Source organism: Phyllostomus hastatus, unplaced genomic scaffold (genome assembly GCF_019186645.2).
Source record: "Phyllostomus hastatus isolate PE091 unplaced genomic scaffold, TTU_PhHast_1.1 phas_scaffold_78, whole genome shotgun sequence".
Lineage (NCBI taxonomy): Eukaryota > Metazoa > Chordata > Mammalia > Chiroptera > Phyllostomidae > Phyllostomus > Phyllostomus hastatus.
The window spans coordinates 14,958,124-15,102,302 of NW_025334041.1; the positions used below are offsets into that span (position 1 = coordinate 14,958,124).

The 144,179-nt window shown below is 40.8% G+C and overlaps 2 protein-coding genes, 1 long non-coding RNA gene and 1 other non-coding gene across 6 annotated transcripts in view; 2 read left to right on the forward strand and 2 right to left on the reverse strand.

The window, feature by feature from the left end:
- Window positions 1-14,501: 14,501 nt before the first annotated feature.
- FAM126A (family with sequence similarity 126 member A) lies at window positions 14,502-75,018 on the forward strand. Of its 3 annotated transcripts, none has more exons than XM_045828192.1 (12): window positions 14,502-14,704; window positions 19,366-19,413; window positions 35,132-35,210; window positions 42,175-42,276; window positions 45,144-45,323; window positions 46,148-46,228; window positions 46,732-46,847; window positions 47,228-47,323; window positions 51,577-51,693; window positions 54,744-54,831; window positions 55,356-55,515; window positions 70,552-75,018. In XM_045828192.1, the coding sequence occupies exons 3-12, from the start codon at window positions 35,160-35,162 to the stop codon at window positions 71,124-71,126; spliced, it is 1,566 nt and encodes a 521-aa protein (XP_045684148.1). In that variant the 5' UTR covers window positions 14,502-14,704; window positions 19,366-19,413; window positions 35,132-35,159; the 3' UTR covers window positions 71,127-75,018. The 3 variants fall into 3 exon arrangements, with proteins under 3 accessions (XP_045684148.1, XP_045684149.1, XP_045684147.1); XM_045828193.1 differs by lacking the exon at window positions 19,366-19,413 and adding an exon at window positions 69,458-69,753 and having other exon boundaries at window positions 70,552-70,683; XM_045828191.1 differs by lacking the exon at window positions 19,366-19,413.
- A 49,129-nt stretch (window positions 75,019-124,147) lies between these two features.
- Window positions 124,148-127,206, reverse strand: LOC123811885. Its single transcript, XR_006784451.1, has 3 exons — window positions 127,190-127,206; window positions 125,207-125,243; window positions 124,148-124,759 (listed from the first exon to the last, which is right to left on the reverse strand). It is a non-coding gene; the product is annotated as an uncharacterized LOC123811885 (long non-coding RNA).
- LOC123812290 lies at window positions 125,087-125,160 on the reverse strand. Its single transcript, XR_006784565.1, has one exon. It is a non-coding gene; the product is annotated as a small nucleolar RNA SNORD93 (small nucleolar RNA).
- A 14,048-nt stretch (window positions 127,207-141,254) lies between the features above and the next one.
- Window positions 141,255-144,179, forward strand: part of TOMM7 (translocase of outer mitochondrial membrane 7) — a 7,676-nt gene continuing 4,751 nt past the window's right edge. The window contains exon 1 of the mRNA XM_045828147.1: window positions 141,255-141,426. Coding sequence (XP_045684103.1) covers window positions 141,324-141,426 — 103 coding nt within the window. The 5' untranslated portion in view covers window positions 141,255-141,323. The remainder of the gene's footprint in view (window positions 141,427-144,179) is intronic.

A 144,179-nucleotide genomic window follows, 5' to 3' on the forward strand; every position in this document is an offset into this window, starting at 1 on the left:
CTCTCACCCACACCCCTGCCGCACCTCCTGTCCAGTCGCTGTCAATCTGTTCCATGTATCTAAGCTTCTGCTATTATTTTGTTCATTAATTTATTGTGTTCATTAGATTCCACTAATAAGTGATGTCATGTGGTATTTTTCTTTCACTGATTGGCTTAATTCACTTAGCATAATTGTCTCCAGGTCCACCCAAGCTGTTGCAGAATGTACAAGTTTCTTCTTTTTTACTATTGAGTAATATTCCATTGGGTAAATATACCACAGATTTTTTTATCCACTCATCCACTGATGGGCATTCAGGCTGTTTCCAAATCTTTTATAATCTGAATTGAATGTTCCCATTCTTTTCATTATACCAAACTGTGTCTTTTAAAAAAGCGCAATGAACTGAACCATATGAAACCAAATGAACTACAGAATCATGAAGAGTTAGTCTGATGGAGGGGGCAGGGAGTGGGCCAGTATAGAGCATGGACGGTAGGGTCAGATAGACACGAATCCCAAATTCTTCACTCAGCAGCCTATGAGTTTGGGCAAGCTACGTTCTTCAGAGGGGCTGTTCTAAGTTGTAAATGCCAGTGCACTACATAAAATACTTGGCAGTGCCTAGCACGTAGTAAGTGCTCAACAAACACTGGCTATAATGGTTATTTATTTTCAGGAACTTAAAGACTCTCTGTTTCCAGCACCTTTACAGAAGTAAAATCTGGGGTTCAGAGAGTCTAAGTAACTGGGACTCAGCTCTTCTGAGTCTTTCCCAAGACAATACATTCACAAGAGGGTGTCAAGAGAGTTTTTGAGATAGTCCTCTTAATGATGACCATATATGTAAACCCCATGGAATGGAATCTTTGAAACCAGTACTGTTCTTGAAAAATCCAGGCTGTGGAGGTTGTTAGTGTCTTCAGAGGCATAACTTTCTCTTCCTCTTTTCTAACACAACCCCAGTTTGGTCCAGGTATCCACCCTTCCCCCATTGCTAGGGGTCAATTCTGTTAAATCTAAAGCAGAATACATGGGAAACTTGTTAAAACTCAGATTGCTGGACCTCACCCTCAGCATTTCTCATTCATTAGAACTGGAGTGAAGACTGAGAATTTGCATTTCTAACAGATTTCCAGGTTCTCAGAAGCTTAAGCTGCTCATCTGGGGACTGAACTTTGAGCATCCCTGAGGTCAAACAACCAGTGTCACTCTTTTGTCTTGGGGATGAACAAACAAAGTAAATGAGCTGAGTATCCATATTCCTTGGTGGGAAGATTTACTGTCTCCTGATGTAGGTAAATAATGAACAATTATTGGTGACTGGCAGCCATCTCGTTGCCACGAGGGGAGGACCAGCCTCAGTAGTAAGTCAGTGCTGCAGACAGCGGAACAGAGAGAGGAACTTGGATGACATTATTGAGCCACAGACTTAACCAAGCCAGGGGCTCGATCTTCCTCTGCACCCCCCGGCATATGCAAGATTGTGCACATTTCCTTATTTCAGCTACTTTAAATCAGAGTGTCTTTACTTTGGCCACATGTACCAATGTCCAATAAATTCCTAAAACTCAATAAAATGCAAATACCTGTATTTGAAATATGTAACATTTTAACTTAAAGCCAGGTTTTCCCTCTCCCAAATAGCTGACAATGTTATCTTTCATTAATGAGATAATGCATGTATAAATAATAATTTATTTCGATGCTTTAAGTCACAGAAAGTACTCAATAAAAACATAACCCTATTCTTAACGCTTTCATCTCATACTGTGAGCAAGAAAAAAATAGTTTTCTTTCAGAAGATTCTATGTGATTAGTTAGTAGTTGTCAGTGAGAAACACACTCCAGTACATTCCTAAATTAGGACACACTTGAAATTCTTAGGCAAGATAAATCCTTCTAGAGACGCCGATGCACATCATCTTAACACTTGCAGTTTGTTAGAACCTTCATTCTGTCTCTCAAGCACAGGGAGGAGCAGGAGTGAAGTCAGTTACCTTACCCCTGTCAGGTTCGTGCATAAATAACTGCAACTATGAGAAGGATATGAAAAATGAAAAAGCAAAACTTTCAAATAACACATTAGCTCTTCCTTTTTGCATCACAGAACTGGAATACTTACCCATTTCAACATTTCTTCCTTGGAAAAACCTGCCATTCATTCTCTATGACTGTAAGCAAACAACATTTTTGTCTGTGATTCTGATACATTTCCATGTAAAACTTCTCTCCGTGAAAGGTCATTTTATTGTGGCATGATCATTAGGCACTCTTTCAGAAAATACTTGTTACCTAAGAGCAAGACCTACCTAAGTCTTTCAGTTATTTGCGAGGGCCCAATAACAAGTTCTGATTTTTTCTGTTTCCTCCAAGCTAAAGACCATGATGAATAGTAATAGCATCTGTTGCTATTTAGTACTCTGTATCAGGCATAGTGCTAAGGGCTTGGCAGGGATTATCTCATTTCATCCAATCATTAATTCATTCAACAAATATCTGTGAAACACCGAACGTTTGCCAGTCTGGTGCTTCAGACCATATTGAGCGAGAATGCTCTCCAGGGTGCAGAAGAGCAGCAGTCTGGTTTGGGACCCCAGGGCAAGAGCCGTATTGCCCAGTAAGAGACTGAGAAGATAAAAGTCACATTCCCTCCTTTTTACTCCCTGAGTTTCTGCTCTCAGTACAACCTACTGTGTTTCTCAAAGTTTATTTCTGGACATTTCCACAAGAGAATGATAATAGGTGTTATATTAAGAGTTTCTGGGACCAAAAATGTTGAGAGGAAACATGGGGATTCAACCATTCTTAAACAGAATTCCTTACTACAGAAGTCCACAGTGCCTTTAACATGCCTTTGGGCTCCCCAAGAAGGTGCCGTGTTCTGCCACCACGTATTTGCCAAACTCGTGTGACCACGCCCCACCGCCCCACCCCCACTTCTACCCCCGCGGGCGGTATAGGGTGCCAGGGCTCCATGGCACACACTTCAGGAGAGGCTGAGCCAAGCTTTTCATTTCTCTCTCCACTTCACAGCTCTCTAGGACTCTAAAAGCTCCGGTTTGTATCCTCTGCAGTTTCAGACTCCCCACCTCCCTGCCAGCCTTCTGTGTCTTCAACACATCTAGTTTTCAGACATTGTAGACCTTTCTAGTCAAGTCGGGGATTTCTATAATAGACATTAAGCTTCTCAGACACCTTTGCTCATCCACAATGACTGGGAGAGGAGGGAAAAAGAGCACATAGGGAGAAAGGTTATCATCAGAAAGAAAAAAATGTAAATTTCAGTAAATAAATGAAAGTTTGTACAGCTCTTCTGAAAATCTTCCAACTCCCGACTACAACCAAAATGCGTTAAAAATTAAGGTCATGGATCATGGTATCTTGGATGCAAAAGTGAAAGGGAAATCTAGGAAACTGCCTGTGTAATCTGATTATGCTTCAAAGTCAAGTCCAGTAATTCTTATCAAAGGAGGTGTCGAGAGGGAGGGAATGGTCTTTGGAACTTGGATCCTGTAGTTTGACGTTTATGTAGGCCAAATAACTTAACCATTTCCAAACCTGAACTTCTTTTGTGTAAGGTGTGTAGCTGTGTATTGTTGTGAGTTGCTGCTTGGATGAAGTCCAGTTAGAAAACAATAGTGTAAAACAATAAAACAATCTATATTTACAAAGAGAACTCTTAACTCTGTATACCTTTTCCTCCTCCAATATATCCATCAGACCTCATCATTCTCTGGAAATGAGTAATAGTGTGGGGAGAGGGGACACTCGGGGAATTCTGTAACCCGCAGCTTCCTTTTGGAAGAGAAAGTTTTTGTATGAGCCAGAATCCTGGTAGGAAACTGAACTCACCACTCAAAATCTTTCAGTGGAAGAGGTATTAATGAGTATATGGACTGTTCACAGAGATGACGGCATGGGTAAGGAAGCCAGCAAGGATGTTGAGGTACTAGCGACAGTGGGAAGCTACTACCATTGCAGCCTGAGGAGCAAGGAGTGCTAAGGTGTTAGCAGCTAAGAAGGGGTCATCTGCTAGCAGGGGTGCCCACACTTTTGGTGTCTCTGGGCCATACTAGAAGGAGAAGCATTGTCTTGGGCTACACATTAAACACACTGCAACACGTAATCACACAAAAACTCTCATGTTTTAAGTAAATTTACGATTTTGTGTTGGGCCGCATTCATAACTGTCCTGGGTTGCGTGTGCCCTGCTGGCTGCAGGTTGTACCCTCCTGCGAGTCTGAGCTTGTAGATGCAAGACGTGGAAGCAGGAGAGAAATCTTTCTCTCTGTCGGTTCTCCTGCAGTATCTCCCACTGGCCCAAACCAGACAGAGCCAGAGGTCAGAGGAGCCCAGGAGATGCAATGTGAGCGGTGAGAGCCTCTCGGGGCCCCGACCAACCAATCTCTGGGGACGAGATGGACAACAGCCTGGCCTCTTTGCCACACTTCTAACTTCTGGGTAAAAAACGTTGAGTAAAACCGCAATGTGTCAACCAAGAGAACATTTTAAGTTCAGATCAGAGTCCAATCCCCTCATTTTACAGATGACAAATCTGATACCCACAGAACTTGTTCAAAGTCACACATTGTACCCGATCAGTGTGAGGTTTCAGCTTAGTCCTGACTTTCAGTTCCACAAGCACCTCTTCCTCTCTCCCACTGTGCATCTTTTAGACATTCTGAGTCTACTCATTATCTTATTTCTGCCTCACAATTGAGTTCCTCAGACCTTCTGTGTCTCCTAGAGAGGAAGAAGAAAATGAAGATTTTCTCTCCAGGCAGGTGTATTCCACCAGCACTAGGCTATTTATCTGAGTCAGATGCACATTGCAGAGATGAAAGTGTGGTTGTAATTAAAGCCCACCTGCATCTCTTTGGGAGAACTGGATGAATAAGAAAAAACAGGCTCAGCAGAAAAACTCAACTTGATCGTTCCAAACGCACCTCAGCTATAAGTAATTAAGGTAGTCAAAATGCTGATTCTATTATCAGGTTCAGTAGTGGCTTTGGTCACCCAGGGAATGCAGGATACTTTAGGTTTCTATACTTTGGTGCCAGCCTTAGGGAAAATTGGAAAACGGTTGACTTTTGCCTTATGTCATTTCATGCCCATTCCTCTTTCCAAAGTTCCTTTCAAGATTCCTCCCCCTACTTCATTCCTTGTCACCAAAAACTTGTTCCTAGCTCAGCCAGGAGGGGGTTCATCTTCCCCCCATTGAATGTGGCTCAGCATTTCAGACTGTCCCTGGCCCTTTGCTCTGTGGAGGTCTATCTGTCCTTGATCCAGGGAGAGACCTGCTAAACAAAGTTGCATTTAACTGTTGAAGGTTGTTACTTAGAGTGTAGTATGTCACCGTTCCCAAGTACTCTCCTCATATTCTCCTTCCTGGCCACTGTCTGCACATTTACCATATTTCAATCTGATACACAGAGCCTACGATGGGATAGTCACATCCTCCAGTCAGCCTGGGATGGAGGGGAAGGTCATCTAGCACCACTTCTCCAGAGAGATGCAGAAGAAGGTAATTTGTAGCCAGCTTTAGAGAAAATTGTCAGATGGATTTTCAGGACAAGTTAACTCATGCTATCAAATGTTCACCCTCATTTTCAGAAAACCTATTTTGTCTATGAGTCATTCAAAGAAAGATCTTTTGAGGAGATTGTTATTTCACAATACCATCAAATACCATTCAAATTTTGCTTTTCCCTTTGGTTTTTTTTTAAGATTTTATTTATTTATTTATTTATTTATTTATTTTAGAGAGGGAAGGGAGGGAGAAAGAGAGAGAGAGAGAAACATCAATGTGCAGTTGCTGGGGGCCGTGTCCTGCAACCCAGGCATGTGCCCTGACTGGGAATTGAACCTGCAATGCTTTGGTTCGCAGCCTGCGCTCAATCCACTGAGCTATGCCAGACAGGGCTTGCTTTTCCCTTTGTTTATAAAGACTAGTATTATCTGCATTGGTACTGATCATCATCCTCTTTTATAGCTAGTGGATTAAATTGCTTAGTTGTAGAAACTGTCATTAACTATTTTCAAGTTGTAAAGTTTGAAAACCCAGCTGGTTTTTACTTTTTATACTTAATTCTTTTTCCAGTTCTCTGCCCTCACCCCTGCCTGCACATTCTTTTCTCTGAAATATTTTTTTGTACAATGTCAGCGACAGTGTACGGAACTAAACCAGCAGGACTGACCAGGTATTACTCACACCGGAAAAATCTCTCACCACCAGCTTCAGGCCATGTACATGAAGACAACTGACACGGAGTCTGAGGCTTAATTAGGGACATTAGGAACTTAATAAATGATTGTTGATCTTGCAATTAGTAGAAAAACAGGTCCTAGAGATCTGATATATAGAACAGTACAGTGACTGTAGGCCACATTATTGTATCATAATCATCATACTTGTTAAGAATCTATATTTTAATTATTCCAACCACAGAAAGGAAATTATAATTATGTGACATGATGGAAGAGCTAATTATAGCTACAATGGTAATCATATTGCAAGATGTAAATGAATCCAGTCAAAATGCTGTGCACCTTAAATTTATACAATGTTAGATGTCAAATGTATTTCAATTAAAATGACTATTGATTCTAAATTAAAATGTGGCTGAGCAGTGATTTGCAGTGAAACAGACTTACAGAGAAGGTTTAAAATTGCAGAGCATGAGAAAGTCTGCATTAGTCATCCGGGAAATGCAAATTAAAACCACGATTCAATATCATTACCTACCCACCTGAATAGCTAGAATTTAAAAGACTGATCATATAAATATTGACAAAGATGTTGAGCAACTGGAAACCTCATATTCCACTGATGAGTGTGTAAATGATATAATTACTTTGCAAAAACGATTCGACAGCATCATGCCAATAAGAGCATATGCTGAACCTAAACCCAGTAATTCCACTCTTGGATATATACCACAAAAGTGCCCATAAATGTACACTGAGAGTCACGAACAAGGCTGCTCCCAGCAGCGTTATTTGTGATAGCCAGAGCCCTCCACTGAAAACAACCCAAACATCCCTCCGCTGTAGAATAGTCAGGTACATTGTAGCATATTCTTACAGTAGGATACCACACAGCAATGAAAAAGAATAAACTATAATTATGACAGGAAATATGGGTAGATTCTACAAACATAACATGGAGCAAAAAAGTCAGACTCAAAAGTGTATATGCTGTATGATTCCACTTACATAAAATTTAATAGGCAGATCCACTAAAACAGTAGCAGGCAAAACTGAGGTTATTTTGGGGAAGGAGGGAGGAAGGAACATTAGGAACAAGCTCCAACGGAGCTTGTTGTCCGTTCTTTTTCTTGACCTGGGTCCGTGGTTGCAGTGTTCATCTGTACCAATTGACGGGGGCAATCATTTTTCTGTTTTCTCTAATTTTTTATATGTATACTTCAACTAAAAAAAAGTATAATTGCAGAGTGGCAGGGATGGTCCAAGTCAGCATGACCTGCCCCTCCTTAGTCCCTTTAGGCTATATTTTTTTCATCAGTCTCCCCGGTTTTTCTCAGTGCCTGAGCGCGTCTGACCGCCCGCGGACTCCCGAGTGAGAGACTGCCCTAGACATTGCCGGGCGCAGACATCTGTCCACATTCCTCTCCTTTGCCTTTCCCGTTTTCTTTCTGAGAGCTTTGTTCTGCCCTTTCTTAGGAACATCATCATGTCATCTTTGCTTACTTTTTGATGACTGATGTGATTTTTCGCTTCTTGGTGTAGTTTAAATTAAAAAAAACAATCCTCAAGAGTGACTTTAGGGATTAGTATCATGGTTCAGCCCATAGAGGTGGAGGTTTTTTGGGGCGGCAACCTTTAAATGTCACAAGATAGCTAGGCCTGGACACGTACCCCATGCCCGTGCTCAGGAAGTACCTGTGCTGAGGAAGTGTCTCAGCTAAGCAGCGAAGATCTGCAGAAGGTGCTCCTTGGTTCCGCTGGCATAACGGGTGTTAAGAAAGACCAGTTGGATGGTGTCCTCAGTGAACATTGCTGATGATGCTGAATCAGCTCACTGAAACTCTTTACTGGCTTGAATATCAGGGTGTGGTGATGATGACTAAGTATATGAGAACAAAATTTGAAAATGGAAGTATTATTCATACAGTACTCTCTTAACCCAAGCATTACATGCCAGAATGAATAGGCTGGCAAAATTCTTTGGGGGTGTGGTTCTTCCTGCCATTTCTTTCCCTCCCTCTCCTTCCCAGACTCATCTACCCGTTAGCCATTACTTGTGCTTCTTGAACTATTTGGGGATACACTTGGCACGGAAACCAAAGAGGTATGTGACCTGCTTGCTGCCTCTGCTCTCTGGGAGAGAAGTTAACACATAGGAAACAATTTCTGATGTGTTAACATTGGTAATACACAATGAAATGTTATACTGAATACAACGGAAATACCTTGTTTCTGATGCAGTATACAGTATACTCACTGAATACTCACTGAAGTACACTGTGTACTCACATATACAGTGAGTGGTCAGAAAGGGGAGAAATCATGTTTCCACTAGGCCTATGGACTTGCGGATGGGTCTGCAAAACTGGAAAAGATTCGTAAACCAAACCAAGACAGCAGAGGAAACTGCCATCTTTTCATGTTCTCCTTTAGCTCGTATTTTTGAAGTTCTTCTGTGGGCTGAGCTGTTACCCTTATACTGTGGGGACCCAAAGATGACAAAGCACAGTTCTGCTTTGAGCCAGTGGTGTCCCTGTTTGCTACAGTTATCTATACATTTTTTTCTGTGTTTTTTGTTCTTTGGGCTGCCATTTGGAAGAGAGAATCTACATACAAGCTTGGATTTTTATACTAAGTACTCACTAGTGAGGTCTTTTGCTTCCAGCAGCAACAAGAGCTTCTCTGTGGAATTTCTAGGGCACTTTAAAGAATTTTGAAGCACTTATTGGCTGAAAGTAAAAGGAAGAATGTTTAACTGAGTTTCCCATGGGCAGAATCCACAGTGTGATATGGGGTCTGTTGTCTCCTTATTTTAAAAAGTAATGTATATCTCTTTTTCTGGTTCTGAAACTAACTCCTGTTTATTGTGGAACACTTGGTACATTCAAAAACATGTGTGAAGAAGGAAATAAAATTCACCCATGTCTTCTCTGTGCTTACATGTTGCTGATACAGTCTTCGGACACAAACGTTTGCAAAATTGTGACCATGTCAAGTATACTGTTTTATATCCGTCTTTTTCATCTTTTTCCCAGGCCATAAAATATTTTTCCCAGGTCATAAAATATTTAAACAATGTGATTCGTAAAAGCCGTATAACAAGATTCAGCCGACAATAATTCTTGTACAAGACAATGGTTAATAAAATGTCTTAGAAGATGTATGTGGATATTTTTTCATTTTTCAACCAGGGCAGCAGCTAGTCACTGGGTTTTCTATCCCATCTGTGCGCCTTTCTTGTCAAGATAAACAACATTGGCTCCACTATTCAGAACCAAGAGAAAGAAGACTTTTCCCTTAAAATATCTGTTATAAGGATGTTAAAATTAACTTTAATATATGGCTCTCCTTTGAAAAATATGGAGAATGTTTTCTTCTTTCTAGGTGTTCCTCCTAGAAAAACTTGTAACCCACATTGAAGTATAAAGTTCTCTTTGCAAAATGCAATTGGTCCAGCTTCTTTCACTTGGTCCGCAATTCTGGAAGTTTACTTACTGGTTTATAGAAGGTGAAAGATACAACAATTCACTTAGACTATCTTAGGAGATACAGATGGGAATCTCACAGGACTCTGGGCAGAGCTGCTGTTGGACCCCAGAGACGCTGAGCATGTACACGGGGAACTGGGGCTGTAGGAAATGGCCATCTCACTGTCCCCTAGACAGCGGGACTTCACCGGTCACCATCTCCGTTACAGCGACTCATTCTATTCTGTCTCTACCTCTGCTGCTCCTTTGTTACCAGGTGCTTCATCCTCTACTTCATATGTCTTTTCTCTGCCTAATGTCTTCACTTCACTCATAGTTCACTCGTAATTTACCCTTCTTAGGGCTTCTTCCTATGTCTTACTTTTTAGCTTTTCCTCCCACCAGGAGATTGATTGATTTTCCTTTTCCACTTCCAATTCAAATTCTTGGAAGGGAATGGGTGTGGGTAGTCACCACCACCCCGTTTGGGTAGAGTGCTCACACTGAGGCACCTTTTGGGCCTGACTGCCTTCGGTTATCTGGTGGTGTGAAGCAGGTTGTACGCACACATCATGGTTTAGGCTGCTGCCCCAGCTGGGGGCACTGGCTGGAGCAGCTCTTAGACCTAAAGGGGATCTGGCACAGCAAGACAGAATGACTGCAGTCACATTCTTTTTGTTTTGATTTTTAAAAATACATGCCGATCATTAAAGTAACATGTTTTTCATGTGTTTTTTTCAAGGCAAAATTCTCCTGACTCTTTCATTTAAACTAGTCATGTTGGATAGAAACAAAGTGTAGATGGGTGGTTGCCAAAGACTGGAGGTGGGGGAAATGGGGAGATACTGGTCCAAGATACAAACTTCCAGTTCTAAGGCAAATAAGTTTTGTGGATGTAATGTACAGCATGGTGATTATAGTTAATGGTGCTGTATAATATACTTGCAAGTTGCTAAGAGAGTAGATCTTAGAGGTTCTCACCACACACACGCATATGCAGAAAGGAAAAATATAACTATATGAGGTGATAGATGTGTTAATTACCTTATGATCATTTCACCACACACACACACACACATATATATATATACACATATATAAATCAAGTTATCGCATTGTACATCTTGAACTTACACACTGTTATATGTCAATTGTACTTCAGTAAAACTGGAAAAAATATTCATGTTACCTACCTATTTTCTGGCTGATTTTAATAGAAATGTATTTGAACTAAATTTTCTTAAAGTTCCTGAAATTTAATATTATAGAAAAAATCTTCACGCTTTATAATGTTCAACTGACATTTTAATAAGCCTAGTTGCAAGAAGGTAAGTGCATTTTAGTTGTTAATGTAGAATTGTGCTTACAGCTATCAGAGGCTAGCAAAGATGGGTGGGGAAGGTCTGGAATATGCTGACTTTAATAAAGTAGGTTAAAAGCATTTCCCTTTTAAAACAGAATGTTCTCGGGCATTTTCCTGGTGCTTTGCTGCTAAAAATACTAGTAGTTATATATAATGGTTATCTGAAGATTGTTATTATTGAAAATAATTTTTATATGCACAAATTGTGATAAGAAGTAGAGTGGATTATAAACATAAATTTGTGTTTTGGTTTTACTCTAGAGGAAAGACAACTTACTCTATCATCTTACCACTGCAAAACGGGAAGTGAAGTCAGGCAGTAAACTGCTTCCTGTCTTCTTGCACAAAGGAAACAGATATGTAAATATACCAGACAGCCTTCAGTTCTCTCTCCACTCAATCCATCCTCTGCGTGGTCCTGACTGACCATTACTAACATGTTATGCTGTCATTTCTATGTTCTTAACCCTGGGTGTATGTCAGAATCACACACAGGCTCCACCCCCAATTTTCTGATTTATTTGGTGTGAGTGTGGTTTGGCTATTTATATTTTGAAATGGCATCCTAAGTAATTCTGTGAAGCAGCCAGGAAGCCACTAGGTGAAAGGACAGAGCCTGAACATTGGAATTTGCATTGAAGGTGCTCTGTTTTATATCCCCAACCTTTCTTGCCATGCTCTGGCCAGCCCAGATGGCCTCTGGTGCCCTCTGTCCATTGTTTGTGCTTCTCTTCTATTGCTCCTTTTCCAGGCATTCCAAGAGGTTCTTCTTCACACATTTTTTTTTCCCCCTGATTCAAATTCCTGTCCCTTTTTCAATACCCGGATCAGTGTTATCTCCATTATGATGCTTTCCCTGACTGCCTTTGACTACAGGGTTTGGTCTCTCTCCTGAACCCACACAGCAGTTATTGCCTAGGAAATCATCTGAATAGTAAATCAGTCATGTACTGCTTTGTGTCATCTCTCCTATTGTTGTGTTGAATGATTAATCTTTGCTTAACTTTTTACCTGTTTGTTATCCACCTAGGTATCTTGGAAGCGTCTAGCATTCCTTTGTGTCCTTGTCAAGCTGAATGCCTTGCATAGTGCAGAAAGCCAGAAAGTATTTGCCCCTCCCTTCCATCCCTACTGCCACACGTGTGGTTCGGACTTCCGTCTCTCCTGGAGTTTTGCCCTGGTCCTCATGGGTCTTCCTGATACTAAACTCTCTGGCTCTTTAAATCTCACCAACAAGCAGTGGCTCACATGGATAACGGCCAGTAAAACTCACTGTGTGTGTGCGCTGCTGTTCACGCTTGCTCTCTCCTTGTTTTATGAGCTAGCTAGCTGACCCTTTGGCTTTCTTCCTTTTTTTTTTTTTTGGCCCCTCACTTTTGTATTCTGCCAGGACTTGATAGCAGAATTCAATTTCCTTGGTTTTGATTACTTGTGTTCTCTAAGATGTCAGGGTATAACATACCTTTTACATCTTCCTGTCCCTATCCTTTGGGTAAACACCTCCCCTGGCCAGGCTCTGGCCCAGCTGACCTAAATTATCCTGCCAATCCTCCACCAATACCCTGTTCTGATCTGTCAAGACTCCCGTCAAAGAGAACAGATACCCTCTGCACAGGCTTTAGGGTAGTCAATCTTTAAAAGACAACTGTGTTGTCCACATGATTAAAAGATTCTGTTGGTCCCTCACTGTCTGTAGAATAAAGTCTAAATCTAAGCTGTCCAATATGGGAGTTATTAAAATTCAAATAAAAATTGAGTTCTTCAGCTGTACTGTATTTGAAGTACTGGATAGTCACATGTGGCTGGTGGCTCTCCTATTGGACAACACATGTATAGAACATTTCTGTCTTTGCAGGAAGCTCTGCTGGACAGTGCTCATCTAAATACCTTAGTACACTAGGTATTGTACTAAGGCTAGTGAGGCCTTTTACAATCACCTCAACCTTTTGCTCTAGCTTAATTTCTGGCTGCTGCTTACCTTGCAGCCCTACCCATTTTTCCAACGTTCCCCAGCCACTCAGTGCCCTTTTACAACTCCGTGCCTCTGAACATGATGTTTTCTCTTCCTGAAATGCTCTTTGACTTTATTCTCTGGCAAACTCCTATCTGCCTTTTAAGATCCAATTCAAACATCACCTTCCTTGTGAAGTTCCCTGGCTTTCTTAAACACAATAATTTCTTCCTGTGCGATCTTGCTCTTTGAGCTCAGCTCTGTTGCCCTTATTACTGCATATTGTTATTATTTACTAATAACCTTGACTGTGCTCTTGCAAGGGAGATCCTCTCTGATTGTTCTATAGATCTCCCTTAATGATTACCTGAAATTGTTTGCTTGATGTCCTTTTGATATCAAGTAATATATTTTGTTTCTTTAAAAAAAAGATTTTATTTATTTATTTTTGAGAGAGGGGAATGAAAGGAGAAAAGGAGGGAGCAAAACATCAATGTGAGGGAGAACCATCAGTTGGTTTCCTCTCATATGTGCTGGACAGGAGATTGAACCTGCACCCATGTGCCCCCAGCAGGAATCGAACCGGCAACTTTTCACTTGCTAGACAGCACCCAACCAACTGAGCCACTCTGGTCAGGGCAAGTAATATATATTTTTGTTTATGTGTGGCATGTTTGAAAAGATTACTGGTTGCTTTAGAAGCCTTTTGCCTTTCCAAGAAAAACCTGGAATGACTATCTGTTTTCCAGGGTGAAGTCTATTTTTCTTCTAATTAATTCTGACTGGACTTGAGAGGGATGTGGTAGGAGGAGTTGACAAGGTTGAAAACAGGGAATATAGGTAAGAGCAGGCTCAGATGTGTTCAGGTTCCAGTCGTTACACAAAATAATGTCTGTTTGGGCAAAGAGTAGGGAGGGAAGATTGAAAAAACAAAACGAACAAAGGAAAAACAGCCCATGGAAAGAAAACTGGGAAATTGTATTTGACTTTTTCCAGGCTAAGGCCAAAAGCAACGATATAATAAAGTGGGAAGAGTTTTTATTACCATTTTGCAGAAATGTACATTTTCTTTCTCTTAGAGTTTGATAAGAGTTTGATAAATTCTTAATGTCTCAACTTACTGGGAAGTAAATCCTTCTGATCAAGAAGTTAAAAATATCAGTTTCTCTTCTGTGATTATGGTTAACATCACTACTAAAAGCTTATTTTCTTCTGAGAGTACCATAAATCCTAATGACTCAGAGTCTAAAAGACCTTCACTGATGACTATTGCCTAGCCCGCACCGCAAATCTTAACAGTCAATCATCTCCCTTAGAGAGCTCCGACCACGCCCGCTGCTGAGAACCACGCCCACCTAAGTTGCTCTCCCTCCCACCTCACGGATCCGCCCCCAGACCCAGCAGAGGGAGATTTTCATTGGTGGAGAAGTTGTTCTGGTCCCGCCCTGGGCGGCGGCAATAGGCCAAACTGGCGTGGGGCGGTGGTGGTTGGCTGTCTGGGGACGGGTCCCTAGTCGTGCCTGTCAGAGTGGCTGGCGGCGGTGGCAGCTCTTGGAGCTGGGTTGTCAGTCACGGAGCGGAGGGGGAAGATGGCTCATCCGGACCCGTTTTGCTAGGAAGAAGGGGGGCAGGTGCTGCTTCCACCCGGGACAAGGCAGAACAGACGCCGTCGCTGTCGCTGCGAGCCATACAAGTGGAGGATCTGGAGGTGGAGCTCGGGGAGCCTCTCTGGTGAGTCCGGCTGAGCAACCCTCGGCGGGCCCCCAAGGCTGCCAAGGACCGATAACTTTTTTGTCGGGGAGGAGCCGGGGCGAGGCTGAGGCTGGGAGGGGGCCGGGACTTTGTCGCCCGGGCAGCGGCTTCGTTTGGGGTAACGGCTCCCGCGCGAGGCGCTGCTGGTGGACGACGCGGGGGCGTCGCGGGCTGCGCGTGGCGGGGCCGGGTCAGTGGGCTGCGGTCGGTGGCTGCTCGCCCCGAAGTTGGGCACAGCCCTCCTGCTGCTGCTGCTGCTGCTGCCGCCCGGGCGGCCGCAGCTTTGTGCGCGCGGACTCGGGTCTTTCTTCTCCCCCGCGAGGAGCGGTCCAGACCCCGGGCGTGACCCGGTGCCACCGCCTCAGGGGCCCGGCCGCCCCTCTGCGGGGTCGAACTAGGGTGGGAGCCCCTCGCCCCTGCCCCACCGCGGCTGATGCTCCAGCCCGACCCCTCCCGTCCCTTCCCCGCAGTCCAGCGAGTCTCGGTCAGGGGTCCGGTCTAGTGGCCAAAATGGTTACCGTCGACCCTCCTCGTTCTTTGAAAGCATTCGCTTCGGTCTTTGGCCCCTCGCAGGACACAGAGATTCAGAAAGCAGCCACGATTCTCTCCTTGGTTATTACACTGGATGTCCTCTTCGGCACTTGCCCCTTCTCTCTCTGAGTTACTCCTCTTCCGAGGCTGATCTTAACGTGCTCGAGAATCGGCTGGGTTTTGTCTGAAAATTGTTGCATATAAAGACCCCAAGTTTGCACGCTTCAGCTAACCTGGGTGCCCGCCCTTCAGTGTGCACATGTGTGCTTTGCACACTCACAGTGTAGACATTTCTGAAAGATTGTAATTTTGCCCTAGTGGCTTCGACCGCACGGAGTGGGGTCTCCGGCAGATACCCCCATCGCACGCCCGGCAGCCGCCCCGCTCTGCAGATAGGGGGAGTTTGTTCCACTGGCAGCCGCTGCTTGTCTCGGAGACCGTTCCACCCGCGGCAGGACCAAATTGTCCTTTTGCAAATTATTTGTCTTTGAGTCACACGTAGTTTTCGGAGCAGGTATACCACCTCTTTGGTTCATGTAACACTTCACAGATTGATATTTCAGCTTTTAAAATCTTATCTGCATACAGTAATAAGGATCCGTGTAACCTTGAGTCAATGTTACAGACCTGGGAGGCTTGTTTTCCTTAACATTCTCTGAACGTCCGAACTCTCACACCTCACCCCCCACCCCAAATTTCGAAGCACTTTTTTTCTTTAGGTTTGCAAGGTGGGTATTAGTCCAAAGCACCATATGTTTAAAATGCAGGGAAAAGCAAGAAAGAAAAATACTGACTTGAGGATTGGCTTGGCCAACAGTAGCTTCTAAGTCATTTATTCAAATAATTCATTGTAACAAAATGGCAAGGGGGAAAACCCTCACATGTTTAGAAAACAAACTCTGGATTTTGCTTATTTTTTAAAATTTACTATGCTTATGATTATTACCGTAAAGGGATTATATACCCTATTAGTTATCAGCATTGACAGTACCTGGATATGGACATCCAGATGAGGCATTGGCCAGGTCAGTATGTCATTCTTGGCATGTTTCCTTCGTTGTGTTTCTCTTTTCTGAAATCTGCTCTTGGTTGAATTTTTTAGAGTGGTGTCATCTTGACAGTTCAAAAATATCTTATCATTAAGATATTTGACTATCTTATTTGGGATTCTGTTGTCTGATATTTACTTTGTAATGAGTATTAATAAGTCTTTAAATGATGTTAGTATCAAGACCATTTTTGGGGTTTCAAGTTTACATTTTGTAAATAATTAAAATTACATCAAACAAATTTCTTTTGTACTGACTCAGGCTGAATAGGTACTAGGGATACAAGAATAAATGTCATAGCTCTTTTTATCAAGGAACTTACTGTTTAATTTACAAGACAGATAAGTAAAGTAGCAGTTATAATACCATGTGATAAACATGACTAGAGATACGCCTAGTGTAGTACGGCAGCAGGAGGTAGAAGGAGATGGCTAAGAGCTTGGTGTAGGGTAGAGTCACGAGTACACAGTAGAGTTTTGAAGTATGATGTCTTTTTGCCAAGTGCAGGGAGTAATGGAATAACTTTCCAAGAGGAGAATATAAGTGAAAAGGCAAGGAGGCATGAGAAGCCAAGACAATGTAGAAAAGTCATTGCCAATGACAAATCCAAAGTCAGTATCACTGACATTGATATGACTTGAATGCAGAGGTTCGGGAGGGACATGGTAGAATATGAGAGTAAGTGAGAGTGGTTGAGGGCCAGACCTGGGCATTGTTACCTGGCTAAGGGGATTGGATTGAAGGTGATCAAGAAGACATTAAATGGATTTCTGTTTTAGACCATCACTCTGGCATAGTAAGGTAGAATCTGATAGGTCCTGTGACTTTTGGGAAGGAAGAAGGACCTTGAGGATTTGACTTGGTTTCATTAATTGAAAATGAGGAATAAATGGAGGGAAGATGATAAATTCTATTTTTGATTTTTTTTTTTTTAATTTGAGGAAGCTATGGGGCATTCAGGTAAAGATGTGGATGTTTGGATCTATGGATATAGGTTTATAAAGGCAATCAGGTTTATAGGGAAGATTGGGGGTTAAACGGAAGCTATATTGATTTGGTAATATTGAAATGATTCAGGAAAAGCATTTAGCATGGTAAAAGCAGACACCAAGAGAACAGACTGGTAAAGAGCAGAAATAGGTAGAAGAACAGTATGAAAGAGAGATAGAAGTGTACTATAGTAGTTAGAGGAAGGTGGGAGGGCTGTCAAGAGAGGTGCTACGGGTGGAGAGATTTTCAGATAAAGGGGGAATGGACCAACAATTTTGAATGCTGTAAAGAGCTGTCAAGTATGGAGGGGACTCCAGGGACCAGTGAGTTTGTCAGGAGTCCACTGGTGACTTTAGCAAGTACAGTTTTAGCTGAGTGGTGATTCAGAAACCAGTCTTCCAAAAAGGGAGAAAAAATAGGTAATGATAAAGTAGATATGCTTGAGTGAGGCATTTCAAGAAAACTGAAATAAAAAATTGAGGGAGGGGATAGAGATAGCTATAGAGTAGTCTTTCTCAATCTTAGCTGCACATTTATAATCATCTGGGGAGCTTTTAAGGATCCAAAAATCCAGGGGGAACCCCCATGCCAAGTTGTGGGGTGGGGTGGGACCTAGACATCACTATTTATATCAACAGCTTTATTAAAGTATAATTGGCATTTAATAAACTACACATATTTAAAGTGTGCAGTTTGTTTGGCATATTTACACTTGCAAAACCATCACAACAATCAAAATAATGAATGTATTCATCACCTCTAAAAGTTTTCTTGTGCCCTGGCTGGCATAGCTCAGTGGATTGAGCGGGGCCTGCAAACCAAAGGGTTGCAGGTTCGATTCCCAGTCAGGGTGCATGCCTGGGTTGCAGGCCAGGTCCCCAGTGGGGGCCACAAGAGAGGCAACCACATGTTGATGTTTTTCTCTCTTTCTCCCTCCCTTCCCATCTCTGAAAATAAATAAATAAAATCTTTAAAAAAAGAAAGAAAAAAAATAAAAGTTTTCTTGTTTCTCTTTGTAATCTTTCCCTTTCACCCACTGGAAACTACTGGTTTACTTTCTGTTATGATAGAATAGTTGCACAGGTGTTTTGCAGTTCCCTGGGTAATTCCACTGTGTGGGCACTTTGAAAAATCACTATAGAGGGATACAAGTTGAAGGGATGTTATGTTTGTTTCTTTACATTTTTAAGGAAAGTAAGAAGTAAGATATTCAGGAAAGATTAGCAATTTATTGGAACTAAGATCCTGAGACAACAGAAGTGGTTGGAATTTAGAGCTTTGACCAATAAGAAAGGAAGGCAATTCTGGAAACAACTTCTCTAACAAAGATTATGATGTTAAAAATAGTATATTTCTTTGTTATCAGCGTCAAAGCTGTCATCATATAGTATCAAGATTGGTGCTCTCAAGTGCTAAGAGAAAAATTAGAGAGCGTCTTAATATTGTGAAAATGAATGCCCTTCAGAAAACCCCTTAAATAAATCCCAAGACCCCTGGCACCGCCATGTAATGCTTTGTCATTTTTTTGGAGGGGAACAGATGGAATTAGCAGTTTGGCTATTGCTTATTGTTGAAAGCTGAGTACTGCCAGAGTCTTTTTGGCCCTCTTGTAGTTAGGCTGCATATTTGCACTGAGGAAAGAGAACATTTAACATTTGAAAATCTTCTGTTTACAACATCTTTGCTCAGAAGAAATCCTGCTTGCTTGCCTGTTGGATATATTCCTTTTTAAATACATTGGGGGAGAAAAATCATTCCTCTTCTGCCAAATGAGACAGAGAAGAGTTGTGATTAGAAGTGTCAAAGGCTCACTTTTTATACTGAGGAAGATAATACTCATCTCCCTCCCATTCACTTTTTAGAAAAAATTTCTGGCTCATGATTTGGATGTAGGTAAAAGCTGAGCCCTACTGTTTCCGAGGTCTAGAGCTTGTTCCTCACTTTTGATTCTTACCTTTGGCAGGGGGCTAAAAGCAGAATGGCTAATACCTAAGTATTTTTTTTTATATTGTACTTGATCATCAGTAAAGGTGGGGTGAAAACTTTGATTGTTTTTTGATTGTTTTCTAGAGTTCTGAAAATTTCTTCCACTCAGATATAATCATTATTAATACTTGGGTGAGTACTTATAGGTATTTTTAACAGTTAGTAATTTACTTTTCTTTAACAAAAGAAATCATGTTAAATATAAGGTCTTTTTTTTAGTGTGCTCTTTAGCCACTATCTTATTTACATAATAGAATGAATGCTTACCTGATTGAATAAAATATTATTGGTTTTATAGTATAATATCATTTTAAATGTTCCAGCAAATGGATTTACCATAATTTATTTAACCACCATTTCAACTGTTGAAAATTTAAGCTTTTTTCAATAATTTTGAGTGAATAGTGTGGCAGTTAACTTCATGACAGATTAATCATTGTCCATATCTTTATATTCTTAGGATAAATTCTGAAGTCAAAATTTATGCATATTTAAATTATTTTTAATAGCTAAATTAGTAGATTGCTTTTCAGAAAGGTTTAATTAATATTCACACTTATTGTTTTGAGAAAGCCAGCAACCTTGCTGTATTCGGCACTAGCAATTAAAAGCTGCCATTTTGACATGAAAAGTTGTATCTTCTATAAACTTTATTTCATTACTAGTGACACTAAATGTATTGTATTTTTTGACTTACCCATTAGTGTTCTTTGTTTATTAGTGTTCTTTGTTTATTGAAGATTTGAAAACATTGAGTTATGAAAGTTCTTTGTACAATATTTAAAACTGTTACAGACTTTTGTCAAATTACATTGCAAATAATTTCTCCAGTTTGTCATTTGCATCCTAATTTTGTTTTTGGTGTGGGCTTTTCTTTTTAAACAGATTTTTAAAATTTTTAGTGTAGTTAATTCTGTCAGATTTTTCTCTTATGGCGTTTACCTGCTTAGGAGGGCCTTCTCAAATTCTGAGATTATATAACGATTCACCTCTATTTCCTTATATCACTTTCACAGTTCTAAAAAACATTTCATCTTTAATCTATTTGGGATATATTTTAATGTAGAGTGGTAATTCAATTATTTTAATACCGCTTATTAGCAATTGTCTTTCCTCAGAGGTTTAAATGTCATCTTTCTTATATAGCTAAGTGTATATAACTATCTGATTTTTTTCCCTAGGCTTTTTATTCTACTTCATTGGATCTTTATTTTTTTGATTCAGTAATTTCAAACTCCTAAGTATTATAACTTTTAATGTATCTTATTATATGGTTGTGTGAATTCCTATGATCTTTTCTAAAGATTTCTAGCATTTCTCATATATTTCTTTTTCTAGTTTACCTTTAATTCAGTTTATTAAGATCCCAAAAGAACCCCATTGGAATTTCTAAATTAAATTTTTTAGAAAGAACTGTGATGTCTTTACAATATATTTATCATTTCTCCAAGTCATCTTTAGTGACTCAGTATTTAATGATTCTTTTCATGTGATTCTGCCTATCTTTAAAGTTGAATTTTGATATTTTAAAACTTATTGTTGCTATTGTGAATGGAATCTTTTTTCCACTGTATTTTAAAGAAGTTTACATCTTCTGAGTGGAACATAGAAAAGTTGGTGGCTCTTTTCTAACTAGTCATCTTATGAACTCTTAATTCTAATATTTTATATTGGATTTTTGTAAAAGGCAGTTATAGCATTGGAAATGATTATAATGTTGTCTCTTATCAATATTTAACCCTGATTTTATTCTTTAAAGTTATATTAACCAGAACATCTAGGATAATGTTAATTATAGTAGTAAATAGTAAACATCTTTGGCTTGTTTCTCATTTAAATGAGAATGCTTTTAGGGTTTCACAGTTGTGTATTCTTTTTGAGATTTTTTTTTAGCATGTTAAGAAAATAGTCTCAATGTCCTTTGCTTTGGAATTGAGATTAAGAAGATTCCAGAATAAGAATGGAATAATATTCGTGTAATGTGCTTTATGTAATTCGAATTTTAATTTATTGGGTGTTCAAGATCAATTTGCATTCCTGAATTCTGTTTGGACCTCGTAAAGAATGTTAAGTGCAACACATTTAAGAGATCAAGGAACGTCAGAAACAGTAGTTTTCCACTGCAGTTTACATATTTGCCTGTGCTGAGGCGTGCATCAGGGTAGCCTTTTAGTCGTAAATGTTAAGTGATATTTGTTTTGTGTGTTTCTTGAACAAAGAGTCTTTTGTTCTGATGAGCATTAGTTGCTTTCTCATATAAATGCATAAGGACTTATTCAGTTATTTGCACTAGATTTAATGAAAACATTGTGTTTGAGTTTTTAAACTGTACAATGGAAATTATTTGAGGTTACTGAGTGGCTTATAGGCTTGGAAATTTAAGAGAATAATATAAGCCTTAATAGTGTTAAAATTATGCAAGCAATTATGTACTCTATTTTTATCTCTTTGAGCTCTTGTGTTCCCCCCCCCTTTAAATGTAAATAACAGTAAATTCAGTTAGGGTATTGGTTCTAGTCAACATACACATACTGTGTGCTTCCCTCCCCTGCCCATGTAGGGCACAAAAAGCTGGTAGTCTGGCCTCTTTAAATTTGCTAGACACGCATATGCCCTTTACCTAAATTTCAAATTTCCCATGATTTGTTAACCATAGATATTATGGTGGTGGACAGAGTGACAATGTAGCCCCCAAAACAGTACACACTTTAGTGGTTTAGAAGAGGGAAATACTTTTTTTGGAAATTATGAGACTTAAAGTGGGTCCTGATAAAGGAATAGAGAAGAAGGTAGAAGTATTTTAGAAATGGGTGGAGGGGAAAGCATCCACTAAGTGGGGAGGGTAGAACTGTGCAAATCAAACGGGCTATTAGAGAAGTACAGAAAATCAAAAGGATGGTTACATGGGGGATAGAATACTGAAGTCAGTAAAGTCTTCTTAGTAGAGTTTCCGAAAGGAAGACGCTTGTGGCAAGGTTAAAAGAGAAAGAATGAGTATTGAGAGAGAACCGATTGATTTATTTATAAGATCATGGAGAGTATGTGATGAGGACCAATATATACTGTAAAGGGGGTTAAGGAATAAATTGGTGGTGAGATCATTGGAGGTAGTGGCATCAAAATAGGCTACTAAGTCAGAGAGTTAATCATAAAGGATAAATAAGGATAGAAGTAACTGGAGGGCATCAGAATCTAATAAAGCCTCCCTCTCATCCTCCCTCCATTCCTTGTTTCTGGAAGTATAAGATCCTGAAATACATTCACAATCGTCAAGTTGATACTTTGTTAGTGATAATTAGAGCTATTGTTATTGACATCTATGGTGTGCAAGTACTTTATTTGTATTATTTTTAATCCCCAAAGTGTTCCTGTAATGTAGATATTATCAACTACTTTTCACAGTTGAGGAAACTGAGACTTAGAAAGTTCCAGTAACTTGCTGGAACTTGGGAATGAGTTTTGGGGACCTTTTCATTATATCATGTTGCTTCTTCCATTCATTAAACTGTGTTAAAAGACTGGGGTGGGGTGGGATTCTCGTAAAAGGAATATAAGATATGATTCCTTTCCTTATAGAAAGGAGTGGAAGAGAAATGTTAGTTAGTTATAGAGGAGCTCACTATACTTCATGTTAGCTATATTTTCTATTCAAAATGTTTTCTAAAAGGATTCCTTCCAATAAGCTCCTGTAGTATTTCTATAATATTTATTTTTAACAATTACTTATATTTGGATATGAGATACTATTTTTATCTATGGTGATGATAGATTGAGAGGAAAGGCATGGCAGGACAAGAAAGGCGATGTCCAGAAAAGTGTGAGTACAATTTGCTTTTGTCACTATGAGAATTTCAAATATGTTATACAGTTTTAGGTAGCACCTCAGAAGGCCCAGCCTCTTTATGGAAGTCATACTGAGCTGGTCACAAGACAGTGATCAGTGGAGATACTCTTCATGTCTCCAAATTATGAAGTCCTAGAGTGTATTGTAATATCATGTGATTTATTGAATTTGATTCCATCAACCAGTATTAGTTATTGGTGAAAGAGTCCAAGCAGATGTTTAGTTTTCTGCTATAAACCTTTTACTCAGGAATAGTACATAATTGAAATAGAAATAGTTAAACTACTTTAAGGATTAAGCATTCTTATAGGACTTTCAAGTACTTTTGGAGGAACTAAGAGAGATATTTTTGCTGTACTTATTTTAGTTTCATATTCAGATGCAAAGCAACATCTAGGTTATATTTTGTTATATTAGTAGAAGACTTAATATTATTGGAAACTTTATTTTAAAAATAATTTTACAATTCAGCTTATGCATTAAAACAAATTGTTACCCCTGTTAACATGAATCAACATGATCATACTTGAACTATTTATTTTTGCTTTGGTTAGTATAGTTTTTCAAACCAAGCAAAACAACCATTTTAATGAGATCCACTGAATTTCTGGTGGAGAAAAATCAAATAGAATTTTGTAGTACAGTCAAAATCTGTTGCTTTTGTTGGGGAGGAAAAATAATTTTTCTTCTACCCTTTTAAATTCTTCTGGCTGGACTAATAATCAGATTAACACAAAACGGATTAACAGGAGAATAGCTAAATTTATTACATACCTATGTACAGGGCTTTCCTGAGAATGTGAAACCTGTGGGCAGATTAGGCAGCTAAAGCTTGTATGCCAACTTGAGCTAGGGAGAAGGGTAAGGGGTGTGTGTGTGGTTTGAGAATTCAAAGGGGAGGAAGGCAATTCACCTGGAGGTGGAAAAGCAAATATTTGGTAGATAAACGTTTGCCGGGCCATCTTCAACAATGGGATGCGGAGAGGACTTAGATCAAACAGGTCTTGCTAGGTTCCTCCTTGTCTTTTATATTTAGTTCATATTAAGCTACAGTTGTCTGTGATGATATGTCTCTTCCGGGAGCAGGTCCTCTATCTAAATTCTTGCAGGCGGTTAGGTCACAGATTTTTTTTTCTTGAGTTGCTTTGTTTGCTTCCTAAAAAGAACTAACTTAAAATAATCACTACCCCAAAAGGCACATTTTGGGATGGCAAACTTTGCTTCTTCTCTTCTGTTATTATGGCTCTACTAGCACATAGTACCACCACTGTTTACTTGCATTTTCTCTGTGAACATTTTCTAATTGAACATGTGAGGCTCTATTAGTAGACTTCATAATGGTCTCCTTCCAATTTACTAAAGGGCAGTGACTCACCCTTAGATATCAACCCAACCTACAAGTCAGTTGGAGCTCGGTTCTGTTAACATTTCTCTCTTCCTTTGTCCTCAATATGTTAGAGCAGGGAAAATTGTCAGTTAGATTGCAAAAAGTGTGGGTAAAAGAAAAATTCCCCCTTTCTCTGCTGGTTCTTTTTGTTGGTTAAATAATCAAAATGACATGGGACAGATTAACAAGAGAAAAACCAAGCTTAATTTTGTGTGCATGGGAGCCCCATGTAGATGAGAGGGTCAGAGAGAGAAAGGGAGAAGGAGGCATATAGGCCATTCTGAATGAAGGGTGAGGTGAGGCACCCAGGGGCTTTGGCTGAGAGGAAGATCACATTGTAGAATGCTAAGAGCAGATGATCAGTAGTTAAGTTTGCCTTCCACATCGACAGGTCAAAAAGATGATCTCTGATGATCGCTTATTATGGGCAAGGCCCCTAATTTAAGTTTTAGGTAGTTGGGTTGTGGTGAGGGGGCAGAAGTTTCTCTTGAGCTTGCAGTTTCTGTTGCCTTTAGCTCAAAATAATCCACGGTGTGGGGTGACTTGTTCTGAATTCCTTCAAAAGATTTAAAGGAATTACCCTGGCTGGTGTGGCTCAGTGGATTGAGTGCCAGCCAGCAAATGAAAGGATCATCAGTTTGATTTCCAGTCCAGGGCATGTGCCTGGGTTGCAGGCCAGGTCCCCAGTAGGGGGCACACGAGAGGCAACCACACATTGATGCTTCTCTCTCTCTCTTTCTCCCTCCCTTTCCCTCTCTAAAAATACATAAAGCCTTTTAAAAAGAAAGGAATTAAAGTAGAGCTGTGCTTTGTGAACTACCTTTCTGTATGCTGTTTTCTTGGGAAAGAGCAAGGAAGAGGGGCAAATGACAGCAGAATGGTTGCAATATAATATTTACATAGGGCTTTGTACTGGACATTCCTCCTCATAGCATTTGTTTTTATTATTTTATTTGCTAATACCCTGATTTGCCTTGATTTGTTTCAAAATGAATTAAAGGACACTCACTTCTGCTGTGTTTTAGGTTTACTTGTCTCCTCAGTAGACTGTGAATCCTTTAAGTCAGAGACTATGCCATGTTCAATTTTGTAAACCAAGCATCTAGGACATAGTAGATTTAACAATTTATGAATAAATGGATGACATTTAAATACCTCTAGTGCTAGAAAAAAGAGTCAGATTAGTTGCTGCAAACCTAGTTTATTACAGTTTTGATGGTGTTAGTGGGCTGCATTTTGTCCCTCCCCCATGTACATATGGAAGTCATAACCCTAGCATAATGGAATCATATTTGGAGATAGATGTTTACAGAGGTAATTAAGTTAAAAAGAGGTAATTATGGTGGGCCCTAATCCAATTTGACTGGTGTGGTTATAAGAAGAGAAAATTTGGACATGACTTCGTACATCTGAAAGATGACGTGAGGACACAGGAAAGAGATGACTATACGCCACGAGGAAAGACTGGAACAGATCTTTTCCTTGTGGTTTTCAGCAGGAATCAACCCTGTTGACACCTTGATTTTGGACTTCTAGCCTCCAGAACTGTGAGAAAATAATTTCTGTTGTTTAAGCCACCCAGTCTGTGGTACTTTTTACAGTGGCCCTAGAGAACTGATACAGGTGGCTTGTATGCTTGGATATAGCAAAATTCCAATCCCAAATACCTTCATTTGCTGGTCCCCAAGGAATAGTTTGCCGGGCTCAATGCCGAAACCTTAGAACTTTTATACTTCCCCCAGGCAAGACATGGGAGAGAGAAATTTGGATGGCTTAATGGAGAAAGTAATACCTAGTCATTTTTACCGCCCCCATCCCATTACAGTCATTGGCAAGCAGCTGGCTAATTTTTTAGTTCAATTGAATTTGTTTGGTTTGGCAAAGAAAAAGTGTTTATGGTATTTGTGTTCTTAAGTGTTGAAGAGCCTCTGCCAAGAGATCTTGTTGCCTTTTCAAAGTAGAAAATGGAAGAGGAAGACTGAGTAAAATGCTTTTTATTATAATGTGCATTTGAACTAATTGCTTGTGCATAGTCTTAGCAACATTCCTTTGCCTGTGTTATAATCAACAGGAACAGAGCAGTGTGTCTTTTGGCTCATGTCTATTGCTTTGATTGTTGCTATGCCCTCAGATCCTCAACCAGTTATACTTAGTTGCCACAATCATTTCCATCATTTTTTCATCACATCCTTTAGCTATAGCTGAATATACGAGGTCTGTCCAGAAGGTGTCCAGCCATGTAACAGAAAAAATAGAGACATTTATTGAAGAAGATACAAGATATAAGAACCACTGTACATAGGACAATGATGCCTCAGTCCCCTTCAAAGTAGGCACCTTGGGACCTCACACAGTTCTTCCAGTCACCATCATATTTTCTTGAATCTTATTGATGATCTGAAATTTCTTCCCTTTCTAAGGTGATTTTAGTTTTGGGAAAAGCTAGAATTTGCAGGGCACCAAATTGGGGCTGCAGGGAGGCTGAGTCATATGGGTGATTTGATGTTTCTCCAAAATCTCTGCATGAGATAAGATACATGAGCAGGCGATTGTTGTGATGAAGCTGCCAATTACCAGTTGCCCATAGCTGTGGCTTTCTGGATCATCTGAATAGTTTCCGTGGAGGAATGTTCAAGTTTAACACAAAATTAGATGCAGATTCGTTGCTCTACTGGCTCAGTGATTTAGAATGTGATGGCCACACAGCACACATGCTCACTCAGTGGCATCTACTGCCCCCACTGACTAGTACAGTGAAGTCGTCATTGTTCACACATGCGCATTCCAATCTACTCTCCTTGGCTGCCAGGTTACATAAATGTCCTGCAAACTGTTCTCCTTATATTAACAATGGCTGAACTTTTCTGGACAGACCTTTTATATGTGATTTTTATCTTTTTTTTTTGCCATTTTAAAATTGGATCACATATTAAATAGTGCTGTGTTTAGTCAACTCTTTTACAGTGTTCTGAGGTATTTTGCTAAAAGAGAAAAATTTTGAACATATACAAAAATATACCACTTGCTCATTCATCACTTGGAAGCAGTTTACCAGAGTTCTGAGATTAGGGTAAAGACTGAATGAACTAGAGGACTGAATAAAGATCTCAGTTACACGGTTAAAAAAATGTGTTTGCCATAAAACAAAACAAGACACAACTACAAAAACCTCCAGCATATGGACAAGTAAGAATTTTAATCTGATTTTGGCATTGAAACTTAGGTCACATTCATACAGTTGGGAGCACCCTTGCTGACAGTCTGAGGTCACTGTGGTAAATACCAGTGAGATACTTTTTCACCTCTTTTTCTTCATCCCAGTTGTCGAGAAGAATACCAAAACCAAGAATTTCCTCACAGTCATATGCTAACAAGAGTCAGAGCCCGCTCTGTCCATTAAAGACTGACCCCAGTACCCTACCATGTTCTTTCTATGACCCTATAGTTTCAACTTGGCTGCCAAACTGAATAACCCATGTAACTCCCCCCCCTACCAATTTATTTTGGAGTGAAAACATTCTAGTTTTCAATTGGAATGAAAATATTAGGAAGAAAAAAAGAATAAAAGCAAACTTACTCATGAGTTGGTATCATGAACTTTGAAGTGTTACGTGCGGAGAGTAGGATCGTTGGTAGCATATGAATGGTGGTGACTGAGAATGGGGACTCCCGAGCTGGGCTGCCTGGGGCCTATGCTGACTCAGCCCCCTCCTGTATGTGACACAGGACAGGTTATTTAGGTAATTTTTTAAAAAAGATTTTATTTATTTTTAGAGAGAGGTGAAGGGAGGGAGGGAGAAGGAGAGAAATATCAATGAGAGAGAGAAACGTTGACTGGTTGCCTCTCATAGTGGCCTGACCAGGACTAAACCCGCAGCCCAGGTGTGCGCCCTGAACCTGCAACCTTTCACTTTGCAGGACGATGCCCAGCCAACTTGAGCCGCTCTGGTCGCGGTGGACAGGATATTTCTTTAGGCTTTATTGCTTCTCTCCCTTTCCTTTCTTCTCTCCTACCTTTTTTCCCTCCTTTCTTCTTCCTCCCCCTCCTTCTTCCTTCTCCTCTCCCTCCTCCTCCTTTTCCTCCTTTTCTCCTTCCCTCCCCCATCTTCTTTTGTGAAGTAGAGGTTATATTAATTCACCATCTAGGAAGGCTGTGAGGATTAAATGAAAATCCCCATAAAGCACTTAGCGTGGTGGCAGACACTTAAGTGCTTGAGGAATGTTACTCATCACCACAATATTACCCATCATGGACATCCGTCATTGCTATGTATGACACAGCTGACTCACACTAAGTGTTTTCCAGATTTCATTCCCAGTGACGCCAGTTGTGTCTGAGCAGTAAAGCATTCTATGGTGAAATGCACTTGGGGAAATATTTCATTCTAAACACCTTTCTTGGGGATTTATAACACAGATTTAGTGTATTAGAGGCCCTGAGAAGTCCTTTAAGCTGAAAAAAAACCCCGTCTTTAACTTTCTTGAATAGTTATATTTTCACAGGGAAAGCCTTTTTTTTCTTTAGTACCATTGTTAATATCTTTCTGAATAGCTTTCTTATAACATAAGTTCAGGAAGCACTGCCTTAGCTATTTAATGTACTTGCATGTACCTCGCTTGTGACGGTGATACAGATGGTGATGTTTTTATTTTTCCCTGACTTTACTGTGCAATGGCAACATGATGTATAGTTGGAAGGATCTAGGAGGTGGGTTTCTAGTATTTCTGTAACTAAGAGAGGATTCTTGTGTTTAACCTCTATATGTGCATCGATTTCCTAATGTGGGATAGATTGGCTAGATGGCTAAAGTCCTTTTCTTCTACCTGTGAAATTCTGAATTGTTGGACTTTACAGAGATTTTGAAGAATATCTTTTTTTTTAAAGTAACAAATAAGATAAATGGCTGTAAACAGTTACATTGAAGAGCTATGTCATTGAAACTTGCCTATTAGATTTGACTTTTTTTCAGCTTTAGTACTGACTGTTTTAGAACTAGCCTTGCAAATATATTCTAGGAATAGGAGCTGAATCCTGATCAAGTTCCTGATATCAAATTAATTATAAAAATAGCCACAAACAAAACTACAGCCTGGTTAAGAAAAATTCCTTGAGCACTTCAAATTTCTCAAAAGTTTGAGAAATCTGGTTAAGAAAAATTGCTCAAGCAATTCAAATTCTGGTAAGAAATTGAATTAAATACTTTTTTTACAAACTTAATTTAGATTACTTTGTCATATTCTGATATGTTTGTACCCTAGAAAATAAAAAGTAATAAAATTTACCCTCAGCTAGAAACTACTTGTTAAAAAATATTTCCCTAAATCAATACTAGTAATGATACCTTTCATTTATCATTCTACAATTTACAGTGGTCTCATGTTTTTTTTTAACTCCTTCTATTGAGTGTGCTAGGTAGGACAGCCGTCATTTTTTTTTTTTTGTACTTCAGTGCCATTTAATGTTAAGTCACCAAAACTTTCTTAGCCTTGGTGTCCATATTTGCCATGTCGCATTGGAATAATTGGTGGAAACAGAACTCTGGCTCCAGTTGCTACTCTAGCTTTTCTTCAGCATCTTTAGAATACCATGTTCTGTTGGTGTCACCCATTTAACTTCCTTGTCCTACATATTTCCTATTAATGCAGCCCATGGCATTAACTTATTGGGGTGATTATGTTACGTTTTAAAATTCCTCTTATTATTCTTTTAAGCACCTGAATTATTTTTCTTTAAGTAGTCATCTTTCCCCATCCTTGTTTGTCCATGTTTTATGGTCAACTATATGATCTTCATATAATTTCCATTCAGCTTTACCTTTGAAGATTTAGTGTATTATATCAACCTGTCATAGCAATGTGCTTTGTATAGGTGTTAGCAGGACTAAAATGTTTGTGTCTGTCTGGGAGGGTGTGAGGGGGGAGGGTGAATTGGCTCAGATTATTTGTCTGTGGTAGTGATAGCTCTCAGTTATGAGCTAAGCAAGCAGTTTTATTAGCTAATTAGATTAACATTTTTCAAATTGGATTATTTATTTTTGAAAAGTTTGGGAATCTTTTCATAAAACAATATTTTATGAAACTTGTCATCCTAGCAGTAGTGCCAATGTCTCTTCATATCATGTCCATGGTAGCAAACTTTAAGACCTGCAAGTTTAAAATGTCTGAATTGTAAAATATGACATGTCAATAAAATGGCAACATTCTTACAGGTAAGGTTAAATTGGAGATTAACATTGTGGTAGAATAAAAAATTTAACTGTCAGACTGTTACTCAACCCAACCGGTAGGGGTGGGTCCTACCGCTTGCCCACCTACCAGGCAAATCTCCACAGATCGAGTTCGGTGGAAATGAAAGAAATCTTTTGTTTAATGGCAAGTTTCTGCCTAAAATATCTGGGTAACAAAAGCAAGGGAAAGAAAAAGGCAGAGTAGATCTAGTTAAACATTTGTCACTATAACTACTACATAGGTTCAAGAACTGAAAATAACACAAGAACAAAAATCTGCTCACAGAGCTATTATCACCAAGGTCTTTGGAAGTAACAGCAAGTTTCTGCCTCAAAGCTTCTTCCCTCTAAGACGCCCAAAGAAGAGTCACCCTGTCACCCTCTGCCAGCTCAGTTCAAGGTTGTACCAGGAACCTCTTTTCCCACCCAAAAGTACCACGAATGTAGGTGGGTTAGCTGGTCAGCAGTCGCTGTCCGGCTTCAGGTATCTTTCGGAGTCTGTGCCCCAAGGCCCCTGCTCACAGGCCCGCACTGGCCACCACTCGCAGGCCTGCTGGTGACAACTGACATGCCTCCCCATCCGGGAGAGGAAAGAACCAACTGCCTTTTTTGCTTTCTGGAATTTCAAAAGTCCTCTCTCAGAATCCCATGTGCACTGAAAGCCAGTGGGAGGGTCCAGCATTCCAACCAATGAAGGCCAGTGTCGGCCGTATTTGCCTTTGCCCCTCCTCTGGCAACCGTGTTTATTAAGGGGGCAAAGTATCTAAGCGCACATGCGCAGCTCACACCACACCCCCACTTCTGGGGGGGTGTGTCCCCCTGTTACAAGACATGATTGTCTATCTAGAAAATTCTGAAGAATTTTATAGACTGAAGAATTATTAGAAAGCTGAATAACTAATTAAGTAAGATTGGTAGAAATGAACCAATCAGAATACATAGAAAAATGATGGCTTTCCTAAATACTTGTAGTCAATAATTATCATCACAGAAAAACAAAACATGAAGTTTAAAAAAAGAGAAGAGCTCATTTATAATAGCGACATGGACTAAGCCCTGTCAGATAACAAAATGCACTTGTAGCACAGGCTGCTGTTGTTCACAAATATTTTTTTTCACTTCTCTCTTAGGAGTAGAACCCAAATTTTTAGCTATGTGTTACCCTGCTAAAGATTTTTTGCTTAACCTTCCATAATGCTGTATGTGGCCATTAATACTGAACTGTGGCCAGTGCCCTATATAAAGAGCTCAGGGAAAGAAGTCTCCTTAGGGGGCATTCTCTACCGTCCTTATCCTCTCTTCTGCAATATGGGCAGGATGGCTACATACAGGAGAGAGTCAGAGACCCCACACACAGGAGAGGTTCAGCAACGGAAAGTTAAAATGAGGTATGTGTGTGTATGCAGGCCATTTTGAGCTAACAATAAGGTATGGATCCTTGGGGCTTCGAAGGATCATTTCAGGACAATAAGAAGAGATGTTCAGTCATGAGTAGTTTGCCTTGCCAGATTGATAGGTCAAGAAAGGCGGTCCCTCATAATCTCTTATTATGGGCAATGACCTTCATTCAAATTCTTCTAGGTAGTTAAAGGGATGAGGGTGGGAGGGGGACAGAGTCTCTCTTGAGTCCACAGAGTCTTTGTTGCCTTCAGCTCAGAATAATCTGAATACCACAGAGACACATCTTGGGGTGACTTGTTCTGAATCCCAACAGTTTCTTCCTCTGAAACTTCCTGAGAAGTATCACATTCCAGGAGTTGGGTTGATGGTTTCATATCCTGTTAAACCAGTCTCAGTCTCCAGTATAGGTCAGTCTAGTTAAACAGTTGTTATTCATTTCAGGAGGTGGTGATGCAGGTGGGCTCCCAAAATTAGTCCTGTGGTGAAAGCAGTTATGTATTTAATAAGAGGCATCTCTATGGAAACAAAAGAAAAAAGAAGGTTAATGATTGGAACAGACTGTAATCCCCGTTTCTGAGTTCTAAAGGCAGGCAGTAGAGAAGATTTCTAGATGTCTGGCTTCAAGCATCTTCAGATGGAGTGAAGGCAGGCAATGACAATAGATTTTTCTGGTTTGCAGTTTGAATGTCTCTGGTGATCTTTATGCAGTAGGCATGAAGATTTGTCAAATGTATGAGCTGTTGTAGTGATTTCTCTGAAGTTTATATCAAGTTGTTCCACTTTAGCTTTCATGGGTTTGGGAGAAGAGCAATTTTGGCTCTCAATGATTCCAAGTCAAAGAATGGGAGAAAAATTGTAACTGTTAGTTTGGAGAGTCGTAGACAGTTATTGGAGGAAACTAGAAGAATTCAGCATCCAGTACATTTTACAGGTAGAAAATAAAAACCCTGAAAGACAACAACAGCCCTAGAATCGAATGTCCACAAATGTGTATTACTAAAACATAATTCTTCTCTCTAAAATCATACTCATTTTAATCAGGCCAATGTGGCTCAGTTGGTTGGGTGTCATCCCTCAAAACAAAAGGTTACTGGTTCAATTCCTGGTCAGGGCACATGCCTGGGTTGCTGGTGCCATCCTCAGGCAGGGAGCCTGTGAGAGGAAACTGATAGATGTTTCTCTCGCACATCATTGTTTCTCTCCTTCTTTCCCCCTTTCTCCAAAAGTAAACAAATGAAATGTTTCCAAAAAATGCATCTCCTTAATTCTCACTCACCTGATATAGCCTGGTTTTATTTGTGATCATTTTCTTTCCTAATTTACTAAATAAAACAATGAATAAATAAAAAAAGGCATGTAAACTTATATTTACTGTGCTTCATTTTGCTTTACAATATATATATAACAGGATAAAATTACACAAGTCCACACAAAAAGAAAATAAGAGTAACAGTATAATATAACACAACAGGTAAGATTAATTCAGGCCTACTTTATTTATTTATTTTTTTGGACAGAGTTAGGGCCGAAACTTTGACTCTCATTTATTAGCATCAAAGCAAGGAGAATCAGTTACGAGATTCACAGTATCTATAATATAAAAGCAAACCAGTTACTCTAAAGCACAGTTTTCCTGGTACTGAAAACTGAAGATGTGAGTTTTCCCTCTGTTGGATTTAAAAGGGGATAACACGTCTAGCAATGTTTTCAGTAACATTTTGGACATAATTCCAAAGTGCAGTTTTCCTGAGTGCACAGTTCTATGAAATCAATAATATGGTATTAATATGTGGGTTTCTGATTGTCTGACTTGCTCCAAAGATAAAATTTAGAATAAAAAAAATAAACGGGCTATTTTTAATTCTAATAGATATAATGCCTATCTCTCAAGTGATTCCCCATGGATGTGTGTGTGTGTTCTTAACATTGTTTTTCATGGGAATTAGACAAAAGAAACTTATTTTTTAGCAAGAACCTTGTGTTGTTCATTAAGGCATATCCCCTGTGTACTTTGATAGCTGTTCAAAGGCTGTACAAGTTGATATTCTTTAGGAATAATATTGCACAGTAATACTTTATTGCCAGGTACTATGATAAATTTTTTATTTGCAATTTTTTGTTGAACTTGTACAACAACCCCTTGAAAGTAGATACTGTGGTTATCCCCATTCCACAGGTGAAAAACAAGGGAAAATAACTTGCTCAAGGTCATGCATTCAGTTTTTGGCAGTTCAGCCTCAGTTTCTCCTACCTGATAATGCTGATGAAAATTAAGGAGCCTAGTGCAGGATTTGTACCTGATTTAGGAAGTAGGAAACTCAGATAGAGCTAAGGTTTTCCCCCAAGAAACCGTTTCTAAGGATGGGTGAAGAAAACTACATTATACTTTGATAAGTTTTACCTGAGGTAAACTTATTTTGCATTTCCTTAGCTTTCTATTTTTCTTATTTATACTTAAGTAATTCCAATATTCTGAATAACTATAGTCATTGTCTTGGATATTATCACTTTTACTTTTGTTTTATGAATATTAAGCTTTCTGAGAACCAAAGTGGCTTGCCTAGGTAGATTGTTATTCTTGCAAATAACTGAAATATAAGCAAATTAAATTACTTTAATGCATTCTATAAAGTCAATTTTGGATGCAATTTTCTGCAGTTTTCTTAAGATGCATGATCTATTTGAAATTACTTAACTGAAACTAGGAAATAATGTCCAGTATATTTTGCAACTGGCATTCCTGAAAGCTGAATGAAAACTGAATGCAGAGCCAGTTTCATATTATGATATTTATACTTTTGTCATAATTCTTTCATTTTAATGCTTGTTTGTGCACATTGGTTTTTAAATGAACCCAGTAATTTATGTTTGAAATTGCTTTAATTTTACAAATAGGAAATAATTAAAATTTATAGGTTCAATTTTATCTATAGTAATCAAATTATAAAGAAAATACTTAAAGTTTTAACAATGATCTATGTGAATTTTCAGGTTGAAGGTTCAGAACAGATGTGGAAAGATGTTCACTTCAGAAAAAGGAGTTGTGGAGGAATGGTTATCAGAGTTTAAGGTAATATTTGCTTTAATATAACAATTTTATTCCAAAGAAGTTTTGTCTGGGGTTTAAATTCTAGTGGTTTTAAAGAAAAATACAACTGGCTCTGGCTGGTGTGGCTTGAGTAGATTGAGTGCCAGCCTGCAAACCAAAGGGTCACAGATTCGATTCCAGGTCGGGGCACAGGCCTGGGTTGTGGGACAGGTTGCCAGTTGGAGGCGTGTGAGAAGCAACCAATTGATGTGCCTCTCACACATTGATGTTTCTCTCCCTCTCTTTCTCCCTCCCTTCACCTCTCTCTAAAAAGTAAATAAAGTCTTTTAAAAAATACAACTGGAAAGCTAAATATCTGTGGAAGCAAAAGTATGTTCCAAATAATCCTAATAGGGAATTTTTTACATATAGTAATCTTCTTTAGAAGAGAATTTGTTTTTTCTTCCATGTGGTTCAAACAGTTTTTCCCTTTTATGGCAACACCATACAGAATGGTTAGAATGTCTGAAGGTTGATGTCATGCTTTTCAACCACCATCGAAGTCCCAACTTGGGTAATGAAAGTGGGCATGATCAACAGTGAGGAGAAGATGCAAAGATATTTACCCAACTTTCTACCCGTGGGTCTTTCTCTAGCTGGCTAACCCAGTGACTAGATAAGGGGTGTATAACTTTTGGTTATTTGGTGAAAATAAAACTTGTGTTTTCATGTTTCATGAACTTGTCTCTATGATAGCTAAAATCGTGTTGTTTTAACCAGTTAATTACCTCCCCCTTGTCCTCAGGTTTTCACTGTTACACATAACTATGTCAGACTTTTTGACTTGTTTCAGTGAGAGAGACAACATATCTTGCCAAACAAAGGAAAAGATAAAGTTGTAGGAGTTAGAGAAAGGATGGAGTTCAGATGAAAATTAAATGAAGCTGTATTTTGATGGACTCAAATCAAACAGAGCTATGTGTAAATGGGGTCGACATCTGGTCTCAACTTGGAAGTAAACCCAGGGTCCCGTTGTCTCCGAAACTACCAAGTTAGCATCTCTGTGACACGTCGTGTTCAGAAAGCCCTCCACCGGACCTCTGTACCGAGGTTGGAAATTGAGCCTGCTTCTCTGTGTCAAGGTGACTTAGATCCTTCAGGCAGGTGTGGGATGTTTCATTCTTACTGATATATGTTTAAACAACCAAGTTTTTGATAGCAGTGATTTTAGATAATAAGGCTTCTCAGTGAGTAACAATATGGTAGTCACTCAAAAAATGAGATTGTTATGATACTTTTTAGCTGCGGTGTGTCCTTGAGAGAAACAATGTTTCCTATTAAATTTGTAGCTGGCCTTATCAGTCATTGTTATCATGATGAATGAATAGCTGGGCAGATTTTCACTTTTTCAGTTTTTGTAGTCATGAATCATGTATCCTCTTGTGGAACCCCTAACTCATCACAGAGTGATGTAGAATATTATCCAAGTGCATTATATAAAGTACCTTCTACATATTGCAGTAGTTTGGTTAAATCTTGTATGTGCTTTTTTAATGCATATACTGTGTTTGTGAATAAGTGTTCAAGGTGTTTTAAGCTTTTTTTTCCTGCTTCAAGAGTGTTTAGTATGATTCATTATATCACAATTTCTTTTTTGGCAGGTTGATGGAAATTGTGAAATTTAACAGAAGTGAGTATCACTTCTAGGGCATTCTTATTTTTAATGGTGAAGTCAAATTTGCAAAAGCAAATATAGCCAGTTAGCCATTCTTTAATAGGGCAGTTGTGGAAAGATGGTATATTAAAAGATGGTGTGTAGGGGAGGGGTCAACTATTAATGCAAATAATTGCAAATTGTGACTGATTCCCTCCCCTTCCCATCTGTTTGTTTATTCCCTTCTTTCTCTACCTGCCTTGACTATAGAAACACCCTAGGAAGTGCAGCAGTGAGGGGGGAGGGGGTCCCATGGCAGTAAGGATGGTAATGTGCCTTAGTGTCTGAAGAAAGGGATTTTCCAGGGGAAGGGTTACACAGATGGCATGGAGAAGAGTCAGCCAGCGTGGTTACATTGGTAGGCTGTTTACTTTGAGTAAATAAGTAATGTGGAAGATAATGGGAGTTAGACTTCTCTGAGCCTGAGAAAGGAATGAGAAACATGGAATGGGGAAAGCAAGAAAGAACCCTAAAGTGTTGGATTGGAATTAAGAGAATGTATATGATATATTTATACATGTATATCCATACATATGTGCATGCATATATTTTCTAGCTTTTGTCACTAGAGGGCCAAGAAGCAATGGGACCCCAGTAGCAATGAGTATACCAAACTCATATGTCTTGTTTTTGAAATACCATCATCCAGTTAAATAAACTAGGATGTGATTAAACAAAGCATTATCTAAGTAATATTTTGTCAACATAACATATACAGGGTGGGACAAAAGTGAGCTTACAGTTTTTTTGTATAGAAAATGATACAATAATAAATAATATAAGAATAAACTCTTTCACATACTGTTGCCCCACCCTGTATTATGGGGGTAGTGATATTTTATTAAAATTCTTATAAATTTAATTCAGGCCTAAGGAAAATTTCCTATTGGGAGGAGAGAAGTGAAATCCTAAGCCCCATGAAATAAAAATGAATTAATTTTTGTCCTAATCCTGTAAGATTTTCAACTGATTTGGTATAACACATATTTTACATTATTGTCTAGTCTATATTATAGCCAGTTAAAGAGATATTTCCTATTCATTGGTTAATTTGGTAGACATTCCAGAAAGTTATTTTGAGTGTTATTTTGAATTGTGTTAATTGTGTATTAAATTCATCTCTCTTTACATGTGTTAAAGAGACGAAGGTTATAAGGAAAAATTAGCCTATTATACGTAATGGAATGTAGAAAAGTACTTGAGAACAAACCTCTTAAGTAGTTTTAAAATTAGAGTATCTTGTCTTTTGAAATGATTTGTGATTTTAATAACAGTTTTGGCTAAAATTTGGCAAAATCTGAAGACAGATGCTTCATACCAAAGTATCATTTGGCAGACTTTTTAAAAAAAATGTAAGGATGTTATATAATTTGTGTGAAAGAGAGTTAATGAAGATGGACAGATGGGTGGAGAACCAATAGATAAAATAACTCTGTTCAGAAATGTTACACATGAGACTGGATTTTGAGCCACAAATATTTATATTACTATATGTATTTAGAAAAAGCCTCTGCTTGGTTAATTTAACAATGTGCTATATGGCCAAGGGCATCATGATCGGTAAAGCGGTACCAAGTACATTGGTCTGAGAAGTCAGAAACCCTTTCACCTAATTATTCTTCTTGTAGGCAGTTTTATGATGTTGGACCAATCACATAACTCCTTTGGGTCTCATTGTTCTCAGCAGGAAAATTTAAGTGCAGGAACTCCGTGAAGGTGATTCCGCTCTACACTGTTGCACGGTCACAGTCTGAACTCCCAGCTTCACAACCGCACTCAACATTCTCTCAAATGCACAAAGACAATTCATTTTGCTCTGGGTGTAAATCCTTTTGTTTTTCTTTTTGGAAGAAGCACTCAGTGTGTATTCTGGCTTTGGGCGCTTGTTAGTACTCTTTATACACTAACAAAATAATTAGACTGGGACTTCTTGAAGATTTCATGAATAGATCAACCTCTAGCTTTTCAAAGATTTATTTATAACATATTATCTTTCAGATTGAATTGTGTTTTTCTTAAGGCTCCATGTAGGTTTATCTAGTATATTTCCAGGCTCTAGACTTCTGATTTTTTCAATTTTCTGATAGTCACTGAATATCATTATGTGACTCAAAATCCAGTCTCATGTGTAACATTTTTGAACAGAGTTGTTTTATTTACTGGTTCTCCACCCATCTGTCCATCTTCATTAATTCTCTTCCACCCAAACCGTATCACATCCTTACATTTTTTAAAAAACCATCTGTCATACTTTAGTATGAAGCATCTGTCTTTAAATTTTGCCAAGATTAATTTTCCAACATAGTTTCCCATTATTACATTTTTCTTTTTTGTCTCCAATTCTGCTTTCTGAAAAATGAAAAAGCTTAGCTGGTATTTAAGAAGGGCAGTACCTTTGAACTGATACAATGCAGAGAATTTTTTTTTAAAGAATGTAAGTCTTTTTTTTAAGATTTTATTTATTTATTTATTTTTAGAGAGGGAGGGGAGGGGGAGAGAGAGAAACATCAATGTGCGGTTGCTGGGGGCCATGGCCTGCAACCCAGGCATGTGCCCTGACTGGGAATCGAACTTGTGATGCTTTGGTTCGCAGCCTGAGCTCAATCCACTGAGCTATGCCAGCCAGGGCACAATGCAGAGAAATTTAAAGGTTTGCTGTAACGGTATTTAAATCATTAGGATATTTTATTTTATTTTATTTTTTAGAAGAGTTTATTTATTTTTAGAGAAAGGAGAAGGGAGGGACAAGAGAGGGCTAGGGACATCAGTGTGAGAGAGAAGTATGGATTAGTCATGGGGACAAAACCTGCAACTTAGTCATGTTCCCTGACTGGGAATTGAACTGGCAACCTTTCGGTGTGGGTGAGATGCCCAGTCAACTGAGCCACACCAACCAGGACTTATTAGGCTCTTTTAGATCTTAAGTTTTTCAAAGCACTGTTCATAAACACAACATTTATATTTTCTCCTCTTCTATTAACAAAATTAACTTCTCCCACACTCACAAAATGAAATAACAACGGAATTGTGATAAAATGTAGTGTAGTCCACCACACTAAGTTTTAGGAGACCTGTCCTGTCATTCAGCAGTAGGAGCCTGGATCCAGGGGATTTCCTAGAGCTTGTCTTTTCCAGAAGAGAGCTGTCCTTTTGTCTTCGGCTGTTTCCCAGAAAACAGTCACCTCATGAAGGTTAATTGGTATGTGAGCTAAAAATTGTAATAGTTTGCATTTTTAATGAATCTTTCATTTTTAATAGTCTAAATAGTCTAAATAGTATGTATAATATTATAATCTTTATTTTCATTTTTTAAAAGTTTTAAAAATATTTATATTTCAATTCACTCAGTTTTAAATTTTATAGTAGACACACATATGTATACATATATAATAATGTATTTTACATATATAATTCAGGTTCATTTCTATACAGGGTATTAGAAATCTATTTATGTGACTATTATTCCCTTTTATATAAACTCCTCAGTGTTAGGTTACTTTTGATCAAATGACGGAAATAAAATGTTGCCTGGAGATCTTTTGTTACATGCTTTTGAAATATTGAAGAACGCCCTAATCTCGTCTTTATATAAACAGTTGTGGCAAATCCCCACCCTGCCCCGAGAATGGGGGGCGGTTCCCAGATAGCTCACCTTTACTTACACTCTGCTGAGCAAAACTATCTTATTAAATTAAAAAAAAAGACTCTATTTTCTTATATACCCTAAGGTGAAATGTGACCTGTTTTTAAAGACTCTGCTGATGTAAACAGTGACAGTATTTATTTTTTATTCTGTTCATCTATAATAAATTCCTTCAGTAAAAGTTTGAATACAAGGCTTTGTGCTGAGTGCTGTGGATGGAGAGATGGTAAGATAGTTCTTGCCCTCAAGGAGCTCACAGTGAAGTAAAATTTAATCAAATACTCTTATTATAAGAATTCATGCTGTTTAATTTTTCTGTGTGTATTTCGGCACACACTAACCATACCCACTTTAAATCATGAAATACTAGGATGCCGGACATGTAAGAAGTAGCATATCTTGGGATGACTTAGCAGTATCTTGAGATGTTATGTTTACTGCAAGACTGACATCTGTTGATTGAGAGCATGTGCATGAGAGACAACACTGACTTGGGAGACAGACACATGTTGCTAAAGAAGGGGTATCATCTAGAAGGATGGGCTCCCTATCACTTGTTATAATGAAGGGTTTTGTTTTTGTTTTTGCTTTTCAGATTTTCCTACTACTTTTACCTGAAACCGTCTGACTTACTCCTGGAGTTTTATCTTTTCTCATTCCTCTCTTGTCATGGTGTCCCTTCTGAATGGGTAGGGCTGGCAAACTGTGATTGGTTCTTGGTTCTCTATATTTTAAATGACATTAGGAAAAGTAGTTGGTTGATAGTGTGTCTGCCTGGTTCTGCAGTTCTGAGAAGTCCAAAATTTCCTCCCAGTTCTATAGAGGAGAACAGCCTTGCCTAACTTAACAGTCACAATATGTAACTCCGGAGAGTTGCTTTGATAATGATCTATGGCTTTTAGGTTTGAAACATTATTAGATCTTTATACAACAATTTTCATTAATACAATCTTGATTAAAAAGCAGGATCAGCCCTGGCTGACATAGCTGAGTGGATTGAGCGTGGGCTGCAAACCACGCATCGCAGGTTCGATTCCCAGTCAGGGCACATGCCTAGGTTGCAGGCCACAGCCCCCAGCAACCACACATTAATGTTTCTCTCTCTCTCTTTCTTTCTCACTTCCCTCTCTAAAAATAAATAAATAAAATCTTAAAAAAATTTAAAAAAAGCAGGATCAATATGGCTAATGAGATTTGTAATGTATATAATGCAACAGGATCAATATGGGTAATGAGATTTGTAATGTATATAATGTAAACCACTTTTCACATGGTTTGTATTATCATTTCTATTCCCACACTATTGCCAAAGATGAAGTGTTAATGTTAATTTATGTCCCTGTTGATGATAAGAAGATTAAATATATATTGTTTTATTTTGCAATTATTTTTTGAGATATAATTCACATGAAATTTACTGTCTTAAGGTGAAAATACAGTGGTTTTTAGTATTTCATAATGTTGTGCAACTAACACCCTCATCTTTATTCTAGAACATTTCCATCACCCCCAAAAGAAATCCCGTACCTGTTAGTCACTCCCACCTCTCCCATGGTCTGATCTCCGGCAACAGCTGGTCTACTTTCTGCCTATGGATTTGCCTATTCTGGACATTTCATAAAAATAAATCATATTTTTTATTTGTTTAGACACTACCAGAAACATCTTTATCAAATTATGCAACAAATTTGAAAGATAAGAGTTCTTTAGTTTCATCTCTTTATAAAGTTATCCAGGAGCCACAAAGTGAGGTAAGTTCTCTTCCAATTTATTGTACAAGTACTATTGATTGTACTCGTCCAGTTGATTGATTTTTTAAATTTTATTGTGAAATATAACATATATAAAAGTAAGAAAAGTCATGTGTTTAAGGGACTATAGAACTGTGGAGTGTTTAGCTGATTACCTTTGAGAAATGGGATGGAGTGAATTAACAGAAGAATACTTTTTGTTCAAAAATGTCAGGGTGAAAAAAAACCTCTGTAATAAAGTGAACTCTAATGTACCCTCCCCCAGGCCAAGAAATAGAATTTTACTATATTCCAAAAGCCATCTCTGAACATGATCTCTCACCCTCTCCCTCTCCCTCTCCCCTGCCCCCTCTTTCTCTCTTACTGGAGGTAGCCTAGAAAAGTCTGGGTCACTACATTCATGTATTCTTTCAGCAGCTATTTCTATGTCCACTATGAGACAGCTGCAGTGCTAGGCAATAGAAAGTCAAAGATGAGTAACATATGATCTTTATCTTAAAAAGAAAAGGAGTAGGAAATAAGTAAACACAGTTTCAAGAAAATTCTTAACTGCATCTACATGCATATACTTGAATTTGCCAGGTGTGCAAGATGAAAGGACCTTCTAAGCTGTGGGGATAGTATATGGCAGCCTGGAAACACGGAAGGCATGTAAAGAACGACAATCACTAGCTGGTGCTTTCCCCAGCCGTCCTTTCTTTTCTCTTGTCTCCATCTCCTTTTCTTTTTTCAGATAGCAAATTTAGTTTGAAGGTGACAAGATGATCTATATTCCAGAGTCTGGTGATTATAAACCCCACCATTCATAGTGGAAATAAAAAAGGATTGGAAATAGCATAGGAAATAAAAAGGCATGGCATTTGGGGAAGAAAGCAGATAAGCCAATGAATAGTTAACAGGAGAGGATAAGACTTGTAGGAACTGAAGCTGGAAAGGTAGGTTTTGTTTTCAACCACGGTGGATTGTGAAAGCTGTCATAAGCAGTTTAGGTTTTTTGGGGGGTTTTTTTGCACTGGAGGGATGACTTGATTATATTATTCTTGTAGGAAGGTGACTGTGGAGGATAGATTTGGAGGATGGACAAACTGAAAACAAGAGACTAGGAAGCTATGAAAATAGCCTGGGAGGGAGCGGTGGAGAACCTGAGCTGGGGCAGTGTCGTTGGAATGGAAGGAGGTGGGGTAGAGGGGAGGCGGTGGGGAGGGGTATGAGGTATGGTTTTCTTCGGTACTTGATTTTGGTAGAAGACACGACAGGCTCTAACAGCACTAACTGTACTGTTCAGTGGTAAAATAACTTCTATTCCGGAGTCCACTCCTGTACGAACCTACTGCGTCTTGGGATAGAGCTATCAACACCAGAGTCTCTGGTTGTTTGAGTAGTTCCCCTTTCACGGAGGGGCTCAGGAATAACCCTGCTTCTGCTGAGTGTGCTATAAAGCGCATCCTGAACTTCAGGTGCCGAAAGAAAGATTAGGGATAAGCCAAAAATGTTACCTGGAATAACTGACCAGAATAACCATATTTTGCTCTCCCCTCTTCCTCCAAGCTTCTTAATTTGTATAGTGTTTGTAAGGTGTTTCCTTGAAGGGTTTTAGTTTTTAATGTGTTTGGGAAGTTTTCCAAGTTTAGTTGAAAATTATTTCACCAGAGTAAGTCTGACTAGGTGCTTTATTAAACAAGTCTTGTTTATTCATTTTGTGCTTCATATTTTGGACAGATTTAAACATTATTCCTCTGATGAAGTATGTTTTAACCAGGCTACTTTGGACAGAGTTTGTAAGGTAGATTTCTGACGAGCTAGTTTGGGTCATAGCCTTCATTTCATTCAGATTGATAGTGAATACAGCTCTGATGGCCCCCAGCACCGTTTCTCACAGCGTGGTGCAAGACCAGTTTTCAAGGACAGACATGCCACTCACGTCACTTCAGTGTTTACTGAAGTGGAACTGCTGCTGTACCTTATACAGATCATACTTTTATAACACCCAATTTACTTTATATATTTAACTTACTTGAAATCAAAACATCTACTATAAGTTAGTTCTGTTCATTACAATTATTATTAGAAAATCTGTTTAGTAAGTTGACTTAAAATATTGCCTGATGGTTTGAAAAGTGAATACTCTGTGAATCTCTTGACATGTTTGCTTGTGACTGCGTATGATCACTGCATATGCTGTAAGATAACGCTTACCTATAAGGGTATTTATCTTGACTTTCTGATTGTGAAATGTCTACTATAAAAATCACCCTATTAACTGGGTAATGCTGGGAGTGTGGTGGGAGAGGGAAGGTTATAGATAACCTTTAAATCATACTTAAAACAAAGTGACAGCAATGTTTAGATTATCCAGTAGCAACAAACTGTGGTTACAATAGAAATCTAGATTTAGAGGCTGTATGACTATTCAGCTGCTTCATGCACCAGCCATTGTTGTCAGATGCTGCCTATTCTTAAACCTAGGAGGTGACAGTAACTAGCTGGGATTCCCATTTTAATTTCTTCAACCCTGTAGCCTTTTTTAATCAGGAAGAAAGGATATTGAGGGTATTAAGGAAGAAGCTCTTACAACCTAGGTATTTAAAGAAGTTAAAAAGGTATGATTTTAGTAACAATATGACCTTAGAGCTATAAAATATTTTAAAGTTTATGAAGTGTTTCCATATATACTAGTTTTGATTTGGCCTTCCACTAGAATTCAGTTTTACAAAGTAGCTTAGCAATGAGTAGTTTTGCTTCCAAAAAATGGAAGCACATTTGTATATTTCAGTAATTACCAATCAGGGAAAAACTTTTATATTTTATGTATCAGCATCATTCAAATACAATTCAACCCTTGAATTAACATTTCACTCTTCTTCCAGTTGCTAGAACCTGTCTGTCACCAGCTCTTTGAATTCTATCGCAGTGGAGAGGAGCAGTTACTTCAGTTTACGCTGCAGTTTCTTCCAGAACTGATTTGGTGCTACCTTTCTGTCTCAGCCAGCAGAAATGTGCACAGCAGTGGATGCATTGAGGCTCTTCTTCTAGGGGTTTATAATTTGGTTTGTATTTAACATGGCTAACAAGATGTTTTTTGGCAAGAGCAAATACATAACCTTTTCAGCAAAAGCAAATACTTAACAGCAACTACTTTTCATTTTTGTAAAGCTGTGTTTGTTCTATGTACATCAAATGACTCAGCTCATTCGTCCAAAAACAACTCTATGGAGGTTGAGGGCTATACAGGTGTACATATAATTATGTAAATAAATTCTTAGGGATTGACTGAAGACTGGAAATTAGACCAATTTTGTATAGAAGTATCTGGAAATACTGTTGAATTTTAAATTTTTTAAAACTTAAAATCTATTGTCTATAAATTGTACGTGATCTTAATAAAAAGTTTAGGAGAAAAGATTTAGTCTAACATCTACCACTAATAATTCTATAAAATCTGGACTGTTTCCAGAATTCACTTGATTGACATAACATATAGTGTGAATTACTACTAGTGTTTTTATATTAATAAGTATGGTATTCTATATACTTAGATTTCTGCTTTTTCAAAGTGGAAAAAAATTAAGGGCTTTTACTTAAGTGTGTTAATTGATTAAAAAGTGTAACTTCCTGCATGAGAAAAATTAATGATTATTAAGATACTACATCAGTATTTCAGTCATCCTTAAGACTGTATGTTACTTATATTTTAAAAGAAGAAGGTTAACTGCAGGTGTTTCTGAATAATTGATGATAGGTTACCATAATTTAAGGCTTTAGTTATTTAAAATTTTTTTCAGGTCATTTTTTAGAATAATAATTTAAATTTAGCTTATAAATTTATGTGTAAAATTATATATTTTAATGTACTTTCTTTTACTTTTTTTAGGAAATAGTTGACAAACAGGGACATAGCAAAGTATTGAGTTTTACGATTCCATCTTTATCCAAACCATCTGTATATCATGAAGTAAGTCACATTTTATCCAAGTACGTTTATTATTTCTAAGATTTGAAGCTGCTATAAATTAGAGCCTGGTTATTGAGGCAAACATTTTGATCAATTTATTAGTACTTTGAGTATAAAGCACCAAATAAAGTATTTGCTGACCAAATTTGAAATGAGAAATCAAAATCATTTAACTTTAAACTAAAATCTGATTGTAAGTGATCTATTCAAAGTCTTCATTTTGAAATATTTTTTCTCTCCTTCTGATGAATAAGAACAGTACTTTTTTTTGTAGCAGTTATGTATTTCCATGGTAGAATTTTTTAAGTTAAATGATTATTTCTGTTATACAATAGTTTGATTTTTACATATTTATTAAGTCTTTGGGCAGAAAATTTAGTAGTCTGAATATTTTTAAGATATATGATGTTCATGGCAATCATTCTTAGTGGTATATGTATTCTAAATAGCACGTTTCCAACAGAACTTTCTTTTCCTTACTTATTCAAGTGTCTTTTCTTTAGCCTTCCAGCATTGGCTCCATGGCTCTGACGGAGAGCGCGCTGTCCCAGCACGGCTTGTCAAAGGTCGTGTACAGCGGGCCTCACCCCCAGCGGGAGATGCTGACCGCACAGAACAGGTGCATGGTGGGGACATAAGCAGTGTACTCCCACACTGGTCAAAAAATTATTTCAGTAGATTTGTAAATGATGTTTAATGACCTGTGTATAACAATTTTTTAAAGTTTTGAGTGATTTTATTAAACAAAACATACATCTTCCTGATTTTCCACTTAAACTTTGCTTTAGATGTCATTGGAAACAACATATTTTTAAGATAATTTGTATATGACTCTACTTGGGAAGTCTTTTTTTTTCCTTTTAGCTTTTGTACTATTATTGTGATTATTTTGTACAGGTCTGTTCTGTAACTAATATCTCTTCCCAATGCCTGCTTAATTTAATTATGTTTGACATTGAATTCTATGGATTTGTAACTATTCTTTTGGTTTATCTTTAGGTTCGAAGTGTTGACATTCCTTTTGTTGTGTTACAATGCTGCCTTAACCTATATGCCCAGTGTTTCTCTTCAATCATTGTGTCAAATTTCTTCAAGGTAAATTAAAATTTAAATGTTTTTAATATCAAAATATATGAAACTAGGATTGCTAACAATAACATATGTTATTTTTGTTTTGTTTAATCATTTGTTTAAATCATTAAATAAGTTAATCTGAAGTTCAGCCTAGTCAACACATAGAAAGTTCTTTATTAATTATAGTAACAGAAAAACACAATGAAAAGGGTAAAGTTGAATAGCATCTCAATGGAATATTTAATCAGAAAAAGATTGTACTATGTAATTAAAAGGATGGAACTGTTAGGACCTTTCAGTTTTTAGCACGTGGTTGGATTCTGTTTTGTTTGCTGTTTAAAAAAATTATTTATTTTTTTGTGCTCTAATTCGGTACCTAGAAATAAGTAAGAGATACTGGTGTTCCAACTTACCTTATTTAAAAAAATTGAGACAATAGGTTGGTTAAGTAAATTATAATTATAATAGTCCTTAGGTATATTATGCAAACATTTAGAAGTTCTAATTTAAAAAGGTATTTAGTAATAGATTATATATGCTATGATTTACTCATTGACTGAATATGACCAAAATGTCAACAATAATTATGTCTGATTGGTGGAATTATGATTTATTTTAATTTTTCCCTGTGTGATTTTTATGTCCTTTTCTAAATTTGCTGTGATGAACATGTTACCTTTAAAAAAACACACAAAAAACCCCCAAAAGACATCAAATGCCTTTGTTAATTCAAGTACATAGGGAAAATAGAGAATTAAGAAATTTGTAGAATAATTTAGATTTGGGGAACTTATTTAGAAAATGCAACTTTGAAAAGTTAGTAAGAAGGAGGGTATATAAAGCAATACTCCGGGTTCAGGAAAAACAAAACAAACAAAAAAGCAGAAATTAGTACTGAATAACAAAGAACTTTGCGGAACCAGAGCGAGAAGGGAGGTAATAAGGCAAGGGGCTTGTTAGAGAAGTGGGGAGTTTTTCAGGTGATTCTTGGATTAGCATAATTAGATTTCTTAGATTTTGGAAGATGATACCAATGTGCCACCTCTCCTACTTACCGAGTCTTTCCAGTATGTTTCTTGTTTTATATCCTTTAAAGTCACAGGTGCCCAGACTTTTGAATTTCACAAGATCTGTAAAATTTCAAAAAAGGCTGGAGTGGATGGTGTATCTATATAGTATTGCCAACTTTTTATTTTTTCTATAATAAAATAGTGATTATCTATAAATACATATCATCAACATTATTTAACAGAACAGAGACTATATTAACACCAAAAAAGCAGGGAGAGTGGAAGGGAAGGAGAATAGTTTATACATGAAAAATGGGATGTTTGGCTTTCTTTGCTCCTCATTTCACTGTGGTCCAGTAAAACTTTGTTACGGACGAAAGTGAGAACAAGGGCCAACACTTCAGAAACACTGGTTTAGGTGAGAACTTGATGCCACAGCTTTCACCTTTTGAACTTCAAATAGACCGCAAAGCCCAGTCTCTACTCCGAAGCAGTGTCCTAGATGATAGGACCCGGGAATGCAGATACAGATAAATAGAGACATCTCTGTCATATTTCTGAAACTTAGCACCTTCTAAAACAGTATGTTTTGCTTGTTCAAGTTTATTTAATGACACTGCCATCCAGACCACTATCCACACCAGTGTAGGGATAATTCTACACTCCTATTATTCCTTTAGTGCCCACCCTCCAGATTCTACTCCTAGATGTGACTCCAGTTCCACCCTTAGTCCTTCTCCCCACAATTGCTCCTTTAGTTCAGCTCACTTCGTCTCCCTCATGGGACATTTTCACACTCCCCTCTCCCGTTTCAGTGAACTCTTCCAATATAACCTGAACGACAGATATAATCAAACCAACAATCTGGTCATGTCACTCCCCTGCTTAAAACAACAAAACAAAAACTTTTAGTTGCTTCTCATTTCCTACATGAAAAAGTCTAGCAGGTTATGAGATACTCTGTGATCTGACCCCCTAGCTCGCTTCTCTGCTATTTTCTAGTGCCTTAGCATTCTGTCCTCCTCAGATTTCCCCTGTCTCCTTGATGCCATGGTATTTCATCCCTTTTTCTTTAAGGCTCAGTTCAAAGGAATCCCTTTCTGGGAAGCCTTCTCTGACCTTCTACTTCCACTAGTGTTTTCCACTCCTGTTGTTACCTCTGTAACTTGTTCATTGCAAATATTTGTTTACTATTGTCTCCATGATTACACTGTGAATCCCTGTAGCTGCTACACCTTCATCCGTATCCCTAGTGTGTGACACAATATAAACTTTTGATAAGGATTTACTGAATGAATAAATAAATTGGAAATTTTATCTTTTATATATTAGTTCTGTTATTTACTACCATCCCTGTCATAAAGGTGTAAGGTGTAAGAAAATAAAATGATTCTAAGTTTGCGTCTTTAGGTAATAAGAGTAAGGTTTGGATAGATGTTTTTGTAATAGCAAACAACCATTGAGTTGGTTTTATTTCACGAAGAGCAAATTTTTCTCAGCTTGGTCTTCTCAGGCTGCCATAATAAAATACCATGGATTGAGTGGCTTAATGATCGACATTTAATTTCTGATGGTTGCGGAGCCTGGCAGGTCCACTGTCAAGGTGCCAGCAGGTTCAGTTCCTGGCGAAGGCCGTCTTCCTGGCTGTGAGGCTACTGCCTCTCACTTGCCTCCCCGTGGCAGAGCTGGGCCTCTGCTCTGTCTTCCTCTTCTTCTGAGGGCACTGACCCCATTGTGGGGACCCCCCATTAATGACTTTATCTAACCCTAGTTATCCCCAAGGGCCCCATCTCCAAATACTACCATATTGGGGGACTAGGGCTTCAGCATGACTTTGAGGGGGCTAGAAACTTTCAGTCCGTATGTATCCCTGCTCCCTTTAATCTTGGTTCTAAAGAGTTTTAAGATCCTCTCAATATCAAATAAATTTATATTTAGTCTTTAAAGTAGCTTTGAATTAATGATATTCTCAGGGGGATATTTTTAGAATGATCTGTGGTGTACTTGGGAATGTTTAAGTAAAGGCTTAGATTCCTTGTGTACAGGGAATTTTAAGTTCCTGTTAGTAATTGCATGTAGGCAGGAGGTAAATAATTATAATTTACTCACTAGTACTATAATACGTGATGGTTGTATTATATCAACCATAACATATTATGAGAAAACAGCTATTTTTTCCATTTTAATAAAATAGAAACTTACTCTTTATTTGAAAAGCAATGCATATTGATCATAGAACAATTTAGAAAATAAATATAAATATGAAGAAGAAAGTACACTTATAATCCCATAGCTCAGAGGTAACTCTATGACTTTGTACATGATCTTCTTCCAGTGACACATGCCATTCACCTGTTTGTTAATTATAAAATCAGATTAGGCTGCATCTGTACAGTATTTTTTCCTGTCATTTAAATAGATTTTCAAAAATGTCATGTTTAATTGTCTCATAGTATTGCCTGACTGATTTATAACTGGTCCCCTTTTTGGACTTGAGGTGGCTTCCTATTCACTATAATAAGCATTCCTCTGGTACCCCTTAAATATTCTTCACTATAATACATACCTTTTTTTAAAAAAGCAGCCAGCATTTATTTTTCACATTCCTGGAGGTCAGGAAGTATAAGGGTAATTATTTCTTTACATTTTAATATTTTAAAGATAGTTTCTTTTGAAAAATTTGGTAAAAATCTGTTGATTTTTCTTTAGGATCCTACCTTTGTTATCATGTTTAGGCATTCAAAGAATTGTAACTATTTGCTTATATTTTATATCTCTTACAGTTTTTAACATTAGACATTTCAATCTATTTTTAGTTTATTAAGGTGTGTACTATATGATTTTTTAGTCTAATTTTAGAGTATTTTTTGGAGCCGCACTTTGCTTCAAGAACTTTGTCAAGAACAGAGAATCATACCACAAATCCATTTTGATAAAAAATGCTGAGTTCCATGTAATAGGTTTTATAGTGACCAAAAATTATTAATAACTGAATTGGTCAAAATTAGTGAATCAACTCTTGAGAATCCAGTTCACTTAATATGTATGAACATCCCTCTAACTTTATATATTTTTCCCCAGTCTAATTTGCTCAGGAAAATACTACAGACAAATGTTCTGTTTGGAAAGATTCTTCGTTTCATAGCTATTAGGTTTGTGTAGAGAAAAGAGCATATTTAGTATACTGTTGGCTTATAAATGTTAAAAATAAATTACCTAAATTTTTTACTGATGTTACGAATGTATTCATTTTGGCTTTTCTAGAATCTCTGTGTGTGGATATCCCCGACAACACGTAAGAAAATACAAAGGCATAAGCAGCAGGATACCGGTTTCCTCAGGATTCATGGTGCAGATGTTGACAGGGATTTATTTTGCCTTGTAAGTTTATTTCAGATACAAAGGAAACACTTGATCTTTCTTGAAAATCATAGTTTGTTATTTTATTGTTCCTATATGCTAATCTCAATAGATAAACGATTGGCATATTTTTGTGAAAGAGTATCAGTCAAGATCTTGATAACAGTTTTATTATTTTAAATACATTATTTAATGTTCTGAAGAATTGTATCCAGCTGAAGCACTTCATTTCTTTTTTAATTTAAGGACAGAATGAAACACCTAAATATACTCACCATTCCCTTCTTTATTGCCTTTTTTTTGCTAAAATTTCCAAATAACTTTTTCCCTCAATAAATATTTGTTTCCATTCCAGAAGTTTTAACTCTTGAAAAACATTTTAACCTCTTTAGTCATGAATAATTTATTATTAATTTATTATTAATGTCTAATACTGATGCTCAGCTTAATGCCTTAGATACCAGTATTTTCCGTTGAACCCTCTCTTTTACTTTGTAACTCTCTTGATCATGAATAATTTATTATTAATTTACTATTTTAATTAATTATTAATTTACTATTGGATCTATTAATTTCCAACTAGTATCTAATTGCCTTAGATACTAGTATTTTTCTTTGAGCCATATCTTTTACTTGGCAATTCTCTTACTGTATATACCTTACTATATATTTTGTATTATATTCACTTGATACTTTAATTTTTCCTAGTAGATTATAAACTTCTTGACTAAAGGCAGAATTTATGATCTTTGCGCCAAATCTGATCTGCTACCTGTTTTTTAAAAATGTTTTGTTGAAACACAGTCACATCCATTAGTTTTTATATTGTCTATTGCTGCTTTCATGTTATAGTGACAGAACTGAGTAGTTGCAATAGAGGCTATATGGCCCACAAGCCAGAGATACTCATTATCTAGCCCTTTAAGTAAAAGTCTGTTGACCCTTTTGATATACCATTAATATTGTCCCACAGTCTTGGATGCTCTGATATATTTTATTCTCTCTCTCTTTTTGCTTTGTGTTTCAGGTTGAGTAATTCTGTTCATCTATCTTTATGTTCATTGATCTATCTTCCTTCACTATGTTGAGTCTACTAACGAGTCCACTGAAGGTGTTCTTCATCTCTGTTAGTGTGTTTTACTTCCAGACTTTTTATTCGACTCTTTGTTATAGTTCCCATCTCTCTGCTGATACTTCCATGTGTTCATATGTTGTCCATGTTTTCCACTAAAGCCTTTAATATGGTAATCATAGTTATTTTAATTTCCTGGGCAACTATAATAGTTGAGTCATCTCTTAATTTGGTTCTATTGTTTTTTGTCTCTTGACAGTGGATTGTTCTCTTCTTGCTTTTTGTGTGCCTTGTAACATTTGATTGATCATTTTGTTCATGCGTAGGACATTGGAGACTGAGGTAAATATTATTTATAGCTGGAAATGAGTGTGACTCTTTTCTTCTTGGCTGTTAGTGAGTTACTACTATAGGCAGGAGTGGTTGGGGTTGGATTTGGTTGTTGCTATGGTTACCTTCATGGCACCACCTACTTCATATTTCTCTCATGTTACCTGGCACTTAGGGTGCGAGGAGCTGGACTGCTGGCTTGTTTTTCTCAACATACTTGCTCCATCCTTAGCTTTCAGCATTTTGGAGAAGGTCTCTCTCAATGTTCTTGTTCCTCCTCTAGGAGTAGAGGCTACTGTTTGTTTCTTCCTGGTGTTTGGGGGAAGCGGGGAGTGGTGTTGTCTGTTGTCCTGGCCCAGCCTCAGTCCCAAGCAGGCCCTAGGTCCCTACCTGAGGTGGGGATGGGGAGGAGTTCCTGTTCCTCATTGGCCTGCTCCGCCTCCAGTGGTGAGACCTCTACTGGTCTCAGCATAGGACAGTGTCCTGATCCTCTCCTCACAGATAGAGGTCCCCCCGCTTTTTTTTTTAACCTCAGCCACTGTTGTTTTTAACTTTTGCCCTTAGAATGAAAGTATTTTTCTCCTCTTTCCCCAAGGGCTTTAAAATTTTTCTTTCATGTGAGAAAGGGGTCGGGCCGGATCTTCATGTCTTTTCCTGCTCGGTGGCCACTCTTCACATACAGGCCACACGTACCAAGGGCAACATTCTTTGGTCCCCTATCTTGCTCCCCACTTTTCTTGTAGGCGCTTCAAGGAGATTTGTGGAGGAGAGCTTGTGAGAGGGAGTGAACTCCCCATGTATCTGCTCCCAGACATACTGTGCTCTCACGGCTAACTGACACTTGGCTTTCAGCAATTTGTTAAAAAGTTTAGCCAAATTTTTATTACTTGCTTGCATTGTGGTCTCTCTCTCTCCTTAGGGACACCTGCCTGCCCTTAGGTTTCAAAATTTGTTTTTGTAGATTTATCTTGTTTTTAGGATGGTAGCAATGCTCTTTCCATTTGTTAGGCCCTGCTCGCACTCTTGATGTGATTCACACTTCTTGATTTTGTTGCTAGACGACCAAGCCATTATTTCTGTGTCTGTTTTTGTCACTTAGCCAATTTTTAGTTAGAGTTTGGCTATATCTTTGAAAATTATACTTACACACACTCCCCCCCCCCCCCCAATATATCGCTGATATTGCAACAAACATCACATGTACTTCCAAATGACTATCAAAATGCAAAGAAGTAATTACTTGGTATAATGAAAGCCACATTAGTTGTAGATCCTCATTAAAAACCATGGCAATTATAGAATAGTTTGACCATAAAGTGTTCTGAACTTTATTCTAAGGTATATAATGTATTATGCTCTGACTTGATTTGAAAGTGTAAAATGCTTTGAGATTGCCTGGCTTTTTTCATATCTGCTCCATAAATAGAAATGTTCTTTAGAGAAAAAAAAATGTACATCTGTAAAATTTTATTTCCTATGATAGGCTTCTTTCAAATACAGTTGAAAGGGTTTCAAAGATTTAAAAATATGTTTTTAAGGAGAGTGGAATGCTAAGCAATATGCTAATTTGAACTATTATTTTCCTCAGTAAAGATACTGTTGTTTCTCATTGTATTTTTCAATTACATAGAATTAATTTAAAATAATTACACTTTATTTAATTTTATAGCTATAATGGAGAATGGGATCTAGCTCAAAAAGCATTGGATGATATTATATACAGAGCCCAGTTAGAATTATATCCAGAACCATTACTGGTAAGTGCCTTACTTATTTATGCAAAGTTTTAATTTAAAAATTCTTAAATTAAAACTACAAATTGTGGTGTAGCCATTCATAGTACATTTAATATGTTATTGATACTCCATGATTCATGCTCCTGTTATACTAGGAAAATGTTATACTTGAAAAGAATATGCAGTATAAAATCTGAAAATTTCATTTGGTTAACTTCTTAGATACCTGATAATAGTCTTTTTAACTTGTGAGGATGTTCTCTCTAACATGCTAGGGCAACATTTATTAGTTACCATTAGGCATTGGGAAACATAATTCAATACTTTGAAATTTTTTATTTTCATCACTTACATATTATATTTAACTAAAAGTTTTCTTCTGAACTCTTACTTTTTATTCCAGAGGATTTATGCTCCATCTTATGCAATACCTGAGAGAAAGTATTCTTTTTTAAAAGCATGTTAAAATTTAACATCTTGTTTTATCTAAGGGTATAATAATACATTTTAAAATACCAATCTTAAACTATATGCTTCCTTCTTAGGTTGCTAATGCAATAAAGGCTTCACTGCCTCATGGTGCCATGAAATCTAGTAAGGAAGGTACAAGGTGTATTCAAGTTGAAATTACACCAACTGCCTCTAGAATATCAAGAAATGCAGTAACCAGCATGTCAATACGAGGTCATAGGTGGAAGAGACATGGTAAGAAATAAAAAAAACTCTTTACATTAGAGGATTATTGATTCTATCACATTTTCCCTGGTACTTACGGTGCTGTAACTGTGGCTTTAGTAAATAGTACCATAGTGCCATGGAAGAAAGAGCTATTGGGTCACTTTTAACTTCTAATTTATTACCCATGAGTGACAGGCAATAAAGCAAAGAGAGCTCCTTATGTTACATATATGAATGGAAATTTATTTAAACATTGTAATTCTTGGCTTTTAAATTCTATTCCAATAGAGTAGAAAAGTAGAAAAATACATTTTAAAATCATTCATACATTTTGGGTTTCTATTCACAATTAACTTGTAAATATTTCTTAATGTTTCTGATTTCTCAACTTAACTTTCTAGCAGGGAAACTTGCATATTGAAGTAGAATGACTAATAGTGACTTGAATATTTTCTTCAGGTCTTCCTGTCAAGGATGCTATGGTATTGGTGCTACTCTAGGCATTTCTGTTTTCTGGAAGTTAATTTTCTTCCGAGATTGTTAGTTTTAATATTTCTTCTTGACTGTTTTATTTTACTATTTAAAAATGCTATTGAAAGTTAATTTTACTCACCGTGCTTTTTCAATGCTTCCTTATTTCTCCCCTTCTCTTAAAATTATTTCTTATTTAATGTGTTATTTTCTTTATAACTTCCCTTCTACCCAGAAGTTATTATAGTGACAAATATCAGTGTTGGAAGAAGATTACTGTCCCCTTTCTCAGAGGGTAACCAGAGAGTGGGAAGCAAAAAGCCATTTCTTTGTTCTGAACAAACATCGATTAGGAGTAAAGCAAAATCAATTCTGTTTTCTTCTTCTTATAAACAGATGAAAATTGTATCTCCTTTTGGTGTATTTGGTCTTATTTGTCCCTCTGGACTCTATAGGTAAATGCAAAAGTGAGAAGAATGAGATTATTTATGGTGAAATAGCAAGTTGGTGATGAGAATCATTGTTTCTTCCCAGGGAATCTAGGAGTTAGTACGTCAAATAAAGAGTGATGATGAAATTTTCCAACTTGATCAATGATCATTTTGAATCCTTTTCTTTTTTTAAAGTAGTGTGACAATTCTTGAAAATCCTCTAGGAAGGCATAAAAAAGATGGTTATGTTTACCATTAGCAAGGCAAATTATGCTACTATTTAAGAAACATACAGTCATATACTTCTGTTTCTTCAGTGAAAATTATGCTCCACTATTCACCTATTTATGCCAAAACAAAAAACTGATCTCTAGGGCATAAATAGGTAAAAATAGGCACAGAGGCAATGAACCAGATCATGTGGGTCATTGTGGCCATAGTGGCTCTGCAACGTGAATTTTAATACCTTTCCCACTTTTCTTTCTTGCTATTTAGGTGGACATATTGAGAATAAGGAGGAAAAAATATAGGCCCTGCAGCTACAAATGTAATATCGAAGTTCAGTTGTGTTTGTGCATGTGCGTGAGAGGAAGAGGTGTGTGGATGTGCCCGTGCATGCATTTAACAGAGTAAGGTGTGTGCCCTGCAGCAAAGTAGATGGTATTTTCCAGAAATAGTTTTATGGGAATATGTTACCAAAATAAGAGAAAACACTACTTGAGGTATATCATATCTATTAGATACTCACTGTATTTTGCTGTGTATAATGTGCTCTTGTGTATACTGCACACCCACCTTTTTGACCCAAAAACGTGGGTCAGGTTTTTTTTTTATTTTCAGGGGAAAAAATCTTTTGTTTCAAATTTAAATTTACTTATATTTAGAAACAAAACCAATGATCATATTCCAGGGTATTATTTTGCATACAGATATCATTATTGCTTTCTAGAGTGACACTTTCAGTGCATAAGCTTAAATAAAAGCATTAAAAACATTTATATAGATACAGAATTAGTACTACCCATGTATACTACACATCCTTATTTTTTCCAAAAAATTTGGGCAAAAAAGTGCGCATTATACATGGCAAAATTTGGTACATGTTTTATAGATGACATTCGGGCCACCACTTGGATGGGTGGCTCTGTGTCTTCGTCCACATCCTCATGAAAGTAACCTTCCTTGTCATCTATTCCCTACACTTACTCGACTTTCACAACTCCAGCACTTGGGCAACTCCTGTAGATAGTGACGAAAACCTCGCAGATGAGGATTTAGAAGAGAGTGAACGATAAGGAGAAGTCAGGTTCAGGAAGCAGATACGGAGTAAGCTGAGCCTTGCTCACCACGCCTCTGCAGGGCGAATCCCCTTTACTGGTTTCCGCAGACAGGGTGCGTTCTCCCTTTCTTCAGTCTAATCTTGGCCTTCCTTTTTGCAGCAGAATTTTTCATTGTTACCTTGCCTTGCGGGATTAAAAACTTTTCTGTTCCCATCTTTGTGGTCTTGATTCCTGCTTGAGCACATTATTATTGTTGTGGGCCCCTTAGCTGATGCTGGTTTCTTATGGGGAAGATAGATATCTTTGTTATAGTTCTTAAATACATAAATAATCCTCAAGTTATACATAAATTTTAAATTTATTTATATAAATTATATGTATTATATTTATTTATAAATTATATGTGAATTAAAATAAAATTTATTTATGTAGTTTTTCTTCAGAAATAATGCTAAAGGGCTTATAGGTACCAGAGTGACCCACAGAAACCTTTTCATCTCTTAATATTTCTAATGCAGTGTCCTGCAGACTGTGTAGGTTTAGTTTATGACTGTGTGAAGACACATTAGAGTTTCTTTATTTGGTGGAACTTTAAAGTACATTTCCTATTCCACCTGAATCCTGCCCTACTACTCCCTTACCAGCCACACCTCCCAGGAGGAGGGATTTCTTCCCAGACCCTGAACTGCATATCACACAGTAGGAACACGGAATATGCAACTTTAAGCCAGTGATGACTAAGATTGGGGAAGACCAGGGAAACACGAACTTTCAGGGATAATCTTTTTATTTTTCTCCTTTTCCATTTCCTTTGTTATTGCAGTGCTAGGAAAGAAGAAATCAACTGGCCTCTTTTTTCTCTTTCCTTGGGTTTCTTCCCCTTTTTTTCTCTTTTTTCTTTTATTATGTTAGTTCCCGGTGTACAACAGAATGATTCAATACCTGTATGTTTTGAGAAATGATTACTATAGTAAGACTTGTCAACATCCATTGCCACACTTAGTTAGTTACCAGTGTTTTTCTCTTGTGATGAGAACTTGCAGATCTACTCTCTTAGCACCTTTTGAATATAAAATACAGTTTTATTAACTATAGTCGCCATGTTGTACATGTGTATTACATCCCCAGGACCTTTTTTTTAATAACTGGTGGTATGTACCTATCGTCCTATGGACCACTTTTACCCATACCCCAACCCCCTACCCCTGATTGCCTCCACCCCTAGACCACCAGTCTGTTCTCTGTATCTAAGAGTTTGTTTTTTTGTTTGTTTAGATTCCACATATAAGGGAGATCATTTGGAATTTATCTTTCTCTGAATTATTTCATTTAGCATAATTCCCTCAAGGTCTATCCACATTGACACACATGATAGGATTTCCTTCTTTTTATGGCTGAATAATACTCCATTGTATATGTACCACCTTTTCTTTATCGATTCATCCATTGATAGGCACTTAGGTTGCTTCCATATTTATTGCCTATCTCCCTTCTAGCCTATCTGGGGACAAGAGAGAGAGGAGTAAATGGGGTTTTCCCATGTAAGCAGCCAAGCAGAACTTTCTATTTTTTACTTTTTCTTTCCATCTCCCCTTATCATTAAGGAATATAAACACTTAAACCCTGTGAACTCATTAGTGTGTTTGTATATCTGAGTCACCAAAAATTATACATACAAATACATTAAATTGGAGCAATTGATTACATTTATTCATTTCTCTTACTTGTAACAGAAAAATGTCTTTATCTTTACAGCCAAAACTATTTTAAAAGTTAATTAAAATCTGTTTTATTCCCCCCCAAATTAATTTAGAACATTTTTAATTACTTACATTAAAATTTTTCTTTGAGTTATCTGGAATGTATTTCAGGATTCTCTGAGGCTTCACTGATCTGCCATTCTTTTGTTAAAGTTAACAGCTATCCACAGCTCATATTTTAATGGAAAGTGTTCTTTCGGAAGGTAAAAAATTACTTTAACTTCTATATTTTTCAGAACATGTATTCCTTTTTATGCTCTTGTTATTATTGAACGACAATCCAAATTTCTGGAATTGTATTTTGACCAATTCTATTATTAAGTTGTCCCTGTGTTTTAAGAGCAGTTTTAGGTTCATAGCAAAATGGAGTGGAAAATACAGAGTTCCCGTAGACCCTCTGACCACCTCCTCACCCGCCGCGTTTTCCCCCATTATCAACATCCCACACCAGAGACATGTATTTATAAGGCCCATAATTTTATTTTTGATCAAACAGTGAATTCTCATGTAGACTAAGTAGAATGACTTTTTTAAAATGGTTAGTTTTAAGTGACCTACTTTGGGGAGAGATATTTGACAACTAGTATGTTTGTCTGATTTTGCCCACTTTTCACTTAATTCAATGACTTTATAATTCTATGTTAATACATATGTTTGGAAAGTAAAATTACAAAATAGAAGTGCTGCTTTTAACTTTTAAGTGTCATAATTTCAGAGTTAATAGCTTTATTTATATATTTTAAAAGCATATTATGTTTCATTTAGTGTATCATTTTTATTTTATCTTTAAAAAATATATTTCATTGATTATACTATTACAATGTATCATTTTTAAACCTAGATTTTTAAGTAGCCAACAGTTTGAAGTCAATTTACAATTCATAATTTGAAAGTAAAATGAAATTAGAGGAAGAGAATAAATATTTAAAAGCATTAAATAAGGAAAGAAGAAGAACCATTAAATTATGCCCATAAACATGAGTCAAAGTGAAAATTCCAATAAGAAAGATATAACAGTGAAATAATCTGTTAACTTTTAAAATTAATAATAATGCAATTTTATTTTTAAATATTTTCTTAAAGAAAAATTTTAATATTTAAAAAAGAAAACAAAGTATTTCTTTAAAATTATGCTTTAATACTAAGTCACCCTTAAATGCTACCTCTAAAGCTATATTCATTATCTGTCATACCAGCTATAAGAGCCCTTTTTATTAAATCCCTGTATGATTCTTAGCATTTCAAGATTCTTTCATACATCCTATGCTTATTTATTTCCTTGCATATTTCCATTCCCTCTTCTCTTCCAGAGCAAATTTAATCGCTACTTTTTTGTCTTATTTTACTACCACCATGACTCACTTTTCTACTTTTAAAAAATTATCTATACTTGGAACAATGGAACCAACTCTCCTCCTTTCTTTCAAAATAGTTGTTGAAATATCACTTTTTCATTCTACAGAAGTCCCCTAATTAAGTTATGGTTGCAAATAATGAGTGCTTACAGTTTTTACCAACTAGTTATCTAATGAAAAGGCCTAGCTGGTGAAACCCCAGTTCTGTACTACTGCCCACCATTTCTTCTGTTTGTGTATTCATGAGATGAGACGAGTGAACAGCACTTGGCGTACTTTAGAAGCTCTCCATAAAGGCTGGTTGTTAATTAAGAACTGTTAAATTTGTTTTGTTAGCTACATCATAATTATGTTCTTGGTAAGTTTGTATTACCTACTTTGCTATTCAAATGGTCCTGTGATTCATTAGCTCTTCCATATTTCTCAATTTGAAATAAACTTGTTTAGTTTGAATATAGTATCAAACGCAAAAGGATACATATGTTATAAACAGTAACAATCCATTTAATGATTTTTTCGTAGTTTCTATAACCCTGAAGTACAGTACTCTAACTTTATTAGCTGATATTTATGTTACCATTACAGTCATGATTTTTAGAATGTTATTTTAATGCCTGTTTTCTCAATCCCAAATTAACAAGAAAATAGAACAGAGTGAACTTGTATTCTTCATTTATGTATGGTTACAACTGTTTGTATCAGCTAGGTATCAATAATAAAAGCAATACTTGTAAGCTAGATCCTTTTCATTTTGTCCTACTTTTGGTCCTGGCATATGTCAGGCAGTTTATTTTTATAACACTGCATTTGATTATTTTGACTGGGGGATCCAAGAGCAGAACATTTTAAGTAGTGAAAAAGAACAGAAAATCAGAACTGCAGATATTTTAAAGTTTTCTGACAGTAATATAAATAAGTACCATGGGAATTTTAGAGTATTTAATTAATTATATGGAAGGTTTTAGTGAAAAATCAAACAAAATACAATTTACATAGGTGAATTTTACAATTTATGTAAGTGAAATTTCATGTCATTATAGCAGTTTTATTGCATTTTCAGTATTATGTTTCTATTTAAATGATGGCATGGTGTTTAAATAAATTTAAATAAAATGAAATTCAGACACCTGTTCTTTTTTTAATGATAAAAAATTGATTTGTTTCATTTTGCTAAGTGATTTAGTCCTAACTTATTAGATGAGAAAAGAAAAGGAACAATATGAAGTAGCATTCATCTCGGAAAATAATTTTTTAAAAACTGGTCATTGATTTAGAAAATGTTACATTTCTATTGTATAATACTGTATTGGTGAAACAGGACATTACTCACTTTCTAAGTGTTAAACAAAACTGAAAAATTATAAGAGTGTATTTTGGTCCTGGCCAGTGTGGCTCAGTTGGTTGGAGTGTTGTCTGGAAACTGAAAGGTTGCCAGTTCAATCCCTTGTCAGGGCACATACCTTGGTTTTGGGCTCAACCCCCAGTCAGGGCACAATGGAGAAGACGTTGATGTTGTTCTCTATATCAATTTTTTTTCTCTCACTCTCTCTCTCTTTCTTTCTTTCTTTCTAAAAGCAATGGAAAAGAAAATGACCTTGGGTGAAGATAAAAAATAAATTTTAAAAAGTGTATTTCAATTAAATACTTTAAAAATTATTATCTACAAATATTTCAGAACATTTAGTCTTCTTTCTAGATACTGCAATATCTTTCTAGATACAAATCTTGAGATGGAACATTTATTTTGTGGATCTGATTTTTATGACTTTATGAGAAAAGCATTTAGTTGAAACAAAGTTGCTAATAGTTATAAAAGCATTTTGAAAAATGCAGAAATGATTATTTTAAAGTAGCAAACTTAAAAGAATTGGCTATTGGAATTTTGCATCTGCAATTAGAAGTATATAATGCTTATGTTTTTAATTTAAAAGTTTTCTATACTTATAATCAGGACATTTAGAATAAAAACTAACAGATTTGTAAGAAAGGCTTTTAATAACATTTTGAGAAGCTCTGTTATTTTCAGATTCTAAGGTGCTATTTGAGGAAAAAATTTTCCTTTCCCAGTATAGATAATAAAACATTTAGACCAAAAATAACCATTTCCTTCTGGCCAAAATTAACATTGCATGAATTTTAACTGGCATTCTTGATATGGAACTTTATACTCATGAAGGACAAAATAAAATATTAGGAAATATTAGATGACTAAAAGAAAAAGGAGGATATATTAACCAAAGAGCTAAAGTATTATGTTGGTACAATTGACACATATGAACATTAGGTTTAAAAAAGAATGAATCCTGTCTTAGCCAACTTTGGAAAAAAACAAAAACAGCTTAGTCTATTTCTAGGTAAAAGAAAGTAGAATACTTCTATACAGAGAAGTAAGATATTTCAGAATTACTGGTCTTAGGCAAACACACTTGTTTGTTAACTGTTATTCTACATTTTTTACGAAGGAAGCTTTACATAATTCTGCAGTTAATGAAGTTATTATTTATCACTACTTATTACTGAGTACTACAGCCTTTTTAGGAGCGTCTGTTGCACGTCGCACACAGAGGAAGAAACAAGCTTTCATAGACAGTTTTGTGACATGTTGCTTACCCGTTTTCGGTCTGTCTGGTAGTGAGGATCTTTACTCATCATGAAGGATTCCCCTGGTTCAGCAGCATCCACGTTGCAATTCTTGAATAATTTTTTTTTAACTCGAGACTTAATAAAGATGACAAAAGAAGTTACTGAGAGTGACTGAATCTACCTCAGTAAGGAGAAGTGTGTCATTTACTATATATGTAACAAAAGCTCAAGACTTGATTGACCCTTCTTTACTCAAGGAAACTGGTGATAGCTCCTAACCAGTGTGTCTACGGATAAATCGTTCTGGTCCACCCTGCATTTTTCTGGGGGCTGCTCCTTTCTTATATGGAAAGCCCACCTTTGGCTTCAGGAGCCAGGTTTCTTAGTCTTCATGTACTTGCTCCGAGTGCAGTCCTTTAGCTGCCAGGACCTTACTCTGTGTTTCTCTGGCAGCCTCACTTTCCTCTAATATGCTTTGCAAATTATTGCCCAGGCCAGGCTGTGAGCTGTGACAGTGTTGTTCTTTCTAACACAGGACATGCTTCATGCTCACTATTTTGCATTACACAAATTTGTCTTCTGTTGAACAAAAAATGCTAATAAAGTATGCAAATAGTTTGTCAGTGCACCTGTCCATGGCTGCCCACTGTAATCAGAGCAAACCCTGAACTCTGTACTGTGGCATAGCTGGCCCCGGTGATATGATGTCTTACCTACCGCTTTGACCTCATTTGAAGATCACTCTCACCCTTCCCTCTAGTCCTTCAGCATAGTAAGCCATTTCTGCTTTAGGCGCTTTGTACTAGCCATTTGGGATATTTAAGCTGAGTTTTAAGTGATGAAAAAGTGCCAGCTTGAATTCTCACTCCACAACGTTTTATAGCCAGTGCTTTTTCATCATTCAGATCTCAGCTCAAATATCCCTCAGAGAGAGCTTCCCAACCACATATCTAAAGTAGACTTTCTCTCCTAGCACCCTGCTTACTCTCTCCCACTATTCTTATTTTTTTCATTGCTACTTGCGCTATCTGAAATTCTCCTTTACTTAATCTCCATTCTATGGAGTAATCTCTGTGAGGACAGGGTCTTTGTCTAGTTGGCTACTGTGTCCCCAGAGGCTAAAACAATGTCTGGTGCCTACTAGTTGCTCAATAAATAGTAGTTGAATGTAAGAGTGAGTGAATGAATGATAAATTTATAATATAGGTTGAGCAATTTGTTCCTTCTTGTTATATTGAAAAGTAGCATAACAACATAATAGTAAACTGGATAGAAGGATATTCACTTATAATCCCAGTACTTGAAGAGTTATAATTTTACAATTTTTGCTACATGTATGTATTTTTCATAGTTGTGCTCTATTTAAAATTTTAGAAATTCATTTTTTGTTATTTTGCTTTTGTTCAGTTAACATTGTCAAACATTTTCCAGAGTCCTCATAGTAACTCCAATTATTTTAATGGCTACATAATACCACATCCATTGAGTTGATATTCCATCATTTACTTAACTACTCTCTTAATATGTTAAGTATTTTGTTTTTAACTTTTTGCTATTATAGATAATACAACAATGAATAGTGTAATGATATAGATAGTATTTTTCTTCTATTGAATAGGATAAATTATAAATATAACCTGACTGGATTAAAGGTTATGAAGCTGTTTAGGCATTTTATGACATTTAAATATTTATATCCTATAATTTGTATAGAAATGTATGTGAATTTTCTTCGGGGTTTAATACTGTAAAATACTTTGAATAATTAATGTCAGAATTGTGTGATGTAGACATTTAAGGTATGGATTTTTTTTTAAGCTTCAGCTTACTTTATTGTTTTTGCAAATAAATTTTGTAAGTGCCTGGGGTCATAACTAGATTACTTTAGACTTATAAAGCAGTCTGAGTCTAGAGCTGTGTGAATTCTATGAATAAATAAATTGTTCCTTAATTTAAGTTATTACTTTTAGTAAACAGTTTGTCCTTGAAAATATAAAAACTGAAGTGAGGATAAAGAGTTTCTTGAGTTATATAATGGGGTAGATATTTGGGAATATAAAATTACATAGGGGAGAAATCACAGCTTTTCATCATCAGGTTTAATAATATTTGTAATTTGTTCCACCTTTTTTCTTCCCCTCAAAGCCAGAAGAAATGTTGTGGGGAGAAATGATTGAGTGCCTTTGAGAACCAATTTGGAAATGTCTATTAGGAGTATTCTTTAACTCTCCTGATTTCTGTGTATGGAGAGAAGTTTACCTATTGATAGAGGTTACACAAGCCTCTATAGAGGTTAAACTAGTCTCTGAGAAGTTTGTCTTTGGATCTTTTTCAAACTTTTCATGTTATTTGAAATCAAATGTAAGTATTATTTTTATAGGTATAGAACAATCATGACACCTTTTGCACCGATTTTTAAGTTCTGGGCTTTTAAAGAGATTCTGTTTTCTTATGCATTTATACTCCCTTAAAAAATCTTCTCTATGATTTTCTTAATGAAAGGTTAAACTGCCTTTTTTAACCTGTGTATGTTATCCTATGGATGACACAATAAAGGAACGATAGATTTTTAAAAAATCTTTTTGATGTTACTAAATATTCTACTACACCCATATTTAGAAGTGGCTCCTTAATTTTTCCGAAGAACCTTTGCTTTTCTCTGTCATATAAAAGTTCGTATCAGCATAAGTTGTATATTATATATATCTCTATATATTTAAATTTAAGTAATACATTCCTAGCCTACCTTTCTCATGTCTTCTAAAATTTTTGTTTATTCTAACAATAATTTCATCTCATAACAGAAAGTTCAAACAAATATTTATCGAGTACCTCCTATATGCAAACACATAATTCCTAGGTACTGGGTACACAGCAGGGACCAGACAAAAATCCCCGCCCTCATGGGACTTACATCTAGCAGACAAGATAATAACTGGAAGTCAGAGAGTGATTAAGTGCTAAGAGTAAAAAACAAAGTTTTGGAAAAAATATGATAACCACTAAATTTTAAAAAATGAGAAAAGCAGTCTCAAATACTAAAAAAGGAAAAACAAAATAGGGAGGAGGGTACATGGGATATGGGGCATATCGATGGGGTGGTCAGGGAAGGCTTTGCTAAGGAGGAAATTTTTGAGAAAAAACGTGAAGGAAATAAGGAGTGAGTCATGTAGCTATACGGGGAACAGCATTCCAGGCCTAGGGAGCAGTAAGACCAGTCAGAAGAGGGGTTCTGGGGGGTTGGGTCACAGAGCTGGACAGGGGCAGATGTCGGAGAGATAATGGAGAGCAATGGAGAGCAATGGATTGCAATGGAGAGCAAGAGCATGTAGCAAATGTTTGTTGGAGTTACATAATTGTCTTTCTTCTGCAATTTTCCTGAGAATTATATTTCTGTTCTTTCTATCTCCATACAGAACTTTGTGCTCTTTATGAGTTTACTTTAACAAGCAGTTAAAAATTTTGTCATTTTTACCATTTTTGATGGAACATGCATATATTAATTAGTCAAAGATTTCTGCTTGTGAAAAAACATGTGGTCTTATTTTTTTCTATTTGCCATTTGATTTCACGGTTTTAAATTTTTGATATCATTGCTTCTTGGGCTGCAGATCTCGCCACTATTCCAGTAAATGTTGTTAGCAGTCCAGTTGCCTAGTGCTGCTTTATAGTATGATGGTGATGATGATGATGACTGTCATTTTATAGTTTTTTTCTTGCAGAATTCTAAATTTTCACCATTTGAAATTAATACATGTTTGGCATCTTTTAAAAAGTAAATGCAATTAAAGAAAAACTAACTTAGGTTTTCTTAGAGACATTTATTTGCTCTTCCTTCTCTTTAGCCAAAGCAAATTATTGGGTTTGCATTAAATGACTAGGAATCTAAGCAAATAAATGAAACCTAATTGAAGGATGTCAGAGGACATTTAACTCAAACTGACTTTGATGAATAGAGTTTGAATTTTTGGTACGTTAGAATGGACAGTCGAAGTCGAGAGATTTTTTTTGTTTGGCTGCCCACCGAAGAGCCGCGCCGCTCTTCCTGAACTTCAGTTTCCTTGTCTGTGGATGGGAGTCAGGCTGCCTGCCTCCGGGGCTCACTATAACACAACGTTTTGAGGATGTAATGGAATGATACTATGTGAACCCTCTCTAAAAACACTATTTAGTGCCATTCAGTGTAAGTGGTGTTACTTCCTATTCTGCTAGGCCACCTATGCTTATCTTTTAGAATTGTGTTAAGTGTTCATATGCATTGGCTTTGTCATGTCTGGAGAATGTCCACAATTTGTCATTTTTTGGACCGATGGTGCCTTAATAGATCTTCTGTGACTGCTTCTACAATGTAAGTGGACGAGTCTTGGCCGTCACCCAACAACGCAGTGATGATTTCACTCTCGGCTTCAGTGGCCTCTGGCATGTACATCACTGTGACTTTACTTGCCCTCGCTTTGAAGACAGCTATTAGCAATGGAGAACAGGCTCAGTTGCAACTTTCTAGCCTTATTAAACCTGTATGAGGGGTACCCAGAAGCTGCAGTGTGGTGCTACCTTACCAACGTGCTTTGGTCTGTCTAGGAAATAAAAATTTCTTTGAGGGAACCTTCAGCCAGATTTTTCTGAAGCACTAGGTAGATGAGAAATTATTACAGCCACACTCTGGCCAGCTAGCCCAGGGCAACAGGAAGTTCTGAGGACCTCTAGGAGCACAGATTCCTGCTGGAGATGGGGTGCCCAGGGCCTCCATAGTAACTTCAGTTTTAAGTTTTCAAAATTTGACAGAATCAGAATAAAACCACGGTTCCCAAACTTTGATGCACATTAGTTACCTGGGAGCTCTTAGAAACCCTAGTGACCAGGTCACACCTCATAAGAATTAAATCAGAATGCCTAGGGAAAGAGCCAGGCATCAGTAGTTCTTAAAGATTCCCAGATGACACCGGTGTGCTACAGAGTTTATGATCCAAAGTTTGGGAGCGTGTGTCCGTGGCCTCCGTTCTTTTACTACCTGTCACTGTTTCACGTGCTTTAGCACCGTTAGTGAGGGCATGATAATCTTATCATGAAAAATATTTGAAAGTAGTAGGTAATATCCCTCAAGCAGACTTGTGGTCTACATTTTCATGAGTATGTAATGTTTTACATAGTCTTATGTTGTTGTGAACTTTACTTTCATTACTGGCCTATGGTAGATATATTCATGCTATTTTTCCCTATTTCTTACAGATATTTCCTTGACAGCTTTAAATAAAAGCATGCCTTTGTCATTTCAGATACAGAATAAAATGTCTATAAGTAGTAACTAGTCAGGAGATTCATTCCTATGTTTTGATTACAATGACCATTTTCAGAATAAAGGAGTGACACACAATTTGCTTTTCCAAATCTATTTTTATTTTTCTCCAGTTTAGTAATAACTTGTTACAAGCCGGTGGCCTAAATTTATGGAATTAGTACGAGTCTACAGGAATAGGCAGTTTAGTTATATCACAGCTGCATTAATACTAACATACAAGATGATTGGTATGTGAGATAAGAAGTATACCTGTAGCATTATTAACTATGAAATCACAAGTGGATGAACCTTTTTCCAGTATTGTGATTTATTAAGTCAGCCTCAGTGAAATCTAATAAAAAATAGAGTTTTAATTGTACAAAGGGGAATCCCTAAGTGGCTTGGTTCCTTTTGTCGACAAAAGCCAGAGGTTTGGCTGTATGCCCTTGAGTATTTGCCTAGGGCTTTGCAAATAAGTTCACAATATTATCTTCAAACAGTAGAAATCCTATTTAATTTATTGAAAAATTATGTTTCGTAGTCCTTGTCAAATACATGTGTGAAAAAATACAGAACAGAAATTGATGTTCTGTGAATTTTTTTCATTGTCATTGAAAATAAAGTATATGACCCTATTGTCTCTAGTGCTTCAATATTGTAAATTATGGACATTTCTGCAGTGCAAACATTTGACTTAATTCATAACATTCAGTCGTCCAGTTTTTGTTTTGAATCTTTTGTTTTTCTTGTTTTGCATTTTTATTTTGTTTCGTTTTCAGCCATCATTTTGTCTTATCATCTTCAATTCTAGAGCAACCTGACAACAATAACGATACTACTGCATTGGGCATCCTTGTCATTCCTGAGATTAGTGTCACAAATGTGGCCGGAGAGAGAACCGGGAATGGGGAAAAAGGCAGAGCACTAGGAGAGATTGATGCTCAGCATATGCAGGGTGTGCAGGACACAGCCACAGACCCTAGAACTGAAAGCAAAGGCTTGCCCGAGATCAGGAGACAAAAATCTGTAAGAAAAATGATGGAGGACGGAATAAGCTCACCGGGCAGAGTGCAGTTTTAGCGCAGCACTGTATAGCTGCACTCCAAGGTACCTCACGGAAAAGGGCCACTGCTGCATGTGTTAAGGGACAGTTGCGTAGTCACACAAATTTTGCATGTCATCTAATAATCAAAATGCATGAATTATGCACCGTAATTTCTCAATGACTCTTGATGTTCTTTGGAATGGTCGTACTTATATTGTCTCTGAGTAGATTGTTATGAAAACCGAGGCAGAAAACTGCCTCCAGAATAATTTTCTGCTCATATTTTGAGATAAAAAATTATTTCATGTTTATATTTTTGCCGTCTTTGATACGAAGGGTAATGTATATAGAATTTGAACAAGGTTGAGCTTGTGATACTTATAGTCTATTTTTTAATCTTTATAAATAATCTGGACTATAGTATACAACCTTTACAATTTTAAAAAAATAATTTAATACTATTATGTAAAAAGTTCCTTTGTAAGAGCTTTGATTTTCTACTGCTTTGTTACTGGAGGAGAGTTTGCCCTTAACTTTACTGTGTGGTATTTTTCCTAATTACTTCTGATCTTTTGCATGAATAGTAAGAAAACTCTCTCTAAAACACAGTGGGGTGTGGTTTATGGCATGCATTTTGTATAATATGCTATAAATTACTGCTATTTAATTATAATGAATTATCTTTGATATTTTGAAGAATATTTTGATTTATTCTTTGATTTTGTTTTATAATCTGTTGCTTTCCCTAATTATGCTCAAGTATGACTTATTTAAAGTGTAATTGATTGGGTATTAATCATGAAAAAAATAATTGCTGAAAATACTTAATGTTCATTAATCCTTGTTATTTCTCTGTTTAGGAAACACAGAATTAACAGGTCAAGAAGAACTGATGGACATATCCGAAGTTGACGAGGGATTTTATTCCAGAGCTGCATCCAGTACCAGCCAGTCAGGGTTATCAAACCATAGTCACAATTCTGGTAGCAAAGCAAGTGCAGGAAAGACTCAGAGACGGTCAGGAGGAAGCAAGACTGGAGGAAAAGAAAAAGAAACTATTGGGGAGTCTTGCAAAGATCACTTTGCTCGAAAACACACTCAGAGAGCCCAAAGTGAGAATCTTGAGCTTCTCTCTTTGAAGAGACTTACGTTAACAACCAGCCAGTCCCTGCCTAAACCTAACAGCCATGGTTTGGCTAAGACTGCTGCGACTGTATTTAGTAAATCCTTTGAACAAGTCAGCGGTGTCACAGTCCCACATAACCCATCACCTGTTGTTGGCTGTGGGACTGGGACAGATGCCAACAGGTTTTCCGCTTGTAGTCTCCAAGAAGAAAAGCTTATTTACGTTTCTGAGCGGACGGAACTTCCAATGAAGCATCAGTCAGGTCAGCAGAGACCTCCCAGTATTAGCATTACTTTGTCCACGGATTAATTTTTAAGAGTTTTCTTGTGTGACCAGTGAATCTGGAAATACGACTTTGCCTCTTTATGAAAGTGCCGGGGGTCTTTCAGCCCTGTTTCTGGCAGAGCCTTGCTGTCTTAAATTCTGAAGGTTACCTTGACTTTGTGAAGGGAATAATGTCTAGGTTGCAGTAAGTTGAAATATGGTGTTGTTATTTATTGGCTGTGTGTTTTTTCTTTTTTTTTTTTCTTTGTTCCTGTTGCTCTGAGGTTGTCAGTATGACAATCCATTTTGGCAGGTTGTCTGATTAGATTGGTAACATCTCATGTGAGCTCATGGGTGGTTTCCACCCCCTAAGAACTCCTATCCCCGTAAATGTAAGTTTGGCCTTCAGAATAAAAGGAAGTATCCATGAACTGTTTTTTAAAGGATGAGGCAGACGTGCAACTCCTGCTTGGCTTCAGAAACTCTAGTTAGTTCGGACGGCCATGATTCAGAGCACACATCACTGAAGACTCCCTGGAAACTGTAGACCTTGCAACACGACTCTCAGGATGCCAGTGTCAGCCCTATTGTTTGTGTGCAAATGAAGGAAACTAGGTAAATTTTTTTTAATCTATAAAATGTCATAAAAAATAAAGACAGTGAAATATGGACAAAGGACATTTACATATTAACTGATTTAGGGTTATTTATGTTTGTGTTCTCAAATTTAAAATTATAAATATGAGAAAAATTAAATGTGTTTTTTATTTTGTAAACAAGCCTGTTTTAAATGTTCTGGTTATGATACAATAATTAATGTAGTTCTCCCTGCACCCCCCAAAAGGGCAACATTGTAGAAGCTAAGCAAACTTGTATGTAGTCACAGAGAACTATGTGACTCCTAGTTGGACATAAAAGGTCGGTGTTTGCTAGTGATGGCCATTTTAGCTATGGTTGAAGTTCCTGTAAATCAAGAATATCTAAGTAATACTTCAGAGTGCGAGAGAGAAAGCAAGGCTGAGGATGAGAGAAAGCTGACCGGGAAAGAAGGCTCTGGGAGCTGTCTGCTTGGTCTGTTCTCACTTTTGGTACAGAGTGGTTTTCTTACTTGTGGTCCCTAGCTGTGGTCACACAGAGAGAATATGAGTTTTTTTCTTATACCTGCTTATGCAGAGCTCAAATATGTGACAAACGTGTGTCGAGTGCTAACACATTTACAATATAAATTCGGTTCTGACCATGACTGTTTTGGCTACCATTTATAAATCTAATTATCCAAAAGGCATGAACTCATTTTCATTCATTAACCCTGAATAGAATATGGGTTTTCACATCAGTAAATTTGATTGTTGTAATCCAGTAATAGAGATGGAATAAGATGGCATAAATAATAAATTATTGGCATAAATTATAGTTTAAAAAAAAGTAAGGCAGCCAGACAGTAAAAGTTGATATAGCATTAATTTAATAAGAATCCTGTGTACAATTTAAAATGTTCGTAAAATGTCACTGTGAATTTCTTGCTGTCCTTTTGTAATTTTTTTAACAAAGAATTTCCCCTAGGCATAGCTACTAATAGTATTACAAATCTTAAGAACTAACTTAAAAGATTGGCATATTAAGCAAGTTAAGGTGCTTAGGAAATATTGTGGCATAAGCTTGTGGAGGCATTAGCTGGCACAATGAGAGACGAGATCTTAATGTTCGGCTGCGAGAGTGGGAACGCGTTTTGGTTTTGCTCCAGATCGTTGCCACTCACGTGGTCTGAGGGCTGCTAAGTAGCCTCACCATCACCTGGCGTCTTGTTAAAAATGCAGGATTTCAGAGTCATCTCAGACCTACTGAATCATAATCTGCATTTTGGCAAGACCCTCAACTAATTTTTATGTACAATAAAGTTTGAGAAGGGAATATCAAAGTACAAATAAATCACTTATCTAATATTTAGAATTCTCAGTGGTATCACAACCCTAGATGGCAAATCAGTTTGTAATAGTGCTAATGACATGATTTATAAGTCCTCTAATTATAAATTTTTAGTGATTGTCATTTATTTTACAATAAAAATATAACATTTTATATTTTTCTTGTTAACCATACATGAAATCAGGGCTGTAGATATCCATAATTTTGACTATGAAAAGTGTACCGTGCTTTTATAGTGTATGAAAACAATGGACTCTGAGACGATTTTAAACACTGCACAGCAAGTCTGCACGTGTGCATTCTTTTAAAATCTCTGAAGGCTTACTCACTGCAGTGGTTCTGAATTTTTGCTCCCAGTAATTTCCAACAGTTAATTTTCTGGAGTATGGAGTTATAGTAACAGTATAATTCTTTATTAGTGCCTTTGATACTATTTCAAATAAGGATTATACATTTGAAGTTTTTATAGCTATTACAAATACTGGATATTGCTAACTGTGGTACTCAATTGGAATTATCCCTACTATTCTCTCTCTACTCACCTTTCCAAATTTGAAAGTTGAGGTGGCTTTTGTAGATAATTTGCTCATAAAGATGCTGATGTGTCCATTTGGTCAAAGACCTCCTACTTATCCAGAATAATACCTTTTTTTAGCATGAGAGGGATTCTGCATCAGATTGGGGCCTTGCACCCCATTGCTCGGAGGATCTGAGCAGAAATTGAGCTCCATTCCACAGTTTAAACCTCTCACTCTCCAAATACCCCAGCCCTGGTGGTATTCTAGTGAAACTGGGCCCCAGCATTTGCCTTTTGGAATCCAAGTGGAGAGAGAAGCAAGGAAGACTTTTCAAAGGAAAGAAAGTAGACCTCTCCCAGAGGACCCAGGGCACGCGAGCATCCTAGAATCCTTTGTATAACACCAGCGAACGTTTTATGGACCCTTTGTGGACTGTAGAGTAGAAATTCTCAGTCCTTAAATGACAAAGTTCATTTTGAAAAAGCAATATTTTATTGCCCCTTTCAATTATGACTTAACTGCTTAGCAAACATTACTCATTTAAAAGCAAAAAGTTGAATTAAAGGGAAATATATTTTTTAAACCAAAATAAAGATGATCCCAGTTTTAAGGGTTTTATGCCTATTTTGGAAGAATAAAAATAAAGCGTTAGACCCTTTAAATTATAGAGAACAATGTACTCTGAGACAATTTTAAGCAAACATTTTAAATATGTTGTAAACATTTGAGTCTGTAGGCACAATAAATCTGTACTTTATTAAAGGAAATATAATTTAAGGCAATATATATGTTAAATAATGTAAGTGAAAAAAATATTTTTTAAAAAGCCATTTAAAAAAGAAGGAATAATTTGATGGGTACTTAAACTAAGCATTGTAGATAAAAATTAATGTACAGTAGTGTTTTCCCTATCTTTGGATGAAAAATAAAAACTCTCTAGTTGTTTAATTAGCATGAATTCATACTTTTAGATTTCTTGCTTAGTAAAATTATACTCAGTACATTGAGTTATTCACATTTATGTGTAATATTGTTAGATTCTTCCTCAGAGAACATAAATACGTTGTCTTCCATGCTTTGTAACCTGTGCATATCTAAAGAGACCAGCAGTGAACATTTTGGAAAATGTTTTTGTGGTTTTTTCTAGTGGCATTATAGTACCTACCTGTGTCTTGCCGTGAAGTTTCTACTAGAAAACTCAAGATCCTATTTCACATGCTGTTGCTTTCTCTTGGGTGGAGTTTATTGTGCACTCCTTATCTTTCCTTCTAATCACATAGTGGTACTAATCTTTTCATAGTAAGTATACCTGTTTCTGATTGTATTCCTAGAGTTTACATTCCTAAGGAATAACCTATGACTTTGGATATTTTTATGTGCTCTTAACCTTTTTAAGTCTATGGAAATAAACTGGAGTTGAGTTTTTTGAAGTTTTGTGTATTCATGTAAATGGTCTTCATAAATGATACTTTATACAGCAGTGTTGACTCTTTCATTAAAATAAAAACTGAAAAAATATTTTTTCCAGATCATTTTACTCATTTAAAAATCATCATAAAATTTTGCAAAAATCATAATGTGGAGGAAGAAAATAAAGAAGACTTAGGTGAGTCAAGCCATCGAGAGAGAGAGCTTCTGGGAGCAAGCCAAGGGCAGCGGCATCTCATCCTTGCTTATGTCTTACGTGGCTGAGGGGCGAGAACTGTGACAGGGCCGTCAGCATCTGTCCAAAGGAAGGAGAGCACCATGAGCTGCATTGGCTGATCATGTGTCACACCAAAAGCACAGGAAAGTTTAGATAATGCTTTGCCTTTTTATTTTTAATGGGTCTTTATCTCTTGAGTGCAGATTATATGTCCAAAGTACCTAGCATAAGACTTTGCACATGATAAGTATTGAGACATTTAATAAAGACAAGTTAGGTTGGTGTTAGTTTGGGGAAAGAATCAATGATAAGGTCTCCAATGTATTATATTACAGTGAGTGTCATTATTTTATTATTACAGTGAATTTTAGACTTTCATGTATTGGCTGTATGAAATCATGGCATTACTTGCATTACTGTGTGCTTAGAAATAGGACCCTCTTAGAAACCTGAAATGAAAACTGTGGCGTGTAGTGGATTACATATTTGGATAATTCCATTTCATCTAAGAAACTAATTTAGGAATTATTTTCCAAACTGCTACTGAAGGAGCGTTCACAGAGAACCAGAGCAGTGATTTTGTAAGCGGTTGTTCATCTTGTGGAATATACACTCTTCTAGTGATTTTATTAATCCCAATGAATAGTTGACGCACCTAATAAAATCTGACTTTGGTAATAACAACATAATCATTTTATAATTATAAGGAAGACTTACAAACAGTTGTAATCATTTGGCAATTTTCCTTGCATTATTACTGTGGTAGTAGTAATATTTATAATTAGAATTATGATCTCATTTAATTTTCAGCAATCCTATAAATTGAGTACAATCCCCATTTTACAAAAGAGGAAACTGAAGCTCTCAGTAGAGCAGCTCACTTGCCCAAGGCTGCCTAGCTGCAGGGCGGCAAGGCTGGGGCTTGAACATGAGACTCAGGACTCGCACTCTTCTTTCTTTTATATCACTTGGGAAAAGACAATGTTAAGTAAATACTACGTATTGGGCATATATTTGAAGTTATCCTATTCGTCTTGTAAGAGATAAAGTTAAGTTAAAAGTTTTCAAAAAATAAATTATGGTACGTTTTATAGAATTTTAGATAGTTGGGTTGCAGTGGTACATTGAATGCTGGTTATTCTGTTATTTAAAACATGGTAAAATGCAAATTAAGGTTGTAACTAGAATTTACCTTCTCGGCTAGATAAAGGTTACAGGATTGATAATAGTATTGGTAAAAGTGTGGGGAAATCATTTGTCTCCGAGACCACTGTCAGGACTATAAATCGGTACAACTGAATTGGTGAGTAGTTCAGCAGGCTATATCACACTTTAAAGTGTACATACTCTCTGACCTAGCAATGCTGTTTTTCTGTGCTTATTCCACTCTCTATATTTTACAGAAATTTTTAGCACAGATGTATAAGGGTGTTCATTGCAGTATTCCTTGTGGTAGCAAAACAAAGCAAAAAAGACTCTAAATGACCATTAGTAGAGAACTAGATAAAATATGGTGGAATATTGTGTAGCCATTAAAAACAACACAGATCTGTATGTGACTATTCAAAAAATAATAATACAATGTTCCCTGAAAAAAAAAGCATGTGATAGAACAATATTTATAGAGAATATAAGCCTGTTTTCATAAGCGTGTGAAACATTTAGTGTGGATATGTGTGTATTTCTCTTCAGTGTGATCTGAAGACAGCCTGAATTAGGAAAAAACTGGTGCTTTTAAAAATAGATTCCTGGGCCTAGTGCTAAATCCCCTGAATCAGAATCACTTTGAGTAAATAATGGAAACCTGTATTTCTAACAAGCCCCTCAGCTGATTCTTACATAAACTGAATGTTTGGCTTGGTAGGTGACAGCAGTGAATCTTTTTGTGTTTGGTAATTTGCGTTACAAAGGATGGTACCTCTTTTTTTAATTATGGAGGTTTGATTGACATATAATGTTATAGTACTTTCAGGTGTGTGGTATAATGATTCAGTATTTGTATCTATTGTCAAATGATCACCATAATAAGTGTAGTCAACACCCATTACCATACAGAGTTACAAAGTGTTTTTTTCTCTGGTAATGAGAACTTTTAGGATTACATCCCCATGACATATTTATAGTGGGAATTTTGTACCTTTTGATTCCTTTAACCATTTTGTGCATCCCCTGCACTTGCCTCTGACTCGGTTTACTTAGAATAATGCCCTCCAGGTCCATCCATGTTGCCACAAATAGCAAGATTTCCTTCTTTTTATGGCTGAATAATACTCCATTTATATAAATACACCACATTTTCTTTATTCATTCATCCACTGATGGACACTTAGGTTGTTTCAGAAAGGACAAACTTCTTAAAGAGATCTTGTATTCTAAGTGGGTCCTTCCTAAGATAAAGTCAATTAACATGTGTTAACATCAGCAACATAGACCTGTTAGTAAAAGGTGAATTGGCATGACGAGGAAAAACGATCTACTGTATTGTACACACCAATTAAATGAGCACTTCTTTAAAAAGAAAAATTTTGTACTTGTTCAACTCTCCCAAATATCATCAGACAATCTGTTAATAAAGTACAACTAAGAGCTCAAACTGGCATAACAGAGCGCACCACTTTGATGTGCCTAGCTTTGTCTCAGAGCCAGAAAATCGGGTATTTGTAGAGCTCTGGGATAGCATTGTCTGTGAAGACAGGGAACTGACCGGATTTGGCAAAGTTAATGAAATGGTTTAAGATTGGTGGAGACAGCAAGCAAAGAGTCTTGATAAACTGACTGATTAGCTGGCTGTTTGCCCAGGTAAGCAGATTATTGTCTCCATCCTATTGGAATTTCCTCCTGCAGACAAAAATTAGAGATTGTTTCTGTTTGTTTTGTTTTGCTTACAATCTTACCTTTCCTGGGCATAAACAACTAAATGATGTTGACCCAGGTGGGCTAGGTACGGTTTTATCTAAGCCGTATCTACACCGTGGTTTCAGCTCTGTTTATCCCTTTATTCAAAGACTGTAAGTCACTATTAGAAATGCAGCACATTGATATGTCTTCTGTGACTTATTAGGGTTCTACTGATGTGCTCAAAGGGTTTTTTCCTGAAGCTTCTTGACCCCTATCACACTTGGTTCACACTTGTTAAGTGCTCTGATGCAATCCTCATCACATCGTACTGCGATGATCTTTTCACATGTTTGTTGCCCACACTGGACCATTGCACTGGGGAAGTTTTAATATGATGCCTAATACATGATAGTGAATAAAGGTTTGTTTTACTGCATAGGAAATGAATCAAATCCAGAAAATGGGTGGCAGCGTAGGAGATACTGTGTTGCTCCTCTTCCATGCAAGAGATGTCTGTGAAACGCCTTTGATTCTCTGATGTGTGTCTGCACGGGGAAGATGAAGCTTGTAAAACTTGACTACTTTAGTTCTTTACAGTATGTGCATGAGAGCTTTTGAGAAGTAAATTATGATGTATCATTTTTTAAAAGATTTAAAGTAATGAATAGCCTAAAATTTTCTGGGCTATTTGACATTTATTTTTTATTTTCTTTAATGTTTTCTTCTGTGTTTTTGTGGTGCACATTAGTGGTATGTAGGCTTGTCAGAACATAAAGTAGGAATGACCTCACTTCAACACTGCACATTCTCACTTCTTGCTTCCCTTGCTCCCTTTAACAGAAGCTAGGTACAGGTATATTTAACTTTTGTATCCCAGGTCCACTATGACCTAATGAAGGCCTATAGCGCATTTATTTAAAACGTTTACTCACTTCATTCAGTCAAGATTCTTCTACTAATGTCTTGCCCCTTGTGCTTTATGGTTTTTACTAATATTTTCTTCTATAAATTTCTTGAAGTGTAACCCTGTGGAACAATGTGTCACCACTGTTTCTTCTAAATCTACTCTGATGTAGACTTTTGTTTCTATTCATATACATCCATCAAGTTGAACTTAACGTGGCAGGATATGTTTGAAAGAAGGAGAAAACCAGCAAACAAGCAGACCAGTGAACCATGCTTGTAAAGGAGGGGATATTTTCCTTCCCAGTTCACTCGGGAGTTATAAACGGAGTCTAGTTATCCGAGCAGTATGACTCAGGATGCTGGTGCTAGCTAGATGTTGCCTGCAGTTCTGCAAGGCCACTCAGCAGTGGTTGGGAAGGTCAGGAAGGAAAACAATGCTACAGTAACAATACATCCGAGCAGTATTTCTTGTTGTCGGCTCTGTAGAGAAGGTGAGCTATCCCAAGGTGCAAATCAAATGACACATGTTTGGCCAGGTGGTGCAAGACACGGACATCATAAGCATGGAGGATGAGTGAAAAAAAATTGGGAGCTAAATGTATGGGCTCAGATTGTTAGAACAGTTGTTTCCCACATAAATGCTAAACAAAGGTCCCATTGTGAAGGAGCAACCAAATCAGATGGTCAGCATGATTCTAAGGATGGACATAGATCTCCTTTTGATCTTCCAGTCCTTGTTCAATCAGCTTATGAATAAAGTGGCTGCACTGGAAAGATCGGAGCTGTACATAGACTTCAACAGCATGGCCTTCCTTTCATCAAGGCTACTCTGATTTCTGCCGCTGCCAGCAAGAGTGACCAGCCCTAAGATAATCATGCCCTGGGGTGACTGAACAGTTGTTTAGTGGCAGATTTATCATATCAAATCTCTTTTCTCGGAGAGGCAGCTACCTGTCCTCATAAAATAATTACTGTGAGTCTGGGTTTAGATTTGCCTTCCCTGTGTAACTGTGCTTTTCTTCAAAATACTCCATCTAAGCGATGTATTTTATACTGTGAGAAGTAAGATAGAGGGGAAACACCACTTCCAGTAATGGCAGATTAGGCAATTAACACCAACATTTCCATGGACAACTAGGTAATCGGAACACAATTCTTTTGAAATATGAACATCTAGAGAGACAAACCAAACACTGGGGTTGTGTTTTACTGGGGGTATTGGATGATTCTAGAAGAAGCTCATAAAGGATAAGCAGTGCTTTTTACCACCCTTGAAAGGTTAGGAGAACAAAAATTCGATAGCGATTAGTGCCTGCCAAGTCATGAGGGAGGGCTTAGAAAACTACCATGCTTTGATTCAGGACCCGAAAAATTTCCACCACAGTAAATGAATTGGAGGTATACTCTGCACCACTGACTTGTGGGTGCCCACCCTCCACTCCCGCCCCCCCGCCCCAACACACACACAGAATTCAGCACAGCCTTAAGTCATCCCTTTCCTAATTGGATGAAAATAATCCCCTATATGCCTGGTAATTTTAAAAAAATATTTTAAGGGAAAAAAGCTATTTTAAGTCTCAAGTTCTTCAGTTTTTCAAATTAAATGTCCAGCAGAGAGGGAGAAATAACCAGACACTTCTATTGCAGGCAACACTCATTGAGGAGAACAAGGAACAATGGGTAAAAATTTTTTAAAACTCTGAAGTCATTGAAGAACTTTCAGGCAACTAGAACTGTAGGAGCCAAAATCCCAGAGAGAAGGTGTGCAGAGAAGAGTCAACAGCAGGCCTGAGACACCATCCTCAGAAAGCCCTGCTTGCAAGGCTGACCTTTGGCAGGCAAATGGGAACTTGGACTGCAGGGACGTTCCCACCGTTCCCTAAATGATAAGGCAGTTTCCTAATGTATTAACTCTATACAAACATGGTGTATGCTGAACACCTCCTTTCCTTCTGGGATCTGTAAATATGTATGTGCTAGGCAGAAGATACCTGTTTGGCTAGCTCTCAGTACATATCCAGACTGTTAGGTCTCTAATGAGTGTTCTTGGCAGACAGCATTTCACATATGTTGTCGCAATTCAGTATTGAAGAAATTAAGTACATCTTGTATGATCCCACAGGGAAAGGATTCTTGGAGGCTTGTGCCTGGTTTTTCCTGGATTTCACCTCATGCAACTTTTTACCTTTGCTGATTTTGCTTTGTTTTGCTGTAATAAGTCATAGCCATGAGTCCTGTGAATGCTTCTACTGACTCGACGAACTCGTGCGTTGTCTTGGGGAGTCTCAACACAGAAGGTGATCACAGAAGTAAGCAAACATTCTGCAGCTACTTCTTCCTTTATGGCATTTGCCAGTTTTTGACTCTAACCTGAGTAGAAGGCCCAGGAAGAGAGTTACTGCTAAGAATCAGAGAAGCAAACAAAATTATGGCAACCACATGGGACTGGAGAGACAAAGTTTAGAGTCACCAAATCAACCAGCACTTGGGAGAACTAAGATCCCAGTAAGGCAAGGTTCAGAGAAGTGAGTCTGGCACTCTGCTGGTTTTCCACCTTGAGGATTTGCTGAACTCTTGGACTGCCCAGAGAAGAAAGGGTTAAAATGGGGGTGGGGCAGAAATCTGCTGAAGGCCAAAGCAAAGGTATTTTGTTAATATACTTGTATATTTTATCATGGTATTGAAGAGACCAAAACTGGATTTCAGGAACCATGAAGAGAAAGAGGTCCTAGTACATACCCTGGAATCTCAGAACTCTGAGAGTTACACCCTAGGAACAGCAGAGAATCAGAGTAAATTAAGCCCTATAAAAACTGCAACCTAGTTTCACATCCACTGAATTGTATATTGGATTAATGTGATCTGTCTCATTATCTTCCTACCAGGGAATAGGGTGATCCCTCTCTGTCTAAAGATAACTTCCAGAGACTGCACTGTATCATATACAATACCTAGCATTAAGTCAAATTACAATGAATGCCAAGAGCAAAACCATGAGCAAAAAGGCAATGAAACCAGATTTACAGATGACCCAGTTATTAGTGTTATCAGAGATGGACTTAAAAATAGCCCTAATTAATGAGTTAAGGTGGAGAATTTCATGAGAACCAGAATATGGTTTTTTTTAATCAATTCAAAATTCTAATATTGAAAAATGCAAAACCTGCAACTGAGAACTCAATATGTTTAAGCAGAGTAGAGAATGGATTAGACAATCAAGAGAATGATCGCTAGACTGGATAAATTATATGCTGACTACATAAAACATTCTTTAGATTCAAAAACACAAACAAGTTGAAAATAAAAAGATCCAAGAAGATACACCAGGCAAATAGCAAGCATAAGAGAGACAGAATGGTTATAGTAATATCAAACTATTAGACTTTTAAACAAACAAAAAATGGTATTAGAAATGGAGAGGCATTTTACAATATAATGATAAAAGTTTCAACCCATCACGAAGACATAACAATGACAAACATATGCACTAACAGCAGAGCACCAAAATACATGGAGCAAAAATGGGCTGGACTGAATGGAGAAATATACAGTTAAATAATAGTTGGAGCCTTCAATACCCCACCTTCAATAATGGATAGAACAATGAGGCAGAAGATCAACAAAAATTCATCCTAGTAATGCAAGGTTAGTATATTAATTTCCTGGAGATGTTATGACAAATCATCACAAATTCTGTGACTTGAAATGCCAGAAGTGTATGCTGTCAAAGTTCTGGAGGTTCAAAGTTTGACATCAAGGTGTCAGCAGAACAATTCTAGAGAAGAATCCTTCTACACATCTTCCTCAATTCTGGAGGCTCTCTGAAGGTTTTGGCTTAGAGCTGCATCACTCCAATGTCTGTTTCTGGTGCCATGTGGTCTCATTCATATGGCTTCTTATAAGAACATCATTCGTTGGATTTTTAGGTCCACCCTAATCCAGTATGATTTCAACTTGACTGCATCTCCAAAGATCCTATTTACAAATAAGATTTTATTCGGAGATTCCAGGTGGACAGGACTTGAGAGGGGGCTGTCATTAGTCAACTCCATACTCGTAACTCATTTTTTTTTACTACAGCCATTTGAGTTTTTCTTAGTGGTTGCTCTAGGGCTCACCATATACATCGTAACAGATCAGAATCAGATTCAGGTTTATACTAACGCAATGCCATTGAGGTATTGAGATGTTACTCCATTCCCTCCTCCCCTCTTTTTGTGATATTATTGTATAAGTACTGAATTTTTATGCACTACAAACCCAGTAATGTAGTGTCATAATTACGTATTTAATTATAAAATTAATTTATGTAATTTTACGTCTGTTAAAGAGGCTGAGGAAGGACAAAATATCTATGTATAGCACTTACTGTATTTAAATTCTTTTGTAAAAAGTATATTTTATTGATTATGCTATGACAATTGTCCCGATTTTTCCTCTTTTGCCCCGCTCCACCAAGCAACCCCCCACCCTCAGGCAATCCCCCCACCATTGTTCATGTCCAAGCGTCATGAGTATAAGTTCTTTGGCTACTCCATTTCCTATAGTTCACATCCCCTTGGCCATACTGCAGCCATCTATTCGTACTCCTCAGTCCCCTCACTTGATCACCCATTCTCCTGCACCCCACTCCCGTCTGGCAACCATGTGGTAACTACTTTTCTCTTGCTGCTTGTAAGAGTCTCTCTTTATCTTTAAATTTTGGCCTTTTAATTAAGATGTGTTATGGTGTGGGCCTCTTTGCATCTGTCATAATTGGGACTCTATGTGCTTCCTGGACTTGCATGTCTATTTCCTTCACCAAATTAGAGAAGTTTTCTTTCACTATTTTTTTAGATAGATTTCCAATTTCTTATTGTTCTCCTTATGGTACCCCTGTGATGCAAATGTTGGACTTTTTGAAGTTGTCCCAGAGGCTGTTGATGCTATACTCATTTTTTTGGACTCTTTTTTTCTTGTTGTTCTGATTGGTTGTTTTTTGCTTCCTTATGTTCCAAATCATTGATTTGATTCTCAACTTGATCCACTGTGCTGTTCTTTCCCTGTAAATTGTTCTTTATTTGAATTAATGTATTCTTCATTTCTAACTGAGTCTTTTTTATGCTGCTGAGGTCCTTACTAAGTTCCTTGAGCATCCTTATAACCAGTGTTTTGAACTCTGCTTTTGATAGATTGCTTATCTTCATTTGGTGTAGCTCTTTTTCTGGAGTTTTGATCTGTTCTTTCATTTATATGTTTCTTTGCTCATTTGGCTGCCTCCCTGTGTTTGTTTCTGTGCATTAGGTAGAACTGCTTTGACTCTGTGTCTTGGTAGTGTGGCCTAATGTAATAGATGTCCTGTAGGGTCCAGTAGCACAGTCTCCCCTATCACCCAAACTGGGTACTTGAGGTGCACCCTTTGTGTGGGCTGAGTACACCCTCCTCTTGTAGTTGAGCCTTGGTTACTGTTGGCAGGTCAATGGGAGGGATTTACCCAAGCCAGTCAGCTGCAAGGATTGGCTGTGACTACTGACCACCAATTTCTGCCCTCTGTGGAGGATCGGCTGTGCAGAGGCAGGGTGGTGGTGCTCTAATGTGGTCTGTAGCTGTCCACTGGGTACACTGGCCCTGGGGTTTCCCGGGTGGTGCAGGCCAAGGTAAGCCTCCACTTGTGTTTTGCCTGGGACCACCCTGCCTGAGCCCTAAAGCAATCTGAGATGGCTTCTACTTGTGCTGGGCTTGGAGATTCCCAGGTGAAAGCCAAGCTATTAATCTAATCTGGCTGCCTAGGGCTCACTGAAGCCAGCTGTTGCTTTTTTGATTTAGGGGCCAAGACCAGCCATTTGGATAGAAAAGCAGCTTGAGAGGGCCCATAATTTGGGTGGAGCAGAGCCTCTGGGTATCTCCAAGATGGGTCAAACAGTGTTAGCTAGGTTGAAGGAGTCTCAGATATGGCACCAGCCTACTGGCTCTATGAGGGGAGGGTTTAGCGAAGAGACACTGGCCTCTCCTCTCCTTGATGCCAGACACTTCAGTTCCTCCCTGTATGCCACTGGTGTCTTTCAAGCTGCTACCCTGGTGCTGGAGCTCAGAGGGAGTGAGTCTGAGTAGGCGAGTCCATTTGTGAGTTCTTCAAGAATAACTGCTTGGGGCTCCAGAAATTTCTTCCACCAAATCAGTTGCCACTGGCTTTGCAGCCAGAAGTTGTGGGGACTTATCTTCCTGGCACTGGAACCCTGGGCTGGAGGGCCTGGTGTGGGTCTGGGACTCCTTGCTCCGGAGAAAACCCTCCCAAATTTTTATCCACATTGGTGTGGAACCAGCCCATTCTGTGTCTGTGCTCCTCCTACCGGTCTGGATGGATGTGTTTTGTTTTGTTTTTTTAATTCCATAGTTATCAGGCTTCCATTTAACTTCATTTAGTACCATAGTTGTCAGACTTCCATTAACCTTATTTTCTGATGTTCCTGAGTGATGATTGTTCTATATTTTAGTTGTTATTTTGATGTGGTTGTGCGAAGAGGTGAGCCATGTCTGCCTATGCTGTCATCTTCGCTGGAAATTATACTTAAATTCTTATTTACCATCTTGATATTCTTTATTAGTTCCTATTGGTTTAGTTTACCATCTGGTGTCATTTTCTTACTCCAGGACTTTGTTCCAACCCAATTCTTTTGTACTATTATTGCCAACTATATTATGTTGCTATATGTGACAGGTCCAACAACACAATTCCATACTTATTTGTATACAATTGCCTTGCAAATCAGAGAAGAAAGAAGAAACATGCATTTATACTGCAATTTACTTTTATAATTACATTATTCCTCTTATCCATATCTTTGGGGGGTTAAAAAAATGTAGATTCGTATTTCCCTCTGGGATTACTTGCTTTCAGCTTGGACTTCTTTTCAAGTTTCTTGTAAGGTGGGTCTGCAAACAATGAATTCATTCAGGCTTTGTTTGTCTGGGAATGTCTTTATTTCAACTTTATTTTTGAATGATATTTTTTGCTGGGTATGATTCTTGGTTGACAGGTTTTTTTCCTTTTCAGCACTTTGAATATATCATCCCATTGGCTTCTGGCCCCCACTGTTTCTACTGAGAAGTCAAGTGTTACTCTTATTGGGATTTCTTTGTATGTGATGAGACATTTTACTCTTGCTGCTTTCAAGATTTTCTTTTATGTGTGTCTTTCAGCATCCTTATTATGATATGTTAGACTCTGTATCTCTGTATTTACCTACTTAGAATTTTTTGAGCTTCTTGAATGTGTAGATCAATGTTTGTTTGTTTTTTTTCATCATATTTGGGACACTTTCAGCTATTATTTCTTCAAATATTTTTTCTCCTTTTACTTTCTTTTCTCATCCCGATACTCTTATTACTTGAAAGTATACTTAAAGGTGTCCCTATTTCTCTGAGACTTCATTTTTCTTCATTCTACTTTTCTCTCTGATTGTATTTTTTATTCTGTTTTTCTCTTCTGAGTATATTCTCTATCAATGTATCTTCAAGTTTGCTGGTTATTCCTTCCATCATCTCAACTCTATCACTGAGCCCCTTTAATAAGTCTTCATTTCAGTTACTCTACTTTTCAACTGCAGAATTTTATTTAGTTCTTTTTAATAATTTCTATTGCTTTCTTTCTTTTTTTTACTTGTTACAACAGTGACTAGTTCATCACTGTATTCTTCTTTTAAATTTTATTTTAATAGTTGTTCGAGTACAGTTTTCTGTCCTTTACTCCCATCCCAGCCCACCCACCCATTCCTTCCCACCTCCCTCCCATTTTATTGCTTTCTTGATATTCTTTATTTGATGTGGCATTTTCATCATAAATTCCTCTACATTTTTATGCATTATTTCCTTGAGTTCTTTGAATAGATTTGTAATGGACACTTTGAAGTCTGTGTCTGTAAATCTGACATCTGGTTCCTTTCACAGGCAGTTTATTTTGTTCTATATATGACCCACATTTACCTGTTTTTTTGCATGTCTCATGACTTTTATTGAAAACTGGACATAGCAAGTAATATATTGGGACTGTGGATACTGATTTCCCTTCCCTTCCTCTGGGGCATATTTTTGTTGTTTGTGACATGTGTGTGCATATGTGTGTGTGTGTGTGTGTGTGTGTGTGTGTGATGAGAGAGAGAGAGAGAGAGAGAGAAGGAGAGGAAGTCTTGGCTAAATTATTCTAGTGACGTTTGTTTTTTCTCCCACTATGTGGTGCCACTTCTTGGAGGGCAGCACTGTGGGCACACACACAGTCGTGTTTGGATGACAGTGGTTTTAGATGGACTTCATTTGTGTCTCCCCCAGTCTGCCTGTTAAACTGTCTACCTCATTTGGCTTCACATCCAACTTTTAGGCTTAATGAATTACACTGGCTAATTCCTCCATTGTTTTCAACAGTGCACTGGGGCATAAAGTGTTCTTCAGTCTGATCCAGTTAAATTCAGGTAGGACTACTTTTTGAGGCTAGTCTTTAAAATTTTTTCTAACTTCAATATATTGGCCACTTCTTAGTTGTCTTTTTGGTTCTCTCTGGTGAACTAGCTGGCCTACGGTTTGACTGTTGCTTTTAATTGAGAGGAGCTATTGTTTTCCAGAGCACCCTTAGACTTCAACTTTCCCAGTCTGTCAGGGACAATCAGTTACTTTAGGGAAATCTTTAGAGCTTTCTTTCCTTATGAACAACCTCTACCCCTGAAAAAAAGTCTCTGAAGCACTTCTCTGGGTGCCAAGTGGGGAAGCAGCCTCTGATCTTCTCGACCTGCCTATCTTGGCATGGAAACTCTGCCTTTTATATGAGTTAGAACTGGGGTAACTAGGGCCCTAGTATTCTCGGCCAGCCACATCTGGGGTGGAGTCTTTATTCTATGGGTACATACTGAGTGGAGTGATAGATCATCCCCCAATTCCTTGGCTGCACTCTCCAGGAATTTTTCCTGTTGGAGTTGGAGCAGAGGAGAAATGCTGGTGGCCTGCCCTCCTGCTGAGATATGTGATTGGGAGCTTAGGGGAGAGGAAGCCCAATATTCTTGGCCGTATCCAATTAGAATGGAGCTTCTGTCAAGCTGACCTGGGAGGCGTAAGGGAGGGAGAAAATCCAATGTGTTTTTCTTCTGTTCTTTTGGAGTTTTACTAGATTTTCCTGAACAAATGTCATCAACATTGCCATCAAGTTGCAAATGTTCTGTCGTCTCCTATGGAGTCAATCACTATACTTTTATAACAATCACTAGCCAATCTTCAAATACATCTGTCTCTCTTAGTTCACTGTTTGTTCCTGTTGAGAAAAAGATGGATACCTTATTTTGCTAAGTTGAGGTTACATGACAAGAAACATTTAGTTAAAATATACTTTAAAAATTATTTATTTATTTTCAGAGAGATGAGAATGGAGAGAGAGGGAGAAAAATATTAATTGGTTGCTTCTCACATGCCCCCAACATGGGACCTGGCCCACAACCCAGGCATGTGCCCTGACCAGAAATCCAACTGGTAACTTTTGGGTTCACAGGCTGGTGCTCAGTCCACTGAGCCACACCAGCCAGGGCTAGTTAGAATATACTTTAAAGTATAATTCTAGAATTAAAAACATTTTGAAGAAATTGTACTTAATGTAGATATGGGAACAATAAATGTTTTTTTTTCCAGGGACTATTTTAGGGGTAAATTATCTTGTTGTCAAAGACATTACTAAAGTTTTCTTTTGAAGTATCAAGACTGATTATCAAAGATCAACTGGTGTAAAACCAAAACCACACAGAACTTTAGTACCAGGGCAATTGATTATAATTAACAATTAACAAATAAGCCAAGAAAAACAAAAACAGAAGAACAAACCAACCTATATACCACTGCTCTCATTTACAGGCACCCTGCCTACCTGTACCTTCTCAGGTTAAGTGCCTCTAAGTAGCCATCAAACTGCTAGGGTCCAGTTCCAGTAATTGTCCACAGATGCTATCATACAAAGCCAAAAAATCATCAAATTCTTGCCTGTCCCTGAAACAACACCTGTGTAAATGAGTACTTTTCATGTTTATTACTTTAGCATTTCAATGAAATGTTATTTTCTGTTGGCTTTTGGGCAAGTCCAAAGAGATGAACCCTAATTGAAGAACTACTGTAAAATAATAAAACAAAAATAGTAATGTGAAATTATAATAGCAACGTAATTTTTGTGGATTTTTGAAGGGTATATTTTTGGCATGGAAAAGTTATTTATGTCTTTATTTTAAATTTTTTATTCTATTTTTTCAGTTACCATTTACCCTCCTGATACCCCACTCCCTGCCCCCATAATCACCACACTCTTGTCCACGTTTATGAGTCCTTTTTCCTTTTTGCTCTGTCCCTCTGCCCCCTAAGTTCTCCCCCACAGCTGTCAGCCTGTTCTCTATGAGTCTGTCTCTATTTTGCTTGTTAGTTCAGTTCATTAGATTCCACATATGAGTGAAATCACATGGCATTTTCCTTTGGCTTATTTCACTTAGCATAATGTTCTCCAGGTCCATCATACTATCACAAAGGGTCAAATATTCTTCTTTTTTATGGCCAGTAGTATTCCATTGTATAAATATCCCATAGTTACTTTATCCACTCATCTACTGATAGACACTTGGGCTGCTTCTGTATGTTGATGATTGTAAATAATGCTGCAATGAACATAGGAGTGCTTTGTTCTTTCAAATTAGTGTTTTGGGTTGCAGGGTATTTTTTGAGTGAACATGCTTCAGAAAGAATAAGTATATGCTTGAAATGCTTTCTTACAATAATTCACTAGTAGTTAACTAAAATTAGTTGGCCAGGAAAACAACAGGGAGATGTAATGATATATTTTATTTCCCAAAGTAACTGGATTTCTAAAACAAATCTTATGAATTTAAAATATGAAAAATTACCCATTTTAGTAAAATTTTACACATCATAATTTAGAGCTCCTAATTCTGCAATTGTACATGTGTTTCTCTGGTAAATAATTTTTATCTTAGCAGGCCTACCCTCATTTTTCATATTAAAAGAAAACTAGGCCCTGGCTGGTATGGCTCAGTAGATTGAGTTCTGGCCTGCAAACCAAAGGGTCACCAGTCAGGGCACATGCCTGGGTTGCAGGCCAGGTCCCCAGTAGCATGAAACACAACCACACATTAATGTTTCTCTCCCTCTCTTTCTCCCTCCCTTTCCCTCTGTCTGAAAATAAATAAATAAAATCTTTAAAAAAAGAAAATTGGCCTTTTCTGGTTAATAAAGATAAATGATATTGAATGTTAAACAGACATTACTTGATATTCCTCACTGATGCTTATTAATGGCCTTACGTATTTTCCACTGAGTTGTATTTCATTTGTACATTTTTTACAGCCTGATTTATTTCCTCTTTATTTTAGTTAGTTGTGTTTATATGTATATGTTGTGTTCATCGATCCATACACATGTACTAAGTACCTGCTGTATACCAGGCCCTCTGCTGGGTACTGGAATGCAAAGGTGAGAAGGACACGGTTGTCTGTGCTGCGTCTCCTGATTGGGCTGTGGGAGCACAATGTGGGAGCATGGGAGGCACTAAGTTTGTCCGAAAGAGGGGTATGGTGGGGACACAACACAAGAGGTGCCGTTGAATCATTTCAAACCTAAGAACAGGGTTTTGCCAGATGAGTAGGGGAGAGGCAGGCCACGGGGACAGGAGTGTCAGACAGAGGGAGCTGTGGGAGGAAAGGCCTGGCAGAACGGAAGGCCTGGATGTGTTCAGAGCATTATAGCCACACAAAGTTAGGGAGTCCCCAAGACCACATTTAGTAATTCACCAGAAGGACTCCCAGAACTCACTAGAAGCTGACACACTCATGACTTATTACAGTAAAAACATACAGATTGAAGTCGGCCTGTAGAAGAGGTGCATGGGGCAGAGACCAGGATTCCATGTGGAGTTTCCAGTTGCCCTCTCCTGGTGGAGTCCTGGACAGCACTAACTTCTGCCAGCGATGATGTGTGACAGTATATGTGGAGTATTGCCAACCAGGGAAGTTCGCCTGAGCCTTGATGTACAGAGTTTTTATCGGGGCTCACATGTGGATACGTTTCACCACCTGCGTGGCCAACGTTCAGTCTCTAGTGCCTCAGGAAGTCAAGCTAATACTGCCTGGCCTGAAGCCCCTCCCACAAATCACATTGTTAGTCTATCCGGTGTGGTCCAAAGCCCCCAGGGAGACAGACACTCTCACTAGGCAGGGCATTCCAAGAATTAGAGATCACATCCCCAGAGCTCAGGGCAAAAGCCAGGCCTGTCTGTGTAAGGTCATTCTTGGTGACAACAGGTATGAAGAATCCATTTGGCTGGAGAGCAGAGTGTATTAGATGCTGGAAAGGTGGCTAGTGACAGGAGAGAGCATCACTGATAGGGTGACAAAAGGAGGAGGCATAAGTGCCATTCATGAAAGACTTAGATAAATAGACATGCTTGGAATTAACCAGCACAGTTGGGAAATGTTGTTTTATCGTTGCTTCCCTCTGCATAGGACCAGGAAGACCAGGATAGAGATTTAGTAAAACTAAAATCGTAAGCAAAAAGAACCAAGTTGCACCTGGGCGCTGAAACACTGGGGTGTGTGTTCCGCAGCAGCGCCATACCAGAATATCTCACCCAGGAGAGCTGCTTCAGCGGAGCATACAATGGAAGTCACGGGGAGAAGAAAACTAGGGGCATCAGGACTCCTGTTATCCAGTAAAATGAAGAGTTACCGAGTCCTCCAAAAGAAATTTGTCAATGGGCCTTCCTGCTGCTCCATTGTACAGTAATATGCTGTACTCATTGCCCCGTTCTCATCACTTAAGCTATTTCTAAGTTCTAAATTACCAACAACAAAATGATAGACTCAGAAAATTTGGCGGCCAGAAAGATCTTATAGCTCCTTTAAGTCTACTTTTGATTTTAAGGGTAACCCTCAAACCGCCTGCATGAGAATTTTGGGGGCAGATTTCTCAGCCTTATCAACAGGGATTCTGGCCCCACATGAGGGAGGTGGAGGTGGAGCCCAGGAATCTGCATTTCAACAGGCATGTCAGTCTGGTTCCACCTATGTGTCCTTCAGAATGTTTTGCACACTCACTCGCTCCTTGTGCTTTGTTTAGGTAAGCCCCAGGAGAACATTTTTCTGAAGTACTGATACCCAGAAAGCTCTCGGTAGTTAGTTGTTTTTGAATAGTTGTTGGCTTTCCTAACAGATCTCCTAGGTTCAAGAGTCTAGGGGCTGTGGGCTTTTGTACTGAGGTCACCTTGGGGGGAAATCGGGCAATAAAAATGCCAGCCTCAGCCAGTCTCTGGCTCATTGTCTCCAGGTGGCTGGCACTTTTTCCATAATAAAAGTCTACTCTTAAAAACCCAGGCAGATCTTACCTGGATTAAGTAAGGTGAAAAGGGAAGTTTCCCCACCTCTTCGAGACAGGCTTGCTCTCTGGTGGGACAAGCATCGGCACGGTGATTGATTTGGACACCAAACGTGAGAGCCACCACTTGCGCCCAGCTCACCGCAGGCAGCTGAACAGCAGCAAGACCAAGAGCAGTTAAATGACTTGCCCAGGTTACGTCGATATTTTGAACATAGTGATTCAAGTGATTGCTATTCCACTGTGAGTCCCCTAAGAAGAACTAGCAAGTTTAAGGATATTAGTTCTTTCATGACTCATTGCTTAGGTAGATTTTTGGAATCACGAGAAACATCTGCACTGTTGCCGACTATGTGTGACATCTGTGTGTTCATCATCTGTGAGTTACTCCCAATGCCGTCGGTCCCCAGCCTCCACCGACTAGTGCGCCCGATCTTGAGCTTTACTTTGTTTTGAATGTTTTAATAAATGTGTAATTGTGTCCTAGAATGTCCATTTTCTTGTTAAAGAAATCCAGGAAGGCTGTGCGTTTTTCAGTGTGGTAATTTGATGTCTGCAAGTCTGCATGCACAAACGGTTTGTAAGTCAAGTGGAATAAGGTGCTAATCTTCTATATTTAAAATTGTTTGGGCAGTAAGCTTTTCTCAACAGTTTATTACATGTTTCTCTCTTTGATCAGCATTCTTATATTTTGCACTCTTATGAAAGTTATATATATATATATGATTTTATATATATATGAAAATGGCTTCCATTTTCTCATGTATTATTCTTCCATAGCTAAGAGAAATATACCGGTCTATTTTTCTAGCTTTTATAGTTTTTAATGTTTAATAGTATCCTATTTGGAGTTATTTTCAGAGTTAATACATTAGCCTTTGAGGTAATAAAAATAAATCCCCACCTCTCCTCTTGAATTATGGCTGACCCACACTTATTCCCCCCCTTAGTTCACGTCCATGGGTCATACATATATGGCTTCTCCATTTCCTATACTATTCTTTTCTAAGCATATTTTATCGATTACGCTATTACATTTGTCCCATTTTTTTCTCTTTTATCTCCTTCCACCCTATACGCCCCTCCCTACAGCATTCCCCCTCTTAGTTCACGTCTATGGGTCGTACATACATATAAGTTCTTTGGCTTCTCCATTTCTTATACTATTCTTAACCTCCCCCTGTCTATTTTGTACCTGCCATCTATGCTTCTTATTCCCTGTATCTTTTCCCCCATTCTCTCCCTTCTCTCTCCCCACTGATAACCCTCCATGTGATCTCCATGTCTGTGAATCTGTTCCTGTTCTAGTTGTTTGCCTAGTTTATTTTTGTTTTTTTAGATTCTGTTGTTGATAGTTGTGAGTTGGTTATCATTTTACTGTTCATAGTTTTAATCTTCTTTTACTTAGATAAGTCCATTTATTTAACATTTCATATAATAAGGGCTTGGTGATGATGAACTTCTTTAATTTGACTTTATCTGAGAAGCACTTATCTGCCTTTCAATTCTCAATGATAGCTTTGCTGGATAGAGTAATCTTGGATGTAGGTCCTGGCTTTTCATCTCTTTGAGTACTTCTTGCCAGTCCATTCTTGCCTGCAAGATTTCTTTTGAGAAATCGGCTGATAGTCTTATGTCTACCAAAGTAATTAATCTTATTAATATACTTAGTTTGTCAAAATTGTAACCTCAGTACTTTTTAACACAATTCTTTTTTGTTATTAATAATTTATTTCACTAACTACAGAATACTGTCTCTTTCAAAGAATTGTACAAAGTCTAGCTTTTAGGTTTGTTGCCCCTATACCTCTTATACCCATTTTGTCATTTATTTTGGCTAGGAGTGCTCTTTAAAATAAATTTTGAAAGTTTGTTCAAAACTAGCCTGTGGTAGATAATAATTATGATCTGTTAGTGAGTGACTGAATAATAAATTAATGCATCAAAGTAGGTATTTTTTTACTGCAAAGTGAATTTGATAAGACATCAGTTTAATTTTATTCTAGCAGATCAGGATTTCTCCCAATGAGATTATTTTGCCAAAAAGATGGCTATCATAATTGAAACAAAACCAAAACAAAACAGAAAAAGCTTAATTTGTGCTATTGGGTTTTTTTTTTCTATCTTAGAGAAATCAGCTGACAGACTTATGGGAACTCCTTTGTAGGTAACTGCCTTACTTTTGCTGCTTTTAAGATTTTCTTTCTATGTTTAACCTTTGGCTTTAAAAATATTTTATTTATTTATTTATTTATTTATTTATTTATTTATTTATTTATTTATTTATTTTTAGAGAGGGGGAAGGGAGGGAGAAAGAGAGAGAGAGAAACATTGATTAGTTGCCTCTTGCCTGGGGACCAGGCCTACAACCCAGGCATGTACCTTGACTGGGAACCAAACCAGCAACTTTTTGGTTCACAGGCTGGTGCTCAATCCACTGGGCCACACCAGCCAGGGCTAACCTTTAACATTTTAATTATGATGTGTTTTGGTGTGGTCCTCTTTGAGTTCATCTTATTTGGGACTCTCTGTGCTTCCTGAACTTGTATGTCTATTTCCTTTACCAAATTAGAGATATTTTCTTGCATTATTTTTTCAAATAAGTTTTCGATTTCTTGCTCTTCCTTTTCTCCTTCTGGCATTCCTATGATTTGGATGCTGGTATGTTTGGAGATGTCCCAGAGGCTCTTTATATATCCTCATTTTTAAAAAAATTCTTTCTCTTTTTGCTGTTCTGGCTGAATGCTTATTTCTTCCTTATGTCCCATATCATTGATTTGAATCCTGGTTTCCTCCCCTTCACTGCTGGTTCCCTGTAGATTTTTCTTTATTTCACTTAGTGTAACTTTCATTTCTTCTTGGTTCTTTTTAATATTGTTTCCAAAATCAGTGAGTTCTTTGAGCATCCTGGTTTTGATGTGTAAAGCACCAGTGTCTTGAACTCTGCCTCTGATTGGTTGGTTATCTCCATTTCATTTAGTTCTTGCTCTGGAGTTTTGTTCTGTTCTTTCATTTAGGCCATATTTCTTTGTCTCTTCAATTTGGCAGTCTCCCTGTGTTTGTGTCTGTGTGTTAGGTAGAGCTGCCTTGACTCTCTGTCTTAGTAGCGTGGCCTATTGTAGAAAAGGCACCTGTAAATTGTGTGGGGCGGAGCCTTGGGTAATTGCCAGGGCGGGGCAACCTGCGTTATGGCTCTGTGTGGGGGGAGGGTTTGGAGAGAGGGCAGTGCTACTCCCTGGCCTCTGGAGGTTTGCCCGGCACTTGCCCTGTTTCCAGTCACTTCACCCACTTCCTGTATGTGACTGGTGCCCTTCCAGCTGTTGCCATGGTGCTGAATTCCAGAGGGGATGGGTCTGTGTATGTTCTAAGTCCATGCAGGTCATTTAAGCAGAGTCTCCTGAAAATCCAGCAGTTTTTTTTTCTGCCACCCTAAACCCAGCTGGTTTTTACAGCCAGAAATGATGGGAATTTATCTTCCCGGTGCTGGAGCCCCCCTGGGCTGTGCGGTCTGGCCCTGGGCTAGGACTGCTTGCCCCCAGGGTATCTCTCCTGATTTTTGTCTACCACTCACGAATATGGGACCAGCTCTCCACCCCATGCCATGACTCTGTATCTGGATGAATGTGGCTTCGTTAAATCCTTGGTTGTTGGACTTCCATGCAGCTTGATTTTATGATGGTTTTCAGCGTTATTTGTTTTGAGGTTTAGTTGTGATTCTGTCTGTGGTTGTGCAAGGAAGCAAAGTGTGTTTACCTAAGCCTCCGTCTTGACCAGAAATCTGGTCTCTCCTTTCCTAGTTTAAAAGGAAGGTAGATGTCATAAACAATTTTATTTGTAATTTTGTTTACAAAGCCTAAGTGCCATTTTAAGTTTCTTTAATATATTGCAGTATAGCATGAATGTACTTAGGAAAATATGCTAATTAGGAATGAAAAGAAAACCATTTGCGAAGTTTAATTAAATATAACATGTTTGGCTTGTGAAAACCAGGCGCATGATTTTAAAAGCACATTTCCTACTGTCTGCTCCAATGGGAGCGTGCAAGTCTTTGCTGCTGCTGATCGGATTATGGATTCTCCAGGGCAGAGACTGCACTTGCTGTCTCGTTAGTGACATGTGTGTGCAGAGACAGGCTGTTCAGCCTCATTGTGATTTATGATTTTAATAAATGAACACACAGGCATTATCTTATTGAATTTCCTTAACCTTTCCAGGAGGTAGTCAAAGACAATTCTCCCATGTTTTTATGGCTAAGGAAACTGAGCGAATGAAATATCTAAGCTCATGTGACTTCTGTTGTGGTCGTTGAGACTGAGACCCAACCCTGAACCGGACACTCTTTCCTCTACGGCAGCGTCTCCAGGTCCCGCTGCCCCACTGTGTGTCTGCCCTGGAGTGGGGCCTGTACCCTGTGCACGGAGGGAGGCTCTCCTGCCCCCGAATTGTTTCCTGGAAGGATGACATGGGCAGTTTGAGTAGGAAATCATTTATTGGGCAGGGAAGCCCCATTTGTATCCCTGGACCTCACCAAGTACGTGCCGGCACTGACCCCTATCATTGTGACATCCAGAAATGGGCCGCCACAGGACTCACTGCGCCCTGGGAAGTGGCACTGTGCCAGCACTTTCCGCCATCCTGCCCCTGCTGTCCCAAAGGCAGGGCTCGCAACCACGAGTAATAAGAATAGTCTTGAGAAAGCCTTTCAAATGTCTTTGACCAAACACATTGTACGCAAGCTGCTTTGGGACACAGGAGGCAGTGTTGAGAGGGGATGAAGGAGTATTTGGGATCCCCCAAGCAAGGGCAGTGCCAAAGCTTAGGAAAGGAGCTACCAGTTGGGTAGAAGGATTGCCCCAAGTGATCATGATGGAACAATAGTAATGCTGCCACGGAGTTACTGCCGTGTGTCAGGCGCTATGTCAAGCTACTTATATTATCTCACTTAATTCTCGCAACAGCGCCAAGCAGTTGTTGCCACCATTATTTATCCTCATGCTACAGATTAGTGAATGACTCTCGCGGTACAGTCATTACTGCAACCTCCCTTCTGGTCTCCTGCTTCCATGGTTCCACCCAGATAGTCCATCCATCCTCCACAGAATCAACTCAAGCCATTTCTATCACATGAAATCAGATCCTCTGCTCAAATTGTCTGACTACTTCCTGTCACTGAATGAAATCTGAAGCCCTATAGCGGCCCAGAGGGCGCGCGCACAGTGGCCCCAGGGACCTCCTCGACCCCCTCATCTCCTTCCACTCTGCCTCCCACCGACCTCGCTCCAGCGTGCTGACTCCTGGCCACTCTGGGATCAGCTGAACTTGTTCCCATCTGCAGCCACCGTTCTCTCCCCCTGCCCCTCCCCCACAAGGCTCAGTCCCTTCCTTCCCTCAGTCTCAGATCCATCCTCACCCCAGGGAGCTCTTTCCTGCCCGCACTGCCTGAAAAAGCCTCTCTCCTTCACTCTCTCTCCTCCACCCTGCTTTACCTTGCTTCACGGCACTTAGTGTTACCTGACAGCGTATTAAACGCTGTCTTTGTCTGTTCGTTGTTTCTCATTTCGTGAGAATGAGAGCTTAGTAAGTGCAGGCTTTGTCTTGTTCAAGCCCTAGAAAACTGGTTGGCATACAGTAACTCAGTATCTGTTGAGTACATGTGGGTTTAGGGAAGTTAAGTCATTTGCCAAATGTTCAGAGCTAATAAAGGGTGGATTTGCACTCTGAATTCCCAGATGGTCAAAGAAGACTCATCTTTGGAAAGCAGTAAGGGACAGAGAAGTTTTGGGTTGGCATGGACCAGGCCTTTCTTCTCTCTGCCAGGGACCGCTCAGTGAAACATTTCTTTCTTTCTTTCTTTCTTTTTAAGCATCCATGCAATAACCAAAGAGAACTGTACAAAAGGCAAAACTACAGTGCAGACACGTTTAGAGACTTCATCCAGTCAGGAGTCCACAGCCGAACTAGCACTAAAGCCCGCTTCTCCTCCTGGGCTGTGCCTTGGCTAGACGGCTGAATGCTTTCGCCTTGCAGCTTCATTGTCACGTGAAAAAAGTTCATGCCACTGTGAACAGTGTGCCCTTACACCAGCTGTGCAGGGTCAAATTGAACAAATTAATTCAGGGCCAGCTCAGAAATGACTAAACCAGAACTGCAGTCCACCCGACAATGTCTGCTCTGCCCCATCGCTCTAGAGCCATACTCAGTTCGCGCATTTCCTCTTCCAGCTGTTGGCGTGGTGTCCCCTGGCCCCTTGCTCTTTCTGTGCCATGGCTCCCAGGGAGCTTCGCTAGCTGTGTGTTGAATACTTAAGAATGATTCTTAAAAGTCATTCGATAAGAATTTTAAATGGTGTATCTTTCCGGCTAGGGGGAAGCAAGGGAAGTCGACCGAACAGATCCTCGAGCGATATGGACTCAGTCTCTTGCTGGAATTTGCAAAGCCGACTAATCCGATCTTAGTTTTCAGAAGATTGTTTTTCAAATATAGAAATTCAAGACGACAGCTTTCGAGAATGCAAATTTTTAAGAACTTGGAATCTTTTTCATTTCAAATATAACATTGGCCACAGAGCTCGTCTAGCCGGGCATCGCAGTGTGTGCGGATCAAGGGAATCGCAACAATAAAAACAGCCTCTCTGCCTTGCCCGGGGTCGGTGCTCTCTTTGCCCCCACACCGCGTCCCGCAGGTGACTGTTCAGAGAAACAGCACTGCACCCAGGAGATCGAAAAGGTGGAAAATTAAGCTACGACAAACTAGCTAAGAAGTGATTAATGGGTTTCAGGAGATGAAATATGATGGACAACTTGCAATGTGGAAATGATGCTTTTAAAACTTTCCAGGTGGGGGCGGGTAGAGTAAGGTTTATGCAAGGGAAGAATGATAAGAATGCCGAACACCCCAGAGCAGTCGGGAGAAACATGCAGTTGGCAAGGAGGTCAAGGCGGAAGGAAGGCTGGTGCCCTGGGGGAGCCCACAGGCCCGTGGGAGGAAGGCCCAGGCTCCCCGAGGGACCGAGGGACGGGACGACCCACCCAATGGGGGGATGGGGGTCAGCACTTGTTGGTCCGTCCTCTTGGCTGTTTACATAGCTTTTACATTTTTGTCATTTGCACCAATACCTCTGGAGATGTTTTTTGCAAGAGAACACTGGCACATAAACGCTTCAAATAGAACTAAATTTTGACAGACAGAGCCTGGTACTGTAGAAAGGGTTACACGTGAATGAGAAGGGAAGAACGAATGTTAGGCCTTTTGTTCAGCTTTACATATTTATCTTTGCATCACACCTAGAATGCTCCTACACACAGGGGAAAAATATATAATTCTAAAGAAACTACTTTATTAAATAAACATACAATACACATGCATTTTTAACTCTGTCCAAAATGATTTTTCTTGATAATTCAAATATTTTCATTCAAAGAGGAAATTCCAAGATTAAGCCAGTCGAAGCTTTTTTCTGACATCAAAATGATATAAATGGAATGATTTATCAGAAAAGGAGTGTGTGTATACATGAGTAATCTAGGTCGAGCATATTTTTTAGAATTTCAGCCTGCCTACCACAGACACAGCAGCCGATGACTGCTTTTAAAAGTCCAGTGTCTTTTTGCCAAAGTGTCTATATAATCCAGTTTCCATTTACTATCATTACACTTGTTTTCACTCTACATAAAGGATAATTTATAGCTTGTAGTCTGTCCCATCTTGCTGAATTGTAGGCATGTGGCAGTTTTATTCCCTGATTTCAGCCCTCGGGTTTTGAGGATGAAAAGGGCATTTAGGGAAATGCACAGAATAATGAATTGCCTTTGTTTAGCAGGACAATGTGGAGAGATTTGAGCTGCTTCAGAAAAAATTTACCATCTAAAAAACTCCAACTCCTGTCACCCAGCAGAGCTTGACATACACCATTGAAGACAACGCTGAAAACACCCTACCCCCGGGGACCCTCTTACACAACGTCAGGTCTCTGGGAGGCAGAGAGTCCCTGGGGCTGGGGATGAGCATGCACACATCTATCCCACCCTTCCCTTTGTGGTTACGGGCCCATTCACAAGGACCCTGGGAAGGAGCACTGTGACAGGGTGAGGCTGGGAGGGCTCTCCTGCAGCGAGGAGCCCTGGAATCAGGACCCTCGGCATCCAGGGGCAGTGGGAGAGCACAGAAGAAAGTCATCGTAAGGGAAAGGGGGCTGCAAAAAAATGTGGCTACCTTGCGGTTCTGCTTAAGACCACCAGCCCTGTTCTCTGCAGGCTCTAAACCTGTGGCCAGTGTGGAGAGGCAGGAGATGGGGGAAGGGCAGGGCTGCTCAGCCCTTCGTGGGTCTATGTGTAGCATTCCATGAAAGAAAACTGGGGTTAGTCCAGTGCCCACTGGGCTGTCACTGTAACTGTGCAATGTGAGCAGGCAGGGAGTCTGAGGGCAGGAGGCTGAGCATTGCCTTCCTCAGGCACCGGGAGATGTGGGGCAGGTCATGCTATGGACTCCCTGGGGGTTACAACCCATTGCAGTTCAGGGGGGAAGGCAGGAGAAGCTGGGCTGGGTCCCCCCGAACCCCTCCAGCATCACAACTCTCACCTGTAACCTCCCTATACGGCTCACATGTTACCATTGCCCGTTCACGCCATGGCGGATCCCAGTGTTCTGTTGAAAGGATAGTTCTTTTTGGTGTCAGGAAGTATTTTTAAAATATATTTCACAAACACTAATAAAGAGGTGATTGTCAACCACCCCTTCCTCCTCTACTGAGTAAAACATGCATGGTGGGCTTAAGGGAACCTTGTTACAAGGACGTGCTGACGGGCAGCCCTTCCAGGCTTTACCCGAACTCCCCGCAGCAGGGCAGGTAGGTGATGGATGCAGGAGCTGCAGGCCCACTCTGTCACGCAGCTACTCTGTGGGTGGAGTGCAGGCGATGGCTAAGATTTTGGAAGCACAAGGCTAATGTCTTGGTTCTTTAACATCCTCACCACTGGACATAGAGGGCATTCAGTCAATGTTGAGCGAATAATTGAATGACCTTTTTTTAAAAGATTTTATTTATTTATTTTTAGAGAGGGAAGGGAGGGAGAAAGAGAGAAAGAGAAAGAAACATCAATGTGCGGTTTCTGGGGGCCGTGGCCTGCAACCCAGGCATGTGCTCTGACTGGGAATCGAACCTGCGATACTTTGGTTCACAGCCTGCGCTCAATCCACTGAGCTACGCCAGCCAGGGCTGAATGAACTTTTTAGAATACCCATCCCTCTCTTTTAGCTCTCACTGCCATCCTAACACACTGACCCTAACCCAAAACAGCCCAGATGCAATTATTTTCACCCAGCTTCTACCAGACGAATTCGTGCATCTGTGACTACTCAAAAATAAAACCTGAGCACCCCTCCACCCCGCTCCTGCCCCAGTCCCTCAGGCAATGCCCACACTGTTGTCCTGTCTGTGGGTCGTGCGTATATGCTCTTTGACCAATCCTTTCCCCTTCTTTCAACCAGTCCCCACCACCCCTGCTCCTCTTACGGTTGCCAGTCTGTTCCATGTTTTCATTATTATGGCTTTAAACTTCATAACCACTCATTTTAAGCTTCACAACCACTGTGTGAGCTAAGTACTATTATTACCCCCATTTTAGAGGTAAGGAACTGAGGCTTGAAGAAATCCATGAGCCGGACTGCAGCCACGGGGCTGGTGAGTAGAGGAGCCCGGATTTGAACCCAGGTGGGTACAGCTGAGTCAGCGCTCGGGCATGGGGGTCAGCATTTCCCCATGCATCCAGCTTGGAAAATGGGGCTGGTCTGAACCGGAACATGCATGCCTTTGGAGAGACCTGTCTGACCTGGTCTTCATCACTCCCTCCTCGGGCTGCTTTGAGCCTGTTAACTTGAGGTTCCAGTGGCTGCTGGGCTACTCAGTCAAGTGCATAGTTCTATCAGGCAGTGTGTAGTGAGGGGAAAATATTCTGCTTTGGGGAATAAAAATCCACCTGTGTGCAAGCCTTGCAACAATTTCCCAGTTCCCAGGTCCTCTTCCTTAGAACCACAACAAGAAGAAGTCTCTTTCAAAAGAAAGAAGGGCTGGTTTTCAGGGGCCTGTGACTAAGAACTCCTTTTCTTTTCATATTGACTTTGGAGATGTCAGTTTTGTTCCTTACAGGCATGGAAAGCATAGAGTGGTACATTTTTAAATGATTCTTATAGTTTATATAGAGAAAGATACCGTATTTTTCAGACTATAAGAGGCACTTTGCCCCCCACAAATTTGGGAGGAAAAGGGGGGTGCGTCTTATAGTCTCAATGTAGCTTACCTGGCTCGCTGTGGGGGGAGGCGGCGGTGGAGTGGGGTCACAGGTTATTAAATATTTTACCACATTTTTTGCTTCAAATTTTGTTTTACTATTTCCCTCCTCTAAAACCTAGGTGCATCTTATGGTCTGGTGCATCTTATAGTCCTAAAAATATGGTACTTTTTAAGAAGCTGGTTGTCTTATGCTAAATAAGAAACCGTTTTCTCCCCACCCCCCACTTCTGTCCAAACTTTGGGAATTATTTCAGCATTTCTCTGCTCATGACCAAAGCATCCCTGGTACATCACAGAACGTGTGTTTAAATGAGCGAACATATACTTATGTGTACATGTATCCATATGGGTACACATTTATATGTGCATCTCTAATGCAATGTAACGTTACATGCCAATGTAACCACACATGCCACTGGCTGCAGAACTATGAAATTCTTCTCCCGTTCCCAAGCACCATCCGATTTCTGCCTCAAGGGCTAACCTGGCTTTTTTGACTTCTGCCAAATCCTGCTTAGGGAAGCCCCCTGAGGTGTCAAAGTTGTGTTAATATTTCCATATACTTTGGGAATATTTTCCTTTTGAAAAAACAGCACCTTCTCCTTTTTTCTTCTCCACAGGGTTTAACACGTGTGTGCGTGGAAGGTGAAGCGGGGAAGTGTCCTTGTCTTTCTCTGAGCCCGCAGCTCAGGGCCTCGGGCTATCGCTCTATCTTTACACTTGTTAACACAGCAACCAGCTCATTCCTCTAGAGCCAGCACTGTGCCTGGGTCCTGCGTGCCCTCGGAGGGTGGAGGGGGCGGGGGAGGGGGGCAGAGGGGAGAGGCAGCCTGCGAGACTCTCTCTGATGGGCTTCCCGTTTCCAGGACTACAGCATCTTCCGGTGGGGGCGGAGCTTTGACAAATGGGTGGTGCAGCACACATTTCTGCAAACAAAGCCATTTATTTTAGGCTGAGGCAATTGCAGCCCACTTTAAATAATTGATCTGGAATGTGTCAAGTTGAATGCTTTCAAGATAGCTTTTTGGCTTTCTTTGGTAGAACATTTATAAAGTAAAAGTCTTGTTATCTTAGATGTTTCAACTAACCCCGCTGCTAACTGCAAACGAGTTGTTTAGACTAAACACAGAGGCAGTCAAGTCTAGGTCTGTTCTTAAGAAATATTTTAGGTCATTACCAAAGTGAATTGGGGCCTCAAGGATCTTTTTATTCAATGCTCTAAGGTTTTGTGACAGAAATAATTTTTTTTTCGCTGGGCCACAACTGCCACTAATTATTATCCATCATGTTATGAACCAGAGAACTGGAAACATCCCCAAACCCGCTGTCCTCCAACCAAGAGAACATAGCGATTCCTGAAATTGCCATAAAAAATGGAATCCTTTTGTTTCCGTTGCATTGCTCTTGGAAAGAGGGCCAATCCACTTAGGAGGACCAGGCCTGAACTTCTGCTTGGCACGAACCTTTAGCAGCGTGCCACCTGTTCAGGGCCTGGGCAGCGCAGTCGCCCAAAGGAATGAGGCAGGAAGAGTGCGCATCCACGCTTCGAAGCCCGGAGGAAGAGAAAGAGGCTGGGCAGCCTGGCCCTGGAGAGGCCTGGCGAGCCACGGCCCACGGGGTCTCTCTTAGCGCTAAGGTGATCTGAGGACGTGCTGCCACTTAACTCTGCGGAAGGCCAGCTCTTATTTGCTTCTGAGTCCTTACAGGTCAAAGCGCAAAGTAGCAATTTCTTCTTTAAGAATCTTAACAGTCTTCCTGCACGTGGCCTAGGTTTTCATGAGACAGGGACATTTCAGTCATCTCTGGTCCTCGTCCAAGTTGAAACGAGAGAGGCGGTGTGTCTGCTTCTCCCAGGGCAGCAACCTACAGGCCCAGAGGTCCCCCGCCAGAGCTCGTTGTGCTGGGAGGCCACACGAGGCAGACAGCGCTGGCCCCTCCCTCTCCAGCCCGCAGGGGACCTCGCGCCTCCAGCACTTCCCGTGCACAGCGGCCTGCGTAGCAATGCCTCGTGCGATTCAGGAGCTGTTCACTGCGCCCCCTGTAATTCCTCTCTCCATCCGGCCTCCGGGGAGTCCAATGAGAGATCCGGACCTTCCTGCCGTCCGCGATCGGTAAGCAGAATGTTCAGGTTTGAGAACGTCCTTGTTTTAACTCTATTGGGAAGTGATGTAGTCATTAGCAGAAGCGAGCATTCACGTCTTGGGGATGTATGTTCTTGAAAACAATGGAGCTTTTATTTGTGACTTGCATTAGTTACACCACGCATAATAAAGTTGTCTTTTTGAAAACTTAAGTGGGAAAAATAACAGGTTAAAGGACGAATCCCTTACACCATTGTTCCTGGGTTGAATGGCAACCCAGGTAATTTAGCCAAAGCATATCTTTAACCAGTTTTTGTGTGTGAAAAATTTGTCTCTGATTAGAGCTGGCTGAATGTTTCCCCCCAAATAATGGGCTTTGAGCGTTAATAATAGGCCTCTCTCTGTCAACAGCTCTTGCTGTGATTTTATTCATATGCCATAAAGCCCTTATGATAGACTGACTCTGCACTTAACTTCCTGCAGTTGAAATGGATTAAATGTTAATGGTTTTAGAAGAACCCAATTAGAAGTAAGTGAAAACACTTTGAATTAGTCCAGTTTATGACCATACTAAAATAGGTAAATGCATTTTTTATTATTTGAAATCTTTTTCTCCTAGCATGTGGTGGTGGTAGGAGAATTAAATGACATGGCAATTTTGGGAAATGGGGGAAAAAGAGGAAAACCACAAGCACCAAGCGACTGAAGAGAGAGGAGGGTCGTTGAGGTGAGGCTCTGCTCCGACATCCCTCTGGGAAGCTCTGCTTGACAAAGAGGGTGTTGCAGCTGCTGGACTCACATCACCTGCCTGAAACTGAGTGGGTCCTCTGAGCATCGCACTTTTTTTTTTAAAGATTTTATTTATTTATTTTTAGAGAGGGGACGGGAGGGAGAGACAGAGAGAGAGAGAAACATCAATGTGTGGTTGCCTCTCACGTGGCCCCCACTGGGGATGTGGCCTGCAACCCAGGCATGTGCCCTGACTGGGAATCGAACCTGCAATGCTTTGGTTCGAAGCCCGTGCTCAATCCACTGAGCTACGCCAGCCAGGGCAGCATCGCACTTTTAATTAAATAAAACAGAAGGCTTTTAAAAAAGGAAAGGCAATCAAGCAACATTTGCCCTTTTACATAACAAAGCTCTACCAAAATTTCCACTGATTTTGCCAATTTATTTTATTCTTTTTAAAGATTTTATTTATTTTTCTAGAGAGAGGGGAAGAGAGGGAGAAAGGGAGGGAGAGAAACATCACTGTGTGGTTGCCTCTCACATGCCCCCTACTGGGGACCTGGCCCACGACCCAGGCATGTGCCCTGACTGGGAATTGAGCCAGCAGCCCTTTGGTTCGCAGCCTGGCACGTAGTGCACTGAGCCACACCAGCCAGGGCATGATTCCACCAATTTAAATGTCGCAAAACAATTTGCTTTGTTTTCCTCTCTCTCTCTTCCAGCGTGTAGGTGCATCTTAATTTTTCCTAGTTATGTTTATAAAGAGTGCTGACAATTTCAAATACACAGATAGTGTTATAAGGACCACAACTGTGGGTAAAAAAACTGTCACTTTCTATTCATGGTTTTCTCAGACCGTGCCTCCCGTGTCTGTTGTGGAGTGAGATGTGCAGGGCCTTTGGGGGAGGAAGAGTACAGTTAGGTCCCCAAACTAGAGAAGCCTCGCTTCCCACGGAATGTCCTCCATCCTCTGCCTCGCTGCCTGACTGAAAAGAACACGAGGACACTGAGAGCGTGATCCCAGAAAAGTGTCCGATGGGAATTCTTCCAGCGCTCTGTGTGAGGTGTGTGGCTGAGGCTCTTTGGTGATTCGTTGCAACCCTAACTCCGAAGCTTAATCCAAATCTTCCCAGGGGCTGTCCTGGGCTCAGAGGCCATCGAGGGCCACAGAATGAGCCTTTTTGTTGTTGTTGTTGTTGTTATGGGAAGAGGGAATAGTGAATCTTTTATTTGTTTGTTTATTTTTGGTTCAATGAGGAAGAAAAAGTAAAACAGAATGCCAACTCCCATAGATATCATTTAAGTGGAAGTTTTCTCCACCCACAGGAGGACATTTGGGGGAGTGCTGGGGGGAGATGAATAAGGACTGGCTCAGGGTGGTATCAGAAAACGAGCAATATTTTTAGGAGGGGTAATGGCATTGTGGTCGTGTAGGAAATGTGCTTATTTTTAGGGGATATGTGCTGAAGGGTTGGTACTATGATGACTACAACTCGTTCCCAACATATTTTGAAAACAGACATGCAGAAATAGAGCTAATGTGATAAATATTAACAATAGTCCAATTGAAATCGTGGGGATGTGGGCAGTCGTTGAGCCAGCAATTAAAGGTCTGTCTTGTCAGTTGGAAATGTTTCTGGCTGCAAGTAAAAGACAAGGGCTGAAACTTTAGCATTCGTTCCTTAAGAAACAAGAAGGCTAGAAGTTATCAAGTCGGCTGGTTCAGCAACTCAGTCATGCCATCCGGACTCCGCCTTATTCTGCCCCTCTGCCTTGGATCCCTCAGCTGATTGGCTTCTGAGGCTGTCAGTTTGTGATTGCAAGGCAGCTGCTGCCAATTTGTGCATCACAGCCACATCTGGAGGCAAGGGGGTGACTGGGGGACAACCAAAGCAAGCTCCCCTCTCGCACTGGCCTCTGTTCTCAGAAAGCAGGATCTTTCCCAGAAGCCCTTAGGAGACTTTGGCTTCTGCCTCAGTGGTTAGAACAGTCAGAGGCCAGTCCTAGCCACAGGGGGTAGGAAATGGCATCAGAGGGACACGGATTCACCATGAATCCACGGTGATTCATCCCCCTTGGGCTGTGGCTGCAGCGTCTGAACAAAACTGGTGTTGGGTTAATAAAAGAAAGGGAATGGCAGCTGCTCGTCATTCGCTAAACAGATGCCCTTTTCCTCTGGAGGGGAAATTGTTCTGTTTTTACAAGGTAACAGAAGTGACGTTAAATGAAACCAAAACTAAAACGCATCCCACACTATATCATGAGGATGTTTAACAGAAAGACAAATAGTGCCTGAAGAGGGACTGAGTTTCTTGCCTTCCTACACATGATCTCTTTAGCCCAGTGAGGTAGAAACTTTGTCACCATCCATGAAAACTCTCTTTCGGTTCACTTTCAAGTCTGGTAACACATTTTACTGAACAATTTACTTTTGGAGATGGTTCTCATTGTGACAGGCATTATGCAGCAGAACAGAGTATACAGCACTATTCAACATATGATTAGTCACAGTTGATCCAGTGACTTCTAGATCCAAGGTGGGTGAAATGTTCTCTCATTTATGCAAAAAGAATATGCCTGCCTGTTAGCGAAAATCCCCAATTCAGTCTGAGTCATCAGGCTTAATAAAGAATGAGAACACCAAAAGCTTTCAGCAACTGGTTTGATTTCTACTTTCTCCCCAACCTGCATAAGGCTATGTAATCGAATGCTCCCCAATATCTGGGCCCTCTAAGTGAAAGCCAATGATTGACCAAAGCCATTAACAGTCGTAACTACAGTTCCCTCTAGCTGTGACCCCTTCCCTATCCTGTGGTCCAAGAGCAGGCTTTCTTTTAGAAAGATGCTGCACGCTCATTGTAGAAGTATTGGAATGAGTTCCCCAACCAATAATAGCCCCCTGAAAATCACTGGGAGCCATAGCCGTGTGTCCTTGGAGGGCACAGAGTTTCATGGCCTGGTCCCAGAAGGTCTTTGAGTGTCCAGAAGTCCCTCACCACCGCAGTGGCCCATTGGTCACACGCTTTAGCATTTGGTGTTGATGGCTGGCACCGTGTTCATATATATCATGGCTGGCTGTTCCCTGTTTCTAGGTCACCTCTGGGATGTGACTGATTACGACATTGTCCACTACACGGAGACTTTGCTGCTGGGCTGGCTCGGAACAGGTCCAAGGGGGCCCATTCTCCTCTATGTCAAAAAAGCCGACCAGGCTCCCTGACTCAAGTATCTTATCAGGGCAGTACCTGCAGCCTCTGGCTTTCCTGTCTCTCTGCAGTGACCCCTTGGAGCTGTCCTATCGCTGATAGAAGCCAGGTGACTGTTCTATTTCCAAACTTAGATGTTACCCTCAGGATAGGTAATTTTTAAGTGATTTCCTCCAGTGTTTTATATGAAATATTTCCTTTTGATTTAATCTTAATAAAATAAAGATATGTTACTTTAAAAAAGGGGGGGCATGTCCTGGAGGAGGGGAGAGAGAGGTGGTGGGGAGTTGGCTTTGCTGGGAGTGCGGACAGGCGCCCACAGGAACAGCAGGGAAGGCGGAGCACAGGTGTGGGCAGGTGCGGTGATGGGGACTCAAAGAAGTCCTCTCCCACTGCTTTTATATCTCTTTAGTGACCTAGGAAACACGGCCATCAGCTCAGGAAAGAAGTCAGGATAATGGGGAAGTCCTTGTCAGGAAAAATGCAGTAGGGGAGGGTGGTGTAGCTCATAGTTAGTGAATGAATTTGAAGTGAGATCCACTGGGGTAGGGTAATATACCCCTGGCCCGACCCTCTGCCCAGCTGGCTAGCCAGATGGAAGATCAGGAAACATTCTGGGGAATTCCTGATGTGAGAAGCCAGCTCCCAAGAAATTCTCGACACCAGTTGGGGGCCAGTGGGGCTGGTCAGAAGCAGGCTGGTCAGTCCCAGCCGAACACCCTACTCTCCAATGCAGCACCCGTCACTGTAAGGTTTGTCCAGTGCTAGGGTGTGACGTGGACAGCAAAATCCTGGTGCCTCAAGCAATGCTGAGATGGCAAAGGATCGGGGGAGGTCCCAGGGCTGGGGATTTCTACAAGGGTGAAGGACCCAAGACACTAGTCTTCCAGCTTCGGAGTAGGGGGCTGGGTCACGGGATGGCGCGTCCAGTTTTGACCTCCTTCCTCAGTGCCTGACACTGCCTTGCAGCTTCCAGAAGGCCTACTAAACAGGATTTTAGTTTCTCTGAGTTAACTGGCAAAATTTGCTCTAAGTAAATATATGTACTTTTACTCTTTAATAACATTTATCATTTGAATATTTGTGTTTTAGGAGAGACTTTGATCAACCTCATGAGCCTGAGATTTTTGATTTATGTGAGCTGTGCCTCATCAATATGGGTAAGATGACTCAAACTGAAAGTGATATATTTTGCATGGTTAAGGGAACTGGCATAGATGATTAGAATGCCTCAAAATATCTGAAGCAAAAAATGTACAAGAAATGATGGTAATAAATAATTATGAAGCGAAGACCATGCAACCACCACTTAAGACAAAAACCAGGCTGTAGCTGGCCCCCGAGGAGTCCCCTGGGGGCCCTTGTCCATCACACCCCTTCCTCGCCAACGGACGTGGCCACGAGCTCACTTCCGTGGCCACCACTTCCTTGCTTGTCTTTGTAGTGTTACCAGTGGGGCCGGCATCCCTAAGCAACACAATTTAGTTCAGTTTAAGTTGAGTATGAGCTTTCTTTAAGTGAAATCCTAACTTACATATTTTATTGTCTTGCTTCTTTTCTCAACATTGTGTGAGAAACACATGACCATGTTGTTGCAGTTCTGGTTTCCTACTCTCCACTGCTGTGTAGTATTTCATTGTGTAATCTACCACCATTTATTTTTAGTTTTCCCAGAGAGCCAGATTTTGGGTTTATTAAGGCTTTCTATTGTAGCGTCATTTTTCTAGTTGATCCATTTCTGCTCTTACTTTTATTATTGCTTTTCTTCTATTTCCTTTGGGTTTAGTTGCTCTTCCTTTTCTAAATTCTTTGTGTAGCTACTTACCTCCTATCTATATGAATTCAGACTTTCTTTTCTAAGATACATATTTAAGACCATAAATTTCTCTTTAAGCAGTCCTTTAGCTGCAACTGACAAGTTTAAGTATGCCCTGCTCAAAATATTTTATGATTTCCTTTATGGTTCCTAGTTTGACCTGTGAATTATTTAGAGATGTATTCCTTAATTTATAAACATACAGGGGATTTCTGATTTTTAAAAAATCAGTTCTAGCTAAATTGCCTCTGGTCAGAGAACATCCTCTGTATGATTCAATATTTTGAAATGCGATTTGCTCTATGATTCACTATCTGGTCAATTTCTACAAATGTTTCTTATGCTTAAAAAGTACGTGTGTTTGAAATTGTTGGGTACACTGTATTGTTATGTAACATTTAGGTAGAACACACACACATATATAAATACATATAAATAACTATATTTAATGTACATTAAAATTTTTCACATGTTCTTTCAATTACCAAAGGGGACATGGTGCATTAAAATCTCCCACAATGATCGTCTATTTCTTCTTTTAATTCCACACATTTTTGAGTCCGCTCTTTTGAGCCCTTGTTACTAGGTATACACAAAATTGAAATTTTTATATTTTCCTGATGAATTGAGTCTTTATCATTATGAAGTGACTCTCTTTATTTCAAGGAATGCTTTTTCTTTTGGACTTAAACTCTATTAGATACCAATTTAGTGACACAGATTCTTTTTAGTTAGTGTTTGCATAGTGTGTCATTCCATCCTTTTACTTTCGATCCTTCTTATTCTTTTGTTTTAATGTGTCTCTTGCAAACAACATCTAGTTGTGTATTTAAATGCAACTTGTCAATATTTATACTTTAACAGGAACATTTAGTTCATTTGAACTTAATGATCATTAATGATATATTTAAGCTAAATCTACCATTTTATTTTATGTTTTTTATTTGGCCCATTGTATTTTTTTCTCTTTTTTTGTCTTCTCTCTCTCTCTTTTACCATCTTTTCCCTCAGTTTGTTTTTCTGTGTTTCATTATGGGGTTTTCTTCAGACATATCTATAGTTAACTTTTTTTTTTTGGTTATAATCTGTATTAATCTTGTCGATGGAATTTTAAATTTTAATTTCTACTGCTTTAGTGTTTCAGTCCTAGAGTTTCTCCTTAGTTCTTTTTTTTTAAAGATTTTATTTATTTATTTTTAGAGAGGGAAGGGAGGGAGAAAGAGAGAGAGAGAGAGAAACATCAATGTGCAGTTGCTGGGGGCCGTGTCCTGCAACCCAAGCATGTGCCCTGACTGGGAATCGAACCTGCGATGCTTTGGTTCGCAGCCCGCACTCAATCCACTGAGCTATGCCAGCCAGGTCTTTAGTTCTTCCTTAAACTGCCTGTGCCACATTTTGTACTTTCCAGTTCCCTGCTCGGATGGTCAGACTTGGCATCTCTTTCCTTAAATGCTGTCAGCATTGTTATTTCACAGCCCGTGGCTGACGCTTTAAATATTTGACATCCCAACAGGTCTGTTTCTGGTGTCTGTGTTACTTACCGTAGGTCTTGCTCACGGTGCTTCCTTTCCTTGTGTGACTGATCGGCTTCGTGTGCTGGCATTGTATTTTACAGTCGCATTGGAGTGTTGTAAAATGTAGGATGACTGTGTCTTCCCTTGGGGAGCATTCTAATTGCTTACACTGGATGCATGGTGGGCACTAGTCATTGGGACCAGTTGAATCCAGGTTCAGACCTGAGCCTCCCTGGCCCGTCTGGATGAGGGAAAGCTGGACTGCAAGTCCAGGCAAGGGTTGGCGTGCTGTGGTTCACCCTTACTGATCCTGAGGGTGGAAGGATGAGGGATCTCAGCTTAAAGTGGCAACTGTTTTATCTCTGTCCTCATTTCTGATGGGCATGGACTTCTGTCATCTGACTTTCTGAAGCCACCAAAATGGCAGTTCTGTTTCCTAGCTGTTTCTTCTGAATCAGGGAGGTATCTCAGGGTCACTCGGGCTCTCTTCTAGGGGTGCTCGCGTTCCCCCAAGGTATTCATCTGATCTTTTCTCACAGGCTTCTTGGCTCTTTGATGCTTTCAAATTTTTAAAATATATTCTGTGCAGCTTTTAAAAGAATATTATATGTTAAAATGTTATAGAAGTGCCACATAAAAGTATAATTTTGACATTCTGGCTTTAAATCTTGTATATGAAATGTCTTTTGGGTGAAAGGCATCTTTCTGGTTTTTAGCTGTGTTTCAGCTTTTAGGTCAATGACTGATGTGTGCCTTGCCCCCACTGCCTCTCGGGGAGGCTGGCCGTGGCGCTGTGCCGTGCCTGTTTCCGGCAGAATTACATGGCCACGACCTTCTCCTAAACACAGTGTTTGGCTTAGTGGTGGCTGGATCTGTATTCATATTTGGGGTCTTAATTGGTGACTGGGTTGACAGAAGACGGAGAAATAAAGGTAATTCTCTTGTGTACGGCATGCACAACGATGCACTGAATTACGATCTCACTTGCTCATTTGGTTTATTTAGTTAAACAAAATACAGATCTGAACATATGAGCATAACTTTTAAAACCTAGAAACAGACCTCGACAGCTCTGTGTCAGTCTCTGGTACTACATTTCAAATGCTTTCAGGTAGTTTTTAGATACTTACCCGTCACAGATTTTTAATATTAAGTTCCTGAAAACAGGAAAACAATGAAATTCAGGTATTACCTAGGTATGAGATACTCATGTTATTTTTACTAAAGGCAATTTCTACGTGTAAAATATATCTCTGTACCAAGTCATCTGTCTTGACTGTGAATTGGTATCTGGAGACTTACTTGTTTGAATGTAGATCTCCTTTTAGCTTTCGGCTCTAATATCTTTTGAACCCTCCTTTCCCCAATAGGCATGGAAATTTTCCTAAGTTTCCCCCACTTTTCTGATTACTAGGCAACGTGTGTGATTATTCTCAGTCCCCCTAGGAGGCTCGGGGAGGCGTTCTCTGCAGCCAGGTCCCCTGAGAAAGGCTGACTTACTTCAGCTCTGGCGCGCTGGTTCTCGGGCCACATCGGTAACTTCAGTCACAAACAAAACCCCGAAGAGTGCGATACAGCAGTAGAAAATTTTAAGTTCTTTATCTAGTATCCTGCTTCTCATATCATCTTTCTCTCAAAGTATGTTTTTATATACTTGCGGAGACCATCTTTTTTTTTTTTTTCCTTTTTGGTGGCAAAGGCTTTGCCTCCAGTGAACCCATGAGCCTGCTCTTTGCTTCCCGCTGGAGCCTGCAGTTGCCGATAGAAACAGTAACCGTGGTCGTCACAGCAATCTGGTGAAATGCAGTTTCAACCCCTCTCTCAACACCAAGAGTCAGTCTTGTTTCCATTTGCAGTTGCTCAGGCCTGGCTCTTCACTCCAGGTGCCTGTGTCACTGCCTGCTGTGTTGTCCTGACGCTCGTGTTCTCCTACAAAAGGGAGGGGACCGGCTCTGGCCCTGCTGGTGCCCTGTGAGTGTCCCCATGCCCCTCCGCCCCACTTGCTCCAGGAGAGTGAATGTCAGAGGCAAGGCCCCAACGTGAGTCATCTCTGCATGGCCCTGCTCGCTGGTCTGGGATCCGGCTCGTCTTCCGCCACTGTCCTCCTCTCCCCTAATTTGTGAATCAGAGCCTAAATTCCACAGACATGAAGTCAAAAGAACAGCAGAGTCTCTGTCTGCAAAGTACCAATTAGCATCGGATGTGGCGCTGCTGGGAAGAAGAAAATCCTTAGAACCAGCACACTGACGTTTGGCTCCAAACCCACGTTGAACCTCTTTCTCTCAAAGGGTTTTGTGTTTAGATGTTCCTGGAGCTGTCAGGTAAATAACTGCATGCACCACAGTGGGCCGAGAAAGTCTATTCTTGGATTCCAAAGTCCCTTCACCCTCTCTCTGCAGGTGGCCTGCCAGGCAGCGGTGATGGCCCTGGCAGCTTCGGCCAACCTGGCCAGCCTGGCACTGACCATCACCATTCAGAGGGGCTGGCTGGTGAACCTCACAGGTTATGGCAGGGGCCAGCTAGCTGGTGGGCTGTGCCACGCACGACATCCTGGGGCCTGTACACAGCGGAGAAGTAGGCCTGGCTCAGTGAGCACCGTGAACAGGCCAGCCAGTCAGGGTCTGACAGAGGCGGCCAGGTAGCCTTTAACAGAAAGGTACCTGGAGTCAAAGAGACCTAGATTTGAATGCACCGAAAACCAGCTGTGGCTCTTACCAGCTGCAAGTTCCTTAACTTCTCTAGACTTTATGTTCCTCATCTACAGTATGGGAGCAATAATGATCACTCTCGCCCCCTTCCGCCAGCTCAGGTTTGGGAAGGGGCCTGTGACACACGGGATTTGTAGAGCCCTTGGCACTGTGTGTGTGTGCATCGGAAGCCCTTGGGAAATGGACGATATTGTCATCATCAAAGGGATATGTAAACGGTGCTTTCGGGAAAGAACCGCCTCAATATGCACTATAGAAGTTCCTTGGCAATTTTAGGTGTGGAAAATAGTGCATTAAAAGTTTTTTTTAACTCTGACCACTGGTAAGCTCCCACTCCACTGCCCTCTGCCCCCCATTCATCCCTGAACATGACTTGATCTTCACTTATCTGAAAGTGAGAGGTAAAAAAAAAATTTTTTTTTCAGTAATGGAGCTAAGTGGAAGAATCTGGCATCTTCTTCGCTTTTTCTTCCATTTACACAGCTTGGCTCACTCACACTGACATGTTCACGGCGCCAACTTAACGCCGGAGCTCCCGCCCCGCCCTGCGTTTGTGCGGTTGGGACTCTCGCTGGAAAACGTTCGGGGCTGCAGATAGCCGAGATCAAAGGAGCGATTATAGACGAGTCTGTTAAAATACATGTCTTATAAAGAGTAGGAGCCCCTTGTCATCGTGTTATCTTCTCCTAAACGACAATGACACTGTCATCCGAAACAAAACAGCCCTGCAGGTGGCATGGCAGGGCCAGGGGCCTCTGTCTCGGGTGAAAGAAAATCTCCCCGTCTCTGTTCACTAATTTTAAAGAAATCTAAAATAAAGCACAGATCGTGGTGGGAGGCTCATTATACTTTTTAAAATGATCTTGTAACTGTTTCTTCAATTATGGCAGCGTAGCTAAGAGCATATTAAGCTGTGGAGTGAAACTGCCTGGCTTTAAAGCTCAGCTCCGCCGTTTGCCTTCTTGTGACCTGGAGCGAGAAACGTTGTGCCTCGGTTTCCTGATCTGTAAAGGGGAGATTCTGTCAGCTTCCTCGAGTCGAGTCGTGAGGGCTAAGTGAGATGAATATTCGTAGAGGCTTAGAACCATGTGCCTGGTGCAGAGTGAGTTCATCCAGCTCTGTCCTTTCTCGCCACTTTGTCACCTTCTCCCCTGTCAACATGCTAGTCGTGATGATGCCTCTTGACACTGGTGTTGTTGTTAAGACAGTAGGGCGGGAAAGAAAGGAATGCTGAGACAGGAGTTGAAGCGGTTCACTCCCAAACCCTAGTGTCTCTGGTCCTCAGATTACTCCTCTGTTCATTGTTCAGATGCCAGCAACCGGTCCTGAAGGCCTTTTCCAGGCTGAAAATCCTCTGATTAGTCTGCAGTTAGGCCGAGAGGAATCTTTCCTGTTCCCGCCACTGTTCGCCCAGTGCACGGGTAGCTGATCCAGCAAATGTATGATGTTACTGGCCAGGAGGAAGGGCTGATTCGGTGACGTGCGATGCTTCCTTCCTCTCACCTACAGGGGTGGACGCCGCGGCCCGGCGGCTGGACCAGCTCATCAGTGCGTTTGCTCCCCTGTCTGTGGGCCAGGTGATGACATGGGCTTCTCATGTGCTCGGCTGTGGTTTCGTTCTTGGATGGAACTTGGTTTCACTTCTTGACTTTCTATTTCTGTCCAGGGTTTACCACCTAGTTCCCCAACTGGCTGTGAAATCCCAGCAACACGCAGGGGGGCATTTCCTAGAAAGGCGACCGGAGGCAGTGAACGTTCAAGGTAATGCAGTCGCAGAGATGGCTTTTGTTCTGGTTTTCGCTTTCACGTCAGAGCTGCATTTCTTCTTTCCAGAGCTTGTGTCTGATCATAATCTCACATTCTGCCTGCAGACGTACCTGGAAACAGTGAGAAATGAGAAGGCTCCCACTGTGCCATCGGCCCTGCAGTCCACGGGGCTGAGCTCACTGGTGGGGGTGGGCCATGCACCCCGCAGCTCCAAGGGCTCCATTCAGAGAGGCCGCTGGGTGAGTAGCACCCCTACCAACTTGTGCAACCTGTACGACCTGTTCTGCAGTCCTGGGGGCAGATTATTCCTTCCTGTCTCATTCAAAACATGACCCCTCGATGCTAAGCTAGAGACAGCTGTGTTAGGGAGTAGGGGCCGCTCTTTCATCAGACAATTTGATGAATTGGCTGTCACTGCTCTCAGCCATGTCATCTTTGTTTTCATTAGAAATTCCTTCACATTAGGGTGAGAATGGGAAGAAGGAGATAGGCCAATAAACATGACCTCATTCTCCAGAGATGAGAACTGGTCCTTCTACCTATCGCCAATGTTGCCTGTTTGCCTGGGCAAAACAGCCCAGCCATTGCTTCACCTGAGTTTCTCTTCCCGAACTTTTCATAATGAATTCTCTTGTCTCTAAAGCTGTTTTGCAATCACAGCCTTCCCGATCTCATTGCATGAATAAAGTATGTGTACTTTTAGAGGTAGGTAGATATATAGATACTCCTATTTAGACGAAGGATGATTGGATGGATGGATGGATGGATGGATGGATGGATGGGTGGATGGATGATAAAGAGAGCCATATTCTTCACTTGTTGGCTGCGTGAGCATGCATGGCTAGTTTATTCAGACTCTCTGTGTCTCACTGCCTGTAAGGTAGGAATAACAATAACTGAACTGAGCTCAAGGATGTTGTAACAATTACATAGGAAACTCAGTAAAGCCCTATTTTACTCCCTGTCATATAGTAAAACTTAAGTCAATGTAAGCTGGGTTTTTTTACCTCTTTAAAAAAAAATCCTGCCCTGGCAGTAAATTATTTTCTATAACCAAGAGCCTCACCTTTCCCACAGTTCTCGGTCCAGGATGGATTCGGCCCGCCCGCCCCGCTCTCCTGCCCTGTTTGGCTTCTCCAGTCCTTTCCAGAGCTTCTCTTAACTTGTGCCGAATACCACTCACACGTGGTTATATAGTAAAACTTTTTGTTTACAATCATTCCCTATTCTGTCCTGGAAAACTGAAAGTTATGTCTCATTTTCTTTTCACAAGTATCTGTTTCTTCAGAAAAATACCCAAGGAAATAGCCATCACTGTTCCCAAGAGTTCATTATCACGTCTCAAGCATGTGAGGCCTCCCCTGTGGAGAAGCTTTGGGACATCGGGAGAGGGGAAACAAAAGTTTTGTAGGTCAAGTTTAAGAGGTTATCAAACCATGGGGCTGGCCTTGGAACTTTATTCCTCTGCTATAACATGTATTCATGTGAAAGAAACTGCGGTTTTAGTTCCAAGTAGCTGATTTAGAAACCCGGGCTTTCATCTGGAGATTGCCTAATATCTCAAATATTTTAAGTGCAGCACTCAGTGGGTGGATTAGCTTGTATTAGGGTATTTGGCTGGCACTTCCTGGCTTTACTTGCATGAACAACTCAGCAGATTAGCCATTTAAGATTCATTCAATTCACATTATATTATGTTAATCGAGTATTTAGTTCAAAAGGAGGAAAAAAAAGTCCACCAGCGGCTCCTGTCCTCAGGGGACTTGACTCCCCCTGGCGCAAAGGACGTGATCGTGCTCGGAACACAGGGAATGTCAGTGCCTGCGATCTGGAAGAGTGTTCAGTACGAGGGCAACTCCCGGCTTTCCTCCATCGGCGTAGCAGTTCGTTCTGCTGACCTGTGACGGGGATGCCACAGGACATGCCGGACACTCGGGGCAGGAGTCAGTGCAGGGCATGGGGCCAGGTGGCCTGACGATGCCGGTGAGTTCCCTCAGCTCTCCCTGCGCCGGCTCCTTCTCTGGAAGACGGGACAGCAGCGCTGGGACCCACCTGTCAGGGAAGCCCTGAGGATGCCCGAAGATCGCCCTGTAGGCACTGTGGTGAGCCCCGCGCTTTGACAAATACGGGAGCTACTTGTTAAACATTAGCGTTAGTTTCCATCTTTAGTCATCATTGTCACTCTTACGCTTTGGCTGTGATTCTGGTGTTTGCATGAGATACAGCCGTGTGAGGGTGGGTGGAGTGTGGGGGGCGCGGCGAGACAGAGAGAGCCATGGTGCCAAGGGAGCCGGATGCTGTGCGGCCCCACACCCCCAGGGCCGGCAGCAGGTGCCCTTCACAATTCTTCCAGCGGGACTGCAGTTGACCTTGGGGTTGGTGGTGGGCTGTTGGAATTGCACATGCTGAAAGCACCAGTGCCCCAGACACATTGTGCCTGGGTTTGTGTGGTCAGCGCGGCCAGGCCGGGTGGCCGTGGGGACTGGCCCTCTCACTGGGACCCGCAGCCCGTGGCCTGCCATGGCACCCGCCACATACCCTACCCCCAGCGCAGGGCTCAGGCGAGGCGTTTTCTCAGTAAGTGCTTGTTTCCATTCGGATGGAAACTAAGTTACAGAACTTTGGCTCCAAGACAGCTTGGCACACTGCCCATAAGTCACTTTGCTTTCCAAAATCTGAGGACTGTAAACCTCAGTTTAGGAATACTTCTGTCAATGCATAACTAGCCCTCCCGTCTTTGTGCTTCCCGTCTGCCGCATGCTGCGAACCCCTCCTAACTCTGAGCACTGTGTTAGGGGCCCAGCACAGGGCTTTTACGGAGGAGCTGCAAGTCAGAGTTCAGCGCAGGGCAGGACCTTTGGTGGGCTAAGCCCCTAGAGACTTAGAGGCTATGCCAGGATGTGAGGACAGCCCAGGAGGACAGGGGTCCTGGCCAGGGCCCCCCAGGGCCACAGCAGAGTGACAAGGGCAGCCCATTAGGACAGGCAGCCTGGCCAATGCCCTGCAAAGGCAGACATTGGAGGATACAACATATTTGCTCCAAATAACTCTTGAGTTCAGACCTAAGTCCAGGGATCAGGACAGAAGGTACCAGGAGGCTTCTGTGGGGCCAGAGCTAGATGGTAGGGAATCCAGAAGGCCAGCCAGCTGGTTAACCAGCTGGCAGCAGCTGGGAGGAGGTATCCGTGGAGGCAGGCACCGGGACCCCTTGGGGCAGAAGCTGTCACCAAGGACAACACTGTCGTCACCACGGCTGGCTTCTGCCCTATTGGATGCCTGGTCAGTGATGTCTGGTCTCGGTTCCCTGGGTGTGTGTCCATGCTCTGCAGCCGGTTTGTGAATGTTTTCATGTGCCAAGTGCCCCTCGTGAGGGTAGAAGCTATTTGTTGAGAAGCAGATCGTGGGGACAGCCTTTGAGCAGTCTCTGCACTCGGGGACCAGGCTGGCAGTCTGTCGGTCCCTCCGCAGACCTGGGCAAGCTTTGCCTCGGCAGTCGAGCCAACACCTCCGGTCTGACCCGTTCTGATTAATAAAACCACCGATGTGTGATGAGCTGGTCTTGAAACTGGCAACTCAAAATCAGCTCATCACAATGAATGTGAAAACTAGCTTTTGAGGAGCCTGGAAGGAAATCCCCATAGCTCTTCATGTAAAGTGACAGGTTGCTCTTCTGTAAACGCTGTGATGCAGAAGTTCACTCGGAAGTGGGAACAAGGAGGCCAGTAACGAAGCCTCCTGGGGCCTTGCAGTACAGAGCGCCCTTCCGTGTGGGGGAAGGTCATGTTTGGGGAATAGCCTGTGGCGTGTTCAGAAGCACTTTCTCGGTTGGCATTGGTGGGAATGACGTTTCCTATGGAGGTGTTTCTCAACCTCTGCACCTTTTAGGTCAGACCGTCCTCTGGTGGGGGCTCTCCTGGGCCTGCTGAGCTGTTTCACAGCATCTGCAGCCCCTACCCTCTGGATGCCAGGAGCATCCCCCACCTACCCATGTCCGTGGGAATTCTGACGTCGCCGAACGTCTCCTGGGAGGGCAGAGTCGTCTCCCGCCACCCCCTCTGAAGAACCGTTGCGCAGGAGAAACGTGAAACCTCGGGGAAGAATCGCCTTATTGTTAACAGGCAAAGCGACAGAAAGTCATTACGAGTGGTCGAGAAGCTACAGAAGGGGATTTTACCCTGACCTGCTTTTTAGAGTTCGGAGAAAACAAGGGAAGGAGAGAATTTTGTGGAGCATTTTGCTTAACACAAGGCAGTTTCTAAAAACTGTCCTTTAAGTTCTAGTAATATTTATGGTGTCACCTCCCCCAGCCTTTCTCCTTCCCTTAAAAATCCCTGAAAGACGATATTGCCATAGACACAAACACAGACCCACATACACAGGCACACAGCCAAAACCAACGAGGCCAGGAAACCAGAACCGTTCATCACATGGATTCCTCGCCAGGGAAGCTGTGTTTTGATGCACTGCAGCACCCCAGTCCCCTCGCCCCTGATTGTTCCGATGGACACACAAGCACCTGCGCAGAGTGGTCTCAGAACGAAAGACGGTTTAATAGATGCATTCAGAAGTCTTTTATTTAAAACCCCCAGACGTGCCGGCAGTTTCAGTGTGGGATTTATGTCAGGTCTTCTCAGTAGCGCTGGCTACACCTGCCCCTTCTGCCCTTGAAAAACCAGCTGCTACTTGTGAGTTCTGCTTGCTTTTGCCTTTCTTCCAGGTCCTATATGGTAGAAAAGCAACATCCTCCTCTCTGTTGGATTGAGGAACCACTATCCACATGTTTCCACGAATATTTTGATTCATGTTTTGGACCAGCACTGTCCAACAGAAATACAAGGCAAATCACATTTATACAATTTTAATATTATACTTCATGTATCCCAATGTGCATATCCAAAGTATGAACATTTAACTCATTGAGACATTTTACATTTTTCATATTAATTTTTCCAAAGCTGATTTTTTTAAACACCTCAACACATGCCAGTTCAGACTAGTGACATTCCCAGTGCTCAACAGCCACACGGGGCTAGTGGCTCAGGTACAGGAGTGCAGTTTGGACACTACGGAGATTCCCCGAGTTCCACATATTTCTCCACTACAGGAGGCCCATACATGATACAGTGGGCTCTCTTCTGCCTTCGAGTGTGGAGGTAACACCCCAGGGCACTGGTCCAATGGGAAAACCAGTGGTGTTAGACTTGGCTCCAACAACTACACCATTCTCCCCTGTTCCCCAAAACAGCTCATGGTGACATGCATCACACCAGTTTGACTGGATCTTATCTCTCTCTGAAACAGATTGAGGTGGAGCTGTCCTTCTAGATAGGCCATTGCCAAGGGTGGAGGGTACCCCAGAACAACTGGCCCCTTGCAGTACAGATGAACTCCACTAGGGGGCCTTCTAGTCATGGTTGCACAGTCCCAGACTATGATAAATCACTTTATAGCAAAAGACTGGAGTCAGAACTTTTCCATTTGTGAGTACAAGGTCAGTTTTGGAAAGGCAACCTTCATGAGCACAAAATAAAAATAAGCCTTTCAAATACACCTCTGGCTGTTTATCTGTTTACACAATCTCAACGTGGCTTTTCTCTCAGGAGGTGTTATTCCTGACTTGGGCTTGACAACCAGCTGAGTAGGTCGGGACCCGCAGGGCTGGACCAACCTCGCTACTCTAGGGTCAAAGGCATGTTTCCACCGTCTCTAGACCCCTTTCCATTATCTGGACAAACTTCTGTTTCCTTCCAGGTACTTGAGATCGTGAGAGGGGAGAAAAGAATCTTCTCTCTCGGGGTCTAACAGCCTAGAGTGCGGATGACTCCGCCTCTTCCTCCTCCTCCATTCAAAACTTCAAGGGCCAAGTGGAACAATTGCCAACTGGCTCTTTTCTCTGGCTCCTAGGAGGCTCCGAGCTAAACTGGCAGAAGCCAAAAGCAAGAGGTCAAATGGCTTGTTTTATAATCCTGCTCTCTCCTTGTTGAGCTCTTATTCCCTCTTCTAATTATTGCATTGTTTGCTACTTGTATATAAGCCACCTCAAGTCATTCTGGAACTGCAGCGGAGGTGTAGGAATAGAGAGCCGTCTCTTCACAGTTTGTCCTAACAGTAGAGTCTTTGATGTTGACTTAGATACTGAGCAAAATTATCTCTTATAATAGAAGTCGGCTGACACACATTCTAACTGGCTTCATCTTACAGGGCGATGTGAGTAAGTCACGCCATGTTAACCCGTAGTCAGGGATCATCTGTCACAAAACTGAACAAACAGGGAAAACACAGTGACCATTTGCCAAATGGTATAAATATTCAAGGTTTTAGGAACCTCAAGAAATATCTACCTTAGTGTGGAACATTCACTTGGACTACAGAGATTTGTTTGCTGTGAAGAAACAAAAACTCCTTGATCTCGAGGGCCTAGGGACACTGCGGAGAACCTGTCAAAAATGGGAAATGCCGCTTCTCGAAATCACATCGACTCCACACCTGAACTGACCTAGCAACAGTGGCACTGGGCAAGTCCCCTCTGGGCAGGTGAGGCGTGACTGGAGTGCTCTGAGATGTCACATTTTCGATGAAATCAGAACCATCAGCATAAAACAATTTCGATCACATTTTCTTTCATAGTCATAAAGATCCTCTTCATGCCCAAGCTCCTGCCGTGGGAATAAGAAGTCCTCCTTGAAAACATTTCATTCCAGTCAACGTGCTCCTCTTCTCCTCGGGGCACTTCAGCACAGAGAACAGCCCAGTCCTTTGGTAGCCACGGTGGCATCTTTCTGCTCCTGCTTTAGCTCTGCTCAACACGCAGGTGTGGGCCGTGCGTGCCAAGGGGGCCAAGCTGACTGCAGAGCCCTGGGAAGGCGCCACTCCTCATCCCAATTCCTTTGGCGACGCTAGACTTATTTTACTTAATCGAGGTATCGGACAACTCTGTTTTGCCACGATACGGGGAGAGGATTGGGAGGTGGAGCAGGCAATGTACCAAATATAAAACCACAAGGAAGGGCACTGCTTGATCTTACAGGCAGAAGCTCCCATCACGGGGGTCAGGCTCACAGGCTCTGCGGGTTGGACCTACAGGAAAGAACTATGGGCACCACCAATGCTTGGCCCATCCCTCCTTCCGAAAGCATCTTAGAACATCCCAAAAGAAAACGGACAGAGTTCAGACTGATTCTCCCAAAAGTAAACCATGTGGCTTATGCATTGAGCTTTGAGATCTACGCAAGCCCAGTTCCTTAGCACATCCCCTCACTTCCCCAATCCCCTGGCTAGCCAGCACTGGCCAAGGTCATTCAAAATTTTCTTGGAAGGGAAAATTGCCAAAGTAGAAAGCAAGGCTACCAGGAACCCAAGTAGTGCCCATAAAGTTACAGGGCACATAAAGAATTTGCACTCCATTTCCTGGGACCATGTGGCCATCAGAATGGATTGTCGGGAGAATGAAGGAGAAGCAGTGTTCCACAGGTGAGATTTAAAATGCAGCTGTTAAGTTTCAGAAATGATGCCTGAAAGAGCCATAGAGAAATTGTGTATCCTTGATAACTGAGCCAGCACACACCTCTCAGTCCTGTTTCTCAGGTATTTATTGTGTGCCAGAGTCACATCTGTGACTTCTACTCCAAAGTGATTTTGATGTTTTTGCCACTTCTAACATCTCTGGAAATCATTCAGGTGCTGACCCAAGACTGTCTTCCCAGACTTCCTTGAGAATGTCATTAAGATGCCACACAGGGTAGGTTTTTAGAGTCCCGTTTATTGAAGCATAACTTACACACAGTAACATTCATCCAAAATTTGAACACCGCCCCATCACCACTGTAACTGACAGTTGCTCAAGACGCCCCAGCGCCTCTCTGCAACCAGCCCCTCCCCACCCCTAGGAATCCATGGATCTGCTTTCTGTCAGAGGGTCAAATTTAATCATCAAAGTGTTCTATTACAGAAAAATCTGTAAGCATACAAAACCAAGTTTTTAAAAGGATACCTTGGAACAAATAATCTCTGTAAAAGAATCGGATTTTAAAATAACCTTGTAAGTTAAGGCTCAGTTGACAAAGTTGTCTTAAGATGAAGTATAGAACAGCTAATAGTTACTGTGACAAGCTGCTGGCTGGGGTCAGTTGGGAGAAAAACTTTCTATTATGGAATTGAATTCTATGGAGATTCTCTGTGGGGGAGACATATGTCTTCCAGATAGTCAGCGCCTCAAAACTCACCCCTGCTCTCACCACGAAAGGGACAAAGAAAGCAAAAACTGCTCTTGTGCATATATCCACCGTCACCTGTTCAAATACACCTTATCTGCTTGAGAAGCTGCTTTCAACAGCACAAGTCTGTCTTTCAAGCACCAGCCCTGTAAAGAAGTATCACAGTGGGTAATTAGATTAGCGATTATTAAATGACACACTCCTAAGAAGTTTGTTCACAAAACTGTGTAGATATAGAATTCCCCACAATTGCATGCTGTCAATTCTGACATAGTCATGTTCTGACATAAAAAACCCAATTTTTAAAACCCAAAGTCCCATGTTACAAATGCTAACAATTCACCTCAGCCTCCTTTCAAACTCAAAATGGCCACCATTGGAAAAACATCTTGAGAGATTAAATGTCAATCACTCCCACATACTTCTTAAAGTGGGGAGGGATGTGACTACATTTAATAAGTTCCCATCTCACTCGGCCTCAGGTAAATCCTTTTACCCATCAGAGCGGAAGCATCTCCAATCAGATGAGAGTTCTCATCCTTGGCCAAGAATTCTCCAAGTATGGGATAACCATCCAAATTCTTTCCACTTACCCGAAGCTTGTCAGCAGCATCTTGAGCTGGGCTCAGCCTGGTAGAAAAGCGAGAAGAACAAGGTTAAGAATATCACATGCACCCTGGCTGGCGTAGCTCAGTGGATTGAGCGTGGGCTGCGAATCAAAGTGTCGCAGGTTTGATTCCCAGTCAGGGCACATGCCTGGGTTGCAGGCCATGACCCCCAGCAACCGCAGATTGATGTTTCTCTCTCTCTCTCTCTCCCTCCATTCCCTCTCTGAAAATAAATAAAATCTTAAAAAAAAAAAAGAATATCACGTGCTAACTTTTTATGTTTTATTTTGGTAAAGAACATCTTTTATTGTGGCCTCCTGCAAGCTACCTTTGACGAATGTGAAGTACTGTTGAATAGAATGCCTATTTTTAAAAAAGGCTACATTCTCCAAGTTTCCCGACACTTGGGAGTCTGTAACCTCCGGCCGGGAAGTAACATGAAGAGTGAAGTAAATGTCTAGACACTGGGAATCAGCAGAATGCCAGCGGCCAGCATTTTCCCCACTTTCTTCTTTGTTACATTAGCACGGAACAGTATTCATTTTAGAAAAAGTAAACATTATTGGCAACAGCTATCTGCCTAGAGAAGCAAACAAGCTCAGACTGATTTAAAAACCACGAGAAGCCAACACTTCTCTGCCAGCAAGGCAGAGCCAGAGCCGGAGGAGTCAAACAGAGCGGTCCCCACCGCCCCGCTCCCGCAGACACCGGGCCGCGCCGCTGCCTGGATGGCAGGACACGTGTCTTCCTCAGATGGAATCGTCTGAACACTTGGGCCCGACGCCTGGACACTGCGTCTCCCTGTGTTGCCCTCCAGCTATGACCCAGAGACTGAGGGGTGGGGGCAGGGGAACAGCGTGCTTCGCGCCCATATCCTTCTGAAAAGGGGTGCTTAGAACACAGCCCACAGCACACTTTCCGCCCTTTTTAAAAGCACGATAAACTTGGACATCCTATTCGGTTGTCTGATCAGTAAAAGGATCTTTCACACCCGAGGCCAACGTGTAAACCCCCACAAGGCTCACATTTCAAAAGAAGATTCCCAAGCGGTACGGATGACAGCTACAGGGACTCCTTCATTCCCTCACTGAACTCTAAATGTAGATCTTTAGGTCTGGGCAACGACGCTTTCTACAGCACCGTGCGCCCCGCGAGCCGGAGAGCGCCGCCCCACCACTTCGTGCGCCCGGAGCCCAAACTCTCTGCCGGGCAGCCTCGCGTGCTCCTCTCGGGGGACGCCAGAGGTCCCGATTTTCTCCCAAGACGGGCTGCACGCCCTGAAAATGTCATCCGCTCCTGCAAGACGCACCCCCAGACCTTTAAAAACAGCCCCACTGCCGTGCGAAGATGCAACTAAAAAGCATTTGTGCCGGGAGAGCGGCCGTGTGGGCGAAATTGCCCCTGTTGGTCGCTAACACCGCTATCACGCGGCTCCGCACGGAAACTGAGAGTTTCAGATCCGTGTTCTCATCCACTTCCTAAACTGGCCGCGGCCCGGGCCTCAGAACCCCGGGGGCTGGCGGGCGGGGCCGCCGAGGGCGCCAGCCACCCGGACGCCGCCCGCGCGCCCGGGCTCTGCGCCCCCCCCCCCCCCGGCCAGTCCGGTGTTCGAAACGCTCTTCCCTTGAAAGGGAGCTTGAAGCTCCCTGTGGTCCGATCCCTTGAGCGTCGGGGTCCCAGGCACGAGGGGTGCCAGGTGCCCGGGGAAGGGCGACCTTAGGTGTCACAGGGTGCTTCCCGGGGAGGAAGGGCCCCTAGCACTACGAGAGCGTCCCCACCCAAGAGGAGTCATCAGAGAAGCTTCCCCTGGGGCCCCTTCCCCTGGGCTGGTAGGGCCTTCCCGAGGGGTCGCCTAAGTGAGGCCAAATCCTGGTCCTGGCGGCTCAGACGGGGCGCGCCTAGGGTCACCGGAGAGACCCCCAGGCCACGTGGGTGGCTCCGGCTTCCAGCCAGTCGGAAGCCACTTACCAAGTCGGGCGCCACGGTCGAAAGGGGAGGGCGCCAGAGAGATCAAGTTTAAAAGGGGACTAGGCTGTCAGCACCCCGAGGCAACCAACCAAAAACTTGCCCAAGTGCTGCTCCCAGCCCAGCATCCGCCCCGCCCCGCCCCGCCCCGCCCCGCCCCGCCTTGCCTGTGACTCCTGTAGGCTCTCCCGTGCCCCCTGCCGGTGGCCTGGGGAAAGCCGGCGAGCGATGGCCTAGGCACCCCAGCCTAGGCCACGGATTACGGACTCGGGAGAAGTCCACCCCACACATCTGCCTGGGTGTGGTGTCCATCTACCTTGCTGCAGTTTCGATGAAACTCCAGACATGCAAATAATGTTAACTATCCTCCGCGCCCCAAATATCCCATACCCCCCAGGGTGTTTGTTCTGCAAGTCACAGAAATCCGGAGGGACAGAACGTGCCCTCCTCGGCCTTGCTGTTACTTGTAGTTTTATCTTTAATCTGTACTTGGAATTTTGAGATTTGGAGCTTCCTAGAAACTAAAGCACTTGAGGCAATTTTGGTTGGAGGGACTGTTTAGTGCAACAGATATTAGTGCTGACTGTGCCAGATATCATGACGGGTGCTCGGGTGTGAAGTTGAATGAGAAACACCCTGCCCTCAAGGAACTTGTAAAATGAGGCTTGCCCGCTGATAGGAGCTCCCGTAGTGCAAGTCCAGCTTCGGAGTCAGGGAAGGCTTCTTGGAAGAGGGGGTACCTAGTCTGAGTCTAGTGTTACCAGCAGCAAGCTGACAGCACATGAAATACAGGAGAGGGAAGCACCTGGAAAAACCAGAGAGGCCAGGAGAGCTCAAGAAGAATCGCAGAGTGGAAAGGACTGTTGCAGATCATCCGGGGTCTTCCCTGGGGGAGCAGAGCTGGCCTGAGGCTGTTCTCCAATAGCGGAGTTGTCCTGAGGGTGGAACGTAAGCCCCTTGAGGACTCTTCTCCACCAAATCCCCAGAACTCAGCATAGTGCCTGGGATACCTTTGGGAAAGTGGGAAATCACTCCAGGGAAAGACATTTGCAATTTATCCCCCCAAAGTAGTTGACTATCACATTAGAAAATTCTTCTGGGCTCATAATGGCAGCAGTCAGTGGACGCAGGCTGTAGCCTTCCTGGGTCACCTTGGGTGTGCCTTTATCCCTACGTTCCCCGCACTTGGCCTAAGCCTTGGGGCAGCCAGTGCTTGCAAACCTGCTGGATTTCCTCTCTCCGCATGTGTCTGGCCTGCCTTTCACACTGTGTCGCCTGCCCTAGAGCACACCCCCCAGGGCATCAGGAGGTGTGAGACACCTCTCTGCTGCTAAAGGGAGCCTCCCCCTCCCCCCACCCCACCCTCCCACCTGGCCATGTTTCTCTGTGGAGGAACTCCGGTTGAATAACGCCCCTAGCCTGCGCCCACACTTTCCACATTCCCTCCGGAAGACGAAGGGATTCCAATGAAGTCCTGTGCTAACATGAATTTTGAGAGCATGCCAGCTGGGGTAGGCTTGTTGGCTCCCATCCTCTGGCTGTCCCCTGCTCTTGCTGATGCAGGCTAAGATCCTCCCATTCTCTGACAGGAGGGGAGTCGGGGCTAAGAACCCCCCCTGGACGCCATGGAGGGTTTTCCAGTTCAGTGTGCAGTCAATTGGAAAGTCCCAAGTGCCGCTACCTTTACCTGTGTGCTTTTTCAATAGCCCAAACCCAGTGAAAGCTAGTATTTCTCCTCTGCCCTGCAGAAACATGGTCCTGCGTGGTACTCCCTCTACAGCTCTGGCCCCCACGTGTTACGGCAGGTGACATCTGATGACTCATCTTTCCCAAGAACAGCAACTCCGTTAGAAGGATGTCAGCTGTGAGGATTCATGTCCTTTTTCCTCCCTCGGTGCCCAGGATCGGTACAAGGCCATGGAGACTCCAGGTTTGGACTGGGAAGAGGGATAATAGAGCAGACACGGCTCTAAAGACTCGATCGTATAGTTAGTGGTAAAGCCAGCACTTTCATGCCCGTTCTGCGTCTTCTCTCTGACTCGGTGCTGAGCGGGAAAGGCGCAGCAAGCACACGATTTACGACCCTCCCCGAACCCTGCCGTTGCCTGCTCCTTCCTTCCAGGACATCTGAAGGCTGCCTTGTTCTCAGCGGAGTAACATCAGGCAGACCTAGGGCATTTGCTCTGGCAAATTAATGGGCCCATTCAGTTACTCTCGGTCTCTGTGTTTAATGTGCATTTTGCTGTGTTGTTGTAGTAGAGAGTCAGAAGACAAAGCAACCACCAACATTTACGATTTGAAAGATCACTCCGGTTGGGTAACATTTGAATTGGCATCATTGGGCTGTTTGCCACAGGCAGTTCTGGGCCCAGCAGCCTGCCTTTTCCAAGCAGCTGTAGGCTTGTTTTTGAGCCAAGAGGAGATGCCTGCCCTCGCTGAGGCCTATCGGCTTCATCTGCCTAAATAAACTGTGTGGCCGATGGGCAGCCAGAGAGGGTGCGAGTTAGCCTCCGGAAACCCTGGAATACACATGCGCTTGTTTCTGACCCCGCCAGGGGTACGAACAGACTATTTTTAAAAATCCCCTCTTGGGTTTGTTTTTACAAACTTAAACATGGTTGGTCACAATACTTCTAAGAAATATATAAATAAGGATGTAAAATAGAAATTTATTTAGCTACATTCAACATATTAAATGTGCCACTTTTATTGATAAGAAGGATCCGGTTTGTTATAAAATAATAAAAATAGAAACATACTTTAACTCCACATCTTTCTGAAACTAACCTCTTATTTCCTTGTTTCTCTTTGTAGCAAAACTCCTCAAAAGCATTGTCTGGGTTTGTCTCCAATTCCTCTTCTCCATTCTTTTCTGAATTGAATTGTATTGGGCAGCTTCTGAGGTGGCCCTTAATGGCCCCATCTCCTGCTATTCACGCTCTTGGGTGATTGCCAACCCCTGGAGTGCGGGCTGGACCTAGTGATTTTCTTTCGTTGAATAGAATCAGCAAAATCAGTGGGATGACATGTGAAAAGATACTCCACATCTTATGTCATTAGGGAATTGAAAATTAAAGCAACGGTGAGATATTGTTATACTTTGTTAGAATGGCTAAATTCCAAAACCCTGACAACATCAAATGCTGGTGAGGATGTAGAACAACAGGAAGCTTCACTCATATTTGTTGCTGGTGGGAATGCAGAATGGCACAACCACTTTGGAAGACAGTGTGGCAGTATTTCACAAAACTAAACACACTCTTACCATACAATCCAGCTATTGTGCTCCTTGGTATTTACCCAAAGGAGCTGAAAACTTATCTCCATGCAAAAACCTACACATGAGTATTTATTGTAGCTTTATTCATAATTGCCAAAGCTTACAAGCAACCAAGATGAAATGTCTTTCAACAGGTCAATGGATAAACTGTGGTACATCCACGTGATGGAATATCATTCTGTGCTAAAAATAAACGCTCTATCAAACCATGAAGAGACATGGAGGGAACTTAAATGCATATTGCCAAGGGAAAGAGCCAATCTGAAGATTCATCTACTGTGTGATTCCAACTACATCACATTTTGGAAAAGCTATGGAAGCCACAAAAAGATCAATGGTAGCCAGAGTTTTGTGGGGAGGGAGGATGCGTAGGTGGAGCCCCAGGGGTTTTAGGGCAGTGACACTGCTCCGTGTGATACTGTAAGGGTGGACACACGTGTCAAAACCCACGGAATGTACACCACCGAGTGACACCTATGTAAACTGTGGATTTGGGTTGATGATGTTGTGTGGGGAATTTTGATAGTGGGAGAGTCGGCGTGTGGGGGGAGCCTGTGGGGAGTCTCCCTACTTTCTGCTCAATGTTTCTGTGAACCTAAAAGATAAAGTCTTTTAAAAAAGTGATGGGCTGTCAGTTCAGAGATTGGATTACAATAGACTGTAGCTACCATCTTGGGCTGCTCTCTCTCGCCTTCTCTCTCTCCAATTTCTTGCTCTTGGGAAGCAGGCTGACAGGCTGGGGGCTTCCCTATGGAGAGACCCACTGGGCAAGGGTTAGATGTCTTCAGCCACTAGTCAGCAAGGGTCTGAGGTCTGCCGCCAGCCACATGAGCAAGTTGGGAAGTGAATCCTCCCATGACAAGCTTCGAGAAGACTGTAGTCTCGCTGATACCTTCACTGCAGCCTTATGGGGGCCATGGGACAGAGGGTCCCAGCTAAGCCACACCCAGAGTCCTGGCCGACTGAAGCTTCCAGATAATACATACTATTGCTCTAAACTTCTAGGTTTGGGGAAATTTGTTACACAGTGACAGCTAACTAATACAGCCATCCAATCACTCTGTGAAAACTGCTCTTTTCAAGGTTCACGATGATTTGAGTCTTTACCTTAGTTGTCCCGTGAGTTTGAAGTGTGATCACCCTCTCCTCCTTAAAATGCTTTCCTCTTGGCTTCCAGGTCACTGCCCTTCCTCGGTTTTTCTCCAGCTTTGTGTGGCTTCTCCTCAGTCTCTATCGCGGCAACCTGTTCATGTTCCCACCTCGACTCTGCGGAGTTCTCCAGGGCTCAGTCCACGCACCTCAGCTCTCCTGGGTCCATTCCTCTCTCCTCGAAGACTTCATCTTGATGTACAGTTGTAAATACCGTTTTTACTTTATGACTCCTACATATCTGTTGCAGGCCTTGGCCATTTCCTGACCCTCCGTCTCCGATGTCCAACCGTCCACTCAACATTTGCTCTCGGGGTTCTAAAAGGCATTCTGAAATGAACTTACCCAAAACTGAACTCTTGATTTTTCAGCCCTCAAAACTGACCTTCCCACCATTACCCCCACTTTGGTAAACAGCAGTTTCATTCTTCAAGTGCCCATGGCAAAAACCGCGGAGGATCCCAGACTCCTCTCCTTCTCCTGCACCTTACACCCATCGACCCACAGCAAACCCCCTCAACTCTGCGGCTGGCTGAATCCCAGATCTGACCTCTCCCCGACTACCCTAGTCCAAGGCTCCCTTATTTCTCTTCTGACTATCCTAACAGACTTCTAACTGATATTTTGCTTCCACCTTTTCACTTAAAGTCCGTTCTCCAGACAACAGTCAGAGTGAGCTCTTTAAAACACAGGTGAGATTAGGCTGCTCCTCTGTTCAGAACTGGAGTCTCCTCTCCTTTTTCTCAATGGAAAGGCGACGTCCTTTCAGTGGCTTAGGGAGCCACACAAGGCCCCCACGTGGTCTCCGCCCCACCCCCGACACCTTCTGATTGGCTCGTTTGCTCCAGCTGCAGTGGCTCCTCAGGGCCCCTCCAACGTGTGGGGCACAGTCCTGCCTCCCGGTCTCAGCACTTGCTGCCCCTCTGCCTGCAACGCTCCTCCCCACGTTTCATTTTGGCTCGTGCTCTCTCTTCCTGCAGCTCTCTGTTCATAAGCCACGTGTTGTGCCTAAACTGTGTTTCCTAAAGTTCGTATGTTCAAACCCAGCCCCCAGTGTGACTGCGTGTGGAGATAGGGCCTTTGGGGAGGAAATGAAGGCTAAATGGGGTCTTAAGGATGGGCCCCTAATCTGACAGGACTGGTGTCCTGTAAGAGGAAATCTCACCAGCGGTTTCTTGGTTTCTTTCTCTACACCCGCCCCGCACCTCCCTCTCCATCAGAGCAGGGGCCAGGCCATGTGAGAACACAGCGGGAAGGCACCGTCTACATGCCAGGAAGAGAAGCCTTATTGGAAACCACCCCTGCCAACAACCTGGCCTTGGACTTGGACACTCCAGAACAGTGAGGAAATACATTTCTGTTGTGTACGTGACCCAGTCTGTGGTTTTCACACGCCCGAGGCAGTCCTAGCTGACTAACACGCCACCCCAGAAGTGAGGCCTTGCCTGACCTCCCCCGCCCCTACAAAGTGCCAGGGCCGCCCCCGCCCTCTCGCCCAGCACGCCTCTCCCCTTTATTCTGCTTTTTCCTTCATGACCTCCAACCTGTTTTTCTCGTTTGCTTGTTCCTCTCCCCTGAATAGAACACCAGTGCAGAGACCTGTGTCCACAGTCCCCAGCACTGGGTCCGGCTGGTCTTCAACTCTCACTAGGTGGTTGCTAGGTGCTCCTGATTGAACTGGGCAAACTCCCCTGTGCTAACATCGCTCCGAATTCCTCAGAAAACTGCAGGTGCTTAAAAGGAAGAAAATGCTGTCAAAAAGTGAGCTCCGACCACATTGACCCCCAGCTTAGACAGCCGCACCTGTGTAATTCTCGGAAGCAATCAATACTTGACTGCACATACTGAATAAATAAATTAGGGCTTAACTAAGTGGTGGGTTTATTTTCCTCACATAACCATGTAGTAAATGGTGCAAAGGGCTCCAGTTTCTTTCCATGTTTCTGTTCAGCCATCCTTAAAATATGGCTTTAGTCCTTCTGATTGAGTCCTCGTGGTCACAGGATGGCTGCTGCACATCCAGCATCTCATCTGCATTCCAAGCAAGCAGACTGGGAAGGGTGAAGAGCACAGCAAATGCCAAGTGGGGTAACTCTTAAAAAGTGCTTTTCCAGAAGTCCCACTTGATAATTTTCACTTATATCTCACTGGCCAAAACTTGTCACATGCCTTCCTCTAACTGCAAATGATACAGGGAAAGGCATTAAAAAGAAGTTGGGCACATTACCACCTTGAACAAAAGTGGTATGTAGATCAGACGTGGCAGAATAATGAGAATTGTCTAGGTAGGCAACAAGGTGAGCTTCTTCTTTTTGCACACACACACACACACACACACACACACACACATCAATTTCCCTACTTTTCAATTCCTTTTCAATGTAACCCCAGCACCATGTTCCATATTTCTGCTTTCATATGGATGAAGTTTCAGGTATGAGAACAGCATGGACAGAATGCCTGAGTGGTTGTGGAAAGCCTCTCCATGGCTGGCTCAGAGCGGGCGTGTGGGGCAGAGAATAATTACAGATGGCCTTTGTTTGGTCATATACTTATGTGATTGTTCAGATCAACACTGCCAGGTTTAAGTTTCTGTGGGGATTGGGACCACCTGAACCTCATGCAGGCAGTTGCTCTGAAGTGTCTCTCATAGAAATGATGAAGTGCCTTTCATAGATTTGTGAAGGTGCTTGATTGCATTATCCCTTCTGATTGATGCATATTTATGACCCCCGTTTGGGTGCCTGGAAGTAGCTGCCAGGCCCAGCCAAATTTGTGCTGAGTAATTGAATGCAGCATTGCCACGCATGGCTTCTCCTAAATCATGCTTTAAGCTTAAGAAAAATGATAATAAAAAGAATAAAGAATCCTTTTGTTCTCTCCAGAGATGCACACAGCATGTGTGCTTCAGCCCTAACTAACCCTTGATGTGGCCAAACACCTGTGTGACCACACTATGTGTCCACCTTGAGGGGAAAGTAACGGGACCTCTTTAGCTTCTCTTGCTGCCATCCCGTGTCCTTGGCAGTGGCATCACAGATGCTGTACTGAGAGCACAATTGTTCTATTTTTCCCATTGCTGCTCCACACTCCCTTTAGAGCCTACGTCCTGCTAGACACGTGCAAAGAGCTTAGGGGTCTTTACATGTTAGTCAAGTAAATTTATGCAGATCCAATCATGTCAACAGGCTCTAGAGGTAAACATTCAGTCTAGAGAATGCAACCCAGTCTTTCTGGTTTTCGCTCCCCTTCACTCTCCTCTCCATGGCACCTGGGAAGGTGTGTGGGAGGTGCCTATGGCACAAGGGTGGGCGGGGAGATAGGTGGACACTAATCTGCTTCCCACTGGCCTTTGCTGCAGTGGGGGCTGCCCCTGGACAGTGACCCCTGAGAGGTGACTGTTGCCAGCCCGGGGTCTTCTCTGGGGTTGGCTGCTGAAACCGGGGACCTGGTCGCCCGAGGTCACCCTTGCTCTGGGTTTAGGCAGGCCTTGAGAATCAGCCCTGGGCACCTACAAACCAGCCTGCACTGTGCTCTGCAGCCCAGATGCACCAGCGCAGGTGTGGCCTTTGGTGCCATTCTGATGGGTGGAAGCCAATATTTTGAATATCGCCCCTGAGTAAGACCCCTTTGGAATGTCTGGTTTTAACTAAAATTGCTGCTCAATGTATCCAACAGGGTGATTTCACTGCAAAATGTGCTCTTACCAAGGGGTCAGTCTCTTAGGTGGGTTGTTCAAGTGAGACAGAGTGGCTATTAAATGCAAATGTTTTATTTATTATTATTACCGTGTAGTATACCTTCTGACAGTCATTAGTGACTAGGCTAGAAAACAGAGGGATTCAGAAAGTCATTTGATTTTAAATAAAGAATAATACGGGTGAGGATGCAGCTCTCTTTGGCACTCCTTGAACTGAGACTCACTTCCCCCGTGAGAAAACTCCTCCTGCTTCCGATTGCAGGTAGACGGTGGTGATACAGGCGCAAGGTGACGGTATCTGCTCATCTTTTGTGTGCAGGGTGTATTCGACTTAAATAAGTAGTGTTCCGCCTGTCTTCTCATCCGACCCTCAAGATAACGGAAAGGTAACCAGGGCGTGCAATCCCGGTGTTGCGGAGGAGAGAGCTGAGATAGGCGTGCCAAGTGGCACGCTGTGTCAAACAGCCAGGGAGCCGCCGCCCAGGACGAGACGTCAGCCTGAGTCCGGCACTGATGTCCTGCTGGAACCCTCATCGTGGCTGCACCTGCAGGCGTCTAAACCCCTCTTCGTCGTGGAGCCAGAGATGGAGCACACACAGACAGACGCTGTTGTTGTTTTTTAGTAATTTTAAGAAAATCTGAGATATTTTGTCTCTCTAGGGGACAAGCTAAATAAATTATTTATAAAAAAGTACTGCTATGAACCTATGAAAGGGAACGGATGTTGAATAATCATGCTCTATAAGAAATATTCTTAATGATTTTCATTTTGACATACTTTGAGATTTAAAAGGAGTTCTAAAAATTGTATAGAGCGGTCCCATGTCCCAGGAATTTCTCTCTTTCCCCAAAGATAAGATTATACATAACCACTATACATTGTCAAAACCAGAAAATTGACAATGGTACCATACTATTGACTCAGATAAAGACTTTATTCAGGTTTCTGAGAAATGTTTTCATATAAAAGGGCGAGACAGCGAGAGTATAGTATGCCTTACACTTGTCTGTTTGAAAAGAGAGGGAAGGGTGTGTGAGGGTGTGTTATCTGCTGGCATGCACCTCGGCCGTATCTGGAAGGTGCTGAAGAGAATAACCACACCGAGTTGTCACCTGCAGGGACAGGAACTGGGTGGCAAGTTGCCAAGGAGGCAGTGAGAATTTAAACTGTGTCCTTTTAAACTGTGTCCAACTCATCTATTTTTTAAAAATGGGAATGAGAAATTTTTAAGTGCATTCATGCAAAATAATTTCTACGTTATATTTTTAAGTGACAAACACAAATATGTGTGCATGCATCCCATTTACAAAAACAAAAAAAAAATGGGGAGGGGGAGGAATGTGTGTCTTCGCTTCCGCATACACAGACTCCCCCGGAAGGGCACGGAGGAGGCTGGCGACAGTGGTTTGCCTGCAGGGACAAAAACGGGTGGCCGGGGACAGAAGTGGGAGGGAGACCTTTCACAATACATGCCTCTGTACCTTTTAAACTCAGACTACATGAACTGATTTCTTCAACAAAATAAAGAAAATTGAAACAAGTGAAACCCTAAAATTGAATGCCTTTCACCTTGCAACTTTCCCCCCTTCTAAAATATTCAAGCGGCTTTCCAGCTACTGTCAGGCTAAAATCCAAATTTCTTGACATTTATGTTCTTTTTATAACTGCAACTCATTATTTCCTGCCTGGAGCTTTCTGTTCCACCTAAAGCACTTCACCGACTCTACTCGTAGTTGTGTATTTCCTGGCATGGCTTCATCCTTCTCCCGCTCTTCTTCAGCCATCAGAGACTGCATCACACTGCATCAGCCTGAGCTAGTGCTCAGGCTCATGTCTGCAAAGTTTTCCCGAGCAGTCTGGCCCTCTGTGACTTCTCTTTTCCAAATTCCTGCAATAATATATTATCTGGCCTACATATCTGGCCCTCACCTCACACCCTCTTTCTTATCAAGGTTATATGTACTCTGTCCCCAAGTCAGATTACCAAATCCTGTGTGCAGTGGCTAAGGATGACAGTCTTCCAAAAGTCCCTTTTCCTGGCAGAGCCTTACACTTGGTTTATGTCACAGGGGTGCTTTTTTGACTAATCTCTTCTTTGTGGAAATTTTATTCCATGCATCGCTTGCCTGATGTGCTTAACCATCCAGGGCTGTATCATGACTATGAGAAACCGTGTATGTACCCAAAACCACCCTAGCAGAAAAAACAGAGGACAAAGTAAGAGTCGAAATTCCAGGAGCACATGGTGTTTGAACAGCAATATATTTTTAAATATAACATTTTGGAAAACAAGATGCATGCTAACACTTTTTCCTTCTTTTTCATTTTGGCTGCGTTTTGGAGACGAGGCTCTATTTTTCTGGTAACCATGGTGAATTAATTAGCTTTTCTGCTATGTTATCAAATGGTTCTTGAGGTTCTCATTTTGAGTAAATGGAAGAGTTGGATTTAAATCTTGGCAGGTTTGATCTCAGATCCACTTGACTTCTGAGCCAGCATAGCATTGCCTTAAGATTTAACAGAGACATTCAGTGTAAATACATTCTTCAAGGAGCCTACACACGATCACACACTACATCAGTCTGCCCTTCACCCGGGTTATGGCTGGGTATGCAGCAGATGCAGCCATTTCCTGGAGGGCTTAGAATTTAAAAAAAAAAACAAAAACCTTCTGAAAAAGGTTGACCTTCAAACTCAAGCCAGTAAGAATGAAGAAGTAAACAATGAACCATCAACAATAACAGTAACAGCTTTTACCTTTGCCTAAGTCTTAGCTAGGCACTATCTATCTCAGGCATATTACCTTTTTGTCTTTACAAGAACTGATTGAGATGGGCATTACTTGCTTATCTTCCTTTGCAGATGAGAAAAGAGACTCAGAGAGGCCAAACTACTTGACCATAATCCTGCAGCTAAGCGGTAGAGCCAGAGTTCAAATGCAGAGCTTCTGCCCCTGGGTTGCTGTGCCCGATTTTGACTTCATTGTTGTTTTTCCAAAGATTAGTCACATGGACAAGTAACTTATTAATACACTTGTCTCACTCTCTTTAACTAGATCATAAGACCTTTATGTGGAAGATTGTACCTCCTTCCCCTATGTTTTTCCACGTTTGATCCATAGCGCAGAGACAGTGTCAGTATTCAGTCCTCCAGAAGGAATAAATGCATAAATGGCTTTTATGGCCTTTAAATGTGCATTAATAAATACAATATTCAGATTCACAATTCAACAAACCAGCTACGTGCCAGGCAGTGTGAGGTGGTACAAAGGGCATGAGTTTGGAGGACTACAAATGATGTCCGTGAAGTGCCTGGCACACTGAGGGGCCCAGTACCTGGTACTTTTCTTAATACATTTACATGATCTGATTCAATTTTTCTCACACACAACCTCGTTAGGTAGTGAGTGGATTGGTAGTCAGTGGATTGAATCAGATCATGTAAATGTATTAAGAAAAGTACCAGGTACGGGGCCCCTCAGTGTGCCAGGGTGTCATAACAGAACGCCACAGACTGGGTGGCTTGAACACCAGAAATTTATTTTCTCACAGTTCCGGAGGCTCCAAGTCCCAGACGGAGGTGCACACAGCTGAGCCCTCACTTCCTGGCTTGCCCAGGGCCTCCCTCTCATGCATCCTTGCGTGGCCTTTCCTCTGTGTGTGCACGTGGAGAGAGAGAGCGCTGGTGCCTCTTTCTCTTTTTATAAGGACACCACTCCTGTTAGGTTAGGGTCCTGCCTTTATGGGACCTTAGTTGCCTCATTTAACCTTAATTACTTCCTTGAAGGCCAGATCTCCAAACCCCTCCAGTGGGGGTTGAGGCTTCAACATATACATTTTTTGGGGGGTGGGAGAAATGATTCTGTCCCTAACGAGTAGTTTCCTCCCTTCCCATTTTATGGATGTGGACACAGATATTTGAAGGGATGTTTCCTGTTCTTCCATGAAGCCTGGTTGTGCTGTCAGAAATGTCCACCACCCATATTTCCACAGGTTTCTTTCCTCCTTGCAACCTAAAGGAGCTCAGTCACTTCATCCTCTCCAGGGGTAATTGTTTTTTTTTTTTTTTCCCTAAGAAAAGAGTCCATCTTTTCTTTGGATGGTGCTGACGAAACACTGACTGTTGATTTCCCCCTGAGTTCCTCACCTATACGTTCACCTCTCTTCTGTTATTTTGTAATTAGCTGAGACCGAGCAATTATAACATAAAAGATTAGTTTCAATTATCTCTAGATCACAGAACAGGAACCATGCTGGAGCAATGCTTACTGACTTTGGAACAAAGCTGGGGAAGGGAATGTTGTTCAGCTCATAGTAAACTTTAGGTGGAATTACTTGGTTCTCTCATGAGAAAGCGTGTTATTCTCCATCTGATGGCTTTGATATCATTGTAACTCAATATTCTCTACTTCTGTTTCACCTATATATGCCTTCTACTGCTTCTTGTCTCATAGCCTCTGTCTTACCAGCTTCAGTCACATTGTTACTTCTTTGTGCCTTGAGTTCAAATCTCACTTAGAGAGGATCTGACTGGTTCAGCCAGTCAGCAAACCTGTAGGTCCCTGGGGCACCTTTTAGTCTAATTGTACATGTTGCTCCAGGACAATGGAAATACTTCTTTTATCTATCACAGCTTGATTAAATTATTCTTTGAGCATACACAATGGCTCTCTTCTAGTCCTTGCTTACTTCACTCCTACAAGGCTGGCCAGTGTTGCAGTTAACATTCAAGTTCTGGGGTAAGAGTGTCTGGATTTAGATCCACCTTGTAGCACTTACCAGCTATATGACTTCTGACAGATGCTCCACTTCCTTGTGACTCAGTTTCCTTATAGATAATATAAGGATGATGACAAACAGTTCCTACTTCAGAGAGTTGTGAGGATTCAGTGGGTTAAGGCATATGAGCACTTTGCATGGTGCATGCAGGAGGGCCCAGGCAGTTTCAGCTACCATTTCTAGTCATTGTCTGAGTATTCTTGCCCACCGGGAAGAAATGTCAGTTATTCTGCCAAAGATGTCTCTAATTGTAAATTTACAAGTCAGCATTTAAGATAGGTGTTCTGTGTCTCATTAAATAACACGATTAACCGAGGTTGTTAGTTCCTGTAGAAATTTGTTCACCAATCCACAAGTGTTATATACACAGTCATCGGGGATATAAGATTAATGCCTGTAGTCTATCCAGGGAGAAAGTCGCATGGATAAATATTGACGTCAACCGGAGTGTGGGGGCACCACGAAGAAGTGCTCCTCTTGCCCCGCACAGGGGCAGGGGCAGGACAGGAGGGATTTCATCTTGGAGGAGATAACTTGACTGGACCTTAAAAAGGGGAGTGGGAAGGTGTTTCTGATACTAGTGACAGCAAAAGAGAGAATATAATATGGTGCCTTCAAGGAGCATGTAGATCTTTAATCTTTTATTCTAAAACCCAGTTCTTTTTAATTTAATGTTCTTTCTACATAATAAGGCAAGGAATTAAAATGGCGAGTATTTTAAAAATTGGGTAAGAGCCCTGGCTGGTGTGGCTAGTGGATTGAGCGCTGACCTGTGAACCGAAAGGTCGCTGGTTTGATTCCCAGTCAGGACACAAATCTGGGTTGCGGGCCAGGAACCTGGTTAGGGGTGCGTGAGAGGCAACGGACTGGTGTTTCTCTCCCTCTCTCCCTTCTCTGAAAATAAATAAACAAAATCTTTAAAAAAATATCTTAAACATAGGTAAGACTGTGAAAAGAGAGCGAGCACTCAGGACCGAAGGAACAGTGTCTCACGACTCCTACAACCAGCGATTCCTAAACGTTAAGATTAACTTTGGCCTCCAGAGAGGAGAGTACACTACGCATGCGCCTTCAATAGACCGTACGGGCGGTGAATTACGACCTCTGCTGGCGACGTCACGACTCTTGCCGTAAAAGCTGCGTGGGGCGCCTGCGCACCTCCTTTCCTTTTTTGGATAGACTCTGCCGCCGCTCGTGCGGGTCCTTGCAGCGCCGCCTGGGCCGTCACCATGGTGAAGCTGAGCAAAGAAGCCAAGCAGAGGCTGCAGCAGCTCTTCAAGGGCGGCCAGTTTGCCATCCGCTGGGGCTTTATCCCTCTCGTGATTTACCTGGGTCAGTGGGAGAAGAACCTGTGAGGAGATGGGAGGGACGGGGATGCGGGGGCTGGGACTCCATTTTTGGCTTTCAGCACTGGAGAGAGAAGCGTGACCAGGCTGTGCGGGTCTTTTGAGTCTCTCTGGCCTAGTGGGGTCGGTCTAACTTTAGTTCGAGTTCCTATTCTACCTTTTAGTACTTTTTACTGTCTCATGCAAGTCACGTAATCCCTCCCGTCCTGTTTTTCCATCTGTGAAATGGAGGTGACACACTGTTGAGGACTGTTTGGAGAGTTAGACTGCCCGACGCGTGGTAAAGCGACACATATCAACCTTTGGCAGTAGGTGGATTTTCAGGGCGTTTGCGCTCACCTGCCCACGTGGACCTAGCTAGAAAGAGGCCTGTAGACGTCGGGGACAGATCACTGCCTTAAAGCCTTATTTTGACAGGAGTTGTTGGATGCCTCTAAACTGTGTGAAGTAGGGCGGGGATGATGTTTACTATAGAACCCATTCCACAGGTGGGGAAACAAAGTCACAGAGAGGTTTTTGTCCTTGCCGGAAGGCCGCGCAGCTGTTAAGTTGGGGTAGCCATGAACCCGAGCGATGGGACAAGGCCCCAACTCTTCGGCTTGGTGCTGTACTGCAGAGATTTGTGAGCGCTCAGTCAGTTATTTTCCCCTAGGGCTGCACATTGGGATTTGATCCTATTTCCAGCCTTGGGTAGTTTTTTTATTTTTTTTTAAAGATTTTATTTATTTTTAGAGAGGGAAGGGAGAGAGAAAAAGAAAAACATCAATGTGCAGTTGCTGGGGGTCATGGCCTGCAACACAGGCATGTACCGTGACTAGGAATCGAACCTGCGACACTTTGGTTTGCAGCCCGGGCTCAATCCACTGAGCTATGCCAGCCAGGGCTTAGTTTTTTTATTTTAATCTTATTGCCCAACTCAGGCAGCGTGGTGGACAGGAAAGAGCCCCAGCGCTGTCAGTTTGAGCATCAAGTTTGACATTTTCTGAAACTCACACTTTAAAACCCCACGATTTTAACAAGGGGCTCCTTTCCATTTGTTTCAGGCATCATGCATTGCCTGAGAGAAAGTGCATGCTTCATCTTGACTGAGCCTTTGATTATGCTGGACGTTGTTTAGGCAGCTGTGGCTCCCACTTCCCTGTGAATTGCAAGCCAGCTGATAATATGGGGATACTTAAGTATTCAGGACTTAAATAGATCTTTTTCCTCTCTTATTTTGAATACTTTTAAAGCATGACTTTTCCAGATTTTAGTGACTCTGTAGAAGCATCAAGAATTAGAATAAATAGTTGACAGCCCATTGTTACTGGCTGTGCTGTTCTCCCTCTCCTCCCAGACTCTCCCTCTCCAACTTTCAGATGGTAGAAAGAGCCCAGTCCTGCTAGTGAAACACTGGAACCAGCTCTGCTTTTAGCTAAGAAAGGGAGGGGGGCTTTGGTTCTCTCCCTTTGTTGCATTATTTCCTTCTTCCATTGTGTGTGTGTGGGGGGGGTTTTAGTCTCTCTTGCTCTCTGTGTCCCTGTGATTTCTGTGCTGCTGTAGATGTCTTTTCATCTACCTTTCCCTCCTTCTCTTTTTGAGAGTTCTACTTTCCAGAAAGCTGTAGCTGGTTGCTACAATCCCTATATCAAGGGCTTTGGTCTGAGATGATGCTTTTCTTTTCCATCCTAGACTTTGTTTTCCTTTGTGGGCACACTGGCTACATTCTCTCTCCTAGGATTACCATCGTGGTTTTTGCCCTAGCATCCAGCTCAGGTTGAGATTGATGTTAAGGCTGTCTTTTCAGTACTTCTTCCTTGTTAATCATTGTCTGTTTTCTTACACTAGGTATACATTTATGCCTAACCTCGTTCCGAGGTTGTTTTTTCCATCCACCTCACCTCTACAAAAACCTGCAACCACAGATTGAATTTCTTGTGTAATTTAGGTTAAAACAGACCTTTTTAGGGCTTCAGGGGGATTATAGTGCTATAAAACAGGATAGACAGTGATATAATAAGGAATCTGTTTTAGACACTTACCAACAGAAGGATTTTAATGAGTCACCTTTTGGAAGACAATTTTCCATAGTGTCTTGAATTTCTACAGATCTGGTGAACAGAGGCCCTGACCACCCTTTGTTCCATATTATCTGTTTAAGTATGTTTGTAGCTTGAGCAGCCTTGGAAAATAGTACCTCCCTCCAGAACAAAGGGGAGACATGGCCCATTTTAAAAGGTTCTGGTTCCCTGACTGCAGGGCTGTCTCCTAAGTGATTGTCCTCTCACTACAGGTGTAGCTGGGAGTCACACATTGTTCTTTGTTCCTGACTTGGTATCTGTTGTGTGTCTCCTGTCAGCAGCTGTGAAACCGGCAAGCCAGTTCGTTATCTCAGAAATGGGGTAACATTTTATACCCTTCACAGTTCTTGCTGACAGCTGTCATTTTAGTCAATTATTTCAGCACATTAACATATGCTGTCCAATTAATAAATACATTTTAAATGGTAAAATGTTTATTTAATTGTACTTGTAATAAGAGTGCTGACTTAATTAGGTTGTTGAACAATAACTTGCATTTTTTTCCCTTTTTTCTATCACCAGTCTTTGATTGGTTTATAAAAAGAGGTTCGTGCGGGATAAGATAAGATATTCTCAATAATTTTTTAAGTTTATTTCTTTAAAAAAATCTTTTTGCTTTTTGTAGTCCTTCATACAGTGTAATTTGGCAGTTGTGATATCTGTTTCCTGAACCATGACC

What these genes read in the sequence shown, in the direction of transcription:
- FAM126A (XM_045828192.1), top strand. Translation starts at nt 35,160, where the DNA reads ATGTTCACTTCAGAAAAAGGAGTTGTGGAGGAATGGTTATCAGAGTTT. An exon ending in ATGCTGACCGCACAGAACAG is followed by an intron (nt 46,848 to 47,227) that starts GTGCATGGTGGG and finishes GTTTATCTTTAG; the next exon opens with GTTCGAAGTGTTGACATTCC. An exon ending in ACAGGGATTTATTTTGCCTT is followed by an intron (nt 51,694 to 54,743) that starts GTAAGTTTATTT and finishes TTAATTTTATAG; the next exon opens with CTATAATGGAGAATGGGATC.